At 46.2% G+C, this 143,280-nt stretch overlaps 5 protein-coding genes across 9 annotated transcripts in view; 2 read left to right on the top strand and 3 right to left on the bottom strand.

Moving 5' to 3' along the window:
• The first annotated feature begins 28,017 nt into the window (after positions 1-28,017).
• On the top strand, positions 28,018-97,392 carry glra1 (glycine receptor, alpha 1). 2 transcript variants are annotated; one of them, XM_046406837.1, is made up of 10 exons: positions 28,018-29,253; positions 43,748-43,872; positions 51,410-51,448; positions 65,483-65,550; positions 70,480-70,703; positions 73,006-73,088; positions 73,655-73,792; positions 78,326-78,540; positions 81,280-81,426; positions 93,827-97,392. In XM_046406837.1, exons 1-10 carry the CDS (start codon positions 29,183-29,185, stop codon positions 94,109-94,111), a joined length of 1,395 nt encoding a protein of 464 aa, XP_046262793.1. In that variant the 5' UTR covers positions 28,018-29,182; the 3' UTR covers positions 94,112-97,392. The 2 variants fall into 2 exon arrangements, with proteins under 2 accessions (XP_046262793.1, XP_046262794.1); XM_046406838.1 differs by lacking the exon at positions 51,410-51,448 and having other exon boundaries at positions 28,019-29,253.
• A 4,654-nt stretch (positions 97,393-102,046) lies between these two features.
• Positions 102,047-108,750, bottom strand: g3bp1 (GTPase activating protein (SH3 domain) binding protein 1). Its single transcript, XM_046406832.1, has 12 exons — positions 108,591-108,750; positions 105,785-105,902; positions 105,620-105,701; positions 105,357-105,530; positions 105,177-105,267; positions 104,785-104,878; positions 104,177-104,423; positions 103,904-104,008; positions 103,685-103,802; positions 103,450-103,575; positions 103,192-103,301; positions 102,047-103,096 (listed from the first exon to the last, which is right to left on the bottom strand). The coding sequence occupies exons 2-12, from the start codon at positions 105,877-105,879 to the stop codon at positions 102,851-102,853; spliced, it is 1,488 nt and encodes a 495-aa protein (XP_046262788.1). The 5' UTR covers positions 105,880-105,902; positions 108,591-108,750; the 3' UTR covers positions 102,047-102,850.
• A 2,247-nt stretch (positions 108,751-110,997) lies between these two features.
• sparc (secreted protein, acidic, cysteine-rich (osteonectin)) lies at positions 110,998-124,608 on the bottom strand. The gene is made up of 10 exons (XM_046406844.1): positions 124,492-124,608; positions 117,063-117,128; positions 116,714-116,767; positions 114,918-115,005; positions 113,586-113,707; positions 113,303-113,423; positions 112,065-112,198; positions 111,797-111,945; positions 111,523-111,671; positions 110,998-111,359 (listed from the first exon to the last, which is right to left on the bottom strand). Exons 2-10 carry the CDS (start codon positions 117,117-117,119, stop codon positions 111,331-111,333), a joined length of 903 nt encoding a protein of 300 aa, XP_046262800.1. The 5' UTR covers positions 117,120-117,128; positions 124,492-124,608; the 3' UTR covers positions 110,998-111,330.
• Positions 124,609-133,159: 8,551 nt separating this feature from the next.
• On the bottom strand, positions 133,160-135,565 carry atox1 (antioxidant 1 copper chaperone). Its single transcript, XM_046406847.1, has 4 exons — positions 135,429-135,565; positions 134,902-134,977; positions 133,829-133,977; positions 133,160-133,711 (listed from the first exon to the last, which is right to left on the bottom strand). The coding sequence occupies exons 1-3, from the start codon at positions 135,432-135,434 to the stop codon at positions 133,853-133,855; spliced, it is 207 nt and encodes a 68-aa protein (XP_046262803.1). The 5' UTR covers positions 135,435-135,565; the 3' UTR covers positions 133,160-133,711; positions 133,829-133,852.
• slc36a1 (solute carrier family 36 member 1) overlaps positions 135,459-143,280 on the top strand; it is a 27,795-nt gene continuing 19,973 nt past the window's right edge. Inside the window, exons 1-8 of one of the 4 annotated variants that reach the window (XM_046406836.1) lie at positions 135,459-135,587; positions 138,149-138,256; positions 138,937-139,051; positions 139,152-139,242; positions 140,232-140,320; positions 140,998-141,087; positions 141,548-141,632; positions 142,704-142,931. In XM_046406836.1, the coding sequence (XP_046262792.1) occupies positions 138,229-138,256; positions 138,937-139,051; positions 139,152-139,242; positions 140,232-140,320; positions 140,998-141,087; positions 141,548-141,632; positions 142,704-142,931 (726 nt within the window). In that variant the 5' untranslated portion in view covers positions 135,459-135,587; positions 138,149-138,228. Of the gene's footprint in view, positions 135,588-135,985; positions 136,214-138,148; positions 138,263-138,936; positions 139,052-139,151; positions 139,243-140,231; positions 140,321-140,997; positions 141,088-141,547; positions 141,633-142,703; positions 142,932-143,280 lie in introns of those variants that run through there. The other 3 variants (XM_046406834.1, XM_046406835.1, XM_046406833.1) reach the window with 3 other exon arrangements.

The raw sequence follows: 143,280 nt of genomic DNA, 5'->3' as shown, positions 1-143,280 counted from the left end.
GGAAAGGTGCAAAGCTGCTAAGCAACACTTCAGTCTGTCCAGCCTTTCCAGAGACACAACATTTTGTCCTCCATGGAGACACGCTTTTCCCATTATGTTGTTTTTCTCTGTTTTGTTCTTGTTTGTTTCAGCATGATAATATTGAGTAAAAAAAGAAGACATTACTGTGAACAGAAACAGGCCAGATGAGGCGACACAACCTCATAAATGAATGACACACGTGGAGGTTTTCAGAGCAAACACTGCGATTGGTAATGTTTTAACTTCCATCTGTCAGTAAACGTGACGTTTCGCACTGACCCCACATAACTAAAGGTACATAAAGCCCAAACTGTGATTCGTAACCCAGCGGTTTTGTAATGACTGAGACCATCTGGGTTTTAATTCCTCCGTTTGCCTGATTGGGTGAACACCGTCAACTTGGACTGAACTTAATTTCCCTTGAAGTTTCCCCTCATGTAGAAACTGTTTTTCTCGTCCTGTCGGGGCTGCAGGTTTTCCTGTGGTTTGATGTTTGAACTCAGTCATTCCTCTGCTCTGTGACAGCTTTACACCTGAAGTGCTGTTTGTTCTCACAGTGAAACTGCATTACCATTAAATGCCTTAACCTTTCAAATTTGTATGTACAAATATATTCAGCTGAGCTCAGTTAGCCGTGCAGCTAAGCTGGTGATCACGTTGGTTTTCATCAAACTGGCCTCAGTCAGACGTTGGTCTGATGATTGATGCTCTCATTGGTGCCTTTCAACATTTAATCTTCCATATTCACGCTAGTTGGACATCCACGACTTGAGGACGTAACACATATTTAGAGCCACACTGTTGACTCCTATAAAGGACAATCGGTCAAAGTCCGTCCCCAGTTGAACGTTTGCACTGGAAACACACAAATGAACATCAGTCCACCTTCCTTTTCATGTGGACTTTAACACGAGTGTCGTGACGTGTGACGATATAAGACTGCAGGTTGGACACACCTGTTAGTTCAGCATGGCCACATCAGCATTTACCCCAACAGATTCATATAGACTGAAAACTGAAAATTACTGAAATCACCGTCAGGCACTTCAAAAATAAATTTGGAATATGATGGAGTGTTTTTGTATATTTCTGATGGCAGATTACAAAAATCCCATCTGGCCAAATTATTTCACACCATAAACTCAAACTGTTATGTAGCACAAACGCTTGGCGTGCCGACATTTTCATCAGGCTTCACCAGTACAGTAACAAAGCATGCAGAGGAGGAGAATAAAAAGAGGGCAATAGAAGAGATGAAAATGAAAGAGGGGAGACTGGAGGATCCTTGAAGGTGTGTGATGAACGACCGCAGCAACACTTTCAGCTTCCCTGAAAACTCTTCACGGCTCATAAACTCCCAGGAAGAACAGAAAACGTCTCTCTGTTCTGCCCCTCCACCCCATCATCCTGCCTGAACGAGGGGTTTTTGTTATTCTTTGGACGAAGGAAGAAAGAGAGAGAGAGAGAGAGAGTGAAATGGCCTTCTGTTTCATTCTTTCATTTTATTACTTTCATTTTCTTGTTTTTATACGTTTTTGTTTTTTTCTCAGAGGAGGGCGATTCATCACTAGGGAGGAGAGCAACAACAAAAGCCAAAATCAGAATGTGGAGGATGATTTATCTCCTGCCTCTGCTCCACTTTCCCCCTCCTTCTGCAGAAAGAGAGAAGGACCGAGAGACGAAGTAAAGGAGGGAAGAGAAGGGGATGATGGGAAACAAACTGGGGCGGAGGACTGAGGTGATCTGGGCAGGCAGGCAATGCTCCAGTCTTTCTTTCTGATTCTCAACAATCCACAGTGTTAAAAGGCCAGCAGGAGCAGCCTGTACAGACAAGACACTCAAATATTTGACTGTACCAGTGGACAGTTTGACTGTCTCTGACATATTTCTGACATCAGAATGCGTCCCCACAGAGAGAAAGAAGGTAAATGAAGTGAGAGATAATGAAGAGAGGTGAGAAGCGACGGGAGGTGGAGAAAAGCAGGAAACAGCAGGATGTGGAGGAGAAACGCTGCTGAGCGAGGAGGTCAGGTGGAGGTTTGGAGACGCAGAGAAAGCTGCTCGTACCAAATGACATAACATCTGAGTCTCTCGTGGATGCTGTCATGAAGCTTTCAGGTGAGTCGCACGGATCCTGAGTGAAAAGGTGCTGCTGATGTGAGATGCAGATTTACTGGACCCCCACAGAAACCTAACACCTAACCTAAACCTAACCCATCACTAACACATGAACCGATCAGCCTCAGCATGAACTCCACCGACAGGTGAAGTGAAGAGCATTACTCATCTGTTTACAGCTCAGTGTTCTGCAGGGGAACCTTAGGGTTCTGGCTGTCATGTGGATTTGAAACACACCACCTAAACACTGGAGGCTAAAGGATCCAACATTGTGGCCACAAAATCCCCCCAAAGGTCTTGAGTCCCTTCCCCTGACAGGTCAGCACAAACACCTAAACGCCTGCAAAATATAAAGCAGGTGGTGTTCATCTTGTGGCTGATCGGCGTGTGCAGTGTAGTACGACAGCAAATATCTGGAAATATTGTCATGCACAATCCTGAGGTTAAGCGCGACAGGTAAGGAGGTCCAGCAGGATGCAACAGAAGACACCAGGCAGAAACTTGATGACTGAAGCTGAAGTCAGACCAAAATCCTCTGGGTGAAGTGTACTCAGCATTTAGATCAGTTCCCTATTAACCCCTCTTTCACCCTGCAGTTCTGTCTGCCTCTGGGTACGAACTCTCCAGGAAAATGAAGGCGGTCTGACTGACTGATGAATGGATAAGCTCATGCTTTTGTCTTGTGTTGATATTATTCATACCACCCTGCAAAAACACAGTGAACAGAAAGAATTGTTCTTCACTTTTAATTTCGCAGACATCTCATGAACTTTCAAGGCGACTGCTGCCTGGAGAAACTGTTCATTTCTGTCTCGGATCCGGTACATGCTTCTGTACAAAGCACAGTGTAAGATATCAGTGCCCATCTCAAGAGGGCCATTGTCCTTAATTAGAAGAGTGGTTATCTTCCTCGTTCTGCCCTTCATCATTACCAGATCCTCTGCTTCATGCAGGGGCTGCGGGTCACTTTCAGTTCACTGCATTCAGCCCAACATGCAGAAAAACTCTGCTGGCACACCTGCAGACTTGTTGGAGGCAGGACACCCCCAGGTAACTAATAGGATGTGTGAGCGAGCTGCTGCGTACCTGCAGTGATGTGCTGGCAAACAGCATACACACACTTATCTCTGACCAGCAGACTCACTTCTTGTTCATAGAAATATGTTGTGGAGCTCAGAAAACACAAGGACACTGAGGTTGAACACCCTCAACTTAAAGCCGAGAGTCAACACTTTAACCTCATCATCACTGTTTCATTTCAGTGCTGGAGTACAGAGCCAAAACTATTGAAGATCTGTCAGAGCCCAAATGCCCTGACAACACTGTGTTTGACTCTGAATAGCTGGACACGCCCACACAGGTGTTCTCACTTGACCTGGATAATTAAACCATCGCTCAGGTAGAAGCTGCTACACTGGGAAGTATGAGCTCACTGACGTCCACGTGGGCTTCTTTGTCTGAACTTTTCTCTTTGAAAAAACAGCAGAAGGACTGAAAAACCTTTCTTCAGCATTTAGAGGATTCAGGCAGCTCTCCTCACAGCTGACACTTAAGATACATGATGTGGACAAAAGTATTGGGGCACCTGACCATTACACACTACACTACAGGAACTTTTAATGACTGCACGTTCTAAATACACAGACATGAATATTTTTGTCTCTAAAGTGTCTGTAGTCCGTCAGCAGAGCCTCCGTCATCTCTCAGAGTGGCACCGTCCAAATTCAGGGGGTTAGCAGGCCACTCAATCAATCACTGGTCTGAGTTTAGCAGCATCTCTCATGCCTGGCTGAGACCAGATGGTCTGTCATTCACTGAGGAGGGGGGGTGTCAACTAGGGAGACAGAAAAGTAGCAGGGAGGAAATATGGTCAGAATATACAGAAAGTAGGAAGGAAATGGGGTCATCGTGGAGGAGGAATGAGAAAATGATATCTCATCTCGTGGTGAGCGAGGAAAAAAGAGTCAAGCAGAAATCAGTTAGTATACAAAACACAAAAACAGCTGAGAAAAAAGAGGAAAGAAAAGGGAAAAGGTGAGGATAAAGAGAGAAAAACAAGAAAGAGTGGATAGAAGCAAAGGGTAAGAGAGCAAGAAGGAGGACAGGAAAGAGGAAGAGTGTGACTTTAATTCAGGAGTCACCAGAGGAAGTCAACCAGATGATGATTGATTTCAACCATCTACATGATACACAAACAGCTAAGTGACTTAACATCACCGGCTGAGTTCAGTCACAGGTTGGTTAATTTATTTATCTTATTCAGTGGTGACAAAAAAAGTCTAAAATGTGACCCCACAAAAGCTTCAGATGGAGGAATAATTAATATAATAATAATCATAGCATGATAAATAAAACTGTGTGTCTGCCAGTCTGTCTGCCTGTCTGTGTCTGTAAACTCCTGAAGTCTCGCTTTGGTTTGCTGTTGTCGGAGCTCACACTGCTGTCCGTCTAACACACACGTACACACACACACACGAGCTGAGCTCCCCCCTCCTGATGACATCAGGCACGTCCTAAAAAGCTTGTCTGTGACTGCACACGGCTCAAATCTGACACGGCTGCCATCTTAGCAGACCAAAACCTCGCGCTGTTTAAAGTCGTTCTCAGTCATGCACAGCATAGTGCAGGGCGAACCGTGTTTTTGACACTGGAAGTGGAGCTGAGGTCGTGTGGACGGTGACATCTGGCAGGTCTGCAGGGATAGGTGGCGGTCGTACTGTCTCCACTTTGACCTCTCGCTAACTTCAGACGGCCCGTCTGTCGGCCTACACGGGCTGAAGGGGCTCATCTGCAGCCAACCTGAGGCCTCCTGCTCGAGCTTCACGACATGCATGTGTGTCAGCAACTTCTTTGCGCCCTTCAGGATGTGACACGGATACACAGTTAATCTGTCGAGGCCCATGAGGTTAAAGCATGCAAGAGGAGGAATAATGTTTGTGTTTGTAAGCAGAAACGGGGCTGTAATGTTCCAAGGCTGTTAGGGCAAACTGGGCTGCAATAATCAAGCGTACACAAGATTTAATGTTTGAGATGAAAAAGAACTGATCAAGGTTGGTCATATTGAGGTTGAGGTTAAAGTTGTAAATGGGATTGTAATATCCGAAGGTTTGAAGTTGTTCATCTGGAGAAGGAGAAGCTTAATGTTCACAGGATGGATGTTTGCAAGGTTGAAGAGTAAGAACTCTGATGTTATCAGAATTAGTACAGAAGCTGATCAAATGTTGCATGTTGTCTGATCAGCTTGGAAGGTGATCTTAAGTCAGCTTGATTCTGTTGCAGGTTTAATACTCGTCCTCATAAGTAATTATCCCCAGCAATCCACTGGACGGAAAACAACAACCCTCAGCAACAATGCAGTAAGGGTGACTGAAACCAACCACACGCGTACTCACAACCAACGAAGCCAACCAGCAAACAAGAATCTCAATGACCCACCACGACTCAACCAACTGCAAGAGTAGAACCAGCAAAGCCGAGTTTCACCTGCACACACACACACACACACACGTTTTTTAGAGCAGCGTTTGCCATTCAGAACATCTGCTGCAGCCACTGATTGTTTATCAAGCCTGGAATGATGACAGAATCCCTAATGGCCAGGACACATTTAAGGGACAAAGGGCCTCTGAGAGACGGGGGCTTGAATTTTTAGTTGTGAATCTGATTGAGACCAGCAGACTGCGACGCTGCTCGTCTCTGCGATTTTACCCCACAGCCCTCCGACCAACCCCCCCACCGCCCACCCCGAGGGGCAGCAGACACACCCAACATTTTTATGAGAGAGTTCACATTTGTACACAAAGCGAGTAGCATATTAGAATGGCGATACTGAATTATGGTCTCACACAAAGGTCTGGTGCAGTGTAGGAGTGGTGCAGTGTAATTGCTTTTTGACGACTGTTTGCGTTGGAATTTATGAGTGAATATCCCTGACTGAATGAATCCTTCATGCATGCATTTGCATATTTACATTCGATGCAGTCATGTGTGTTGTATGTGTGCAGGACTGCATGAATATGTGTGTGCTCCTGTGCAATTCAGCTGCTGTCCGTGAATAGAAAGGGAAAGTGAGAACTACAGTAACGGTATGCTAATGGTGGTCTGTTTGAGGAAAATCTGTATTCAGTGCTTGCAGGAAGGACTCTGTGCATCTATAAATTACTTTGGGGGCTCTGCTGCCTCTCTCAGGGATGCTGATGTATCACCGAGACAGCCACAGAAAGATAATCCCAGTGTTTGTGTTTGAGATAAAATAAAAAGAGAGAGAGAGACAAAAAGATAAACGAGGAAATGAGAAAACAGATGAAAAGATGGAACCGCTAATCTACTTTGACTGCTCATGCAACAGACGTGAAGAAGTTTGGACATTCAACAACTCAACAACGTTCAGATAACACGAGCCTCTTTTACCAAAGGTTCCAGTGAACAGAGAGCTTGAAACTGCACGCAGATAAGATGGCTGCCAGGCGGCTCCACAACAGAAGGACGAGTCTCACTGACGTGTCACATCGAGTGTTTTAAAGCCTACGTATACGTTTTATTAGCCAAATTATGATTTTATTTAGAAAGCACTGCCTTTGTCTTTTGTGTTTTCAGGGTGGGTTGTTGGTTTGACTGCCGTTGATTTAACTTCCAGGTTCCTTGATAGGCAAGCTTATTGGAAAGCTACTGACTGGTTAGTTTGGTTACAGGCTTGGTTGCTTGTTAGTGGGTTGGCTGGTGGTTTGGTGCCTGTTCTGCTGTCTGCTGGAGGGTCATTAGCTCTCTGACTGGTGGCAGGTTGCTTAGTTTCTTGGTTCCCATTTGTTGCGTTATTGGTCTCACTGACCGTAGAAGCTGCCATGCTACAAACATCTGAAGGGTGCAGCCAAGCTGTTGGTGATTTAAAGGATGTCCTTCACCTCAGGGGTGTCCAAGATGCCGCATCACCTCAGAGTCCTGAAAGCCACTGAAACACCTCGGTGCCGCTCTCCATGTTCCCACCTCCTCTTGCCCTTACTGTCTCCTGCTGTCTGTTGCGATCAGCTCTTCCTGTGTTCTGTTTATTCCACAAGAAGACAGACTAAAGAACAAGCGCTGCTGAAGGCTCCAGGCAGCAGATCTCAGTGAAAATGTTTCACTCCGGAGTGGACCAGTCACACCGAGGCGCAACACCAACCAATACAAGCAGTCTCCATCCAGGCCAAGAGGAGAAGTCGGTTTTGATTTGTCTGAATGTGGCCTTTGGCCTTGTTAGTCTGTATCAGGAACTCTGTGACAGGCTGCTGAAAGCAGGGGACACTTTATCATCCTGGAGCTGAGCACCAGGGACATATCGATAAAAGACAGCAGAAGTGATTTCTCCAGTCACACTGGGATTTTAGTGACTTCACTTAAATCCATTTAAAGTTATGTAACAGCTGTCATTTTTTTCACAAGGCACTGAGGTTAAAGGGCAGAGATGAATGTCGTCTCCACGTCAGAGGTGTTGCAACACCTCACTGAGACCAGTTTGGTTTCCAGCGTTACAAGTCGGAGCACAAAGACAGCAAAATCCAGGCAGTGCAGCCACTCCTGCTGCTGCCACAAACTGCATGACACACACACACATAAGGAAATAAAAAAGCATTTGATTGTTTTAAAACTGTCCTTTGGGCCTGCCAGCATCTATCAGCCATGAACATGACATATTTTTTCCTTTTTCTATTAACATGAACAAGTGTATGTTACACAGTGTCCTTGGTTTAAAGTCACTAAAACTAAATGCTGCCTAAAGTACCAGAGGAGGAAACAACATTTTCAAATGAAAAGCACAGTGTTCACCATCTATGGTTTGCTCTATGGTTTGAAATCGTGCAAACTGTGACTCTGTTGAGGTTTCACACAACCAGCTGCAAGGTCAGTAACACTGACTGTGTAAAATATGGAGGCTTTCTAATGTCCAGCAGGGGGCAACAGCACTGGTTTCAAACAGAAGTCTGACTGTATGTGAGCATATGAAAAAAGGAGTCGGCTTCTCAGTTGATTTATGACCTCCGTGAACAGTTTCCCGCTGAGTTTATGTTCTCACTCTCCAGTCTTCTTGTTATTCCCAGTCAGACCCAATCAGGATGTCCCACACAGCTCCGCCCTCCCGTCCAAATATGGTCACTTCTGGCTCATTAGAGGGTGATGTTATTTGGACATGACATTGGACATTTGAACATTCAATTAAATCTGCTACCTGACGTAAAGATCTAAAGAACTGAACTAAAACAAACTGTTTGTGTTTTGTAAAATGTTTTCTGACAAGACATACTGTATTTGACCTTTTCCTCTAACTGTTATCTGACTTGGTCAGAGAGCAGCTGTAACGCTGAATCGCCTGCCTTATATATCTGTTACAGTCATTTATTTCGCGTATGTTTCTTTCAGTTTGTCTTGGCATTTTCAAACCAGTTTGTGATAAAAGCTCACGTATCAGTCTGATGGCAGCATCGCAGGGTGGGGAGGTGCGTTAGTTTAATCATGTTAGTGCTGCATGTGAATAACAAAGACCTGAATTCAGGTCCACCTCCACAGGGTGAACGTTGCTCGTATTTTCGTGCCTTCCACCTGCTGGAGGTTTCACCCTGCTAACATGCAGCCGAGAAATTATATGTCAGCCACGGCGTCAGAATGATTAATTCGCCTCTGCATCATGGCGTAGTAATCCTCCTCGCGACGGCGCGATCAATCACACGTCGCTCGGCAGGTCGCCGCGGCGCACATCACACAGCCCGGCCGAGGTGAGATGGGTTCCTCCCATAATACAGTCACAAACAAACAGCTTGATAGAGTCTGGCTGCCTGGCAGGAACAGAGCGGAAACGAGAAGGGTAACACCATTTGTTTCTGTTCTGACATGCAGAAAAGTGACTTTCAAAGCTGAAAATATGTAATTGAGTTCAAGACTTTGGATTCTTGCTTCTCAACTTTGCTACGAGGGAAGTGGGCAGAATAACACAATGGATGCACATGGTTTGTCTGTGTACACAAAGAGGTTTAAAGGGATAAAAACAGATTTTCCATTAAAAAACAAAATGCTATCAATTTCGGAAAAAGGCAAAAAAAATGATTGTTGGTCCGGAGTGTCGACATCAACATGACAGCTTGAGCAAAATGCTAATAATGCTAAGCTGCTCACAAGGAGACCTTTGAATCCTTAGCATTTACTGTTGTACTGCTGTTACCATCCCACATGCTAACAACATGCTGGGTGGTCGTTAAATAGAGTAGGCAACAAATCAAAATTTTGACCTGCTGGTGGCGCTAGAAGAAGAGAAGTCAGGCAATTATTAAAAAGACCATTAAGACCATGATCTGTGTCAAAAACTGTACCAGTCCACGAGAATCCAAAATCATGTCCCAAAAGTAGCAGATTTCAGTCTGGACTGAATAATTCACTGATGAGGACAGCACGCACTTTGAACTTTGAACTTCACCTTTCAGCTGATGTTTTCTCCCAGGCATCTAAGGCTCCCAAGGGGCTACTTGAAAGTTGACAAAAAAAATCTCATTCTTCTGACTTGAATATTTTACAGAAATACTTGAATTGTGTGTGGCTGCAAATGCTCAGAGGAGCTAATCTACAACAAAGCCAACCAGGGCACAGTTCAGGTGGTCCGGGCTTCCTATAGGCTCACAGATGACCAGGATTACAGGGCATCACACATCACACACCAGGTCACAGTGTGTGTGTGTGTGTGTGTGGGTGGGTACGCTCTGCAGTGACATTCACAAACACACATAGCAACATGCACTAACCAGCCTGAGGCAATGCTCAGCTTTACTGCCGATAAATTACATATTGATTCCACAGTGTGGAGGGGGACTGGGCAGCAGGCTGAGCGAGCGAATCGACTATTGAGTTTTCTCCCTGAAGTGATGATCAAATTGCTGCTGCTCGTCTCCTGGCGTTTCTCCCGCAGTGGAGCATGTTGGACAATATATAACACCCACACTGTTTGTACACGATGAAGACAAAAGCGTTGAAACACGTGACCGTTACACCAAAGGGGATTTGGTGACATTGCATTCAAAGTGCAGGGACGTTGGTATGCAGTTGGTCGACCCTTTGCAGCTCTAACAGCTTCCACTCTTCTGTGAAGGCTTTCCACAACATGTTGGAGTGTTTCTGTGGGAATTTGTGCCCATTCATGCAGTAGAGCATTTGTGAGGTCACACACTGATGTTGGACCAAAAGGCCTGGCTCACAATCTCCGTTCCAGTTCATCCCAAAGGTGTTGGATGGGGTTGAGTTGTTTCACGATGTCCAAGACGCTTAAAAGATATACACCTTTTATGTTTCTTCTATAATGTGCGCTTATTTAGGAAAAGTCTCCAGAGAGGAGCAGCTCCTCTGGAGGGGTCCACCACATTTAGTCCAGAACAAACAAACTAAATACTGACTTTTCACATACACAGGCCAGAGGGGGTGTTCAGTTGGTTGCAATCTGCAGCCTCACCACTAGGAGTCAGTGAACCCTCCACACTGTAAGGTGAATGTAGGGCAAACAGGAAGTGCCTTCTGATACAGCTGTGAGTCACTCACACAGTGGATGATGTCAGACCTGAGAGAGAGAGAGAGAGAGTGTGTGTGTGTGTGTGTGTCTAATTACAGTGAGTGCTTTGTGGTGCAACTCAGAGTGATCGGTCCTCACTGAGTCTGACATTCACATCAATAGAAGCCTGACGATGATGGATTCCCCTTCGCTGCAATGCCAACACACACACACACACACACACACACACTCGCAGGCATCACCTTAATTATAATTCGGTGCTGGTGTTTCACAGAGGACGGCTGGTAACTGCTGAATGGGCGGCGACAGGAAAAACAGGGCAGACACACACACACACACACACACACACACACACACACACCATGTTTACAGTAGCAGTGAAACTGTACAGTAAGCCTCTCGGAGGCTAAAGATAGTTCTTGCTGAATTGCTTGTGTGTGCTGCTGGCAGAAACATTTTGAATTTTCCCTTCCAGCTGCTGCTTTTTGGGATCTTTTGTCTCCTTTTTCCCGAATGAGTTTAATTAATCACTCAAAGTTCATCATACAAACTTACCTCATTAGCACAAATGAAAGACGTGTGCTGTTTTTTTTTTACATCTCTTTAGCAATATTTACTATATGGACAAAAGTATCGGGACAACATCAGGGACTTTAATGGCATCACATTCTAAATACATCGGCAGCTTTTTAGACAGTGAATGCAGGCAGCTCTTGGTTTAATTTGTCCTCTTTCTCGAGCTAAGGAATAAGAGAAAGTCCTCAGTGAGTTAACACAGGCAGATCTGAAGGGTGTCCTCTGTTTTACTTCCTGTCCAACAGCTGTTATCTTGGAGTCAAAGCTGTTCAGAGGAGGACAGCCCAGCCGTTTGTTAGCACAGATTATTAAATCCACTCTGCTTGTTCAATCCGGCTGTCAGGGCCACATTACAGCGTCTTCCATCTCATTTTAAATATGAACAAGGTCCCTCGTGTGTGTGTGTGTGTGTGTGTGCAGCCTGTTGGATATGAAGTCAAATAGAAACGGAAACAGTGAGTAAAGCTCTTATGTAATTCTTGCTGTTTACTCAGCGTAAGCAGAGGGAGGTTTTGACTAACAGCCATATGTCGCTTACAGAGGGAGAAGACATGAAAACACTGAAAGCTCTCGGTCATCTGGAGCAGCTCTCTCATCTTAGTGGTGAAGAAAGACGTTCCCATGTGACGATACTCTTGACGGATGATGTGGACTCTGAGTAAACGTTGAGGTGCCCTGGAGCAACGTGTCCAGCCTGACGCTATGAAGCGTTTTACAACATTATAATCAGAGCTTACCTTGAAACACAACGAAGAGCCTCGTCTGTCAGGTCAGGTTCAGGGGAAACATCACATCACATCTGACTGTTCCATCTGACAGGACAAACAGCTGGAGAAATTCACCTGGGATGATTTTCCTCCTGTGTTCTCAGTGAAGGGCCTGCTGCTCAGAGAACCACCAGGCTGAAGCTTCACTGCTCAGTGGAACATGTGACTCGGCCCAGACGCCAAAATTAAAATTTGAACTTTGTGTTTCTGCAAACAGCGAACATATTTCGAATATCAACCCTTCTAGCAGGTCACATTATATGAGCTGACCTTCTCATCTGGAGGTGGAGGATCCCAGCCAGCCCTGAACCACAGTGATCAGAGTAAAAATCAAAACTGAAACTGAAACTCAGCATTATTAACATTTATTCTGGTGACTGAGCGGAACGACTAAAACGTTATGTGAAAGAGGCTGCTTGCATCATACATTCAACTCTTCGTAGCCTCTTGTAGTTCACCGTTTTGGTCTCACAGTTAAGCAGTTGGGTTCGTTTTTACACGAATTAAACGGGGACTGATCGCTTGTAATCACAACATGTTAGCACACTGCAGTCATTTAACACAAACGGATGTTTTGGATTTTCTTCACCCAAAGGGTCTGAAGATCAGTTAAAGCAGTTTTCAGGACACGAGGACCAGGCTGCAGGTTTATTTTGAACAGAAGAAGAGCAAACTGAGCTCAGTCAGAGGAACTGATTTAGTGGAGGGCAGGATGACTTCACAGCTCTGCCAAATGTGTAGCCTGTTAGCCTCCACGGTGGATGGGACTCATCTGCTGGAAAATGGTACAATGTACAAGCAGCTGGCTGCATCCACGTCCCGCATCACACAGTCAGCCTCCAAACCTCAGAGAGACACAGCAACACGAGGACGCTGGGCTGAGAAGCCCAGGAGGAAAGAATCAGAGTCAGAATGGGGGGCAGGAGTGAACCTGAATGATGCAAATATGCTGGAAGGCTAATTGAATTAAGCACGCTGAGCAGATCTGCTGAGGAAAAACGCTTTCAGAGCCTTGTTATGAAGGCTGAATGTGTAGCAAGTGTCCCTTTGAAACCTCAATGGCATATTCATAACATGTTGGTGTTGGAAGAAGTCAGGCATGGAGGGAGATTCCAGACCACCGTTTCCACCACCGCTACCTGCTAGCATGGCTAAGAATGAGATCTCACATGACAAATCAACAGCAGCTTGTCAATATCACACATCCAAAAGGAAGTTTAAGAGGATGACAGCTCCATGCTCACAGCACAGAGCGACTCAGCATGTCAGCAGGAGCTCTCTGAAATGTGCCCCCTCATTTGTTCTCTGCACAGCCATCGACGGTCAGAATGACGCCGCAGAGTCGCCGTGCTCGGAGCTTCCAAATGGGGACACGTCCCCGCATCTCGGCGACATCTGCCGCGCTGTAAAATGCTGTTACTGCTCTCTTTTATGGCACTGGCTTTGCTTTTTACAGGACACACAGCGAGGAGGAGCGGAAGGTTTGAGGATGAGGATGAGCGGGTGGGGCTGAGAGAAACAATAAGCTCACAACACCTCCAAGAGTTTCATTCGCTCTCCAGGCATCTCAGCCAGCAGAGGCCTCGCAGAGAGACTTTCATTTTTTCCAGTTCTCCTTCCATCCAGCAGCAGCACTGACATTAACACACTTCCAGTGTCCACTGCAGGCAGCTCTTATGATTATTCCAAAACATTAAATCTTGCTCATTTGGACAAACTGTTTCATGTTTTAACAGTCGTCACAGCTGAGCTCCTCCTTCCGTTCCTCTGTTGTGGTCGTCTGCTACGCAGGCCCAGTGTTTGACAATGTTCCCTTCACAGAAAGGGGACTCATTTGGTGCTCAAATCAAGCCTAGCAGCCTTCATTACCATGGCAACGGCATAATTTGGCTCCCGACTGTGGCATCAGTCGGGTGATTTAACTTCCAGCCGTGTTGTTGGTGTGCCTCTTCCTGTTTTACGTCCATCTGCTGTCACTGAAGAAGGACGTGAGGACGCACAGTTGTTTCGGTTTTCTAAACTATGTTGTGTGTCGCAGGACACAAAAAAGAAAACTTAATGCAGCAACAAAACAGAAGAGGAAACAGAAGACGAAGCAGATAATCAGTCAGCCCGAGGCTAAAACTGCACTCTTCCATTTCATACCAGAGATAAAATTGGATTCAGCAGGGACATATCATATTTTTTACTCCTCACATTCCTCTTACTTTTAAAAACCTGGTGCCTGCAATACCCACAATGCAATGCTGGTCATGCTGGTAGGAACTAACGTAGCATTGAGATGCTAACTTCAGGCCCTCAGCCTCTCGTTCAGACACAAAAGGTTAAAGATCAGCTTTCAGCTGCCTCCATCTTAAACCCATCCGTGATGAAATCAGACGCTCAGAGAAAGTCGGGTGATGAACAGCGGCGAAGGACGAGGAAGACTCAGTTTATGTGGCTGTAAAACATCTTCAGCGTCACAGTCTTCATATGAAGTCTTGTGTTCATATTTTATTCCTTTGCATGGAAATCAATAAAGTCATGAGGGCTTGTTATGTGGACTCACCTCATTAGTGTCAGAAAGCACTTCTCAGCTCTTCTATTTTGTGCTCATTATTACACACACACACACACACACACACACAGAAACATGTTGTAAACACAGAAAAACAGAGCAAAAAGCCACCTCAGCAGAGCGGATGATAAACCCCCCTCTGTTGTATGTGGGAGCTTAAATCTGGGCTCCTGCAGAGTGTGTGAAGTGTGAGGTGTGAGCAGAGGCCTCGGAGTGTTAATGTAACCTTGTACAGGGTGAGAGTTGGCTGATGATTTGGCTCAGGTTGAAGGCGAGGCTCCGCGTGGTGCAGGCGTCACGCCGCTTCAGCCCCGCGGTGGGAAGAGCACGAAGCGCGTATTAAGATGGAGCTTCTGGCTGCTGACCAGTTCCCCTCCAAACACACACACACACACACACACACACACACACACACACACACAGCACCATAGGTGGCTCTTAATCATATTATCCCTGCGAATGAGGGAACCACATGATGTCTTAAGTGCACTTCTGTGAGGTGTGTGTCACAATCGTACACACATCATGTTAGGCCTCACACACACACACACACACACACACACACACACACACACACACATCCAAGTTTAAACAGACACAAATAAAGTTCAGATGTTGAAGAACAAACACCCAGTGGAAGCAGAGAGAAGCAGTTTGTGTCGAGCTGTTTTTGAACATTTGTTATTATATAGGACACACCTCTTTGCTACAGGATCCAGGTGTGGTCTGCCAGGCCTTTTGGTCCAACATCAGTGTGTGACCTCACAAATGCTCTACTGCATGAATGGGCACAAATTCCCACAGAAACACTCCAACATGTTGTGGAAAGCCTTCACAGAAGAGTGGAAGCTGTTAGAGCTGCAAAGCTGTCTGTGTGTTTACAATGAGACGTCATTAAAGTCCCTGTTGGTGTGATGGGCAGGTGGCCCAACACTTTTGTCCATATGGTGTATGTGTGTAGTAGCTGACACATAAAGCTTGTGTGAATGTAAAGCACTACTGTAGTGTGTGTGTTTGTATATTATTTAAAAGCTTTTTCCGTACATTTCACAGGAAATATGTGCAGCTTGGCAGAAACACCTCCAGTCAGATTAATATTAACATCCCAACATTACAGATGAAAATATACTCTTCCTGTTGAATTAGTGTGAGAACAAGCCTCATCTCCCCAGAGGAAAACATCTTCTGTGTCGTGGTCAAATATTAACATATAAAATAAAATATTAAAACATACAGAACTATGAACCTATGAAGCATAAAGAAGAGGAGGAAGCCGAGGGGGAGGGAAGCATTACAGTCTCCATGACTCACACAGTGCAGATTTGTTTTGTATTTTCCCCTTTTTTTAAGTATTTGAGAGTCAAATTTGCAGAAGGCAGCCGAGCGCCGCTCTGCTCTTCCTCTGCTACATCTGCTCACTCTGCCCCACGGGAATCCAGCTGGGCTTCGGCCTCCGAAGGACAATACAGAGGAGACGAGAGAGAGAGGGAGAGAGAGACGAGGGGATGAAGAGCTGAGGAGGAGGAGGAGGAGGGAAAGGAATCATTTCTGCTTTCTTAAACCCCACATGTCTTGCACACACAATCCTAATGTTGTTGTTGTCATGTAGATGAAGAGACCACAGGGCAGGACGGAGCGGCTGTGCAGATGTTTGCTGAGATGAACCCACTTCAACTGCTGTTACTTTGACCGAGAGGGAGAAAAAAACAGGCTTGACCCAGAAAAGCAGAAGTAATTGGACAATTACAACGATGCAAAGCAAAATTACAAACGTCCAGTCACATCTGTGGTGCTGTGAAGCAGAGCGGGTAGAAGAAGAGTCCAAAATACCTAAAAACACTGAGGAACTTCTCCAAGGGGGGATGGATGGGCCCCTGACTTCCAGTGAAGGGAAATCTCCAAGACATTTTGGACAATGCTATGCTTCCAGCTTTGAGACTGTGAGCCAGGCCTTTTGGTTACTGCATGAATGGGCACAAATTCCCAACATGTTGTGGAAAGCCTTCACAGAAGAGCAACAAAAGGGGGACCAGCTCCACACCAGTGTCCATGCACTCAGGATGCAATGTCATTAAAGTCCCCATTGGTGTAGTGGACAGGGCGCCCAACATAAATCTGACCCTCCACCTGCTGTCACACGCTTTTCCCTCTTTTACAAAAGACTAGAAGTCAAAAATCTGAAGTTTTGAATCACCAATGCTTTACGTTCTGACTGTCACTCAGAACCTTTTTGTGAACGCGTCTTCGTGTTGATTGGCTGATGTGCTGCTGTAAAACACCATCGTCAACCTCACACATGACGAGACAACTGCAGCCAGCGAGGATCACTTTCTCCTCCCTCACTTTTTTGCTGTGGTGAAACAGGCAGAAGTTGGACAGGATTGTCTCCCAGGCAGACGTCAGTCAAACCAACAGCTGCACAAAGTTTCCCTGAAACTTTACTTTCCTCCACAGTCCTGCACCAAATATCATCGTCTGCTCTCGCTTTTCCAAACCAGTTGGGTGAAAAATCAGATCAACTCTATTTTAAAGAGTCTTTGATGGACTAAAAATCTTTCAAATGAGTCTCTCCTCATCATTGCTAACTTTTGCTGCCCTACATTTGGATGGAGGTTCCTCTTACTGCCTTGCTCTTCACAGGAAACTCGTCCTCGTCCTGTGAACATTTTAAAGTAACAATCATAAGACCCGGTGTTGAAGCTTCATCCACCACACGATCCACTGGGCCAGCTGTCAGCCGTGTTGCCGGGACACACAGAGCTGGACTGGACTGAGTCACCTGACCTTCCTGTTGACAAGGACGAGCGCCTGATTGGACGCTTGTTTCCCGATGCCGTGACCGTCATCTGAAGGCCCCGATGTGAGGAGATAACAAAGTGTGTTCCTTCTGCTCACATGTCAGGCTTCATCAGCGTCTCTGAGCAGATTATCTGCACAGCAACGTGATTTTCTTTGCATCGTGCGATTCACGTGTGCCGTTTGCTTTACATGTTCATCCTGTGAGGAAAACTGAGCCGTTTCGTGTTTGTGATCACTGGCAGGTTTGCATGGACCCTCAGGACTGAAGGTCCATGTGCTGCTCTGACTCTGACAAGGTCAAAGTTGGTTTCACATTGTTCACTCAGCTGTCACTGTTCCAGCTCAGCGCTGAGGACGACTCTCACATCCTCGCCTTCTTTTTGTCAAACGTTAATTTACTTCTTAGTGTTAGAGCTCCTGTCATTAGCATTAGAAGACAGATTAGTGTATTCGCTGTCTCATCCTGATGTCCTCTGACAACAACAGACAATTTAAAGAAGGTTTTTGTTGCTTTTAGACTCGAATTTTAGTTTATTTTCTTTCCACATTTGTTTTAATTACAGTTCTTAATTTATTGTTTCAATAAATCTTGTCTCAATAGTTTTAATTATTATTGTTTGACCCAACAACCTTGTGTCCACTCTTCAATGATTATATATTTACTGCATGTATGTTTCTCTCTCTCTCTCTCTCTCTCTCTCTCTCTCTCTCTCTCTCTCTCTCTCTCTCTCTCTCTCTTTCATCCTCTCTGTCCTGTCTACCTCTTCTTCTCCTCCTTCACCCAGCCGACTATCAGCAGGATGGTTCTCCCTTGTGAGTCGGGTCCTGCTCAGGGTTTCTTCCTGTTAAAAGGGAGTTTTTCCCTGCCACTGTCTGCTTGCTCGGGGGTTCAGGCTCTGGGTCTCTGTAAAGCATCTAGAGACAATTTTGATTGTATGAGGTGCTATATAAATAAATTGAATTAATCATGTTTGTCTTTTGACATGCTGAAATACAATAAAAATCAACTTGTTTGAAAAATGACAAGAAGTCAGGACATGACTGACTACTTTATAAGTGAGTGAAGAGGTTTCACTTACTAGGAATTTGTCTTGGTGATTGGTGCATACATAAAATATAAGGACGAGTAACATATAATAATAAAATAAAATAAGATAAAATAGAATAATGTAAAACAAAGAAAAATAAGATAAGTAAAATAAATATGGTTCTGGAGATGCAGTGCAAATGGCCAGCAGGTGGATCATGACATGAGCATAGAACAGTGACTGTACTGAAGTAGCTAAATTACAGAGCAGTGTGTCATTTGGTGTTCAGTTGATTTATTCTCCACTAACAAACAGTGTACTTTATTTTACTTATTTATTATTTTATGTTAAGAGTGAACCTTAACTTTGAGTGTGGTGGAGTGATAATGTCCCCACCCCCCATTAGCCGGCTGATGTGCCCTTTGAGCAAGGCACTTAACCCCCCAATATGCTCCCCGGGTGCTTGATGCTGCCCACTGCTCCTGTGTGTTTCACTGCATGTTGCATGTGTGTGTGTTTCAATCAGTGATGGATTAAATGCAGAGAAGTAATTTCCCAGCTTGGGATTAATAAAGTAACCTCAAAAAAAAATAAATAAAAAGGAAACTTTGTCTGCTCAGATTATGTTTCGCACTGGGGCAAAGCTAAAAGCCAAACACTCCATCTATCACTGTGCCCCAAACAAGCTCAGAGAACACTGAAGGCTGCAGAGGACACAGTTTAAAAAAGTCCCGTCTCTTTCAGTTTGCACCTTACTGAGCTGTGCGATGACTCCACCCTGCAGTCTCAGGGCAACAGCCACGCCATCGCACGCTGCCGTCCACGTCGGCTGCCCAGACGCATGCCAAACCTCTGCTACTGCTTGCCCACATCTTTTTTTTTGTCCAGTTCCTCCTCAACTCTACAACACTTGAGCAGCTGAGGGAAATCGAACTGCATCGTCCTCCTGGCGACAGCACAAGCGGACCTGCGTCATGCCTTATTCATGCTGTCTAACGTTTTAAATTAGAGGTCGTCTGTGTTCGGGCTCACGGCGCTGTGGGGATTACCTGCTGTGTGTGTGTGCATGTACAGTATCTGCATAAATCAGTGTATGCGTTTAAGGGAGTGTGTATTTGTGTGTGTACGTATGTGTGTTGATCTCCCTTGCAGGATTAAAGTGAATCTCTCTGTTTGCTGAATCAAACTTTGATGATATTTGGCTGACTGACTCGTGTTAGAGACCCGCCAGGTCGCTGCTCTGCTAATCTGTCCAGTGTGGCCACGCAGACTGAACCCACAGGACCACCGAAGATTTTATTTCTGTCCTTTTCAGGCCTTTTCCTGTCAGGTAATCATGGAGTTTAAAGAGCAAAAATATTCCCCTCACATCCACTGGATAAGACAACCTGGTCTTTGTGAAATCAGAGAAAATTAGACACAACACAGCTGTTCAATTCAGTTTATTTAGAAAAATTAACACTTGAACAAACATCAGTGTTTTAAGAACTACCCGAAATGACAGAAACCATCTTTGGGTAAAATTTATTTGACGGGGGAGGAGCTTACGCTGTACTGCAGCCAGCCACCAGGGGGCGATGACTTTTGGCTTCCATGTTGTCCACGTTTGTATACAGTCAGTGGTGTCTGAAAGCTTGGTGAAAGAAGAGAACTGAATGATTGGAGGTTTGAGCTGAGTGCTTTAGCCTTTTGGCTCACTGGACAACAGTGACACCTACTTTGGGTTAGCACGCTAGCATGCTAAACTAAGATGATAAACGTGCTAGACATACATTACATCTGATTAACATGAGTGTGTTTGTGTATGATTGTTCACACTGTCACAGATAAACATCAACACACACAGCCGTTTCTTCCTCTCCGTGTGAATTCACACACACACAGACGAATCCCACAGAGCTCTCAGCAGGATGTAGTGCAGCCATGCGTCTGTCGAGCAGCGCTGAAAAGTGAAACCACAACAGTGAACGTGTAGCACAGCAGGACGCCGAGATGAAACACCTGTTCACTCTGCTGCTGCAGCTCGCTTGGCAGGACAACATCCCAGTCTGATCCCTCAGTCAGTCATTCAGACAGTTTAAGATTAACTCCTGAACCCGGCAAGCACACACTGTACACACAGTACACACACTGTACACACACTGTACACACAGTACACACACTGTACACACTGTACACACACAGTACACACACTGTACACACTGTACACACACTGTACAAACAGTACACACAGTACACACACAGTACACACACTGTACACACAGTACACACACTGTACACACTGTACACACACTGTACACACACTGTACACACTGTACACACACTGTACACACAGTACACACACTGTACAAACAGTACACACAGTACACACACAGTACACACAGTGTATACACAGTACACACAGTACACACACTGTACAAATAGTACACACAGTGTACACACAGTACACACACTGTACACACAGTGTATACACAGTACACACAGTACACACACTGTACAAACAGTACACACAGTACACACAGTGTACACACAGTACACACACTGTACAAACAGTATACACAGTACACACACTGTACACACACTGTACACACACTGTATACACAGTGTATACACAGTACACAGAGTACACACACTGTACACACACTGTACACACAGTACACACACTGTACAAACAGTACACACAGTACACACACAGTACACACAGTGTATACACAGTACACACAGTACACACACTGTACAAACAGTACACACAGTACACACACAGTACACACAGTACACACACTGTACACACACTGTACAAACAGTACACACAGTACACACACAGTACACACACTGTACACACACTGTACAAACAGTACACACACTGTACAAACAGTACACACAGTGTATACACAGTACACACAGCACACACATAGTACACGCGCAGTACACACAGTCCACAGCAGGAGCCCGAAAACAATATTTGATACACGACTGTGGGATGTTAAACAACAAATCCGATTACATTAATGACCTGCCATCATTTGCATCCTGTCTCTCTCTCTCACACACACACACACACACACACACACACACACACACACACACACACACACACCTTCCATCCTGACGGAGCAGTCAGTGTGTGTGAAGCGCAGTGTCAGGCCCCCCTGCTGCTCGTCCATCATGATTTTCCTGGCGGAGCTCTCAGTAACTCAGCAGGCCCTCATGCGCCATGAGAGCACAATTAGGTCGACTGACAACTGCATTTTTCTCCTCAGCAATAAAGCAGCGCGACCCGTTCGTATTAATCTCAATGGAGGTTCTGACTGATGTAATGAACGGATGGTTTCCTGCTGGGCCCGGAGCTGCTGTGCACTGAGAGGATCTGAGAGAGGGTCAGTGCCGCTGAAAGGCTGGCACAGACCCAGTAAAGGTCACGTATTCCTTTTCCTCTAATGCAGTGCTTCTCAAATAGTGGGGCGCGCCCCCCTGGGGGGGCGTGGGTGCGATGCCAGGGGGGGGCGCGTGTGACCCTGGGGAACATGCTTTTTTTTGCCGTACTAGAATAAAGTGTAATTGCACATCCACTACAGTAGTTGGCAGTGGCGCTCTCATTGTCAGAGTGTGCGCAGGGAGTATTAGCTCTATGGTGTAGCGGCTTTTTTGCACCGAGCAGGCGATATGAAGTGCAGTAAGCGAACCCTTAAGAGACAACATGAAGAAATTTTTAACAGGGATGAGAAGAAAGGCGGAGAGAGACGAAGATAATGAGACAAAAGTAACTCACCCGAAAGCTAAGACGAGGAAATATGACGAAGCATATGTAGCGCTTGGCTTCACTGTGACTACAGTGGGAGACGACAGACCGGTGTGTTTACTGTCTAAACATGCTGGCAGCGGACAGCATGAAGCCAAATAAATGAAGGCCCCACTTGAAGACATTACATCCCAATCATGCTGATAAGCCGCTGGAGTTATTTCAGCGAAAACGTGCCGAATATTGCCAACAATCATCCCGCTTTGTGAATGCTACAGTAAACCAGCGAGAATTGTTAGCATCCTATTATTACATATTATTAAATATCATTACATATTATTACTACTATTATTTATAGTCGCGGCGGAGAGTGGGGGGGGGGGGGGCGCGAATTGTTTTCTACTTGCTGGGGGGGGGCGCAACAGAAAATAATTGAGAAGCACTGCCTTAACATAACAAGATTCAAGAATCTTTATTGTCATTATGCAAGCATAACAAAATTTTGTGCAGATTCTCGGCTTAAAAGCACACCTATAAATAGTCATCAGGAAATTAAAATTGCACACTTAAGAAAAAATATAAAAATACAAAATACAAAATGAGGTAGATGATGAGGTACAAGATGAGGTAGATAACGTTGCTAGTTGTAAATCTTTAACCGACCAATCAGCATACGTTAGCAGAATGCTAGCACTTTATGGGCAAAACCATCTGCCCTGTAAGAAAAACAAACAGGCTTTAGGATTGTTTTTTTCAATTCTGATATATAATCAATACTATATTTGCTAAAACTAAAATAAAATCTGCACTGTTTTGTGTCAAAGTAGGAAAAAGTAATTATTTTAGCCACTTAGCTCCATTCAGTCCCACTCTTTGAGGAAGACCTCACGAGCGCCCCTCAGGTGAACTGCAGCCAGTTTTGGTTTTGGAGTTTTAATAGGGAGTGGACAGGCTGTCCGTAGAAGGGCTGTGATTCTGTCTTCTCGGAGGCAGACATTGTTTTCTGTCCCATCCAGAGGACATTTTGTCGTTGACCAAACTTGTGCAGCTGCAGCTTCTGCACTTTAAGAGCAGCTTTATTTACGCGACACTTTTCAGACATGACAGGCTCAAAAATGCACTCAGAGTAAGACAACACAGAAGTTATAGAAACACCTCAGAGAACTCAGTGCACAGAGGAGACTCTGAGACAACAACAACATGTTGTTGTTGTTGTTGTAAATGTTCAGATTTCTTCACTTGTCAGAAGGAAACAGCCAAGACAAAGACAAAGAGACAAAGATAAGGACAAAGACAGGACCGAGAGGCAGCAGCTAACAGGTGAAGCTCGTCAGCACTCAGCAGCTGAAAGTCTAACGACCCTGCAGTCACTGCTGCTCGGGAGTGTGTGCTGTGGTGGGAAGGAAGGTAAAAGGCTGGCAGGGCTGCGCGTCCACGAGGACAGCAAGGAGCAGGACGAACTGCTCAAATAAAGAAGCTGTGGACGCTTCACGGTGACCAAGCAGAAGGTGTCAGGTTCAAAAAGTTAATGATTAAAAGTCAAACACCAAGTGATGAAGTGCAAACAAACTATTTTTATTCCCCATTTTCATTTTTGATATTTTTCATATTTTTTCATTGTCACTTTACATTTTCAATGGTTTTACATTTAAAATTTTGTTTTGTCAATTTCGGTTTTCTTTTCAAGTTTAATTATGATCTGATTTTTTTCCTGGTGGTGGAGTAAAATAATCGCCTATTTAATTTGATCTCTTTTCATCTGTCAGATCCTGAGAACTTCAGTTTTATCTGATGTAATCCTCATTTAATTGTAAAAATGATGAGGAGTTTTGTCTTGAGTCGGCCTCCTGTCTGATCCCGGTCTGCTTCCTGTGCTGCCAGCTCCTCTGGAGCCTCGGCGGCCGAACGCTCCATCAGCTCACGGCTCGGTGTCAGCGCACACCTGAGGAAAGCAGCAGGTAGCAGGAGGCAGCGAGCCGCAGCCCATTCTGTCCGTCTGACATTTCGGCTGACCGTGGAGAAGCAGCCGGCCGCCTCAAGGACAGCGTGGACAGGAAGACAAGCCGGGTGGACGAGGTGGAGAGGCAGATCAAGAGAATGGTGGGTGAGAGAGCTAGACTGAGACTAGACAGAGAGAGAGAGAGAGAGAGAGAGAGAGAGTACAGAAAAACAATTCATCAGTCAGCCTAAATTAAGCAGATTGCCCGACGTGGTCCCCCATGTGAATATGAAGAAATGTGCCTCTTAATGTGATTGCCAGAGGCGGCCATAACTCAAGGTTGAGGTAGGATGATGTGTGTGTGTGTGTGTGCGCGCGCGTGTGTGTGGAGGGGGGAATATACGAGGACATTTACAATGTGATGATGCCACTCAGCAGCTTCACCTTGTCGGACGCAGAGCAGGCCGGTGAGTCGACCAGCAGCAAACACACACTACATGGACAAAAGTACTGGGACAACTGACACTTTGGTGACACGGCACCCTAAGTGCATGGATGTTAGTGTGGAGTTTGTCCCCCCTCTGCAGCTCTAACAGCTTCCACTCTCCCGTGAAGGCTTTCCACAACATTCATGCAGTAGAGCATTTGTGAGGTCAGACGCCGACCACGAACAGAAGAAAAAGCAGCAGCCTTTCAGTCAGCAGCTCGTGTCTGACGCATCTCCTTTTGGTTTTTTATCAAACCTCAGGCCATTTAAGATCACTGTGTCATCCTCCAAAGGAGGGGACACACCAGCCTGGAACAGCATCCTTCATCCAGCCTGTCCTCGGCCTGCTCGCAGCCTCACTGTTTTTCCTTTTGTTCCATTTTTTGAATCACTTTTATTTATAAGAACAACAAGTCCTTGTACATAAATGACAAACTAGGAGCGAGAGCATCTCCACCAGTCAGACCAGCACCCAGCAGCCGTCACTTTCTTACACCTTAAAGAAATGCTGGATACGAGAGGCTGACGTTGGTACAAGACGACACATAAACTGGATGTTTTGTAAATTTGTGTGTTTTGTAATTCCTGTTTTTGGCCAGTCTGCTTCCTGCTTTGTCCCTGAACATCAACACGTCATGTGTGGGCGTTCAGGAGGCACAGTGGTGCAGTGGTTAGCACTGTCGCCTCATACCAAGAGGGTTCCAGGTTCGAGTCCCGGTCTGGGCCCTTCTATGTGGAGTTTGCATGTTCTCCCTGTGCCTGCGTGGGTTTTCTCCGGGTTCTCCGGCTTCCTCCCACAATACCAAAAACATGCACATTAGGTTAATTGGCTACTCTAAATTGCCTCCTAGGTGTGAGTGTGAGAGTGTGTGGTTGTTTGTCTTTGTGTGTTGGCCCTGCGATTGACTGGCGACCAGTCCAGGGTGAACCCCGCCTCTCGCCCGTAGTCAGCTGGGATAGGCTCCAGCTCCCCGAGACCCTGACGGATAAGCGGTATAGAAAATGGATGGATGGATGGAATTCCATCCATAAGTAACACAGTGACAGAAAGTGTGATTATTTGTTCTCTGAGGTCTAACCTGCGACGGTTAGTTAGAGAGTTAGAGAGCTGCTGGTTTAAGGTTTCAGCGAACTGAAACTGTTCCACACTGAAACATCCAGAGAGAAACCGGATGCTGGTTAACCTCATCAGCGCGAGCTCAGTCCACACAGTCTGATGCTGAAAAGGTTTTTAGGAGGAACAGCAGTGAGTGCACCAATATCTGAACCTGGATCTGCACTCAAAGTGGGCACGGCTTAAACTCGACTAACCAGAAGTTGTTTATTTCAGTCTGAAATTGATCAAATCAGATTGTTTATTATTCATTAGAAAATAGCTTACAGAACAGCCTCAGAACTGAGCTTCAGATCAAAGTTTTTGATCACAACAGTAAGAGAACTGTTCACACAAGACCTAATGAATGAGTGAGAACGATAAAGTCCGAGTGCTGCAGAGCAGACCGATGCCGTAGTTACATCTCCTCAACATGTGCGATCCATTTCAGATACGTTCCTGTTTCGGCACTTCCTCCTATAGCAGCCATCGATTATCTGCTCTGATATGAGAAATGCTCAAGTTCAGGCCTTTCCCCCAGTCCTCTCGCAAAGACTCTGAGAGTGGACATGATGACCTTTAGTAATAGATAAATGTTAGTGAGACGCTGCTTTCATTAGGAAGCGGGAGCTATTGATCCGCCTCGTGGGCCTGCTGCCGCTGAACACCGTCTTTACTCAGAACGTCTGCTCGCCTTCCAGCAGCAAACTGAGCAGTTAAGCTGATGAACGGCAGCCTTCCTCATGGTCCTCAGTCTGACATGTCAAGTGAACCTGGGCTCAGATCTAAGGCAAAACATGGACAAAAGTATTGGGACGGACCTCTTTATTATTGAATCCACGTGTGGTATGGGGCTGTGCCTCAGGGTTTGGGCTCGGCCCCTGACTTCCAGTGAAGGGAAATCTCCAAGACATTTTGGACAATGCTATGCTTCCAACTTTGAGACTGTGAGCCAGGCCTTTTGGTCCAACATCAGTGTGTGACCTCACAAATGCTCTACTGCATGAATGGGCACAAATTCCCACAGAAACACTCCAACATGTTGTGGAAAGCCTTCACAGAAGAGTGGAAGCTGTTAGAGCTGCAAAGCTGTCTGTGTGTTTACAATGAGACGTCATTAAAGTCCCTGTTGGTGTGAAGGTCAGCTGGCCCAATACTTCTGTCCATATAGTGTATCTAGAAAGTGTGTGGCAGCAGGAGGCACAACACGGGTGGATGGATGCTAAAAGTTGGTCAGCAGCCCATTTTCACACATTATGGCTTGTCTATAAATGAATTACATCCAGTGATGTACAGACATGTTGTAATAAACCGGACTCATCCTTCATCCGGTCAGAACTTGCTGCTCTAAAATGCTGTTGGTGACGAGCGGCACAAGAATATGTCTTCCACCTTCCAGTCACACCGCCCCCGTCCCTCCTCCACCTGCAGCACCATGTGCAGCGGTGGGTCAGCCGGGCGGGTCAAGCCGCTCCAAAACGAGAACCACCGCGGCCAATTATGTCCTGCTGCAACTATAAATAACCACAGCACTTTACTCTGCTGTGAAATGATTTAAATATTCATCACGCTTCCTTTGCATCCAAAAAGAATTTCAAAATAATAATAAGTTTTGGGCAACAAGGTGAAACCATGTTTTAAGCCTCATAGGAAACCAAACGTTTTGTTTTTCATTTCAGTTTTCTCTGAATCGTAAGCTTGGAAAACATGGCAGCAGTTACAGGATCCAAAATGATCCTGAACTGTCACCCTACAACGCGTCACGCTGTCCATTTGAAAATGAGCCAGCGGGAGGTGAGTGTTTGGAGTGCAGGGGACTCGTCAGGGGCAGGTAGACCACGGAGCGGTCTGCTGGGGCGGCAGCTCTCCTGCAGACAGGAAGATCATCAGGAAGGCCTCTCCACATTTTGTTACTCAGCTTATCTGCACCGTCATCTTTGCTATGCTTGTGCTGCCGTGACAGTAAGAACTTCCTCGTGAAGGCCGGTCTTATCTTATCTTATCTTATCTTATCCAGTAAAGCTTACGTTTCAGTTCATAAAACTACGAGGAGAGCCACATGAAACTCTGCAGGAAACTTCCCAAAACAAAACTCAGAAATGAAATCTATGAAATTTTGTTGAAGTTTCGCTCTCCTTTCTGCTTGAACCGATTTGTCTCCATCTCTCTCGTGTCTCACGTGTTCTGATGATGTGTTTGGGAATCTCTGCCTCGCGAACTAACTTCCCGTCACGCATGTCCCTCCGTGCGTGAGGAGGGCGGAGCTCACGTCCAGCTGTAATTGACACCCACGTTGGCCAATCAGGGACGGGCTTCCGGACCGGGCCGGCCAATGGCAGCACTCTGTGGGCGTGTCTGTCCGCCGCGAGGTGCGTTTTCGTGGAGTTTGCTAAATGACTGCAGCAACAGAATCCAGTGTGTGTGAGCACACCGAGGCTGGCAGTACTGTACCTTCCTGTGCGTGTGCGTGCGTGCGCGCGTGTCTCTCCTGCCATGGAAGACGTTCCACACGAGCCCGACACGCAGCTGTGGACGTCGCTCTGACGCTGTTGGTCCGTTTTGCTCTGTCCGGACGCGGAGCGGATGATGTGGAGCTCAGCGGCAGCAGCGGCCGCCGGTGCGTCTCCAACTTGACCACCACCAGACAATGGGAGTAGCTGAGCCGTGCTGCTTCAGCACCAACTACTACTACTACTACTACTACCACCACCACCACCTGCCCCTGGGAGACGAGAGGGAGCAGCAGCAGGACGAGCTGAAGAAGAGCAAGCGGAGGCAGACTTGTTCTCCCTCCTACCGTGTGCAGCGGACTGAGAACGGGACCTGAACGCGGATCCAGAGCGACGCTCCGTCTGCGCCTCTGAGACCAGCACTCCTCTGTGTGTGGAATTAGGGGATCTTATTCAGGCACCTGCACAGTTTGTCAGAGCTCCGGAGACAGCGAGGAGCAGCCGCAGCAGCCGAAACTCTGAGGGAATATGTTTGGTTTGCCCTGTGAGCGCCGTGGATGGCACACACTGGACTTAACAATAATTGGGTGGAATTGCGCGTCAATTAAGAGCAGCCTGTGAGCGACTGGAGATCCCCCCCATCCTCCCCCACCTCCCCCTCCTCCTCCCCCATCTGCCCCCCCACCCTCAGCCCCGCGAGCCATAAACCTGGACGCGCACCTTCCCCGCAGCCCCGCCGGTGTCTGCCTGCGTCCGTGCCGGTCCTGAATACAATTTTCTGGGTGGATTTTGTGGATCCCCCCCCCTCCCCTGCGGCTCTGGAGGCGTGAGAGCGGACACAAGTGTGAATCCACGGCCGCTGAGGTCATGAGCGTCCCACGGCTCCGCACCGGCGACTCGCACCCAAAAAAACTCCCATTTTTCAGCTCATATTGGAGGTCATAAACCACAACCACAACCCCCCTCCCCTCTCCTCCTCCTCCTCCTCCTCCTGCTCCTTATCCTCCTTTTCCACCACTAAAGATTTTTTTTCCTCAAGAGTGTGACCCCCCGCCCCTCACCCCCTCCCCCCCAACCTTCAAACAAAATGAGACTGGCAAAAATGTGCCGCGTAAACGCGCTGGGGATCTATTTGTGGGAAACAGTAGTGTTTATAAGGTAAGCAAGAGGCATGCTGCGTGTGTGTGTGTTTTTGCTTGTTTGTGTGTGTGTGTGTGTTGTTTCTAGGGGCTTTGAGAACACAGGAATTTGCATTTTTATTGCTTCGCTGCCGTTTGGGACGTGCATGAAAATCAGAGCTTCCCTCCAGGTGAAATGTTGTGAAAGTTGCTTTTGGGTTGTGTGTGTCATATTGCTCATGTGTGCGTCAGCCGTCACGCACCGATGAGTTGAATTAAGCCCCCCCTCACCGTCAGGACTGAGCGAACAGCGACCACTAGCGGGCGGTGTGCGCTCTGGAGGTGCTCCTGCAGGATGTCAGCAGGCTGCAGGTGCAGACGAAATAACGGACTCATGTTTTGGGCCTTTAGATGAAGCTTTAATTTATGACTACTGGAAACGCTAACACACACACACACACACACACACACACACTGATGTGTGCAGGCCGGGTCAGTCAGGGAGTAGACGGTGGATGAGGGTGGATGGTTTTCGTTGCACTTTTGGCCAAAATCAGTGAACATGTGCATGATTTCGGTTGGGTTTCCCTGATAAACCTCATCTCGTCAGTTGTTACGAGCAGTTGGTTGATTCAAGCTGTTTTCAGACTGTGGTTGCAGCCACATTTCTGCATATTTTCCTGCTTGTTCCCTCCCTGCTGTACCCGTGTTGATGTTGAGGTCATGTGTGGCCCCCTCCCTGCTGGAAGCAACATGCACTCGTTCCTGCTGCCTGTTCGCCAGGGCCCAGTTACCCTCCGAGAGGCGGGGCATGCGGTGATGCTGCTGTGTGATTGGACGCTCAAGGGGGAAGTTGCCCTGAAGTGTGAAGCTGCAGCCATTGATTTGTTGGTGACAAACAAAGGTGCAGTTTGAATTTGAAAAGAATGTTTTCGTTAAAATGAATAACCAGGATACCAGCAGCTGCATTTTCACTTCCCAACGAATATTTTAAGAATTGCCATGGAAACCAAAACAGCAACACCCAACAGTAAACCAGATAAGAGGCCCAAAGGCCAAAAACTTGGTCTGCTTTAAAGATACTGAATGACTGGACTGGTTCATAAATCAGTTCATCATAAAGCATCTTAATTACAGTTTAATTTGCAGAGAAAGACCTAAACAGTCCTGCCGCTTTGCAGCTTTGGCTACAGCCACTAGGGGGCTGTGGTGAGCCTCCAGAGCCATCTCGGACTGCGTCTGTGGTGACGAACGGGGAGAACGTGTGGTTTGGCGCTGGCAGTGAAATCCTCATGAATGATGGGTGTTGATTGCAGTGCTTGTTGACAAGGTGGCTGATGGGTAAATTCCGTAAGTCTAAGTTTTGAAGTCAGATGGACGGGATTCAAGATGTGTTCCTGTAACTATGGCATCCTCGACGAGGTGAACGGGTTTAAGAAAAAGTGTCAGATGTTTCTGGGATGATGGCGAAGTGCTGTAGCCGACGACGCCGTCAGGGCCTTTCCAGACGTTATCGTATGTTTTGTCAGTGTTTGAAACAGAACGGAGGCTCCAATGGAGGACAGAACTGTAGGAGTCTGGCTCATCCTTTTTCACCTGTAGGGCACTGATACCGTCAAGGTAGCAATAATAAATATGCAACATCCTGTTAGACTTTCAAAATAAATCTTGCTGACAAACATTTCGCATATTAAGACTTTTGGACTGTTAGTTGCAGTTTGGTTCAGTTTAGGCACAAAACACTTACATAAATAACGTGTGTAATGTGTAACGTACATAATGTAACATAAGTGCAAATGCAATGTAGCTAGCAGTTGGTTACACATGGCCCTTGGAGAGAGTAGTTTTTAGCTGTCTTTTGAAAAAAGTGTTGAGCCAGTCAGCTTCTGTGATCATCGTTAGGTATTGCGATCTGCTGGCTGTTTCTGCTAAACCTCTGGTGGCAGCAGCGGACGATCGCAGTGTTCTTGAGGGCTGAACGAGGGAGTTAGTCACTTAGTTTGGGCCTCTAAATCATCAAGGCCTTTGCACATTAAAATCAGTTCTAAATGCTACAGGAAGCTGAAACTGGCCTGTACTGCCACAAATCCTCCAGATATGTCCTGTTTCTCCCAGGTTACACTGAATGCAAATACCTGACAGTATAATATGCTAACGTGTTTGGGTCCAAACTGCACACTTCACTTTAATTGCACCACATGTGGATATTATTCCCCCTGCTGAGCCTCTGGGGAATTTCATTATGTGAGCTATCAGAGGCGTTCGTCTACCCGCTGCAGCGACTCCCTCATTTCCATCGGATTTGGCGGCCGCTTGCAGCTGGGTCGGCTGGTGTCGGAGGGGCGGCTGCAGGCGTGTTTGCATTCAGCACACACCGTTTAGTTAATGAACCAGAGTCGGGATATTGCCTTCTCAGCTCCTCCGGCATGGACTCTGCAGTTTCCCGCTAATTGATATCTCACTCTCCCTCCTCCGTCCCGACCCGGACCCGCCCCACACCTCATTCCACATTCAGCCTTATTACTAAACATTGATTAGCCTGTCAGTGTCCAGGGGGCAGAGCTGATGAATACACATTGGATGCCCCCCCATAACACGCACACATTCATCTGAACCAAACCTTTAATCTCATTTTCATGTTTAAACGACGAGTGAAAGAGTCTGGTCTCGACCTGCTCTATTTGGAAAGTCTCATGAGATAACTTTTGTTGTGATTTTGTACTGTATAGAGAATTTGAATGGAAAGACCAGGAAGGTGAGATCTAACTCATATTTACTGACCTTTTTAATCAAGCCCTGTAGTTTTCTGAACTCCAGTGGACCCTCTCGACTTTGGATGATCTCAGACACATTGGATGAGTCAGGGCAGAGAAGAAAAGCACCAGATATAAGATTACTGACAAGATCCTTTATTCACAAAGTGAATTCAGTACTTCACAGCTGGAGGTGAGAAAATTCTGTTCGCCTAAACTCCACAGAAGCTCCTCACTCCATGTTGTTATAGTGTCCTCCTCCTTAATGTTACTGCAGCTAAAAGATAATGTGGTGAGTGTCAGGACCGCATCTGCTGCGTTGCATTCATTCAAACAGCTTCCACTCTTCTGTGAAGGCTTTCCACAACATGTTGGAGTGTTTCTGTGGGAATTTGTGCCCATTCATGCAGTAGAGCATTTGTGAGGTCACACACTGATGTTGGACCAAAAGGCCTGGCTCACAGTCTCAAAGTTGGAAGCATAGCATTGTCCAAAATGTCTTGGTGTGCTGAAGCATTAAGATTTCCCTTCACTGGAAGTCAGGGGCCGAGTCCAAAGCCTGAAAAGCAGGTTCAGTAATAGAGTGGTCTGTCCCATTACTTTTGTCTATATAGTGTATCTTTCTGTAGCTGAGCAGTTATACTCATAATATTACTTGATGGTCCGTATCAGGAAGAAACTTGTAGTGGACAAGGTGTGTCGTGCTCTCCTACCTGCAGCACCTTGTCCGCTTTTACAGACTGCTGATTGATCCAGCAGTCAGATTTACGTTTAGAGAACAGCAGTGCAGAAATCATGACCATCAGGGAAAAGTCAATCAGTCATTCAGAGTGACTGACGGGCCTTTGAACAGACGCTGACACCCAACTTCTCTACCAGGAGGTGGTGGTGGTTGTTGTTGGAGCAGCACAATTTGTGATGGTGGTACAGGAAGGATCTCGATTTCTAGATGTTTGATCAGCAAACCTGAACAGTGTGCGTCTCTGCAGAAATGGTCAGGTGTTTTGCTCGTTTCTCACCCGCCTCCCTGTCATATGGCAGATTGATTGATAACCCGTCTCATTTCTGGGTGCTTGCACAGATTGTTCCTATGCACGCAGCCCCTCATCTTCACCCGAAAGAAATGTGCAGCGGTGACCTTTTCCTTCCGCGGATTCCGATATTCAATAAAACTCTTTATTCTCTCAAGCAGAAACACATAATCTAAACATTTGACCTCCGGGCTGAAATATTGGATGCAGCTTTCACAGATCTTCACCTGGAACACAATCGAGTGGCTGCCGAGTTGAGGATCGTGTAAATTTATATCAGCAGGGTGAATATTCAGTTGAGCAGTCAGTTGCCTGACTGCTGCTGGAAGGTGACCTTCAGCTGGCCTTGAAAACGTAGCTGCATGTGGGGAAACACACACCTTCATCACATGACAGGGTAAATTAAATCTGACTCTACCGGTTCATGAAATAAATTGATGTTGAAATTTTGAGATTTAGAGAAGGTCATTCGTTAGCTTTCATAAATTATTTGAAGTGAAGAAGCCCAGGATGTCAGTCTGATGTTGAGTCTTGATATTAAATAAAAGTGTTGGACTGAAACGGGAACAGAAATGACTTTTTACAGTGAACAAAGTGACTTAGAAAAGACTGGATGTCCTGGCAGCAAGTTCATTAAATAAAAGGTTAGCCGGCCTCCACACAGACAGAAACCAGAGCTGTGCCTTAATGAGACGTCATGTCACCTTGGTTGATATTTCACCGCGGTGCAACATTTCCAGTTGTGGCATTCGTTAGCTGTATGTGTCATCGGTGTTTACGGTCGCAGCGCAGGACCCCCCTCAGTTTTACTACAACCAGACTGATTCGGAACTCCGTTCTGCTTTTGTCAGGATTATGAGAAATATCAAAGCTCCAGAGTCAGACATGCCTGTGGGGATCTTCATACAATACAGACAAAAGTATCCAGACACCCCTTTCTATGGGTCTGTGTCTCAGGCTTTGGGCTCGTCCCTTGACTTCCAGTGAAGGGAAATCTCCAAGACATTTTGGACAATGCTATGCTTCCAACTTTGAGACTGTGAGCCAGGCCTTTTGGTCCAACATCAGTGTGTGACCTCACAAATGCTCTACTGCATGAATGGGCACAAATTCCCACAGAAACACTCCAACATGTTGTGGAAAGCCTTCACAGAAGAGTGGAAGCTGTTAGAGCTGCAAAGCTGTCTGTCCTGTGTGGGGACCGTGAACATCAGGGGTCAGAGGTCAGAACAGAACCGCTGGAGTTGCCTGGGATTTATTGTACTGCTCAAGGACGCTACAGGAAGATGGAGAGCTCACACACACTCAGAAATCACCCGGTGTGTCAGTAAGCACACACTCCTGCTTCAGCCGAATTAAAGCTGCTGTGTTATTTATGAACCTGCCCTGGAGCTCGTTTCATTTGTTCTGCAGGTACCGACCGACATTCATCACTCACACCTCCCATCAGAACAAATCATAACATATATATATTTTTCTTTTTCCTCTGGGATCAATTTCCCAAGTCAACTAATGAAAAACAATCGACTGCTCTGGTGGAGTTCGCTCCCGTCTCTGCAATAATTAACTTCTGGGCAGGTTCATTTCCAAAACTTGATCTATGATAATACATTATTGATTAGCAGACAGAGACAGATTCGCACCATAAATAACAGAGTATATTATCAATGTCTTCTCGGCGCAGCAGCTCGGGCGCAGCAGCTCGGGCGCAGCAGCTCGGTCGCAGCGGAGGCGAGTTGCTGGAAATGTTTGGAACTTGAAGGTTTTCATGATGAGTTTTAAGTGCATGAAATGTTTGCTGAGTGGTTAGCAGAAGTTAGACGTCCTGATTCAGCCTGCATGTCCTGCTTATTCGTGCCAGAAACGTCTGGACAGTGTGAAAGAGGTGACGACAGGTTCAGGCCCTGCTACGAGAACCAGTAAACAAGAGCTTTCAGGCAGCGGACTTTGGGGAGCCATTCAGTCGCTGTCTGAGGGTCAGATGTTGTGTTCATTGGGAAGCGTCACAGGTGTCGGCAGGTGGGTTTTTGAAATGCAGGACTGACCCAGACCACCTCTTTCCAATAGTCTGCGTGCTAAGCTAGGCTAATCAGGTGGTATTGATCAAGTGGTATCAATTTTCCTCTTTAAAAATGGTTTGTTGACATGTTGGTCATGTCTGATTTCCACTGGGCCCAGTCCTTTCTTTTTCAAATATCTTTCCATTTGGATGTACATGTGGACGTTTCCAGAACATTCTGGTGCATCCAGCAGCCGGTTTGCTGAAGTCTGACGGAGGTTTCTGAAGCAGCGGAGTGTGTGATGCAGCTCAGCCATCTCAGTATCAGGCCTTTATCACCGGCAGCCTCTCCGTTAGCTGGGGAGATGAGCAGTCCTCTGCTTTTCTGAGTGGTTCTGAATGCCAGGATGAGATCAATTAGAGGTTCAGGTCTTCAGAGGCTCTGGGAACATAATGAGGAACACTTAGGGCTAATGATTGGAGCCTTGCATTCGCCCACACCTCTGTCTGGGTTTGCTTTTCTCTTGTCCTCCTCCCGCCGTGTTCACATTAGACGTTGGCACAGGACGACTCAGCTATTTTCTTTTCTTCCCCTTTGCTGCCTCAGCACTGAGAACGGGCGTCTAAAGTGAACACGGCCAGCATTGATCTGAAATAATTAAAGCAAATCCAGACTTTGATTGTGGAAACGCGGAGGACGCTCAGGGGAAGATTATCAACAAAAGCAGATGGAAAAGACTTGGACGGCATGATGGTGGAATGTGAAACACCTCAGTCCACTGTGTGTGTGTGTGCGTGTGTGTGTGTGTGCGTGTGTGTGTGTGTGCGTGTGTGTGTGTGTGTGTGTGTGTGTGTACTGTTAGACTTTAACAGCACAGGCTGAAGAGGTTCAAGGGTCACCAGAAGCTCTGCAGCACAGTGCAGTTAAAGACGTTCATGTTCAATGTTGGTGTGTGTTTATGATTATCAGATCATCAGAGTGTTTTGTTTTATTGTCTGACTGCTGATGAAATAAATGATCTTTGTTAGAAATATAACTTAAGTCATTTCAACATGATCTCAAGCGAAGTACGACTGTTTCCCTCTCTGATTACGAAGTCCAGTTAAGGTCCAGTTTGCCTGAACTGTTCAGTCGTTCGGATACGAGAACTTCTAGAAGTCACCAACGTCCACCTCAAACACACTGTGGCATCGAAGCACACACACGCCCAGAAATAACACACATATCCGCGCGCTTTGCGTCCTCGGCAGACCAGTGTCGTGTGTGAAATGTCATCTGGCACACCTGTGGTTCTCCTGTGAGGGCGAGTCGAAGCGGCGACTGCTCCTCTGATGATGTTGATGGCGGCCGCGGGGCTGCTGAAGTCTTCGCGCGGCGCCTGGACCTCTGACTCAGCATGGCAAACATTTTATCTGAGAAGACATTTCCTGGAGAGGTCGTCTCCTTCGGAACATTTTCACTGTTCATGCTTCGTTAGGCTTCGTGCTGTCCTGTAGGGGTTTGTGGTTTTTAACAGATATCAGCACTTGGTGCAGGAGCTTCTGTTTCTTCGTGGCCTCTTGCCGGGGAAGACTTGACTCTGCTTGGTGATGCATTGTGAGAGAATCCACATAACAGCGAGATAATCTTAAATCTGAGCTCTCTTACAAGCTTGCAGGTTCTTTTTTTGGTTTGTTTTGTGCACCATGTGAGTGCAAGATAAACAGAGTTGTTCAAATCACCACAAACCAACTGACACAGATTAAGTTTGTGTTGTTCTACTTAGTTAATTAGTTGGAAACTTTATTGCTGCTGGAGCTTCCTGAGTCTCCATTGGGAGCGCTGAGGGGAAGCTCGGGGTCTCAGTGTCGTCACATGCTGCACGTTCAGGGGAAATCACTTTTGTGTGGAGGACACACTGGTGTAATCCCAGTGTGTGACTAATCCGAACGCACCGTCGTCAGCCCAGCAATGTGTTTGTTCAATGCTAATTTGAAAGCCAATTCGCACGGCTCTCATGCTTTATTGTATCGTGCTGGCGGCGAGCGCTGTGCCCAAACAACAGGAATTTGTTGATCCTATCACACTCCCACTTGTCGCCGTTGTAAAGAGGATTAAGCTCAGATTCGTCACGCCGCGGCGGGAATTATTGGCGCTGAGATAATCTCTGATCCGTCTAATTTGCTGTCAGTGAGAAAAGAATTGAATGAAGTGTGATGGGCCTCAAAAAAAAGCTGATGTCTTCTCATTGATCGGCGTAAACTCCGAGCGCTGCAGTCTTGGGAGACGCCATCAGAGGTCCATTATCTGATTATTGATGCTTTAGAGATGGTGTGCCTCTCCGGGTCGTCCACACGGACTCCAGTGGCACCTGAGGCTGTAACGCTCTGATAACGTATTGACAGCTGTCGTCTTCATCAGTCGACTTCACTCGCCATCAGTCAGCGCTGCGACCTCAAGAGCACATCAGCATGAGAGCAGCGAGTGTGAAGTGTTTCCACAGACAGTCATCGTAACAGAGTCATCACTCCTTCACCGTTACCACAATCCAGCCCTGCACGACTTCAGTAAAGCTAATTAAGTTAAGAGGGTGTTTCACATCTGCTTTGTGCTTCATACAAAAGGAAATGGGTTGAGAGCTTCGGCTGTGCTGGAAACTGTGCCATCTTATTTTTAACAAACTGAAAAAGTGTTTGACTGATCGACTAAATCAGCTCCGCCTCAGCAGGAGGAGCTGCACAAGCATTTTAATTCAGCCAGAAGAACCCACAGGAAGTAGAAGAATGAGAGCTGCAGGTCTGAATTCACAACTAAACACACCCTCGACCAACGGACAGCATTAGTTTTCCAGCACTGATGCTACATCTGGAACCAGCACATCACTGACATGTGACTGAGGAAACAGCTGGACTCAAGTCGTGCAGATCGCTTGACTTTTGAGTGTGGATGTCAGTCAGATTCATCAGAAACCAGCAGGTTTTCATGGGAAACATGCAGTATGTGGTGTGAACAAAGCATCTGGAACATACTGAGTAACACTGATGCTACTGATTTGTCTATCAGAAGGTGTCTGGATTTCAAACATGCAGATTGAAACATTTTTCAGACATTTGATCAGTGTTAGTTGTAGTAGTACAAACTGTGACTACACTACTATAACATAAGACACCTTTTTATTATTTTGGCACCACATTTCAGATCTGGAATGACTGAGATTTCTGGACACTGAGGACACACGTGAGATGAAGGCGGTGATGACGAGCAGACGCGCGGCCCGTGCTCATTTCCTGTTTACACCCCGTCTTCCTGTCGTTCATCAGTCTCACAGCGTCACTGATACGTGTGACCTGTAACATTTGTCCGTTGACCGGATTGGACAGTTTGATTTCTCCTCAGGAGAGACACACGATCAAACGTCTCAGACTCCTCTGACTTGGCTGTGATGAAGTTCTGTTCATCTGCATTTAAAATGAGAGATTTGGTCTGCCAGTAAAGGTCAAATATTCGTCTTGGACCTGACTGGCCCAAAGCGTAGCTCCGTCAGCGTGTTTATTTGTTCTACGTACGTCCCTTTTTCGGTGGACTCAGAGTGAGTTAGACGCCCTCGTGCACGACGAGACGATTTGTCATTTAGTCCCCCAAACTTTGTCTGCGCCCCCGTCTGTGGTGTTTGATTCACTGAAACTGATGTGAGCTGATCATCTTCCTAAACACGAGATCTCTGCATGGCGTTTCATGAGAGCTCGGAGACGAGTCAGCCGTTACAGCAACAGCCACCGTAAAACCGCGATGATCCGACTCCCGATGCTCATCTTTCAGTCCGTTCGTCAGCAGTCATCGTGATTAGAATGTAGTTAAGTGTGTTATGTGTTTGTGGTGGTTGTAACATCAGCGTCATCCTCACCCTGTCACAGACGGACAGACGGACGGACAGACAGACACATCGTTTAGTTACTGAAGACAAACTGATAATAACATCAGTTTGAACAGCATTTTGGTCTTTTTCTTTCACTACATTTTGTTTTCTCTGCTTGTTATCAGATTCTTTCATTGTCCTATTTTTTTCCCCATCCATCCATCCATCCATCCATGCATCCATCCATCCATCCATTTCCTTCCTCTTACGTGGTTGGGTCGCGGTGGCAGCAGGTTGAGCAGGGTGTTCAGCTGCTCCTGTGAGGGGGTCCCAGACCAGAGCGGACGTGTCTGCAGACTGAATGCTAACGTGTAAATGCTATGAAAGAGGCTTCACCTGGTTGTCTTTAACACTGAAACTGATGGGTAGGAACTGAGCGGAAGGCCCAGAAACACGTTGCTCTGCAGGATTTGGAGGATTCTGCCCACAGCGTAAATGTTTGGGAGTTAAAGCTGCAGTTAGTTGGCCACCGCTGGCTTCAGAGACGTGAAGATTTCGAAGTAGACTGTCCTAAATGTTCTCACTCCTGTTAGCTCTGATTTGGTCTCCACCAGCTCTTGAGCAGTAAACTATTTCATTCCAGCCCTGCAGGACGTTCACCACGTTGTGTCGGACTTGGGCTCAGGGCAGGACTCGGACGCAGAGACACGAGTGAAATTCAACAGACTTTAAAACCTGAAAATGAACACGGCTATGAAAAACCCCTGCTGGAGGATGCACGGCTATGAAACGTTAATCTGTTAGGAAAGAGTAAAACAAAAGGCTATAAAATTTATGAACAAAAATCTCTCCCGAGGGAGGAAATAAGCAACAATCTGATACTACAAGAGCATAAAACACTCCAACCGGAGGAAACAAAAAACTGACACAACTACATGACGAGAACAACAAAATCACTCTAAGCAGAGGAAGACTGAACACTAGGCAGACATTCTAAACTAAGGAAACTAAACTGAGCTATAAAATGTACAACAAAAAATCACTCTTAGAAGAGGCAAAGACAACGAGCTTTGGGTAATGAGAAAACAGGTGGACACAATCAGAGGAGAGTTACTCTTCAAAATAAAACAGGAAATGACAGGACATAAACCCAAAACAAGACTTCACCACAGTGACACTTTGAGGCTGCAGGAAGTGCACAGTTAGTTTGAGCTTTTGAACGCGGCTTAAAACCACATCTGACCGAGTCAGAGGGCCGCTGTTTTCAATCATCTCACAGCTTTTAGGTCTTCCTCCTCCTCCTCCTCCTCATCCATCAGACACAGAACCACCATGCTGGTGTTTATTTAATGGTAACTCGTTTGAAGTTCCGTCATCAATAACCTCATGACCATCAGCATTCATCAGCAAAGTCACCATTTAACACAGCAGACAGAGACTGTGTGTGTGTGTGTGGAGGTCATGTGACACTGCAGGCTGCTCGGCCAGTGACCTGACAGGCAGGGTGACCCAAGCGGCTGGTAGCAGCATGAACGGATACAGCAGCCAAACTACACACACACACACACACACACACACACACACACACACACACACACATCATCCTCTGTCTCCTCAGTGCCCTGCATGATTTGTTTTTGCATGTTTTTCACTGATGAGGGCGAGTTGTGAGGAAGGTCGGTGTGTGTGTGTGTGTGTGTGTGTGTGTGTGTGTGCGGTGTTCCAGCAGAAGCACGGCGGTGTGTATTATGTGTGTGTGTTTTGTGTACGTGTGAGACCTTTTGTCCCGTTTCATTTAGTTTTCCGATCACGGCTGCTCCATAATTCCAGCGTGATTCTGATCGGCGCTGTGCTGATAAAGTGACGCTGCTGACTGCGTTAACGTGTTTATGAATTGCTAATGGTGCTGTTTATCATGCCCCACGTCACGCTTAGCGCTTTTACATTTAGAAGGTGCGATCGACTGTATCATCTGTCAGTTTAATTTATGAGAGATTAATGCGGCGGCGCTCTCCTCCCCCTCACTCATCAGCAGCCACAGCTAATGACTGAATAACTGAATAATTATTCTCACTTTTCCCACCTTCAGACTCTGAGTTGCTCTTTCAGGCCTTTATGGAAAATGTTTTAGTCTTAACAGATCAGGAAAGGCCAGACGTTGGTGCTGGTCCCCACATGGACTTTCTGACTTTTGAAAATGTCCTTGCAAAGGAAAAAAGGAAAAGTCAGATTCAGTTCATGTTGTTCCGCTCTGATTCGTCTGTTTTCAATCATTGATACGCCGAGTCCCGATGGCTGAGACCGACTGCCGCTTTGCTGGACGTCTGAGTGGAAATGTTCCAGCACCGAAATGAATTATTCCTCAGAAACACATGCATAACTTCGTCAAAAGTTTGCCACGGTGAGAGCCAAAATAAAACATGCATGTCAGGAAAAGTTCCTGTTCGGGTCTCTATGCATTTGTCATTGTTATTTATACATTTGTATGAGTCGTGTTTAGCCTCGAATGTTCTACGTGAATGATGAGCACCTCCTCACCAGCTGTCTTCCTTCAGTAACGATCATTTTTACTGTCATATTAATGAAACATTTGACTTCTGTGTCTTTGTTTTCTTCTGCCGACTCAAACCTCATTCTTATCAAACTGTTTGCTAGTGTCAGAAGCTAAAATATTCATACTGATTTTTGGTATCTGGGTGTTCGCATAAAACTGCAGAAATGATGTGCAAGACATCTTCCAGGAAACTCATGTTTACATATTTGATGTACTTTGAAAATCACTCCAGCAGATTTTGAAGTGGAACAAAATGAAATTCTGCAGCATCTGATGTCAACAAGAAGTTAGCAATTAAAAAAGAAGAAACACCAAAATCTGCTTTTAACAGATAAAACAGATAAAACTCTCACAATGATCATAATTTTATTCAACCAGCACTTTCCAAGCTTAAGCACAAAGTGCTCTCCACGTGTAACAGAGACTGTGAGCCAGGCCTTTTGGTCCAACATCAGTGTGTGACCTCACAAATGCTCTACTGCATGAATGGGCACAAATTCCCACAGAAACACTCCAACATGTTGTGGAAAGCCTTCACAGAAGAGTGGAAGCTGTTAGAGCTGCAAAGCTGTCTGAGTGTTTACAATGAGACGTCATTAAAGTCCCTGTTGGTGTAAAGGTCAGCTGGCCCAATACTTTTGTCCATACAGTGTGTGTAATGACAAAGCTTAAAGTTAAAATAGAACATCATCATCAACATCATCAATACAATTGTATCATGAAAAGATTAGATGGATGGAAGTGTGTATGAAATTAAAACATTGTGAGCCAGTAGTGACACCATGTCAGGTTTTAAGAGGAAGCAGCTGAATTCAAAGCCCGTCGTGTTGCCGTGTGGACGATGTGGGTCAGCGCAGCAGCTTATTCACACTGCTGTCCGAGCTCTTTCTCCAGGCACAAACACAAACTGCACTATGTGCTGCTCCACCGCGAGGCCACGGGTCACTTCAGTCCTCGCTGTCAGTTCACGTCCCGTCGGACTCAAATCCAAAGGCTCTTTAAAAGGTCCACGCGGCCTGGAAGACAACGAGAAACAACAATAAAATGCAGTGAAAGAAATTCACCTGAATGAATCTGAGTTTTATGGTCACTCACAAAGACAAACATGAAGGATGAGCCTGACAGGAAGTCCGGCAGCGTGTGCTGGATGAGAACGTTTTTGGACATTTTGGAAGCAAGTCCAGACATTTTGGGTATTTTTTCTTCTGAAATTCAACATAAAAGTCAGAGGTCAGATGATTATAAAAAGTCGAGTCATTTCTAGAAGGTCAGGACAAAATTGGGAACGTTTTAGGGAAATCGGAGACTTTTCTTTCTGCTTTTCCCTTCTTCAAACGTCACTTTGAGGGGTATGACTTTGGGTTTAGTGATGGAGTTGTGCAGCTGTTGGTAAACCGATAGATGATCAGCTTAAGTTCTTTAAATCCCAGTTACTGAGCACAGAGCTGACGTACAGCCGTGGTAACCTGGGAGCCGCTTAGCGATCAGCCATCGTTCTTTTGTTCATTCTTGGGTACGTGATGTGTTCTCAGATCTCTCAGGTACACTGAGGCTTGAACCATCAGCTGCAGTGTGTGTGTGTGTGTGTGTGTGTGTTATTGACTTTTAGCACTGCAGGTTGGACTGGGGATTTGATATTATGCAGAGAGCATCTACTGAGCATGATGGGCTTAATAAGGTAAAGAAGTCAACTGTGCAAATACCACAGCCTTATTGAAACATCAATGCGGCACCCGGCAGGACTCGGAGATGGTTAAGTGAATTCGAGCATCAGTTTGAATAACTACTTTAAAGAAAGCATGTCTAATAACTGCTAATCCATTAAACTCCACTTTAATTATTCCCGTTTTAATTAAATTACTTCAAAGTCTCCAAATGACGTCACCAGCACTGGCATCAGGGGTATTTTGGCTTCACGTTTGTGCAGTGGGAGGAAGTGCAGACACGTCAGCCATCTTTACACGTGTCACTGCTTACACCGAGTGGAGCAGCTACATGTCACCAGGGGTATTTGACCGTTAAGTGCACATTTTCACTTTTTAATGTAAATTGAGGTTGTTTTGAGCCATTTCAACAGAAGATGAACTTGGAGTAGTTTTGTCCTGGGAGGATGAGTCTGTTGCCAGGTTCTCAGGCTGCTGTGACCTTTAACCTTTGGCCATTTCTTTCTCTTGGGTGCTTGTGACTCTGCCAAGCCGCTGTTGCAGAGGATAATTTACTGTGGATGTGATACTCAGCAGCAGTACGATTACAGTACAATCTCACATTTATCTTTCTGCTTGTCAAAAGTTGTCTTTCTCATAACGATCTCCCGCTTTCTTTGCGTCCTTCTCTAACCAGATTAAACTTTCTGTCTTCCAGCTTGGCAGCATCAAAAGAAGCTGCGGCGAGGAAAGCTGCCTCTCCAATGCCGCCGTCTGAATTCCTGGACAAACTCATGGGCAAAGTTTCGGGTTATGACGCCCGAATTCGACCAAATTTTAAAGGTAGGAGATGCCACCAAGACTCAGTCGGATAAGACAGGAATGTAGCCAAACAAAAGACTTGGTAATGTACTGTTTCTGCATTTCATTAAATGCCTTTTTCACTGTTTAGCCAAGGTTATCAAGAGAGGTTTGTGTATCCATTTGTTTTATTAAAAACAAGAAAGATGTTATTGAAATTCTGTTGTTCTCAATCTGTCGATATCTTTCATTTGCCCTTTGCAGTGTGGAACAAAGGTAATTCTGCCCATTGCTTAACACGCTAAAGACATAATGAAACTGTTTCAGGTGTTAGTCCAAACCCTGTCCCTGCATCTTTAGCCCCAATCAGGCTGTAAATAAGACCCCTGGTTATCATGGTGCTAGTTGGCTACATTCCTTGGTATCCACACAGTATCCTGAGTGCTTGTTTTGGTGGTCAAGGTAATGTGCCTTTCTCCCACACCTGTGTCCTGCTAAATCTGATTTCATGATGATGATGATGATGATGATGATACTTAGAAACCCGTCCCTGAATGGAAGTGCCCGTAAAGACACATGTCAGAGGTTTCTATATAAAACTTTTCACATTAGGAACACAGTGATAAGCCTGTATGACATTGGAGAAGTGGGGCAACCCTGCATATTCACTGAAGTGAATAATGAATAATGAATAATGCAACAAGTTTAATCGCACAGCATCATCCCAAAACTTATTCTTGAGTAACTGGAACAGATACTGTAATTGGCCTGAGTTTCACCTCGTGTTTTACAAAATGATCTGATTATTACTGATGAGTAGCATAACACATTACATTTGAGCCTTGTTGCATGTTAAAACTCTGACGTACCTTAGTCTCCCAAATGGATGTGAGTGATTTCTGTTGACATGTTTTTAAATCGTCAGGTCATTGGTGTGTTCTGAGTGTGCAAAATATTCGTACCCTGGTGATATTCCACATTACTCTAATTATCTATCTACTCTGATCCTGTTTTAATCATTTTAAGTTGGATTCTGTCAGTAGAGAGAGGCAGATGTATTTTCCCTCCACGTTTTTGTTAGCTAAACCAAACCACAGATGGGACTGGAGCCGTGGACTTTGTTCTTGGTGACTTCGCCGTGGTTTGTACATGTAGAGTTAAGTCACAGAAACGTGGCGCCACACTGAAGATTGTCATACTGAGAGTCTCGAGCAAAATGGAAAATTCCTACAGATTGTGATTTCACAAACTGCTGTGACACTCTGAAGCCAGTGGAGAGAGTTTAAAGCTCTGACGCTGTCCCTGTGGACCATTTGACCATTTGAACTAGTAAAACCTGGAGGGAGGATGTCCTGTATCTTGTCACTGATTGGCTAATATTTTGTACACCGAACACACAGGGAAACGGAATGTGTAGCAGAGAATAACAGCTTATGTTTATGAATGCTGCCATGGAGCTTTCTTTTTTTTTGCTGAGCCCATAATGGCATACCACATGATATGGTGATCTTTGTAAGAGGAATATCTCAGCTCATGCGAGACAGAACTAAAGGGTGGAGGGGTTTTTCAGTGACTAAGTGTGCATCATGAAACCTGCCGTGGCTGCAAAAAGGCTGAAACTGCTCGTCTGTCCTGACCTGCCAAGAATTTGTCGTTGTGTTTCGTGAAGCATCGTCGTGAGTCAGCTGTGGAGATCATTAGCGTTTTTTAATTTGATTTCTCCTCGGCTCAGGTTGGCCACAATCCAGTGTGATTTACAGCAACTATAGCTCTGCTCTGACCTTTACAAATCAGGATTAAAACCGGCTGATGTGACAGTTATTTGAATTAATGGCTTTCGTGGTTTCTTTTCTGCTCTTCTGATGTGACATAATCAAAAAGTTCAGTGCAGATGAAAGTACTCTTTGCCGGTGTGTTAGAAATGCAGATAATATTAACAGTCTTCTAGCTGACGTCAGTGAACTTCCAAAACTTCGCCACAAAAAATTACCTGAAAATAATTAATGCGCTCACACAGATTTGTTCTTTGGCTCAGTGTTTACCAAAGCAGTCTGTGATGAAGACGTACACTCAGGAGGATGAGCACATCTTTACGTAACCTCTTAAGCTAATCGCATCAGGGGCCATTGTTAGCGGACGAGACTCGATGTGTGTTTCCAGACTCGGTCATGGCTGTCGGGTGGACAGAGTGGCATAGCGTGAGCCCTGCATCTCGCTCATTCATGCAGGTTCTCTTTGTGTGTGTGTGTGTGTGTGTGTGTGTGTGTGTGTGTGTGTGTGTGTGTGTGTGTGTGTGTGTGTGTGCTTTCATTCATGAAAGAAACAGCTTGACAGATCTGCTCCTTCATAAACTCTGAGAGAAAAAAGGAAGAACTGCACTCGTGCAGTAGTTCTCAATTTTTTTTGTATTAATAGCCACTTTAATGATGATAATCACAATAATAAGAAATAAGAACAAATGAAAATAAAATATTGTGTGAGGACACTGAAATTTGTGACACAGCAGATTTCATTAGGCGTTAAAAGACAGTTTGATGCCACGTGGTTTGCTCAGTGATCGTTCAGTCTGGTTAATTCATGTTTCAGGCAGCTAAGCATACCAAAATGTGGCAGGAATGTATACTATCAACGCTCCTACAAGGTTACAAAGTTTGGTTTTGCTACATGCAAAATGATTGCTCTTCTTCTTTTGCCTGCACACTTTACAAACACACCTTATCAAATCAGCAGCCCTGCTAATTTTGCTGGGCAGCAAAGGGGTATGGAGGGCAGGCGGGAAACGGGAGGGAAGAGATGAGATTTGCTGCGAGCTACAAATGTGCCAGCATGAGAGGAAATTACACTGATCATGACCAGGGGTCCACTGTGTGGGCAAAAAGCTTCCAATTGATTTAGCAGGTTGATCCATTGGTGAGAGAGGAGGGCAAATACTCCTGACACATTCAGGACAAAGCCATTTATAATCCATGAGTTCATCTGTTCTTTCATTCTCTCTTCCTGCTTTCTCATTCTCTTATGGGCATTTTTATCCTCTTTTTCCCTTCCGTTTCCTTTCCTCTTCCCCTCTTTCACTGATGTTTTGATATCTTTCAGATTCCTTCTCTGCTCCCTTTTTTCCACTTGATTTAGCAAGTTGATCCTTATATTTTCTCTTTCCCATTTCCCTGTCCTCCTCCTTTTTTTTTTTTACCTTGCTTTGTAATCCTTTTAATTCTTTCTGTATTGTAATCAAGTCATTCCTATTTTGGGTGTCCGATGCAGACATTCATTAAAGTCATTATGTAGATGCCTTTCCTCTTTTAACCCAGCCATCCTTCCTACATCCCTTCCTAAGCATTTTTTGATCATCTATCCAGGCATCCTCTCCCCTTCCTCTCCTTTGACACCCCCTCCCTCAGTGCTCGGCTGTATTCGTGACCTCGAATTTACTGATCCCACTGATTCACAGAAGAAATAGGACTTTGGCTCAGCTGACCAGCCGATCAGGCGGCAGTGGAGCTCATAGAGCGAGACGGTGCGTTACAGCTCCTCGGGAGTGAAGGCAGGGACATGTAGTTGAACGGCAACACCAGGCCTTTCTGACCAGCTCACTTGTTTGCATGTATGGTGAGAGTGTTTGTGTGATTCCTCTGTCTGAGTGTGTGTGCACTTGATGAATGGCTGATTGCAGCTGCGTCGCCCCTCTCCCTCTCTGCCATAACCTTGTCCTTCCTCATCACTCAAGTGAATGGAAACAAGGATGACAACCGCAAGCGAGCTCCTGGTTTTAAGCTCAACCAGAATGGGCTGAGAGTGTGCTGGCTATTTATTGTCCACCCCTCTTTTTCCACGTACATCCTTCAAGACAGGACTCAGTGCCTGAAAAACCCTGAACGCATCACCAACCTTTGACTCAGTGTGCATCGCAGGGTTGTGAGGGTCTACTTCTGTTGAACGGCCTCTGTAGCTGCCTTAGCTCCGGTTTGCTTCTTTTACAATCCTCCAACAGTTGGTCTGGCAAAGCTACCTCCTTCTCTCTGCTCTTAAATCCTAGTGATGATCAGTGTAAATAAAACCCTCTGTTGAGAAATCACTTTGTCAGTTTGCTTCTGAGCTGAACGATGCCCTCTTTCTCGTCTGAACAAGCAGACATCAGTAAATATACAAACACGTGTTTGGCTTCTTCCTTTCTCCTCCTCTCTTTTCCCTTTCTCTTTCGCCACAGCTGGAGTACTTTTTACTAAATGATCCTACACTCTTCTGTACTCTCCTCATTTCCTGCTCCTCTCTGCATCTCCTTTTCTCCTTGCCAGGGTTGAACGTGCCGAGGTGGGACTGTAGTTATTAGCTGTCGGAGCTTGACGTTCATTTGGTGTTATCAGCACTTGTTTAATGGCTACTTAATGGGATTAATGGGCATAAGGTAATGAGCGTTGGATGTAGGAATGGCTGTGGGGAAAAAAATAGATGGGTTGGGGGGGTGAGGGAAGGAAGGGAAGGGAAGGTGGCATTGCAAATGTCTAACTAGGAGGGATTTGCTTACAGCAGGAGATTGTAAAGACCTGCAGATGGCAAAAGTGCGATCACGTTGCAAACACAGAATATGTTTCCGCGAGCTTAGCGCCAGAATACTGATGCTAACACAGTTCCCAGTGGGCTCAAGTATTTGCTCAGTTATGTATAACACTCACAACAGACACGAATAAGCAGCTCTGAGATACAGACTCCACTCTTTCCTTCTCTTATCCTTATTTTATCGAGAGCTACTTTTATACAAGGATGCAAACTGAGGAAGTGAGTAAAGGGACATCCTTGCCCGGAGGACGGTCTCCTGGCTCTTTGAGTATTCTAGGTAATGGCCCTATCCTTTCCGAGCCAGGAAATTTGGATGGGGACTATATTGCACAGAGTGAGGAATTTTAATGCCGTCGCAGAGGTGACTCTCTCCTGAGTTATGACAAAAATATTGATCACGATTTAACATCTAGGGGGAGGAGGCGGAGCGACAAGGGCAGCAAGGAGAGGAATATTGAATCGGGTAATGGGAAGAGGAACTCAAATGTACGAGGACACTCAAGTCGGACCAACGAAGAGACCGATAGGAGAGTGGGGAGAGGAGCAGGAAAATGAAACGAAGCAAAGATTGTTCAGCCAAAATTGAAATTTGTACATTCACAAAAGCTACAAGAACAGGCTGATAATTTGAGCATTGCCAAATGAGCCGTGCTGTCAACATGAATGAACTCTATGGCTCTTCAGTCACACAGTTTGCTATAAATACCTCACATCATTATTGTTCCTTGTTCATCTAAAGATAAGTGGAACCTCTTTAGCTCGAGGCAAAGCTAATCTGGGATGCGGAAGAACAGTAACATTACTCTGTCTTCCTTCCTCTGCAGTCCACTGGTCCATGGCTAATAAGTTTATAAGGAGGGCAATGCAGCTTTATAAACCTTCACGCAGTCTTCTTGTGGAATCCCATCACACCTCTAATTACCAGCATGAAGGGAAAAAAAGGTTTAAAATCTCTGTATCGGTCTAAAAGACCTGATGGTGAAGCTGCACATAATTGTTTACCGCTGTGACACGATCACGGAGGCGGTAAGCTGCTGTTTTCAGGCCAAACGGCAGACGTGTCTAATCGTGTCCACTGAGAAAAAAATATTTTTACAGAAAATCCCTGTGCTCCTTTAACAGAAGATTCCTTTTAACACAGAGGTGAGGCTTTTTTTGTTTTGTTTTGTTTTTACGCCACCCCTGCAAAGTCAGGAGAATCGATTCTGCACAGCACTAGTAATTAGCTCGCGTCATGAGATCCCCGCTGCCAGCAAAGCCCCAAAACCAAAGTTGCTGTGGTTTTAATGCCAGGATCAGGTGCTCAGATGTTTGACAGGCTGCCTGGCCTTCAGGGCTAAGCCCGGGCTTAGCCCTGACATGGAGAGATTGCCTTGCACAGAGGAAGGAGGAAAAATTGTCTTTCATGGATTCAGGCAGATTATAGAGTTTAAGTCACCTGTCTACAACAGTTCATGTTCGCGACGAATCCTTTCCATCTATCTTAGGAGTCATTTCCCTTTTTGAGGAGGGTGGGGAGATGTTTTCTGGAGGTGACAGTGACAGATTACAACATCGCTCCTGGACTTCTACTCAGCGTAGTCGCAATCCCTCACAATGGCAGTTGTCAAGTACAGCAGAGGAGGCCAGGCCCAGTTTACTCAGTTCAGTGCAGTTCGAAGGCAAAATAGGACATCAATCAACAAGACTGAGCTATGAAAAGAAAATCTCAAACTCTGCGGAGGGAGGACTTTTTCTGTAGAGTCACTGAAAGAGATTAAAACTGTTCTTCTTGCTGAAAATCACAGGCTACATGGTAACGTTTCTAATTTAGGCTACAGAAATATATTTGCTGTCAAACACACTGATGTGATCATCACTTGCTCAAAATCCAATAAATGTTTGAAGGTCAGAATCAGCTGCACACTGCTTGGCCTTTATATTTGGATTCTAGAGGGATTCTAAATACATTCAGAATGTATGGGAATGTTGTGTGATAGTCATGAGAGTGTATTTTACACAGTCAAAAGTGAAAGGCGTTGTGGGGTCGGCTGAATATCGGCTGATTCCAGGATAGTAAAACTTTGACTTGCTTGGACTTTTTGGACGGCAGGCTGAACACGGCGAAAGGCCCGTGGAACAGGGAATTGTTCGGCCTTGACTTCCACGTCCTTCACATTTTTTCATTGTAAATCAGCCTCGCTGGAGACTAAAAGCTCTCTTTTCTGTGCTATGACTGAAATAATGTGGCCCATTTTGAAGAGGTTAGAAGATTTACATTTTGGGGTGTGGAAGCAGAACCTTTTGTCATTCTGACGGGCTCCATTTCAGCCAAATGACTTTGAATTAATGGCGCCCATTTGAAGGAAGAAGTAGGTTTCATTTCAGCTTTGGAGATCATTTATTCATTCCTGTGTGGTTACAGCTCCATTTCTGCAGCAGGAGTTAAATTATTGTGAGGGACAAAGAATCCATTTTGAGAACTTATGCAACTCACTGCCAACCTGTTGCCTTTAAAGACAAGTCGAAGGCCAAATGAGGCAAAAATGTAAAGGAAGCCAGTTTGACATGTAGTCTTTGCATTCTCCCCTCTCTGCTCCTCCTCCTCCTCCTCTTCCTCCTCTCTCTTTCTGGCCTCTTGCATCTCCTGTAGTGCATTTTGCTAGTCTTACTTCAGCCCCTCTTGACAGAACTGCATTGCAACCCTCCTCCTCCTCTTCATCTCAGTGCATCGCCTCTCCTCTCCCGCCCGCCGCAGTATGGCAGTCGATTGTTCCTCCACAGACTTGTGCATCCCTCCCTCCTGCTATTGCCTTCACAGTTTGTTGCCCCCCCCACCCCAAGTCCCCCCCACTGCCACACACTCACCCCCGCCCCCCCCGCTGAGTGTTGGCAGCAGTGCGACACCTTAGACAATCAAGCCTTGCTGTCTTGTTGGTTCGTCGATAGACTAAGCGGTTGTTTTCCTTAACGAGGACAAACAACGTGTAGTTGGTAACGTGTTGTTAGAAAATGCTGTGTTTAATTCTGATCTTTTTTTTATTAGACCCCAAAGGCTCCAAAAATGAAGCTACTCACAAGAAAGGTACTTTCCTTTTCTTTTTTTCCCTTTTTTGGTTTTCTTTTTTCTTCCCTCATCATGGATGTGTGCTTGTCTCATGCAATGATGAGGCAATCTCCAAATGTTAAGAAAACTAAGAAGGGTTAAAACATGTAGAGTTTGCCATGTGTTGTTCTAAGCTTATGTCTAGAAATCAGCATAGAGCATCTGGTGACAGCAGCAGCATTTCGAGCTTTTCTACAGTTCATTACGGACACACACACACACACACACACACATTCTTCTGTCTTAATGTCACATGTGATTGTTTCATAGATGGAAAGAACTGCTCAGCGTGACAACAGCAGATATTAAGGTCCACATGCCAGGCTCAGGGTTTCCTCTGCAGGAAACCTTTTCTGAGAGCGTAGTGCTTTTTGTTTCCCTCAGGAAGACTGAGTTAGACGCTCAGCTCCGTCACTTGGCTCGCACGTAACCTCGCTGCACTTCCACATCATTCTGCTCATCGTTAGCTTTACATCTCTGGACTGAGTCTGCAGATAGAAGAGAAGAGAAGCTGAGAGAAGAAGTGGCAGAGCGAAGGACACAACTGAAGTATCGGCACAAGTTTGAATCCCCATCGTGTTCTCATGTCGTGTTAGCAGAGCGTTATAGTAGGTGTAGTCAGCTTTTACTACTGAAATGTACTGGACAGCTGGAATGTTGTAACCCTGTATGTCACCTATCAGCCACCATAGCTGACAGCTGGGAGCCAGCATGAGCCATGACTCAGCACTTCCTTTACAAGGTTCAGATTATGTTCGGGTCCTCGCAGAGAAGAAACGAGCTGAGACGCTTTTATACTCGGGAAGCAGTACAGGAGTGACGAAGGCCTCTTCACAAGCTGTGACACAGTGTACTGTAATACTGTTCAATGAGTTTGGTCTTATACGGTAAAGTAAAGCATATGTATGCATAGTATAGTGTGATGTAGTGTATTTATTCACCGCTGTAGTCTGTTGTGTAATATAGTTTAGTTTAGTATAGTACAGTACCATGTATTATTGTATCAAACAGAACAGTGTGGTAAATAAATAGTATTATTGAAGTATAGGATAGCATAGCCTAGAAATGCTGCGCAGTATGTTGTGCAGTTTCATAGCATATACCACACTGTTGTAGCATAGAGATGTAGATGTTACTGTAGTATGGAATATTTTGGTCTGGTGTAGCATATTATGACATGGTGTGATAGAATACAGTTGAGTGCAGTATACATGCAGTACCTCACAGTCCACATCAGCTGTGAAGTACTTCTCTCTATTTGTGCCGTGCTGATGAGTCTCATTTAGCACATTTGGTCTGTTAGCTGAACATGCTAACTCCTGTAGCTCAGCGGGCGCTGAACGCAGCGGCGGCTCCTGTCAGTCATAACTAACACGTATGTGGTCCTGATCTACATGCATTGAGAGGAAGCCCCCCCCTCCACACACACACACACACACACACACTCTGAGGTCCGTGGTGTTATTAGTGCTGCAGGACTTTCCAGACAATTACTGTTACTGATGGAGCAAACAGCAGTGCTGTCGGACACGGTCAGCTCACTGTAATGTTTCCTGCTAACAGAAAAACAACACTAAGGAAACAGTGCAGGTCCCGCTGCTCAAAAGGTTGACGTGGGCCACTCTGTCTTAACAAGATTAAATTCAATTTTACTTGAGTGGTGTCTTCATCCACAGTACTGCAGATCTGATCCTTTTGCGTCTGATTCCTCTAGTCGACGTTCGTTGGTTTGCAGACTAAAGACCCCCAATTATCTCCCGAGCTCATTCTGCTGGACAGCACCGTCAGCTTCCACGGGAGACGGCGTGTTGTGTTAGCAGACTGCCGCGCCGCACTGGCTCGGCGGAGGGAGGAAGAAACTGCAGAGCTAATAAGAAATCTTTTCTCATTTCAATGTTCAACTAACGGAGGGGAATTCAAGCTTCAGGAGAGACGTGTTCAAGGGAGGAGAAAGTCAGTCGTCACGTCATGATGTAATGATGTAATTTCCTGTGGTGACTTGATGCAGTCTTACTAACTTAAAGCTACACTTTGAAGTGATTTATTATCTCAGTTTCATCTCATAGAAAACTATTCAACATGCAACAGTACCACTGTCAAGGAATTTAGGATGAGCATGTAAACAAAAGGTTTTGACTATATATCCTAAAACAAATATATCTTTGGTCATTGTTTATGCCAAGATTAGCCAACAGCAGCAGCCTAATTGATGCTCCCTCTCTTATTTAAAACATTCACGGGCCAAAAAAAGCTGATCAGTTCTGTTTTAAATGAAACAACACCCAGATTTAATACCCACTACTTCTGCTAGCCTGAAGGAAACTGATGCTAATGTTAGCATGCTAGTGCTAGCTTACATGCTGACATATTTTGGTGGGCATGCAAATCATACAGAGCAGGATGGATATTGATAAGATAAGACCAAACACAGTCTGACCTGCTGAATCACGTGGAACAACTCGACTTGATTTGTTCCGATCGTGATTTCCACTTTCAACAGCAGTAAACAGTAAAAGTAAAAGCAGTAAAAGCATTATGTTGGCAATTTTAAGCACAAAGCAGTGCAGGCTCTCGTCTCTTTAATCCACAGAGCCGGTCGGCTTTAGTCAACATTGGTGGAAATGTCAGTTTTAGACGAGCGGAGGACGTGAAGGGGATAAAGATTAGGTTAATGTAGAAGGAGGAGAGTTAAGACTACGATGGCTAATGTGAGGACACCAAAGAAAAAGGTAATGACGAAAAATAAAAGAAATGAAAGAAAATGGAATTATGTAGGTCTTTTTAAAAGGATGGAGAGGACAAGAGGAGACGAGAATGTTAGGGACAGTAAGAAGGCGGGACACCAGATGAGTGACAAGACGAAGGATGGCAGGACAAAGAAAAGGATCAGGAAGGAAATGTAGTCGAAGAAGTGAAAGCAATGAAGAAAGAAAGAGAGAAAAACACAAAGACAGCAGCGGATAGAATAAGCCGAGAGCTGAAGCCGAAGGCCAACATGGAGGGAAGTTGAGACGAGAGGGGAGACAGGATAAGAGATGGGGGAGGGACAGGGAGGATGGGGGAGGTTTCTCTTCCAGCGTGTTCAGCAGAACCCAGTCAGCAGGTCAGGGCCTGGAGCTTCGCCGTCCGTCCTGATTAGAGGCTCTGCTCGACTCCTTCTGTTGTAGGATGTCCGGCACCTACTGCACACAACTCACCTCCTCACACCGGCGCTTTATGCAGATTAATGTTAGGCCGAGGGATATTTGTCTGCTAACAGATTCTGGGCCCCCCACCCACCCTGAGCGGCTCGAGGATTCAATCTGTCTCTGGAGATTTATGGTTATTCAAGTGCCCGGTTTCACGGAGGACGGCTTTGTAATGTGATTGCATAGTGCTTTAGAGAGGTGACACTTTTAATGTGACGGGCTGGAACATATTGTGGTTATTTCACTTTTTTATTGAGAGCAGAAAAAACTGCGGCTATGTAGATTTATGCTTATCCAAGTGGCCTGTCTCATGGAGAACACCTTTATAATGTGATTGCACAGTGCAGCAGAGAGCCAACGCTGCAGAATGATTACTGCAGGCCTCAGTGCACAGTGTGCTTTCAGAGCATGTGAAGCAGAATCTCCTCTACACAAGTGAACTACTTTGAAGACTATAGTACAGTCCCACAGAGAGGGGACATTTGATTGTAGGGGACGGAACTGAAGAAATTCCAAAACGAGACACGAATCAGTCTCCTCCTCTGCAGTCACAGGGTTTCCTGCTGTGATCGTTTAAGACAAGACATGATCTTTTCTCAGCCATAACCAAGTGATTTTAGTGGCTGAACCTAACCAGACCTGTTGACACCACATAAAATTGAAAATTAAAACATAAAGAAACCTCAGCACTGAAAGAATCAACCACATGATACATAAACACTAGAGTCAATGAAAAGTGCACAGAGCTGAAATGAAGCTTTTAATTAGCTAAGCTTATCCCATCAGGCAGGCGTCATATCACACACCACATCCACACAGCAATCATGAACAAAATAACTAAATGAAAGCAGCCTGACAGATGGGATGATGCTGCACACACTCCGATCAGCTGCTCTTATCCCGTGCAGGACGGACTCAGCACTCCGGGTCTACACGAAAATCGTGAGTTTTCTGAATGGGGTTCTGCTGCAGTTCAAATACGCACACTTTTATCTAAATATCTAAAACATGATAACACTGAACTGAGCTGCTTTATCAGTGTGACGGGTAGTGCATGTGGTGTTTGAGGGATAAAGTGAGTGTGTGGTTGTGTGTGTGTGTGTGTTTCTCTGCTAATCTCACATGTCTATCTACCTTCCTCTCCAGATGATTAAAAGCAGAGCAGCAGAAGCATCACGACACACTGCTAAATCACACACTGATTTATTGAGCAGATGATCACACACACACACACACGCACACACACAACAATACAAACAGTCCAGTTGCACAAACACACAGTCAGGTAAACAAACATGCAAACAGCAAACAGGGAGGATCAGGCAAACACATACGCTCATGTTCACACACACAGGGAAGCATGTGTGCACACACACACACACTCGGCAGTGTCACCACCTCGTAGTAATGCAGCGGAATAACGCTGCAGTCGCCGTGTCAGTGGCGTAGACGGGCTGTTGATTTCTGCTGTCATGTCCACCGTCGGTCACAGCCTGCAGGCTTACTTCACTGTCACGTGCAAAAATACGTTTTTTCAGGAGAAAAGTGACGTGGTGTGTTTTCTGACAGCAGGATGTATTTTGTTTTGAAATATGCAATGGCGTGATTGGCCAGGTGTGCACAGGTGTGTAGCCGTTCCCTCGGCTCCAGACTAAAATTTGGTTTTTGACGTGAACCTCCCAACCTTCTCTCGCCAAGGCGTTTCGGTTCTGTCAAACACGTGTGGCACCAGGTCCAAGCCAGCTTAATCAATACGTTACCAACGAAACCTTCAGAGCCAAATGAAGTTCAAAAATATCAACCTTCAGTTTTATTTGATAGACAGACAGACGGATGGATGGATGGATGGAGGAATGGATGTTTGTTTTTCTGGTTCATGAGTAATGCATAGATGTGACTGTGTGTGTGATAGAATAACGTGTATAAACAGAGAATGTGGGAGAGGAAATGCACACACACACACACACACACACACACATACATTCACACTGCAAATATTCAGGGCACACACACACACCGACACAGAAAGTGAAATGCTCGCAGGCATGAATGCCAATTTTGAGTAAATATGCATAAACACACACACACACACACACACACACACACAGCCTCAGGTGGTTTCTGACCAGGCTGCTATCCATCCATCTCTCCATCCTCTCTGCCTGCCTCCCACTTTGAATACATTTCATCTCATAATGAAACTTGAGCAGCCTGTAGCTGAAAGAGCGAATCCCAGTGAGACAGGAAGTGCAGCAATGAAGGGAAGAGTAAAGAACAAAAGATCGAAAGAGATTCATGGAGAGAGAGTTTTTCCCTGGAGTTTGTTGTTGGAAGGGCTGTTGATTAAAATGTGACAGGAAGTGTTTTTTTCTCCTCTCCACTGATCAACCACACTGTTTACTTCTGTCCTCAGAAGCGTTTAGTGTTCGTTTGGGGAAGTCAGGTATGTAATGAGAGCTGAGGATGAGGATGAGGATGAGGGTTGCAGCTTCTGCATGGGAACAAAAACTGCGATGCAGACACGTTTCTTTGTCACAATGCGGCCTTTGAGAAAGTAGACGTGCAGGATATGGACAAAAGTGTTGGGCCAGCTGCCCATCACACCAACAGGGACTTTAATGGCGTCTCATTGTAAACACACAGACAGCTCTGCAGCTCTAACAGCTTCCACTCTTCTGTGAAGGCTTTCCACAACATGTTGGAGTGTTTCTGTGGGAATTTGTGCCCATTCATGCAGTAGAGCATTTGTGAGGTCACACACTGATGTTGGACCAAAAGGCCTGGCTCACAGTCTCAAAGTTGGAAGCATAGCATTGTCCAAAACATCCCAATACTTTTGTCCATATAGTGTATATTTTTGGTGTGATTCTGTTTCCTCTTTGAAATGAGAAAAACTGCTTTGACTGACCAGACGGTTTCTTCATAGCACCTTTTAGTTTTTAGCGTCACATTTGCTGGTCTTCGTCTTCGTCCTCTCATTTGTACCTCAGAGCAGAAGCAGCAGAGAGAAAACAGCGACAGGTCTGAATAGAGAGAATTGCTTTTTTTACTGGTTAATATTTGTCTGGTTTTGTACTGCCTCCTTCCCTCAGCAGCTTTCAACGTCTCGTCCTCGTTGTGGAACTGAAACCAGCGCCGAGCTGCCGGCGTGACCCCGTGGGACAGTTTGTTTCTCTAGAAAAAGCTTTGAAAAACTTGTCCACTTGTGAAACTCCACCACCAACTGAGCGGCAGCATGTTGGCAGGAGGCCTGCAGGAGGCGTCGCTGTTACTGCTGCCACTGCAGGTGAACCTCACATCCAGTGATGCCCAACGGATGCTGAAAGCCACGCTGACTTTTGCGATTGTAGCCTCAAATTAAACTTAACAACCACAACAGCAGATTGAAGTGGAGGAGCCGCGGCACCACGCGCGTCCTGACAAGAAGGTTGGCTCACGAAGATGTAATGAGAACAGAGCGAATCCTGCGTGAGGCGGGGTTGTTGTCATAATCCTCACTTTGTAGTCCAGATTGGGGGTTGGCACAGACATGTGGTTGTCACTGATTGGTGGCAATGGGCTCAGGTGAGGCCCACCTGCACACACAGGATGCTTCACAGGAAGGAGGGAGTCTAGCAGGCACAGCAGGGTGCGCTCCTTTATGAGGGCTACCTGTGGTGACCGTCCCATCATTTATTTAACTTCCTCTAAGTGACACCTCAGCGCTGCGGCGGTGAGGCTGAATTTATTCACAGCAACAAACGGTGGAGAGGAAACAAAGCAAAGGGGAAAATCTCAGGCTGCAAATGATATGAAAAACACTCTGAATTAGCAGGGGCGCCTCTTCTGCAAGTGAGCCGCCATCAGCAAAAAATATACAATGGCTGTGAGACATTAAATATTTATCGGGCGTTGGTGTTGTGGCTCTGTGGTCCAGGGGAAGGCAGCTTCACTCTTATTGGACTAATATTTCCCACACATGGCCATGGAAGTCGAGAGAGAGAGAGAGAAGAAGAGGAAGTAGAAGCTCGCTTCCAGGCGTCTTCCCTGAGCACACATGATTATTAGACGACCCAGATAAGGTTTTTGGTTTCACAGGGTGTGGTTTGTGAATATAAAGCAAAGAAAAGGCCTGAGGTGAGGAGAATGGGTGTCATGTCAGCTAAGGTCCGAGCTGTCTGCATCATGGCGGAGGAAGTGGAAGAAGATGATGCACGAGAGGCAAAGTGTGTGTGTGCGACGCCAGTAACAAAATGTCAGGTCGCATAAGTAGCAGCTGAAGTCCCAAAACACAGCAGGTACATTCAGTTCAGTTTGTGGCTAACATTCATTTATTTAATACGATCTGCTGACTCATCTCCTGAACTGGCGATTTAACAAACCTGTCCTCTTATTCCTCTTTTGTATTTTTATTATTAACCTGCACTTTATAACTCATTTCTGAGTATCAATCCGTTCACATGTGTTCACACTGTTTCTCTTTAGTCTCAGAATCAGAATCAGAATCTGAATTCCTTTATTTATCCCCGAAGGGAAATTCTTTTGCGTACAGACTTTGCACTTGCAGTATTCCCGACCAAGAAAGAAAAGTGAAAGGTATAAAAATAGAATAAACAAAACAAGATAAGTATAAATCTAAAATCTAAAAGTACAGATATTTACATGTGTTGAAATTTTAAAAAATGTAAAAATACAGGTATGTTCATGTGTAACACAGGCTGCACACGTATCGACGCATGCGCACTGTGTCTCTGGTTTTATACACACAGTCAGTCTGGTCGACCTGCTTTCTCTGCACTCTGTTGTACTTTATGTAGCACATGTTAGTTTATTTAGTATGTTTAGTCTGTTCTTCCTTGTTTGGTTGCTTACTTTTGACTAACCTACACTGCTGTAACGGGCTACTGGATGCTCGAATTTCCCTTGGGATCAATAAAGTATCTATCTATCTATCTGTTGCCCTTAATGAAGCAACGGTATTACTTGACTACCCATCAAGCACTCGATCCTGAACGCCTTCGGCCTTTGCTGAGGCTCTGGTTGTTTTTCTCTCCCTCGTTGCTGTTTGTGCAGACTCGACAGCAGAGGAGGTGATCATTTTGTTCTTATCCTCAATGCATAAACATCAGAGCTGAAATGCCAGCGAGAGGGAAAAAAGCCTCCCTGAGAACTTTAAAGCATAATAAATCTCCTGACTGGATAGAGAAACAGTGAAATAATGAACGTTTTATCAAACGGTGAGAGAGAGTTCGATATTCCTGGGAGTCATGCAGCTTGACATCTTAAAAAGTTTGCTGAAAGTCATAAAAGTGATTCTGTACTCTGAAGACAGGAAGAAGTTCTTCAGCCACACAGAACTCAGGAAGCTGAAACGCTGATCAGGTCTGCATCGCGGCCGGTCGTCCGGTTCAGCCGGTCCGGTAGTTCATTGCCCGGGTGGGTGGAGTCTGTGGCAATGAATCTGGTCTTCTTCTGGACTCGGGCAGCGTAAACTGAGTCCAGATCTGGTAGAGTGCAGCCCACAATCCCCTGTGCTGTCCTCACCACCCGGGCTAAGTCCTTCCTGTCCTGTGCTGTGCAGCTGCCATAGCACACAGATCACACTGAGACACAGGATGCTTTCAGTTGTGGCCCTCTAAAAGTTCACAAGCAGAAGAAGGAGGCAAATTTTAAAGTGCTGTCTTCTCTGCCCACAGTGTACAGACAAAAGTATCCAGACACCCCTCTCTATGGGTCTGTGTCTCAGGCTTTGGGCTCGGCCCCTGACTTCCAGTGAAGGGAAATCTTAATGCTTCAGCATACCAAGACATTTTGGACAATGCTATGCTTCCAACTTTGTGGCAACAGTTTGTTGAAGGCCCTTTTCTATTCCAGCTTCTTGTGGAAAGCCTTCACGTTCAGATGTTTTCCAACACACTGATGAAGAACCTCAGCAGGACGCCTGCGGCCTGAGGCAAAGCGCAGCCGGCGAGGCGACATGTTTTAAAATGTTTGTAGAAGAAGTCCGTGAAGCTCTCGGCGCGTCTCCGGTGAGACCGAGCCGCTCGCTTTATTGCTGTTGTCACTCGTTTTTAATGAAAGTGGAGCTCAGCTGAAGATGTCGGGCATTTATTTGTACTAACACACCTCACGCAGAGTCTGGCCTCAACCGGTCCCCTGTGTGTGTGTGTCTGTGTCTGTGTGTGTATTCAGTGAAATTAACTTTTTATCTCACAAAACTGGAAGAAATTTAATGCTATAATGTAATTAAAATAACGCAATAAGAATTCTTTAACGTGCGTTTCACATGTTCTTATAATTGCTGCATTAAATTTCTTAAACATTTCTCTTCTGCCTCACTCAGCATTCCAGAATATTCAAACATGCACATTGTTTTCATGTCACAAGTTTAACTGCGACACACAAAACTAGATTTTCAAGCGTGATTAAAATTAAGTGTGGCAGTTGGTTACTGTGAAACAGCAGTCTGATCTCCATTGAAGAGTTAATCATCCATGCAGGTTTGCTTCATGTTGATTCGATGTACGGTGGCCAGTGGGGACAAACTTTGCGTGTAAATGTTATCTGCTGCAAAAGGTCAAAAGCCAGTGAGGCGTGTCGACAGCAAGTGTCTGTGCAAACTGCATGTTAATGAGTGTTAATGTTATACACGCGTATAACCCCGAGTGACGTCACCAGAACACGACGAAAACTCTCGTATCTGAGATTCACTGTGTGGACAAAAGTATTGGGCCACCTGCCCATCACTTTAATGACGTCTCATTGTAAACACTCAGACAGCTTTGCAGCTCTAACAGCTTCCACTCTTCTGTGAAGGCTTTCCACAACATGTTGGAGTGTTTCTGTGGGAATTTGTGCCCATTCATGCAGTAGAGCATTTGTGAGGTCACACACTGATGTTGGACCAAAAGGCCTGGCTCACAGTCTCAAAGTTGGAAGCATAGCATTGTCCAAAATGTCTTGGTGTGCTGAAGCATTAAGATTTCCCTTCACTGGAAGTCAGGGGCCGAGCCCAAAGCCTGAGAAACAGCCCTATAGAGAGGGGTGTCTGGATACTTTTGTCTGTATAGTGTATTTTTGGTTAACTTTTGTGCAGGAGGAGGAAGTCGGCCATCTTTATGTATGGCAGCACTGTGGGTGGTGCTGCTGCAGGTGACACTTAAAGTGTTAAAGATGAATGAATCAACCTGATGCTCCCTCATTGTGAAACAGTTGGGTTGAGAATCCTGCATTTCACGCAAAAAGAAATACAGTGTGTGTGTGTGAGTGTGTGTGTGTGTGTGTGTGTGTGTGTGTGTGAGTGAGTGTGTGTGTGTGTGTCCTGTGAGTCACACTGCAGCCTGTCCTCCATGACATTTAATGAGCTGTCGTTTCTTTTAGTCGTTTCCTGCCTGCACCCCCGTCTTCTGCCTTTTATTGGAAAGCTATAAAACACAGTAAGTCCCACCCCTCCTCCTCTCCTCTCCTCCTCACCTCCTCTCTTCCACCCCTCCTCTCCTGTCCTCCTCGCCGCCTCTCCTCTGCTCTCCTCCTCTCCTCTCCTCATCTCCTCCTCTCTCCTCCTCTCCTCCTCTCCTCCTCTCCTCTCCTCATCTCCTCCTCCTCTCTTCCTGTCGTCTTCTGGATGGTATTAAGAGAGGCAGAAAGACGAGGTATTAACTCCTCCTCGTCAGGGATGTCAAGACAAGACAAACGATGATGTCCCTCCGCTCGCCTCCCTCCCTCCTGCCATGGAGCGACAGGACTTTGAGGGAGGGGTTTTGAACAAATCCAGGATGTGGAGGACATGTGTCAGAGGACTGGAGTTGGGCCAGACTGGTTTAAGGAAAAGCCCTGTGAGCTCTGATACATCAGGCAGATGCAGTCAGGTTATTCACCAGCAAGCTTCTGAACTCCGTTTGTCTTCCAGTGTGTTCGCTCACTTTGTTCCTCCTCCTGTTCCTCAGGGTTTGTTCTCGGCCCCTGACTTCCAGTGAAGGGAAATCTTAATGCTTCAGCACAAGACATTTTGGACAATGCTATGCTTCCAACTTTGTTGGTGGAACAGACAGGTGGCCCAATACTTTTGTCCATACAGTGTATTTTTGATTACAGACTAGTGATTTGTTCTCCCTCCAGTCCGTTCTAGTGAATATCAGCTTGTCTTTTCCCCCAGTTTTCTCTTCAGTTTCTGTCATCAGATTTGAGGGCTTCCTGCAGTATTAAACAGGGAGTCTACCTGCAGGTTACACCCTGAAAAGAATCTGAGAGTTTTTTGCATGTTTTTAAAGTTTGAGAAATGCAGCCAGGCTTGTCAGTCCTGGTTCTTAATTCCAGCAGAACAAAAGCCTGAGCCTGAGCCATGTTTGTAGTTCCTGGCAGTGTCAGACTTCGCCTCTGAAACTCCTCTCCAGCGTCTTCTTCCTCCTCGTTCAGCGGAAGCAAACCTGGGTGATTAAATATCTGAAACTTTCTTCTCCTTCCATCTTAATTACTTCATCCTCCTTTCCTCACGCAGTCCTGTGAGTAATCTATTGTTTGTTCTAATTAGATGCTGTACATGTAAGTCACGTAGGGAACAATGGCCTCCAGCCAGCTTTAATGATTTTCCCCTCCTCACCGTGCATCCTCAGCCCTGTGATTCTGCTCTATGGTTAGCCACAGTTGCGTGCCTGTTATGTGTGTGTTGTGAGTTAGTGTGTGTGTGTGTGTGTGTGTGTGTGTGTGTGTGTGAATGACTCTCAGATGATATTCCTCCTCAGTGGCCTCCAGCAGTCCTCAGACTGTGACAGGGGGAGTAATTGGCCATCAAAATAATCCAGAACCCTTCCCTCATTCCCAGCTAGCCGCCGGCGAGTGGAATTAGCCACCGAGTTTAGCCAGGGACATTAAACACAAACTGTGTGTGTGTGTTTGTGTGTTTGACCTTAAGTTCATGTACGTGTATGGGAATGTGACTGTGATCTTGCCTCTCGGTTTGTTCACAAATACTTTCTGCAATTAAGCGCAGTTTTCTAAAGCATAAAACCTGATGAAGAAAGGATCTAATTCAGAGAATCAGATCAGAACAGTCACAGTCTCTTTTATGATGAGCTGACAGGAAGGGGACTGTGTAAAGAAACACTGCATGAACAGGATTTAATGTATTTTTGTCCACGTCAGATTCATGGGATTAGTTCACACACGTCATGCCAGCAACACGGTTCTTGGCTGAATGAAACTACGTGAATGTGACAGCACAGTCAGTCTTACCTTGTCAACGGTGGCTAAAATTCATTTGTCTGCACCTGATGAGGTGTGATTGTTGAGGTACTGGCATGTATTCAGTTTGTATTCAGTATCAGTTCCTGTTCAGACCACTAGGAGGCGCTCTGGGGCCCATTGGTCTGGGTGGGATGGGGCTGATCTATAGAATGTGTGTATGAATTTTCCTTTTGAAAGTGGGATTTGTGCTCACATACACAAATCCTGATTTGATGTTTTGCTTTGCTTTTCCTTTGCTTCCTTTGTGCTAAGCTAGGCTAATCCCCTCCGGATTCAGCTCCACAGCTGCTGACGCTCAGACGTGAGAGTCGCCCGTATCTTCTCAGTCTGTAACTGAGAGAGGAAGTCAAGTTGTTTGCTTCCTGCTCTGCCTCCATCAGTTTTGGTTGGTTGGAGTTATCCAGTGAAACCACCCGCTTCCATTGAGAAGAAGAGTTTAGAGGTTACTGCCTGTCGTTTAGCTCTTAAAGCCAATATCACATCCACTGGCTGAAGCTCCTGCTGGACCGTAATCACATTTGTGTTTGCACATCCTGGTGTTACAGCGAATCACTGGAACGGCCGCAAAGCGCTCGAATGCTGTTTACTTTCACTTTAAAAGCAATGTGAATGCAGCGTCTTAGCTGTCTGACTGAGGGGGGACTATTTTTTCGTCCTTATTAATTCCTTTGAAATGACACGCTCGCGTTTCTCCACATCGGCCGAGTTTGACCGGCAGGTTGTCGTAATGGGATGTTTACGCGTTTTCCTCCTCAGCCGTTAAGGTCCAGAGCAGCGATTCTCGTTTATTCAGCACAGTCTGCGTTCCAACCTCAACCAGACACTTTAACTGACTTCCTGCAATCATCAGCTCACTTTAGCTTCAGTCTGCTGTGCTGCTCTGAGGTCTGCTCACACACACACACACACTGAAACACTGCTGTTGGGTTTTCAGTCACAATTAAATGGGATGTTAAAGTCTTGTTTTGGAGCCAAGAGCCTGGGTGATATTGGCGTCTCTCTGCAGGTTCTTTCGTCAGTATTTGTCCTTGTGTGTGGTATTGAACCAACAGAGAAATATCTCAGATTCTGCACAGTATTTTATCTGGTTTCTGAGATGAAGCCACAGTGTCCTCCCTGTCCCGCACCAGACAGAATGCAGACGAGTTAGACGCCGGCTGAGGAAGCAATCCAGCGGCTAAATATTTTTTCCACAGAGTTGGTGGATATCAAAGTGGAGCTAAAGGACGAGATATTGGACAGTTTGGGTGGACACGCTGCAATGGGATGATGAGGTGTGTGTAACCTGACGTCCTATCAGGCGACTGTTTGCTCACAGCTTCAGTATAACAATTTCGTAAGGAAATCGCATGTCCATGTGCCCCAAGTGACAAAGAAAAACAGAAAGAGTATCGATAGTCAGTAAGAGGAGTGCAGACAACACAAAGACAACACCAGACCGAAGACACAGACCGATCCCAGAAATGTCCAGAAGTGCGACGCATCAGCCTCCTGTCGCTGTTAACAATGTTTGACCCAACATGTTAATGGAACGAATGTCTGGTCGTGCCAGCTGTGCTGACTTCCCTAACGTCTCCTTCTCGTGTTTGTTCTCTCTCTGCAGGTCCGCCTGTAAACGTGACCTGCAACATTTTTATCAACAGCTTCGGCTCCATCGCTGAAACAACGATGGTAAGCTCCATTGTTCACGTGAAGACTTTATTTGTCAGTTGTGTGTACCCTTTCGACTCGGGCAATCTTGCCCTGAAAAATGTGATTGATGGAGGCGATGGTGGCGTTTCATTTTTATTTCCTTTCAAAAATCCTCTGAGTGTTGAGTAATTTCTGTGCCTCACTGAACACTTCATTTGAAACAGCGCGTCTCTGCCGTCATCATTTGGCGGCTGCTGTAAATTTGACACAGAAAATTCGTTAGTGTTAATATGACCGAACCTTCACAGAGCAGCAAGGCAGACGGGCTGTGGGAACACCGAACTGCAGAGGTGATCACGGCCTCCACGAACCAGCGGATCCCCCCACACTGCGGAACCCTTCTGCAGAACAAGTCTGCTTTGAACCAACATCTGATTCTGCATTTGCACACACACACGCTGAACACACACGTCGCTGCGCCGAAACTGCTGGCCGCTGCAAATCGTCGTCACGCAGGAAGCTGAAGTGATCCTGGTGAAAACGGAGGAGGGAGGGAGGTGGAGGGAGGGAGGTGGACTGAGGAAAGAGCAAAGGAGGAAGAGGAGCAACTTTGCCAGTCTTGTTGCTCCAGCTGGTTTGAAACATGCTGCTGCCATCAGAGTGACAGTCAGCAGATATTTACAAAAGTCAATGAATCCGATGAATGTCTTTGTAGATGTCAAATGACAATAGTCAGTAGTCACATTCTGTTTCCTTCATGTGTTTCACAGATTTTCACAGTTGACTTGTGGGTTGTACTTTATCTGACAGGAAGTGGACTGTGTCAAAGCTTTTAGCCAGTTTTAGCCATGCTAAACCATGCTTCATCCTCAGCTCTACTGCGAGTTCACGGCTAATGTGCAAATCTTGGCTTTGTTAACAAGCTGAATTAGGACGTGGTAAACCTTATACCTGCCAGACTTTAGCATATCAGCTGTGACTCATTTTGAGCACTTTAGCGTGGCTGCACCCTCGGGTTTCACCCTGCTCACAATACCAAACTGAAGCTAAATAACAGGAGCGAGTAGCCACAGCTGTTACTCTCAGAGCGTTTGGTAGCGTTGCTGTGTCTCAGCTCTTAGGCACAGCATGGAAGGGCAGCACACCAGTGACGTGCTGAGGGTTGACTCCACCCACTGAGCGCCACCGTCAGTGGCGTCGTTCTGATTAGAAGGACAAACTGAGTGCTGAAATAAATGGATTCATCAGGTTGATTCAAACCAGAAAATCCATTGTAGGTTGGGCAACACAGAGGCAACACAGAGCGAGCAAGAGGAGGGTGAGTTCCTGAGTGCAGCGATGGTGTTAGTCTCCATTTAAATTTAGACTACACTATGCCTCCATCTTCAACACACACACACACACACACACACACTCACACACTCCGGCACACACACTCTGCTGCTGGGGCACAGTGATAGATGGAGTTGGTAGAATGGCGCAGTGCTTGTTGAAGTCCCGGTGGGTACACGACTTTATTCCTGTTTCAGCGATCTCCATCACTCTCTCTCTCTCTCTCTCTCTCTCTCTCTCTCTCCCCCCCCCCCCCCCCCCCCCCCCCCACACACACACACACACACACACACACATACGTACACACAGTCTCTGAGAAGTAAAGGCAGACGTAGTTGCTGTAGTTTAATGCGTGAGGACAGTTGGACAGTTGAAGCTGTCGTTCGTCTCCCCTGCTGATTTTTGCTCTTGACTTTCTGTAATTTCCCATCACTCTTCCTGAAGTAGCAGTATGTGTACAGCAGCAGTAATGGTCAGTAAAGGAAACCTGAAACCACAAAGCAAACTGTGTGTGTGTGTTCTCGGTCGTAAACTGGTCCGCTGCTGCTGCTCCTGTGGATTTTGAGGCCACAGAGTGAAACAGCATCTGCCATAAAGCGAGAGCCTCCGTACCCTCCCTCCTCCTCTTCCCACCTGAGCCGGCAGGATGTTTTGACAGGCGTGGAATTGGAATATGGCTGCTGCTGTTTCTGTAGATTCTGTGTTTGTCGTCTGAAGAGGAGGAGGAAGGAGAAGAGGAGGAGGAGGAATATTGCAGTCTCTCATGCGTGGTTTACTGCCTGAGTTTAATACACGCTGAAATGAGTTTGTTATTGTGTAAGTACAGCATTTCCTGTGCTAATGGTTTCATGGCAGCTCGGAGGTGGTGGAGGGTAATTTCAGGCTAACATTAAGCAGTCCAACGACCTTCTGTCAGGACATTAAACCATCAGACGTCGCAGGAGTCCCACACACGCCGACGTCCTCATCAGCCTCAGCCTGTTTTTTTTAATAAACCTCGAATTAGTCCTCCAGTCACTCCGATTCAAAATCATTTCCTGAAATCATTAACTTACGCCCTCAAATTACTTTCTCCTCATTTGAATGTCGGGATGCAGCACCATCCACCCCCCACCTCCATGTTTGTTTGATGCTGTGCATTCAGCTGCAAGAGCCTGTGACACATGATGTTTTATGGACCTGTTTTTAAAAATTAAAATGGTTTAAAGCCACAACCGTTGAAGTCAGGCGAATTAAAGGTGTGAACTATTTAATCTTTGGGAAACTTGAGGTTGTCAGTATTGGATGTTTTGTGCTGTGTGATAACGTTTTAAGGCGAGCTGGGACAGCTCATCGTCCAGGTTAATGAAAGGGCGAAACTCGAGGAGCAGGATCGTTCGATGTAGAGCAACGTTCGTAGGATACTGGGCTGTTTGGATGGACTTAACGGAAACAGTTTAGAGCATAAATTAGTAATATTAGGGAATGAATTATTTAGTATATAGACATGATGTATGACTGCAGGGGATTTAAAGTTGCAAAGAAAATATCAAGAAGTTTAAGGATTAAAATTCTACTTAGAAATCCTTCAGAGAAGGTAGAATTCACCAGGATGGAGGATTTTGTTCATAAAGAAACAAAGAAACCCGAGCTGTCGAGTTCAGCACCACCACAGCCGTTAGCTTCGGAAAAAGTCGAGCTGGTGTGAAGGCTTCCGGCAGGCGGAAGGTTTCCACTGGCTCCCCATGGACAGACACTCCTCTTCTCATTTCAGCTTGTTTATTATATTCCTGAGCAGAAGAAAAGGCGACTCATTTGTGAAAGGTCAAGCTCATTTGTTTCATGTGAGATGTTCTAATAAGCAGTGATGAAGGGTGGAGGGCTCTCGCTGAACCGTCGGACTGTTTTCTGTGCAGCTGATTGCTCCTTTAAATGCCACCCGCTGAGGCTGCTGGCGTGGCTGACCATCGTCCGTGCATTCCTGCTATGCTGCTCAGATTAATGATGGCCGCAGCCTGGTCGCAGCCGCCGAGCTCCACGTCCTGAGAATAATTGACAATTAGGGGGATGGAGGAACGAGCTAAATGCCACCCCATCCTGAATAAAAACACTCCATCTCTGATTGTGAACAGGGACTGGAGGTCACACAATAAAGCTCTGAGGGAGCAGCAGTTAATATCCTCTAACTGGATCGATTCTTAATTCCAACCCAACCTAAACCCAATTCTGGTTCTGTGGCTCAAAACAAGCCTTTGAAGAGGTGAGGGGGGACCAGGCAAAATGTCTCTACACACCAGGAAAATGACACCGTCAGGCTTTCATTTAACACTTGAACAAACAAACACAAGTGACCTCCTGCAGTTTCAAGAGTAATTAACCCCAAAGAAACTCCAAAGCAAACTTTAACATAAAACAACAACAATCTAGAAAGATGCACACGTGTGATGGACGGTTTCTGTCCTCTCCAAGTGGAGAAGGACGAAGACGAGCCTGGGTCCTCAGGCTCAAAGATGTCAACATTTCCCTTTACAGTCACACTGTGGCTCCCAGTCCAGGACCAACAGCTGAGAAAAATTATTAACAGAGTAATTTACCTTTTATTGTTCACCTAATAAGAAATAATGAACGTCATCTACGTATTGGTATTCTGCCTAAATGTATTTGCGCTCTACACTGCTTGTATAATTGTATGTGAATGTAAGAAACCAAGATTTTATTTTAACTTGCATGGATAAATAACTTTTGTTATTTACCAAATATGTGAATAAAATTTGGGAGCAGTTCAGCCGTTGGAATGAGATGATGGCACACAGTAACACTGCGTAAAGCACAGATGTTATTTTCATTTAGTTCTGCTGGATTTCAGCATCTCATCAACATCCTGCTCGCCTTACAGTCAACATTTTAAACTCTCGTTCATCCAGATATTTAGTGTCAGTGCCGCCGGGATACAGGATGATTTATGCTGAAAATGACCGACAACAAACCTCATGCTCTGTACTGCGGTAGACTCAACCTGACCCATCACCCCCCCATCTCCCTTTTGTTTATCTGAACCTCTTCATGTCCCTGTGTGAGACTAAAGAGGGAGAAACTGCTGCCTCCCAGCTGTCTGCCACCTCTCCATACATCCCTCCATCTCTACCAACTCCTTTAAAAAGAGCTGTACTGACCAACCAGCAGAGCACAAGCTGAAACCTGGGGAGCATGTGAAAAGGCTGCCTCTCGGATGTGAGTCGAGCCCACAACTCAAAGTGATCAGTAAAATCTCTAACATTCACATAAAGCAGAAAATAACATGCGAATGAAAAGCCATAACCATCTGCTCATCCGCCCGTAAAATCCCGTCCATCGCTCCATCTGCCAGCATCCGTCGATCCCGTTCCTCCGTGTGAAGTCAGCAGTGCGGTGATCCTCGCCGAGCCTTCTTTCCTCCCTTTCTCTCGTGCTTCTGTTTCATCTCCCGTGCTTCTGTTCCAGAGAAGAGGATAGCGTTGGGTCAGGTGGATAGATGAGTTTGTTTTCATGTATGTCTCTGCTGATGTTCATCATGACTGAACAGCAGCTGGAAGCTTATAGTTATACTCTTTGTATTGTTCATTAAATGTCCATCCATGCATGGCTGTCTAAATCAGTCCTTTTTGTGTCCCCTCTCAGGACTACAGAGTGAACATCTTCCTGAGACAGCAGTGGAACGACCCCCGGCTGGCCTACAGCGAGTACCCTGACGATTCGCTGGACCTCGACCCCTCCATGTTGGACTCCATCTGGAAACCTGACTTGTTCTTTGCCAACGAGAAAGGGGCCAACTTCCACGAGGTCACCACTGACAACAAGCTGCTCCGCATCTCGAAAAACGGCAACGTGCTCTACAGCATACGGTGAGTGCGGTAAACTGATCACTGCAGAAAGGCCCGTACTCTAAACTGGTCGCTACCAACATGAACCTCAACAGGCTAGCAGCACTTTGTCTTCATGTTAAAACAAGTTCTCCCCCCAACACGAAAATGTGTGTTTGTCCTTCCTACCACTAAGAGATGATTTCAAAGCATTCCGGTGTGGTTTGGAGCCAGGCCTTTTGGTCCAACATCAGTGTGTGACCTCACAAATGCTCTACTGCATGAATGGGCACAAATTCCCACAGAAACACTCCAACATGTTGTGGAAAGCCTTCACAGAAGAGTGGAAGCTGTTAGAGCTGCAAAGCTGTCTGAGTGTTTACAATGAGACGTCATTAAAGTCCCTGTTGGTGTGATGGGCAGCTGTCCCAATACTTTTGTCCATATCCTGCACGTCTACTTTCTCAAAGGCCGCATTGTGACAAAGAAACTTGTCTTTTACTTTTACTTCTACTTTACTTTTGTCTACATAGTGTTTGTGTGCTTGCAGTGATACTGCTGGAGTACACAACAGCAACAGAAAAAGTCGAAGAAGTTCGGAGACTCTGTTGAAACAATCAGTTATAAATCTATGAGAGAAGACAGGAAGTGACTTTCCTGCTCTGACTCTGAGGTTTATTTCATTCCAGAGTGTGTGCTCTTATTGTGTCCAAGGCTGTGTTTTTGTTTGTTTTGTATCTCCAAGAAATCCCATTGAAGGCTGTCAGAGTTATAACAACCTTCCACCGACGAGCCCCTCTGCCTGCCGGCGCCTCCTCCTCCTCCTCTTCCTCCTCCTCTTCCTCCTCCTCCTCCTCCTCCTCTTCTTGACTTTTATTGCGTCCGCTCAGGGGCGAATGAGAAAGCACCACAGCAGACACTGTAATCTACTCAGCCTGTTAGTATTCCAGCAGCGAGTCCGATCTGTTATCAACCTCAATGTTTTCACCTCCATGTCCAGCAGGAGGAGGAGGGAGCGTGGCCCTTTAGAAATATCGTCAGAAAAGGGATGAACGCCGCCTCCCCCACCCCTGTCACTTTCATTTTTTAACTTGACACATCAGAATGAGCCCTGCGCTGATCAGCTCGATCTGGAGGCATCGAGGCAGCTCGGGATATTAAAGTGTCCCGGGGGAAGGTGGAGAGCGTGGAGAAAGCCTTGTAAATATTGTTTACTCTGTTCTTTGATGTTTATCGCTCAGCAGCGGTACGAGGAGTCGTGACCGATGGCTGCGTCTCGTCCAAGATGAAAGTGAACTTTTTCAGACTGGACGATCAGTAAATACCAACGCAGGGTTCGCTCGGAACTGATATGTGGTCCCCTTTGAGCTTGTGGGCTGTAACATCAAAAGGAAGATCTGTGATACTTTAATTTTCATTTATTTTGAACGCAAAAGAAAGAGGAAGTACTACAAAAGGGCTGTTATCACCACAAACAGCAACAAGAGCGTGATTTTATTATTTAATTTTACTTTAGTTGAGAATTTCCCCAACAAAGGCCTGTGTAATCCCAGTGAGTCCTGGGGTCTGGTGGGTGAAGATGGAGCCGTAAATGAAGCATGAAGCAGGATTCATTCCCACGCTGCGGCGCGGCTGCTCGGCTGCAGGTTCTCATCCTGTTAGTCCTCCTGCGGAGACGCCGAGGTCTGCAGGGAAACCAGAACCACAGTGTGCTAAGCGGCGCTGGGGGAAGCTGAATCAGAAAAATCCGTCTTCATTTCAGGCTGCAGCTAATCTCCATCTTTGTTACGGTGACACGAAGAGCCTCCCACAACTTTACGGCTTCCCCTCACTGTTCCTCAAACAGGAGGAAACTAGTTTCAGTGGCGGACGGATTCGGGTTTGCTGTTCGAGTGCACGGCAGGGCGGTGAATATGAGGCGGGGAGAGGAGATTGTTCATACATTAAGGAGTCCACAACAGGAGGCCCCTCAGAGTCAGCGGTGGTCTTTACGTTTCTTCTATGGTCTCATCAACAGTTCATTTCAAATTCAATATGCAATTTCCACAGCTCATCAGCGACAAGCAACAAATGCTCAGCATTTATTCAGATCAATTAAATTCACCTTTTATCTGCCTGGCATCAATTATTTAATCAGTTTGACTTTTGAGCCAAAAGTCTTCGACTTGCAGTGACTTTTTGCTCCTGTTTTCTCAAGTTGTAGCCTGTAATCTGAGTGAATAAAATGAAAAACGTCAGTATAAACCAGTCCAGACAAACGCAATGTGTGTTACTGATTAAGTGTGTGTGTGTGTGTGTGTGTGCGTGTGTGCGTGTGTGTGTGTGTGTGTGTGTTGCTCTGCAGAATAACCCTGGTGTTGGCCTGTCCCATGGATCTGAAGAACTTCCCGATGGATGTCCAGACCTGCATCATGCAACTGGAGAGCTGTGAGTGATCACACACACACACACACACACACACACGCTGCTGTTTTCCTTCTTGTAAAATGTTCTTAAAGGAGCAGCTCAGTCTAACGTCACGTCATCAGACGCCGACCGTCCAATCAGTCAAAGATGAGCTTCTGACAAATGAGTATGTGCAGAGAGTACTTCAGTACAGATTGAGAGTAAAAGTACTTCATTACGTTGCAGTGCTGCCCCCAGCACCACATGCTGCTGATGGATGCAGAGCATCTGGAGGTGCTGGAGACGACCTGAGCTCCACCTCCGATCGGTCGCCCAGGCTGCAGTCAGCTGTTTCACTGTTGATTTGTTTTCGTCCGTTCTGATTCTGTCACTCTTTTCTTCGTTCCTTCTATCCTCACATTTTTAATCCTTCGGTTCTTCCTTTTTTCTCTGAATTCTATTCCTCTTTTTTCTCCTTTTCTTACCCCGTCGTTTCTTGCTTCCATCATATACCAGGTAGCAGGATTTTCAGTGTGTGTTGAACTGGCCCTCTGATTGGCTGAGCCAGAGACAGTAATAAGAGCCTAACATCCCGCTCTCTCCCGCAGTCGGCTACACTATGAACGACCTCATATTCGAGTGGGACGAGAAGGGAGCCGTGCAGGTGGCCGACGGCCTGACGTTACCTCAGTTCATCCTCAAAGAGGAGAAGGACCTGCGCTACTGCACCAAGCACTACAACACAGGTGACCGAGACAACACGTCTCCTCTGTCCGTCTGCTGTCCTCATCTTAGCACCTGCATGTCGTCAGAAAGTCTGCCTCAGCAGTGACCATGCAAGTCAACTTGTTTCACTTCTATCAGAAACAGGATCACACTTAATTTTCTCGGAGGTTAGATGGCGATCTGAGACAGTCATGTGGGTTTATCAGGAGCTGCTGACGTCTCAGTTTAAACCCCGCAGGACCCTGCAGGACCCCGCAGGACCCCGCAGTGCCTCACGTCCATAATGTACAAGAAAAATACAATGCGAATGTGAATAAAAGTCTTTCTAACATCTTACTTAGTCCAACATCTTGTACCTGTACCTTGTACCTTCTGACAGTAAAGATATTTAATAGTTGCTGTCATGTCCACCAGACTTGGTTAAAAACCAACATCTAAAAGCATTAAGATTTCCCTTTGCTGAAAACAGTCCAGTAGTACACCTGAATTCAGTAATAAAGAGGTCTGTCCCAACACTTTTGTCCATGTAGTGTACATTGGGATGTAATGGTTGGTGCCTGAAAGGACAAACTGGGGGAACTGGAACTGGTATGAAAGCGTCGTAACTGACCATGCAAGAATCTTCAGCGAAACGAAACCAATGCGACAACATTTGACTGATTATCTGAGCGTTCGGCGTCGCTATGGTTGCGAGCGTCCTCCGCAGGGAGACGAACGCGGGCTCGGAGCCCGCCGCCGGCTGCTGCTGTGATTTCCTCTCTGAACAGCAGCAGTTCACGGCGTGCTGCAGAGGGAGGACTTTCCTCTCTTCCTGTTTGTGAAAGGAAAAACGAGAGGACAGAGAATGAGAGAGGAGGAACGAAGGAACAGACATAAAGACAGGAAGCAGGACTCAAGGCCACGAGAAGAAAGAGGGATGTGTCGCTCTCCCCTAAGGGGACGATACGTCAGCATCTGACACCGCATTCTCAGACAGGAAGAGCCGTTAGAAATGTCTGCCTCCCAGTCGAGACAGAATTTCATCTTCCTGTGAATGTGTGAAATGTGGAAATGACAGAGGAATGCCGCACTGAAATGGAAATATATCCTCCCAAATGTTTCTTTTCTTCTTCTCAGTGTCATGAGAGTTTGAGAAAGTTTGAGGAAGTTTGAGGAAGTTTCTCACGTTTAAAGTTTCGGTATTTTTTCACATCATCGCAGCATGAGAAAGTCTCCCGTGTCCATTTAGGACAGGAACAGAAGACATAGCAGAGGATAGAAGAGAGCTGATGGAAAGGGGACGAGAGTGGAGGGAGGTGAAGTAAGGAGGACAGGAAATGGTAAAAAATAAAGAGGAACGAGAGTAGCGATCAGGACAAAAGGACAAGAGAAAAGACGAGAACAGTGACAAGGAAAGGTTGGAAACAGAAGGAGAAAAACAAGCAAGAGCAGAAATCAGACAAAGGAAGTAACGTGGGACAGGACTGGGGACGGTGAGGGAGGACGAGGGAGGACAAGGTGGGATGGGTGGATGGGGACGAGGGAGGACGGCTGCCACGCTGCGTTTCTCTGTCCTGGACCTTCAAGTGAAAACCACCTGTCCAGTCCAACTCGCTGCTTCAGAGAAAATACAAAATATTTAAATGTGCATGTGTGTCTGTCTGTGTGCACCCGTGTGTGCGTGTGTGTGTGTGTCTGTCTGTGTGCACCCGTGTGTGCGTGTGTGTGTGTGTCTGTCTGTGTGCACCCGTGTGTGCGTGTGTGTGTGTGTCTGTCTGTGTGCACCCGTGTGTGCGTGTGTGTGTGTGTCTGTCTGTGTGCACCCGTGTGTGCGTGTGTGTGTGCGTGTGTGTGCACCCGTGTGTGCGTGTGTGTGTGTGTCTGTCTGTGTGCACCCGTGTGTGCGTGTGTGTGTGTGTCTGTCTGTGTGCACCCGTGTGTGCGTGTGTGTGTGTGTCTGTCTGTGTGCACCCGTGTGTGCGTGTGTGTGTGCGTGTGTGGGTGCGTGTGTGTGCGTGCGGCGGGCTGATTGGTTCACACTCAGAGCCATCGCTCACACAGAGGCTGACATCTGCTGTCGCTGCTGAGGAGATGAATGATTCACCTCCAGACGAAAAGCCTTGACACGACTGCCACACACACACACACACACACACACACACACACACACGTGTCTGTACTTCCATGCTGCAGACACAGTGACGTGGTCCTCAACAGCTTCGCTCTGTTAGCAGGTCTGAACTCACAGGACTGGAAGCTTCTGAATCAAAGCTGACTACATGTGCTATAAAACCAAAAGCGTGAGCTGAAAGAGGCTAAGACGCTCTGCAGCGCCCCCTGTTGGATCTCAGGTTAAAGCTGTGCTCTCTTGTCTCATCTCCAGTCTGTTACTCTGCAGCCTTGCTGCTCTGCTGGGACTCTGTGTGTGTGTGTGTGTGTGTGTGTGTGTGTGTGGTTTCAGTGTGCACATGCCTCGCTGCTTCCCAATCAAGCATTAAGAGGGAATTAAGGTGTCGGTTTTCCTCAGATTTATTAGCTGCAGTCTATTGTGACTCAGAGCGAGAGAGCATTTCTCTGTATGTCTCTCTCTCTCTCTCTCTCTCTCTCTCTCTCTGACTGTCGTCTTTCTCTTTTCTTTCCATCTGTCCATCCGCCTAACACAAACGGAGAAAAAGCTCTGTCTGAAATACTGATGATTCTTTGTGCTGCATTGCGGGGTGCGTTTGTTCTCTCGGCTGGTCACATGTGTAACCCAAAGCCTGACTTCAGTGTTGTCATGATGCAATGTGATGTCATCTGACAGTGTGCTGAGTTAGCCAATCAGACTTTACAGTCTCACCAGCACCTGAAAGACTGAGTCAACCAGCACAAAGAGTCTGTTAGCCGAGCTCTGAGCTAAATGCTAACGTTAGCGGGCTCTGATGTCTGATGTCAGTCTCTGTGCTGCAACTCCACATGTCTTTACACAGCAAGTCGTTGTTTGTTTCTCTGTTATGGTGGCTAACATGTTAGCGTGTTGGCTAACGTTTGTTAGCTGCATTGGAGTCGTAATGGAAAACACACAGTATGAATGAAAGTACAGTCTGGATTTAAAGGACACTGCAGTGTTGAGTGCGCGCACACGCACACACACGCACACACACACACACACACACACAGCGACTTGGGGCTCGGCTGAATAATTTCAATCTTCTCATCAGATGGAAAATATGGACAGCACTTAAAAGCTCTGAAGTGTATCACAGCTATAAATCAAGTCCAACTTCATCGACTCTCCTCCTCCTCCCGCTGCTGCCATTTTATCCTCCCCTCTCTTATCTTCTCCATCCCATCCCCCTCTCCTCTCACCATCACATCCCCTCGTCCTCTCCTCCCCTCCTCTCTCATTTTAGGGTTAACTCTAATTGATGAGGCTGCCTTCCATCGATCCCGTTTGATTAAATGGATCGTCAGCCATCTTGCTCTCAGGCTGCTTTGTGGTTTGTTATGAAACCCAGCAGGCTCGTTACATTGCAGAAGAAGAAGCAGAACGAGGGACATTTGTGTCGCCGTTTAATCATTCTTCTCTTTGTGGGTGTGTTGCATGTATTTTCTCACAAATATTTACATTTTACCATTTATTCATTACCATTTTTAAATTTTTTTTTAAAATCTGCGATTCAAACCTGTTCGGTCCGACGTCAGATATTAACGTCAGAATTCGCAGCACGTGTTCCTTAGCGGTGACAGATTATTGATTAAAAGGAGTGAAGGTCGATCAGCCTCATTTGACTGGCAGGTGATTGCAGCAACTTTCAAAAAGTCAAAATAAATGAAGGTACAGAAACACACTGCAGGCTGTAGGAGCAACGCCTGTGCTACAAAGACGGTTCAGGCACATGCAGGATTTATTTTGAAGGTTCCTCCCTCAGGTGTCATGTCTTCTTCCTGTCTTGCTTATTCGCTGCCTTTGCCCTGATTCGTTTCAGCTTTCCTCCATAGTGTTTTGTGTTTTAATGTCACTCTTGGGTGTGTGAATGAGGTGTGAGAAAACACGATGAATGGATGATTTAATGAACAAAATACAAATGATGAACAGCTTACAAAAGCCTGCAGCAACAGGAGCCCAACTAAAGCAAACAAATCCGTCAAGGAATCAAGAAGGTCCAGAGAAACCAAACCAAGACCCCAAATCATGAGGCGAATGCTGGAACATTAGGCACGCTAAAGACCAAACGCACCTGGGAGGACAGGCAGGTCAATCAAGTCAGTCACAAGACAGGAAGGAAAGCAATGTGAAACCTACAAAATAAAACAGGAAATCACTAAACTGCAGCTTGTCTCAGGCGTCCACACTCAGGAAACTCATGAACTCCAGCTGTTTGTTTCTGAATGTTTAACACGTTTGGTTTGATCGTTTGTCTTTCTTATGAGTCGCACTTCAGCTGTCGGAAGACAACATTTTGTCTCAAAGCTGTCAACTTTGTCTTCAGTCCCTCTCTGGCTCTTTGCTTCTTCTTTCTTTTTCTTTGGAGCTTTTCTTTCCATCTTCCTCTCGTTTCCTTCAATCAAATCTCTTCTTCCTACTCCTTCAGGTAAATTCACCTGCATCGAGGCTCGTTTCCATCTGGAGCGTCAGATGGGCTACTACCTGATCCAGATGTACATCCCCTCCCTGCTCATCGTCATCCTGTCCTGGGTGTCCTTCTGGATCAACATGGATGCTGCGCCCGCCCGGGTGGGTCTGGGCATCACCACCGTGCTGACCATGACCACGCAGAGCTCCGGTTCCAGAGCCTCCCTGCCCAAGGTGAGGACGAATCAAGTGCATCCTCCGGTACTGAAAAATGCTAAAAAATGTAACAGAAAAATGGTATTGTATCACTGATCAGCGAATCAGGAAGACCGTTTGTACGATGCCTAAAAAAGTATTTACCCCCTTGGATGCTTTTATGGCTTTAACTCTTTAATGTCAAGATGAAAACAGATTTTTATCAATTAATGTCAATCAATTAAAAATATATTCAAGTTCAAATAAACTTTATTGTCATCCTCTGCAAACAAAGTATTACAGTAGAGCGAAATGTCATTCTGACCTAATTCAGCAGAAGTCCAGCTGGTGCTCGTAGCCTCACAGTTAGCTAAATGGAGATCACTTGAAATATTTTCAGTGGTGTAACTGTAAGCAGGAATGCTGATTAAGCAGTGACTGGACCTTCCAGACTGTGGCGTCTTTATAGTGCAGTCACTTCAGACACGTTCACTGCACTCAGGTGTTCTCCATTTCGCTAACTGTGAGACTACGCGCACCAGCTGGCTGGACCTCTCAATTATGTCAGTCACTTTGAACGGGTTGAATATTGATGCTGTCATTTAGTTTACATGATATATTTTTAATTAGTTGCTTTGAAGAAATCTGTTTTGACATTTAAGAGTTTTATAGTCATGATGATTCCGTTTATAAAAGCAATAAAAAAGGAAAACATCCAAGGGAGTGAAAACTTTTTATAGGTACCACAAGAGCCAGGCTAGCTGTTTAGCCCTGCTGCCAGTCTTTATGCTAAGCTAGGCTAAGCTGTTGCGGGGGAGTAGCAAATGTCCCTTTCACTGTTTTTCAGTGGAGAGGAAAGGAAAAGAGTCAGAGAGATGGAGGAATGAAAGAGAGAGAGAAAATGAGACAGAAAGAGGAATTTAACAGATGCAAGAAAAATAACTTCCAAAAAACCTTTTCTGGGATTTTCAGATTAAAGGGGAAAAAAACAGTCAGACTTGGTGTGAGCTATTCAGATTGTATAATTATGTCCAGGAGAGCTGCAATCCCCAACACACACACACACACACACACACAACCACACACCTGAGTGTGTGGTTGTGTGTGTGGTTGATAGCAGACACACACAGCTGAACATTCGGCTCTTCTCACATGCCACAGAGGGAGGCTGCACCAGACGGGAAGCGAGCTGAGGTAAGGAGGCAAGGACAGAGGAGAAGGCAGGAGGAAAGACCTCAACCAGGTCAACCAGGTCAGAGAAGAGAACCAGGTCTGTGGCGTCGTTCGCTCGTGAATCCCTCCTCCTGAAGCTGCCAATCGGGCGCTGTCACGTGAACGTAATTCAGTGTTATCTGTCAGCTGACCTGTTTTCTCACACAACATCAGCCGTCAGTTTCGGACAAAACCAGAACTGAGAAGATTCTGAAGGGTCATCACAGGGTCCAAACGTGTGGTTTCAGTTCCACGTTTGACTTATATTATTTTGTAAATATTAAATAAAAGAACAGTTTAGTGAGCTAACATGAGAATTGTCTTCCTCTCTTCCTCTGCCTGGATGACCGTCAAACCAAGTGAACCGGTTCGCCGTTCAGGCCTCAGTGGCTCTCAGCGGCTCTGAGGAGGGCGGGGGATCAGATCACTGCTCTGAAGTCGGAGTGTGATTGGGTTTTCACTCTGTGTGGCAGATCTGGGATCAGCCTCTCAGTAATTGCACGTGGAGGTGGAGGGTTGTAACTCGACGGGCTGATAGCAATCAGACAGCGATCCAAGCAGACCTCATTTAGCCCAGATTGTAAGAGCAGTCCTGTCCGTGTCCATCATCCATCACTCCATTTTGTCCATCCGGCTCTGTGTTTCATCTCTTCAGTCTACTAATGTGCACACAGCTTCACGAAATCACACAAGAACCCCCTTCCCAGCAAAGCTTTAACGTCCAACTGGTTGCAGTGGAGGCGAAGCGTGAGGGTTAGGAAGTCTGAAGTTTCTCTTCAGGCGAGTCTGCCTCGGCAGGCGGGCTGCTGGTTCGGAAGTAAAACCTGAAAACGGAACTGAATTCTGAAGCACAAATAGATTTTTGATGAATTGCGAATGAAATGGAAACACTGAACCATTCAGACATTATTGGAATCTTTTTCAAAATATGGAATATTGATTCAGGCTCACTCACTCATTCACTTTGCTCCTGCAGACGGTGAGTATAAATGATTGAGTAATCATGCTTGTATCAGGGTTTAGTCCGCCATGATAGTGTGGTCTGTGGGCGTCTTTTGCGATAGTTGAGGTTAAAAGAAGCCCACTTGTAGGTTATCAGTTTGAAAACCTGGTCAGATGGCGACCAGAGGATCGATCAGATGTGAACTCCTCCATCTTTTAAAGCTGAAGAAAACACTTTTCTTCACATGTCAAATCAGTTGCACTTTCTTGAATCACATATTTACTTTCTCCTGGAGGTGATGAGGAAGGGACAGGTGAGACGAATTAGCAATCCTGTCTGTGAAGACTCTCAGTTGTCCAGGTCCTAGAGCCGAGTAAAGGCAGCTGGACTCGGTCGTAGATGTTGAAGACATTTCGGCTTCTTCAGTTCTTCAGAAGTCAAGAATCTGTGACCAAGTCCAAGTGTCTTTATTCATTGACTGCTAAGTGGACGTTTAGCAGTCAAAAAGATGGGAAGGAGACAACGCAAAACATGACACATAAATGAGGTTGTCACTTGAGGAATGATCCGGCGGGTGATGAAAGTCAAACTCTGAACATCTTTCACACTTTGCCCCCCCTCAGGTGTCCTACGTCAAAGCCATCGATATCTGGATGGCCGTATGTCTGCTGTTCGTGTTCTCGGCCCTGCTCGAGTACGCCGCCGTCAACTTCATCGCCCGCCAGCACAAGGAGCTGCTGCGCTTCAGACGGAGGCGACGACACATGAAGGTGAACACGCTCGGTCACGTCTGTGCGGGAATCAAACATTTTTCATCCACATTTACATTCCACAGAGAGCTCAGTCGAAGGGTTTCTGATTCACGTGGCAAACCAGATTCTCAGTAACAAAATGAAATGTTTTTTAAAGAACACACGAACTCAGGAGGCTCATTTGTTCTCAATCCCAAAATGATTTGGGAATCAAACTTGACTGAGCCACAAACTTCCATTTCAGTCTCTTAAATCCTTCAAACAACAAGAACAAAAAGTAACCAGAAAAACCAACAGTCCAGTAGTTGTTGTCTCTGCTGTCCAAACAGAACAGAAAGAAAAAGTCTGAAAGTAGAACAAAATGTGTTTTTTAAGGGATGAGTAGCAGCAAACCCTCTGCTGCTGAGCACCTTGTGCTTTAAACAGAATAAAACACTTGAGCTTGTTGGGTTGTTGAGGTGACCGTAGAACCAGAATGCAGTCCTGCGTTCGTCCGTCCTCGAGCCCTGAGGAAAGTCCATGTGATAATGTGTGTGTGTGCTGCTCATCGCTGGCGGGGCGTCTGTGTTTCATGGGAGGAGCAAACAGAGGTTCAAGGAGGCTCGTGATGGACTCGCAGGCCAGAGGACGAGGGAAACGAGCAGCGTGGAGTCCTTGGTCCTTAGACCGCTCTGAAAAAATAACATCTGAATGAAGTTTGGGAAAGAAAGAGGAAGCTTGTGGTGATGTTTATCTGCTCAAAATGTGATAACCCTTTTTCTTAGCAAACAGCAGGAGGCGTTTTGTGTTTGTGAATGTTTGTGTCTTTGAACTGTGCTTTAAGCCGCTAACTTGGCCACAGCAGCGATTAGAAACCTCAACAATCGGTGCCACCTCCATCCACCTTTTTCTTTTTATTAACTGTCTGACTGCTTCTGATGAAATGAAGATGAAGAGCAGCCCTGGTCCGTTTGTTTTATTTCTCCAAACTTTGGATATGTTTAGTAAAAATGACAAAGTGCCGCGTCAGTTTTTCCCTGGAGGATTGTTGAGACATCAGAGTTCTTTCTTTCACTGGCTTTGTCTCCGAAGCATTTAATCCGGCAGTTCTGTCCGTCCAGTCGGATTCAGCGGCCTCAGGCTGCTGTATTGAGTGAGGAGTAAAAGCTGTCAGGCCCACAGGGAACACTGAAGTGCTGGTGGTTTGTGTGTTTGTGTGGGTGGAGGCCAACAAAGCACAAACGGCCACAGGAAACGCATCGACGAGCCTGCAGTAAACTGTGTGTCCTGGCTGTGTGTGTTCCTGTATTCGCAAGGACCTCGTGTCCTCACAAGCCGGGTGAGGTGACGTTGGCGCTGCAAAGTGAGGATGTCGTGGCAGGTCTGGATTCAGTTGTTTTATTTTGTGGGCGGAGTCCCGATCAGGCGGAGGTTGGAGGCGAATTCATGAAAATTTAATTCACAGACGAGACGCTGAAACGCGTGAGATGCTGAAACTAGCAAATGTTTCCCATTTTTCCAGCTTCACAGTGACTTGAATGGTGTGATGAGATTTTCTTGACTTTTGAGCCTCATCTGTTGGATAAAAACTTGGATTTTATCATTTTATCAAAAAAAATTCAACAATCAAAGATCAACACAGATTTGAAAAAAAGGAAAATCAATAATCATATAAAATCAAACGAATACATTTCTTCATAACTTTTGTCATCTTCTTGCAACCACCATTTTAAACAACTGAGCCGAGGCAGACTGCGTTTGAGTGAGTACTGGCATTTATTTTTGGAAACTTAGAACGTTTGCTTTGCAACGTGTTGTTTTAAATGTTTGTTTCCTTCCAAATCAACATTTTAATGAAGCTGCTGTTGCAGCTCAGAGTTCTTTTAGAAATACATCTTTTAATCCCATCAAATAAGTGCTGCAGCACACACTGGACGGAGCAGGCTTTACTTTACTTCCTTTATAATGCAGTGAATTCTGAGCAGCAGTAACGACACTTTGACTCCAGAAATGGACTGAATAGAATATTCTGTGGTAACATTAAATCTGAGATGGCACCGCTGCCACCAATCCAATGCAATGCAAACAGTTCAATTCAACCAAAGTTACCTCATGACACTTTTAGAGCAGGTCGGGACCAAAATCTTTAATTATTCTTTAATTATCCAAATTAAAGGATGAAAACGAATCACGATGTGTCCTATGTTTCCTGTAAAATAAAAGCAGCGATGGGAAAATAAATGAGGAAGTTTGAGGAGGACTGTAAAGCTGTTGTAGTAATCCCCTGAGTCGTGGTGGCAGGTGAAGGGGTAGATTAGCAGTCCAGCTGCCGCCACACTTTCAGGTGAATCACGCATTAAAGCCTGTCCCTCGCCCCGGCAGCAGGAGGAGAGAGCAGGACCACCGCTGGCTCAGGATTGACCCACATCTGGCACACCAAACACGGTTCATTTGTTTCTGCTCAGAGGACGAAAGCAGGAGGTGAATTTAGGCCATCGGCCGTTATGTAACTTGAGTTGTGTTGATGAAGGAGCTCGTCTGTTCGGCTAAAAAATCCACCCGGTGACAGAATTCCTGTTCCTGTTTAAAAACAGCGAAGGTTGGGTACATATCAGCATGTGCTGTTAATGTTCAGGACTAAAGCTGGGCTTTGGTTGGTGTTGCATTTGTGTATGTGAACACACACTCAGACAGTTACTTCTGCCTTTTCACACACGGAGAAGAAATAAAAATACTCACAGCACCGTCAGCCGAATGACAGACAGGTTACTGAAGGAGGAAACGTCCTCTAATGAAGCGTGAAAACACTTAAAGCTTCGCGTCAGGGGAACGAGACGAACGCAAACGGCGTATTTCGGGGATTAAGTACAGCACAAAAAAACACAAGTCGAGATATGCTCCTCCAGTGTTCCCAGAAAACTGCAGGGCCAACAAATCAACCGCCTTTCATCTCATTTTCATATTAGATTAAAACCAAACGGGAAGTAGTGCTTTGCGTCGTAGGCTACAGTCGGCACACAGCTAGCTTAGCATGAAAGTTACTCAGAAGACGTGTAGCATTTCATGATCTGATCACGTTTTGGAATCAAAACCAATCACAGTTTGAAATGTAACCGGTCACTACATCCATTCCAAGCAAGGCTGTAAGAAGGACAGGATGTCCCCCTGAAGAGTCGGGGTCCGAAGAGTAAAGAAGGATAAGAATGGAGGAACGCGTACTTTAACGTTCCACTGCTGGTGCTCAGACACGACTCGTTAAGGAGCTTTTCTTTTCCCAGCAGAAAATGTGAGGAGCAGTAAAAGGACTTCTGAGGACACTCAGAAAACACTCAGAGGAATGGGAGGTATTTGCATGTGAAGCAGGATTTTGCCGACAGGGTTGCATAATTTGTTTAAATGTAGGAATCATTCAGAAGGTGTAAAGCTGTTTTAAACTTGGCTCCCTGGGCCTTTTTTACTTTAATTCAAGTACAATAAAAATCTGAAGCTTAAGATTCATTATTAAAAGTGTGAGCACCCCCAATGAGATCATCGCCATTAATCCCAACCTCTCGGCTGTGGTGAAACCTCACCGACACTCGGTGAAAGAGAGAGGCAGTCACACATCGTTAATTAACCTCTCCGGCCAGTCCTGCTAATGTGAGCCTAATGTGATCCACAGCTCTCCATTACGACTCGGAGAGGCATATCAGTCAGGTTTCAGCTCGCCGCAGAGGAAACTGTCACCGCTAACGACCCCGCAGAGCGGCCGAGGTGCTGCTGTCGGCCGGGAACACGAGGAACTGCAACAGGGAAACAGTCTCTGTTACCGGCATCCAGCAGATCCAGTATCCAGAACCCAGTATCAGAGGAATTACTGTCAGCTGCAAATGTACAACCAGGGCCAACATCCAGTGTCTGTGCAAGAAGTAGAAAAATACAGATCTGTCAGCACCTGCAGCTGTAAACATAATCTTTGTGTTTTAGTTGCCTAAATCCAATCCAGCCTTTTACATTATATTCATTTAGCCGACGAGGCACCCTATACAGGCAAAAGTACTGGAATAGGCCTCTTTATTTATGAATCCAGGTGTGGTATGGACCTGTTTCTCAGGCTTTGGACTCGGCCCCTGACTTCCAGTGAAGGGAAATCTTAATGCTTCAGCACACCAAGACATTTTGGACAATGCTATGCTTCCTACTTTGAGACTGTGAGCCAGGCCTTTTGGTCCAACATCAGTGTGTGACCTCACAAATGCTCTACTGCATGAATGGGCACAAATTCCCACAGAAACACTCCAACATGTTGTGGAAAGCCTTCACAGAAGAGTGGAAGCTGTTAGAGCTGCAAAGCTGTCTGTGTGTTTACAATGAGACGTCATTAAAGTCCCTGTTGGTGTGATGGTCAGCTGGCCCAATACTTCTGTCCATATAGCATATAAAGTTCTTCAACATTCAGATCCGTGTTCCACCAGACCAAAGAGCCACAGGGCTGCAGGTACATCAGGTAACACATAGATGCACTGCGAACTGAGAGAGACGGCGAGCATTTAAGTGATTATTGATAAAAATCTTGTCCCCATAATCTTTTCTGGTGAAGTCACAGTCTCACTGTCAGCAAGACAAGCTTGATAGCTTGCTGTCATTGATGAGAACATGAGTCCCATACCGACACAAGGTCCAGGTTCACGTGCAGCTCGGCCCAGATCTTTGGTGCTCTGTTGAATTTATGTTTGTCAGGATTGTGTTTAAATACAACGAGCCATTACAACCACCAGCACCAGCGAGGACTTTGTTTGCACCAACGCGTCTTTAATTTTCGTACAGCACTTGTGTCAGCGTGGCAGGACGTCATGGATCAGAGCAGTGCGTCCCCGCAGGGATTTGTTGACTGTGACTACAGCTGTGATGCTCTAATGCCTGACTGAAGGGTTTTGTGGCTCACGGGTCGTTTTCTGCAAGTCCAAGTCAAGTCTCAAGTCTCTTACTGTTGTAATGAGTGTTCTGTAATCCGCTGCATGTCATCCGGTCAGGGCACTGCACCACACTGAGAGGGAAGTAGCAGGATGTCCAAGTGGATCCTGAGATTCCTGGAAGAAAAGTCAAGCTGTTCAGAGGATCATCTGTTTGATCTGAGTGCTGGCTGAACTTCAGAGCTCTGCGGTCCCACCGTCTCTGCTCTGAAATGAACACAGAGCTGCGCCTTCTCTCTCTGTCGTTGCAGTGCAGGTAGCTGCAGCAGCGTTTGTGTTAGTCCCAGTTGTGCTGATTTCTGTGGTTTCCACCCTGATGCATTTATTGATTCATTAGTGACACTGATAGTCCAGATCGGACTGAGGCTGCCTGCTTCAGAAGGCTGTCTAATTAGGACGACCGAGCGAGAGGGCATCAAATAGACAGGTACCGCAGCCCTGGGAGAGGAGGGGGGAAGGGGGGGGCTAAAGAGTGGAGCGACACCCCCCCCTGCTGGGGGAGAGAAACTACTGCAGAGGGATCAGATCAATAGCGCCACTCATCCTTGAAGGAGAGGCCGCCTGGCAGCAGCCGGCTTGTTTAACACAGACGAGCTCTCCAGACTGAAAAAGAGAGAGCGTCTTTAGGAATCAAAGGGAAGTGGAACATTACCGCCTCTCGCCTCCGTCTCAGTCAGGACTGTCTTCACTGTGTCCTCGCTGCTGCTGCTTCTGAAGGAGCAGAATGCAGATTTTTAGATCAAGACTTCATGAAATAAATCATTTGTGAGCATTTATCCCTTCTGGATAAAGTCATGTCGGATGCATCAGAAATAAGCGGCCTACATGAGAAAACCCTTCCAGTATCACAGAAGTACATGAAAGCGTGTTTCATTTGGCCTGAAGGAGGCGAGCGACCAAAGCCTGACGACTGTCCTCTGTCACTTCAGCAACACGAGGACAGAAACGAGAGAGGCCACGGAGCCTCCGGCTGCCCCCCCAGCAGCCCCCCCCCATGACTGCAGATGACATCCCGCTGTTTAACAATGACAGCTCCTTATCAGGGCAGCCGACTTCCTGATTGATCGGCTGTAATCAGCTCATTAGCTGTGATTAGGCATTCGGCGGGGGGAAGCTCCACATGCTGCTGGCTGGCTCAGAGAGTGTGGGGGATTAGGAGGCTGATCAGGGATCTCCGCAGGCTGAACTCGACCTTCAGACTGACTCTGACCAGGCTCTCCATGTTTTACGCCACTAAAGGGTTCACCTTTTGGACTCACTTCAAGTCTTTTCCACTGGGTTTTAGATTTCGTCATGAAGCACGCACTGAGAAAACACTATTCATCTGAAAATAGTCTCTAACAATATTTTCTCCAACTTGGAAAACTTAGATTGAGCAGCTGCTTTAGGAAAGGACTGAACTATTTTAGAAAATGGAGTTAAACATTTGCATTAGAGTGAGATTTAAATGATAGGATCTGTCAACAGAAACTGAATTACAAACTGCTCATTAAAGCTGTGGTTTTAGCTGATTCAGACTCAGCATGAAGGACGTTGTTTTCATTGGGCCCATCTGACACCAAAGGCTCAATTTAACCCCACATTAAGCCGTGAAGTCGACCCTAACTGACATTTAAACATCAGATTTAATGCATGAAGCCAAAGGTGGCTTTGCTCAAACGTCAGATCAAAAGCTGAAAGAGAAAGATGAGAAGGAGCAGCACATCATGTGGATGAAGATGATTCCAGGTCAGCGCGTTGATGAGCAGGAGACATTAACACAGCAGGATTTAAGGCAACCAGGGGAAACAAACAGAACAGCGAGGGAGAAAAGAGAGCAGGGATGGACGGGCGGCTCGTCGATTATTACTTCACCGAAAAATGGCTGCCACAACTCGTTTCTGTCCAACTGTATGCAGAATTTCTGATTAGTGAATGACAAAAGCTTCACAGGCCGACTGGCCCAGTCAAGCAAAACTCTTTTTTTAAAATATCTTTTTAGGTCGGGCACAGACCGAAGAGAAGATTTTTAAATTCACATCTATCAGAATCTGACTGTCGACATATCGATACTGAAACATCCTACAGAACGTCAAATGGCCTTGATGGAGGAGAGAGGCAGAGGGGAGAACGGGAAAAGAGCGGGGGGAGGTTTGAGATGAATCCACCGGAAAATGGATCAGCAAAGGCAAATTTCTAATATATTTCCTTCCCCCGCTGCTCGGCCAGAATTGCTTCAAGTGGGGGGGGGGGGTCATAAATCGAGGCGAGGAATTCCTCCTCTGGCCTCCTTCAGGGGAGACTGATGCCGGCGTTAGTTGAGGCCGACACCTCTCTGAATCGTGTTTCATGCAAATGTGGGTCTCTAAAACAGGTATCTCAGGGTAATATTTGCAGAGGAGATGGTGGAGGATAGCAGCCCGATGCAGTTTGCTTGTCTGCTTCCTGCTAATCTGCTCGATTAATCTCGTCGGCAGAGGCAGAGACATTAGCGCTTCAATCGAGACGGGAAAGCATGATGGATGAGTGGGCTGAGCGCACCTCCTGCTTTCTTCTTCTCCTCTTCTTCCCCCTTTCTTCCATATTTCTTTACTTTCACTTTTTAAATAATGTTTGCTCTCTGTCTCTTTTCCATCCTCTTCTGTTTTCCTTTTCTCTGCTTCATAATTTCTCCTTCTGTCAGGATTTCTTCTTTCTTTCTTCTGTCTTTTCCTTCTCTGTTTCACTTTCCTTTTATGTAAATCATCATGAATAAACAGCATAAAAATGCAAAATCAATGGTGCAGCTGTTCCTTCAAAAGCACCTTCAGTTGTCCCAGTTATGGATGATACACTATACAGACAGAAGTATCCAGACACCCCTCTTCATGGGGCCGTTGTTCAGGGTTTGAGCTGCAAAGCTGTCTGTGTGTTTAGAATGAGACGTCCCTGCTGGTGTATCAGTCAAGTGTCCCAATACTTTTGTCCATATACTGTCTCTCCAGTCCTCAATGTAATGAATCATCTGAGCCTTTCATTCGGTTTTCTGACATGCTTCTTTTCCCTGAACAGAGTCTGTCAGGCAGCATGGCTTCCTTGTTCCTCCTTGACTGTTCTCCTTCTCTTCCTCCTCTCTTTCCTTTCTTCAACGCACTTCCTCATCCTCCTCCCTGCATTGTACTCCTCATTGCGTCTCCTCCTCACGTCCCTTCACCCTCCACATTAATCACATGGCAGGGAGAATAAAGCAGTGCATCTGTAATAGTTTAGCAGCGTCAACGAAGGACAGCCAGAGGTCGGCTAGCATGGTGGCTAATGTGTGTGTGTGTGCGCGCGCACATGTATTAACAGTAATAGATAGGTTGGTGTGCATTCAAGGACAGAACGAGGACATGGGGTGCTAAAAATGGATCGCTACCTGGTGGTCAGACACACACACACACATGCATCTGTAGACACACGCACACGTACGAATGCCGGACATACCAGCACACACTCCACACGCACATGCATGCACATAAAAGTAAGAAATTTCCCTGTGGTCCATTTGATCTGATTTTTAGGAACATTTTTCAGTCATTTTAATGACTGATATTGATTGATTGGTTTGTTGATCATTTATTTTGCTTCTTTCCCCACTGTTGGAAACTCGACCAGCAGCAGAGAGCTGAGCTGAGATGATTTGTTGTTGCTGCAGAGGTTTTGCGTCAGTCGTTAAGGTCTCGCGCTGCCAACAGTTCCTCCTCCTCCTCCTGCTGCAGGCTGCGTTCCTGCTTGTTTTCTGGTCTCAAAATGCCCCCCCCCCCTTTTTTACCCACAATGCACCGAAAAGATTTCTCGCTGATAGGCTGCTGCCAGCTTCCCACAGCGGCCCAGAGGGAACATGAGCTGCATTCATGCGTGACATTTTTGACATCGTCTGTTTTTTATCAAAAATGTGAATCCAAACAAAGAGGAGTCCTAATCATCTTCTAGTCAGATAATTTTTAATTTCACGGATGTTGTTTTAACTTTGAAGGGCGCTCAGGAACACACACACACACACACACACACACACACACACAAATCCATTGTGGTGTTTGTGTTGGAGTCTCTAAACCAGATAAGGAAGTCATTGTGTCTCCCATAATGAAAAGGCAGGGTGACGGTTCAGATAGGACCTCCAATATCTCAGCAGGTCTCAGTGAAAACGTCACGCACACGCCATAACCTTGAGTGCGGCGCACGTCAGTCAATCCAATCCATTCGTGCTCCCCCAACTCACCCCCTCACTCACTTTGACGGGTGAGATAAACTTGCTCGCCGTTCAGCTTCAGCTTGTGTCGCTGACTTTTACAAAGGGGAGATACCAGCTGCAAGATAACAGCTCATTTATGAATCCACCGTGTTCTCCTCCTGTGTGACCCCACCTGTCCAGGTGCACACAGCCACCACGCCGAGCAGGTACAACAAATGGGTGGGTGGTGAAAGGACGACTAAAGACGGATCAGCTCGAAGCTCTTTGCAGTTTGTTTTTCTCTTCATACATTTAAAATTCTCTCCCATACAGTAGTTTGTGCTTGCGAGTCAACTGAGATGCCACGATCTTCTCAGCTCAAATAACTGCTTCAGTGCATGACATGAGAGCTCCCCCTGGTGGCTGGCTGCAGTACAGCTCATAAGCCCCTCCCCCTCCACGTTAGCAGATGGGACATGGGCTAAACTAAATTCTAAGTAGCACAAAGTACATGTGAAATAAATTTTTCCCAAAGATGGTTTCTGTCATTTTAGGTAGTTCTTATCACACTGATGTTTGTTCAAAAGTTCATTTCTCCGATTGGTTTGGTTTTAATTAGTTATTGATGCTATCAAAAAAAGGGGGGCCAACACCCATGTGACTCTATCAGGAGGGTGGAAACTCTATACCATGGCTCCACCTCCTGATTAGTACTGCACAGACTCTGGCTCCAAATGATGTCATCAGAATTAGATAGCAGCACTCAAATGGAATATGTGGCATCTCTGCTCTCTTTAAATGTTTCGGTGGTTGTTGCAGTAGCTTCTGATCTGTTGCGATTTATTTCTTTTGACTGACAACAGATGTAATGTGTTATTTACACTTGTGTCTTGCGTATCTAATAGCTGTTGAAACAGAAAATCGGAAGACATTTTGATTTAACGAGCTGTTAGCTTTAGCTGTTAGGTTTATTTCCTGTATTTCCTTTTTTGCTGGAGATTAGCTGTTTCTACCCAGTCTTTGTGCTAAGTTAGGCCAAATATGTCCTATACCAGTCCAACAGGCAGAACCGAAACTAATGTTTGGGTTAGAGTGTGTTGTTTTCTTCATCGAATTCCCAGAGAGACAGCAAAGAACAAAGTCAGGGTATTCCTGAAATATGCACATTTAGATCTAATTTACTCAGAACAAACTGAATCACTCATTGTAGAAGTAGAAGTAGAGTAAAAGCAGAAGTCTTTATTGTCACTATACAAGTACACTGACATGTTCGGAGCAGGCCACCGGATGAGTAAGAAGAAGAATCAGCTTTATTGACAGTATATATATTTTTACATACACACACTGAATTCTTCTGTATTTGACCCATCCTTAGTTGAACACACACATGCAACACCCGGCAAATTACATGCAGTGAAACACACACAGGAGCAGTGGGCAGCACCAAGCGCCCGGGGAGCATATTGGGGGGGGGGTTAAGTGCCTTGCTCAAGGGCACATCAGCCAGCTAATGGAGGGGGGGGGGGCATTCAGAGCATTTTTTTTCTGCATTAATCGCTCCACCACACCCAAATTTTTCCTGCCCGTCCGGTGGGGGAATCGAACCGGTGACCCTCCGATCACAAGCCGTTTCTCCAACCTCTAGGCCACGGCTGCCCCAGAAGCAGTAGATGAGAGCAGTTAAAGAGAATAAAGTTTCTAAAATGTACAACAATATATACAGCTAAAAAATATAAAACAGACAGCTGTAGCTAAGAAAAATGTGCAAAAAGTTGCACGAAATAAATAGATAAGGCAGTGGTATTGCACGACAGTAATATTATTGCGCAACAGTACAATACGACAGAGTATTGCACAGCAGAGTAGTGCTGGTATACAATGAGGTGAAATGTAGCAGTAGAGGTAGACCATTAACAGTGACCGTTGCACAAGACCCATGAGTGCTGGGGTTAAAGCGTTGAATGTGTGTGCCCAGGGTGGACATGGCGGGTGCAGCAGTTCCTGGGATAGTGAGGAGGGGAAAGGTGGGACAGAGAGCTCAAAAGTCTGATGGCGGCGGGGTAGAAACTGTTCTTAAGTCGCGTTGTCCGGGTGCGTGTAGTCCTATAGCGCTTCCCGGATGGCAGCAGAGTGAAGAGTCTGTGATCTGGGTGGGTGTGGTCCTTCAGTGTGTTTTCTGCTCTGCCTGCACACCGTGGGTGGTGTACCTCCTCTAGTGTCGGGTAGCTGGGTGCCACTGATCCACTGGGCAGTTTTGATGATGCGTGGAGGGCCTTCTTATTGTCCAAGGAGCAACTGGAGTACCGAGCTGTTATGCAGTACATGATGACGGATTCGATGGAGTACTTGCAGAAGTTGATCAGCAGTTATTGTGGTAGCTGAGCCTTCTTCAGGGTCCCCAGGAAGTGGAACCTCTCGGCACCCTTCTTGGCCACTGCAGATGTGTTGGTGGTCCATGACAGGTCTTGGCTAATGTGCACTCCCAGGAATCTGAAGCTCCGGACTACCTCCACTGTCTCCCCTGTGATGTTGATGGGTTGATGGTCGCCCTGGGGCCACCGTCTGTAATCCAAGATCACCTCCTTTGTCTTCATGGAGCTTGGGGCTAGGTTGTTGTCATGGCTCCAACATTCCAGGTGCCCCACCTCCTCCCTATAGGCTATCACAGTGGTGTCGTCTGCAAACTTCACAGTCTTGTTGGTATTTTGCATAGGAACGCAGTCATGTGTGAAAAGGGAGTAGAGGACGGGGCTCAGCATGCATCCCTGAGGTGCGCCCATGTTCAGGGTGATGGGTTTGGAGCAGTGTTTGCCCATGCACACAGACTGAGGTCTGGTGCTCAGGAAGTCCAGGATCCATCTGCAAAGATGAGAGCAGAGTCCAAGGTCATTTAGCTTTACGGCCAGCTTGACGGGGGTGGTGTTAAAGGCGGAGCTGTAGTCGATGAACAACATGCTCATGTAGTTGTTTGGTTCCTCCAGGTGTGAAAGGGCAGTGTGAAGGGGCAGTGAGATGGCGTCCTCTGTCTCGCTGCCTCGCACTTCATCATCATCATCAGCTCGTGCTGTTTGATTTATAGGAATCCAAACTAATCAGTGTTTGTGGAGCTGCAGGAAATAAAGTTTAAAGCTGAATCAGGAATGTGAACAAACAACTTTACTTCACACACCCTTCATTTTCACTTCATGTCATGTGCAGTATTTTGTTTCCATGTCTGAATCCTCACTAAGATACACACACACACACACACACACCTCCAACAGTAACGTCTTTCTCTGGTTCCTAACAGCCTGAGTCTTGGCCTGTGTTGCAGGAGGATGAGACAGGCGAGGGTCGCTTCAGCTTCCCTGGCTACGGCATGGGCCCCGCCTGCCTGCAGGCCAAAGACGGCATGGCCATCAAGGGCAACAACAACAATGCCCCGGCATCGGCCGCGCCTGAGAAGAGCATCGAGGAGATGAAGAAGCTGTTCATCAGCAGGGCCAAGCGCATCGACACGGTGTCCCGCGTGGCCTTCCCACTCGTCTTCCTCATTTTTAACATTTTCTACTGGATCATTTACAAGATCATCCGCAGCGAGGACATCCACAAGCAGTAGTTGTGAGGCGGAGGAGGAGGAGGAGTGCAAAGAGGAGAATGCAGAGAAGGAAATGGAAAAAGAAAAAGATGACTTAGATAGGTGATACCATCGCCAATTTTCTCACATGAACCACGCTGTCCTTCATCCTCTACCTTTTTGGTTGAGGGCAGTCATCCTCCCAGCCCTCCCTGACACCTATTAGACATTATTTGAGATATTTATTGCGTTCTTTTCCCTTTACTCTCCCCTCCTGCCCAAATCCCATCCCCATTCCGTCTCTTGACACCTCCTGAATACCCCGGACCAGTGCAATAGCAATGCAGTGAAATGCATGATATTTGAATGTGGCAATATATTAATGAAAAGATGAAAAAGTAAACCCAGACTCTGTCGGCACACCCTACAAACTGTGTGGGAGTGGACAGACCGGAAGGAAAGAAGACTATGTTGTGATTTTAGATATGTAGCTGTATATGAAGTGACGTCGGGTCGGGGTGGGGGGAGCATACCGCAGTGTAATATACTCATATATCTGTCATAAATGGGGGGGAAAAGAACTTCTGGAAATTAGGGATTTTTTTTTCACCCAAAAAAATGGGAAGGCAGGCGGATCGGTGCTTCCATTCAATAAGGCCATGCGAGGGTCACGCATTCTATTTATCCAGATTTTGCTTCAGTGTGTATCGCGAGCACTCCTCGGAGCTTTTTCCTCGCCGCCCTGCCGCCAACACCACGACACCTCGAACTGCAGCGACACTTTGCTGCTGCTGTCAGTCATTCTACAGGACAAAAGAAAAAAAAACAATCACCGCACGAGCAGTGCTGAAGAATCTGAGACAAAATATCTCACGTGTCTGTGATGTTCCCCCACTTGTCGCTCATTTAACTCAAATTGCATTGTTTTTGGTTTATTTACGTGTCGAGTAAAACACGTTGCTTGCGGTTTTCGTCAGGAGGTGGGAAATGGTTCGACGTTGGATGGACTGACGTCTTCTCACAGGCTTCTTCTTCTGGGTTTCTGAGTTTGATTTCAGCGACTTGATCCTGGACAGGAAAGTGCAGCATTTGTTTTCCTTGTTGTGTTCATTGGGACTGAACCACAGATATGTTTACATCTTATTAGTGCTTCCTTGCTTTGACCCCCGCCTTAATGTGACCCTGTCCACCCCTCCCAGCTGAGAGGACACCTGTAGTAAATGATAATAGCACCTATCTGTATTTCCATCTTGTTCATATGCACCAGCCGTTGCTGCAAACTCCATCATGTGTGAAAACAGGAATTTATTTTGTCATCGCCATGTTGGACAGGATTTGAACATTTAACAGTTCAGTTGGTTTGATTGATGATTTATCAGGTGACCCTTTTACATTGCGCCAGGCTTCTCTATGCAATGATCAGTATATGCAAATATGATTTGTCCTTCCTTTTCGCAGCTTTACCTCTTGTTTCACTGCTAACCACTGAACAAGTCTGTCAGGCTCACTGCTAACTGCTGGAGGGGATGGAGACGACAAAGTGATCAAACTGTTCCGGCGCATGCAGATTAACGCACAGAAAAATGTTTTGTATAGTCGAACTTATCAGCCAAACCTCGGAGCCAGTTAGAAACTGAAACACACACGCGTGTTTCTTATTTTTTCTTCACCGTTTTTCCTCTGTTGTTTACTAAAAACAAACTTCAAAGTGATAGGGACATAGCTCGACATTTTAAGTCGGTCAGTTCAGTGCAGAGCTGAAGCCAGGAGGTGATTAGCCTAGCTTAACTTTACTGCTGTTACATTGAATAATTGTAGTGTAGCTCATCATTGGGCCGCTGGTCGAGCTGTTGGGGAGGTGTAGTTGTGAAAGTTGGAGAGATCCAGGCCAGATGTTTCCAGCTTTTATGCTAAGCTAGGCTAACAGATCCCACTCCCACACACAGCGAGGAATCGATTCATTTCACAGTAAAAGTAGAGCGCAGTGTTTTAATTTGACTTGTCACTCCTGAGCATCACATACAAGGATGAAAATAATGTTTCAGTGAAAATCTCAGTCCAACTTGGTTTTGAAGCAAAACCAAAGATGTGGGGTTTTTTTTGTTTGTTTCTCATGTTTGGTGTTTTTGTCTTTGTGCTGCTGTTGTGGTTCAATCATTTTCTGTTTGTCTTTTTAAGATGGCTGCCAGATGCAGTATTGGGTTTGATAGATTAACTCCAGATACACCAAATAAAATTCTAATTACAACTAATATGAATTATAATATAGACCTGTTATGATGAATCATTACTGCATATTCCCTCTACATTCTTGTATTGCTTCATTTTGATGTTGTTACTCTTGTTTAAATGAGATTAGAGATCCTTCTTGCTGTTATTTCAAGATGTGTGGAAGACTGATCTGAAGGGCTACGCCACGCACATCCTTCTGTTCACGTTCCAACATGTTTGAACTTTAACGAGGAAGTGCCACAGAATTCGCTTCATCCGTAAAACTATGCATTTCACACAACTCCAGTTTTCCGAGGCCATAATCCCCGTGCATACTTAATTGTTTTTTTAATTACGTGGTACCAGCAGAAACACGTCTTTGCTAAGTTTATTGACATTTAAGATGCGAACCATCGGTTTTAGCAGAGCCTGGAGGGACATGAGATGTGCCTTTCAGTTTCACGGTGGACAGAAATCAACTTTTACAGGATCTGACCTCTTTTTCAACAAGCACACAGAGGAATCGATAACTTCTCCCGATGTGTTCGTTTGCTAATTATCCCTACAGATACTGTAGGTTAGCCACATAAAGCTAATTGCTTTATGGAGTCCAAACAAGAACCAGTAAATTTACTTACTAAGAATTTTTATGCAACATCCAGATGGTCAAATTACGCCCTTTCTTTGTTGTCTTTTCACAGGTAAAGTTCGGAGAAAAGACCCGTACTCTTTCCAAAACGTAGCACAGCTTTAGCTCGTTAGCATTCCTGTGTTGGTTGACTTTAGTCCCCTCAGGGCTACAATGACAACTGAAAACTGAAACTCAATGATTTGTTTTCCCTTCGGTGCCATAGACGCTGCATCTGGAACAAAGTCAGAAGCTTCTGTCCACCGTCGCCAACAGCAGTCGTCCATTTTCTGCAGCGTACACTCATATCTTCTCGTGCCATATGGGGGGTTGAATATGCAAGTGCAAGGACCTACGAGCATATCATGCATTTATTCAACCACCATTTTTCGTGATTGGTGCCCTTCGCTTGGGTGTCGTACGTGTTGTCGTCATTTTAGAGCCGTCTCACATCGTTGTACTGATCACTGATAAACTGTTTGGGGTGGGGGTGGGGTGCACTGGGGGGGTCAAAACATGAGACACTAGGTTTGTATTGCATTACGGTACGATTATACAGACTGAACAGTGAAGGACGTGTTTTTGGACGTTTCCTTAGGATCTGAACTGGATTTTGAAGTAGCATGGTTTGATTCTATTGGGCTTTTGTTTGATTCTCTTGTATTTTATTGTATGTATTATACAATCTGATGCTCCCAGAGGGGAAAAGGAACACTCTAGTGACTCCTGAACTGCTGTGAATTAAAGGGAATATCATTATTACTATGATTATTATTATTATATATTGTTATTATTATATTTATTGATTTATTTCCTTTGCACAAGTTGGAATGGCCTTACTTTTGCTTTTACTCGCTTCAATTGTGTATTGGCACAAAGTGCACCTGTTTTGATTTGCAGAAATGACAGCACTCATTACAACGCTTATAATCTCAGAGTGCACAATGAAGCAGGATGAAAAAAAAAGTTCAGCAAATCCTTTTTATTTTTCATTAATCTGAGAAACAATATTTTGCATGAATATAAATGCAATGGCAGATATTTTGGCTTGTACAAAAAAAATGTGAAGCAATTTGAAGAGAAAAAAAGAATGTACCATTTCTGCTATATCTGTATATATCGAAATATTTATTGAAATATGTCATACTACTAATTCTATTAATGATTAAAAGGTTTTCTGAACAAAAATCTCTTTACCTGTTTTTGAACATTGTCAAGGTTGTTGGAGTTGGATCTTCTGCTTTCTGTTACTTGACTCAAGGATCTGTGTAATCATTAAAGAAAAAGTATTAAAAATGGCAAATGAGCCCTCACTTCAGGGTGTGTTTTTATTGTCTGTGGCTGATGGACAGCTGAGGAAAATAGCTTAGATTTTCTCTGAGGGTTTATCCTGAGATACAGAACACATGGACTCAGCTCACAGATTCAGTGTGCTCAATCTGCAGGTGTGGATAATCACCTGACAGGAATCACCTGTTGTGTGCAAGCCTTTAAAGCCCAGAGGCTGATGGACTTCCTGCTTCCTGACGCTCCTTCCTGTTGCTTTGCCACATCAGTTGATGAGTTTGTTTGTGGTCAGATGCTGGACATCATTTACTTCACAGCAGCTTGACCCAACAGAGCCGACATGATGCTTCCTAACAATAAAAATGCCAAATTCAGGTGCAGAATTGCAAGCAACGTGACCTGATGAATACTGCTAAAAGAAAGTGTTGTTTTGGAACTGCACCACATGTGTTAGGGAGGTCAGTCTGAAGCAGGAAACCCCTGAAGAGGGAACATGTGTGCTCAGTCCTCTCTTCAGGTCAATGAAAACCCAACTCAGCTGACGGCGATGCAAACTTTTCTTATCACCAGAGCTGCAGGTCCAACAGCGTTTAGCAGCTGACGAGGGGTACAAACGTCTAAAACCTTCAGACAGATTCACTAAACAAAGCTTTAAGGTGCAACTCGAACATCTTTCAGGTTATTTTGATGTCAGTTTCTTATTTGTAAATAAAAACCTAAGAAAATGGAGATGAGTGCAGTCGAGGGTTTCAGGGCTGAGACTTGGCTGCTGAGAACATTGAATCTGCGACGCCTCGTCAGTAGAAATATAAATACACTATACAGACAGAAGTAAAAGTAGAAGAGGAAGAGTGGAAGCTGTTACAGCTGCAAACTGTCTATCTGCCTCGGGAGTTTACTCCGGTGTTTGTTACGGCCGTTTACATCGCGCCGGGTGCTAAAGCTAACGAAGCGCTACCGGAGCTTCACAACGTCAGCTCGCTCCAGAACCAGCACCCGGAGGCTTCAACCACGTAAAGCGGACAGACACTCTGCCAAGTTTTACCGGCATGTCACCATACCGACACGGGGAAATAACACGTTGGGCGTGTTAGTCCCCGAGCGAGACGCATACAGAGCTGTCCCCCACCCCCACCTCGGCTTCTCCGACCACATCTCCGCCATGCTGGTTCCCGCCTACCGTCCGCTGCTCAGACGCCACACGCCGACACAGAGGACCATCACCGTGTGGCCCAGCGATGCTGTCCCTGCACTGCAGGACTGTTTCCTGCACACAGACTGGCAGGTCTTCATGGAAGCGGCTGTCTGTGAGGGAGAGGTGGACCTGGAGGACTACACATCTGCGGTCCCACACCAGTACGCTTATAGGAAGAACCGATCCACAGAGGATGTCATATCTTCTGTGGTCCACACAGCGCTCACCCACCTAGAGAATAAGGACTCTTATGTCTGTCTGCTCTTTGTGGATTTTACATCTGCTTTCAATACAATCATTCCACAGACACTGACCCACAAGCTCAGTACTCTCGGTTTGAGCTCCACCCTCTGCAAATGGGTCCTGGACTTCCTGACGGACAGGCCGCAGACCGTAAAGATCCATGACATCTCCTCCTCCCCCACCACCCTCAGCACCGGCTCTCCCCAGGGCTGTGTGCTGAGCCCCCTCCTGTTCACCCTGCTAACACACGACTGCTCAGCGCAACATCTGAGCCGCCTCATCGTGAAGTTTGCGGATGATACAGCTGTGGTTGGATGCATCGCCAACAGCGACGAGGCCGACTACAGGCAGGAGGTGGAACGCCTGGAGGGTTGGTGCAGAGAGAACAACCTCTGCATCAATGTGAAAAAGACCAAGGAGATGATCGTGGACTTCAGAAGGGTCAGACATCTCCCCCTTCCTCCCCTGTACATCGGAGGGACAGCGGTGGAAGTGTTCTCCAGCTTCAGGTACCTGGGCGTCCACATAACGGACGACCTCACCTGGAGCAACAACACTTCCTCAGGAGGCTGAGGCGTGCCGGACTGGGGAGCTCAGTCCTGACATCCTTCTACAGATGTGTGGTGGAGAGCGTCCTGTGCTCCTGCATCACTGTGTGGCACAGCAGCTGCTCTGCAGCAGAGAAGAAGGCTCCGCAGAGGGTGGAGAAAGCTGCACAGAAGACTGTGGGACGCAGCCTATCCACCACCACAGACATTTACACCTCCAGGTGCAGGAAAAGGGCCTCCTGCATCATGAAGGACCCCACCCACCCCTCACACAAACTGTTTGCCCCTCTCCCCTCAGGCAGGAGGCTGCGGAGCATCAAGAGCAGGACCACCAGACTGAGGAACAGCTTCTTCCCAGAAGCTGTGAGACTGGGATTCAATAAAGCTCCTTGAATCCTTGAATCTTGAATCTTCAAGAAGCTCAAGCCAAATTAGGAGGTACACCAAGATTCAAATTTTGTTCCTTAAAATGTTCTTTTATTGCAAAGTAAAATACACGCACGTCATGAGGGTTTTTAACTGCTGCTCCAAGGCAGATTCCTCCTCAGGCGGACAAAGTGAACTTTATTAACCTCTGGAGGTTCTTTACAGCCACTGAGACGATGCGTCATTTACAGGAGGTCAAGTCACATGAGCTCATGACAGGAAGTGAAAGTCTTCTGTTCCTGAATCACAACTGATTCATTCAGGCTGTTTGTCCCTTCCCTCCTGCCGTATGCAGGGCCTGGCTAAATGCACAAAGGGCTCCACCTGCTGGTGGTCACTGGGAAAAAATAAAAATTGCACACAGAAGTCACTGGTGGGCAGCCCTCCTCATTTCCTGTCTGAAAATAAAAGAAATAACTAAGAAATGAAAGAAAGAGACAGACTGTCCAGCTGCTTTCTGTTCTGGGACTCTGGAGGAGTCAGACTGACATCCACAGGCAGAGATCAGCCGTGGAGAAAACAGAAGAGGAGGAAGCTCAGGCATGTTGTTGCATTTCCTCCAGACTGCCTCAGCTGAGAGGTCAAAGTTCAGAGGACAGTACCTCACCTGGAGGGAGGAGCATCCAGAGCGAGCAGGTGGATGTCAGAAGGTTTGGGATCAGCTCACTGAGAGAGTGAGGAGGAAACATAATCTATAACGTGAATCTGCTTCACGTGCAGAAGAGGATCTGAAATATCAGTAGAACACTGACTGGCAACTTCATACCTCAAATGAGTACTTTTACTTAAGCAAGGTGCTGGATACTCCCTGCAGCACTGCTCTAATACCAGTTACATCAGGCAGCTACTGAAAGGCCCCCCAATAATCAGTCATTCAAACGGTCCCGTTGGCAGGTGAGGCCTCGGCCTCTGGGAACTGATCTGCAGTCAGCAGCGCTTCACATCATTTACATTAAGTGTTAACAGGAGTCAGTAAAACAAGTATGAGCACATAAACATGTTTGGTGTCAGAATATTAGACATTTCTAAGCACTCATTTCCTCTCCCGGAGCGACTCGTCCCTCTGCAGGGATTCTTGCTGTCCTGTCGCATTGTGACACAGTGAAACAAAAAGGCTAAAAACAGCACATTCAGTCACAGTCCGAGTTGCTCCACACTAACGTGAGCAACGAGGACCGTCTTTAAAAATACCAGAATTAATCTTCAAGGTACGAGACCGCCAGTGAGTCTGGGACAGGATGAGAGCGTAGAAGACGTGACTTCAGTCAGCAGGACATGATGTGCGTGGATGTCGGCTGGGCTGGCACCTCTGAACTTCAACCGTCTTCAAACTAACTTCTGGCCAACATGACATCTGAGATTCCGAACCAAAATGGCACAAGATGATCCAACCATTCAGTTTAAAGAGTCAATACACAAGAGATCAAAGAGACACCAGGTTTAAAACAGTAAATCGCTTTTAATTTAGTTCTCTCATCGGCAGGCGAGTTCGTTTTCGACATGGTGACAAATGAAGTGCCTAACAGGATTTGATACATGCTCTGTTCAGACATATCACGATCCAACATTACTCAAATAAAACCACTAAGAGTTCAGCTCTTGACCTGATAGAATAAAAAGATAAGACAGATCCATCGCTAGATACAAACGGTGGCAGCAATACACAGGATTGCCCAAGCAGTAAAGTACACGTTCCTTTAAGAAACAGGGAGAGAGAACGCGAAAAAAAAAAAAACCTAACCTCTGGGTTTTATCCCCAATTCAAGTAGTATTTACCCTTTTTCATCTGTTTGTGTGGTTTGTTTCTTAATAAATTCAAGTTCAGCATGAAAAATGACACCAGAAGAGTCCAGATAATACATGTGGTGGTGTTGGAGCAGGAGACGAACAGGAAGGAAAAGAGGAGTGACATTCGGGATTCCTCAGAGGGAAACGAAGAGCAGCAGGTGAGAAAGAAGAATCGGGTGGAGGGAGGAAGAGGAGGCAGCCGGTCTTCGTGAGAGACAGACGTGAAAACCAAACCCGCATCGATTACTGACAGAAATCCTTTCAGAAAACTCGCAGGAGGAAGAAGAATGAGGAGGGATTGAATGAATTCGGACTTCATCATCGCTGCTCATTGTTGCTCCCGGCTGCAGCGTGAAGAAGGCTTTTTTTCAGCTACGTTTTGTCCAATTGGTTTCCTGCTGCAGTAAAATCACTGATCAAATCGTAATCTAACTCAGGTTTGGAGCTCAGGCGGCTCACTGGCGCTGGGCAGAGAAGCGGCCCTCGCTGGGCCCGGTGCCCCGCCCGGAGCCAAAGCTGGGTTTCTGTGCTATGCCTCCACGGGTGGGTGGGCCTCGGGGGCCGCCGCCTCCTATTCGCTCTCTGGGACCACCGGGACCCCCTGGACCACGGGGCCTCATGTCCCGCCTGTCGCCTTCCCTGGCCGACCGGGTCTTCTTCTCCTCCACGTTCAAACGGACGTCACCGCGGAACTTGATAGGCTGAGGACATGAAAGACAGCGACGTCTCATTACGACACCAGATTGCATCTGAGAGGTCAACACATCAAGAGCTCCATCAGAAACAAGAGAGTTACCCTGTTACTGAGGATCTTCTGAACAGGTTCTGAGTCGTCAAACACCACGAAGCCAAAGTTTGGTAGCTTTCCTCCACTGTTGATCCTCAGCTCCAGGACTGTACCATACTCTGTGGATGGGGGGGTGTCATACAGGTCATTAACTACAGAGTGTGCACTTCTGTTACAACACCTGAGATATTCAGAAAGTCTCACTTTAAGTCAACATTCTCCCTGTCTCATTGTCCTCACACTGCTGGACCATCAAGTCCGACTTACGTTCAAAGAACTCCTTGAGTTCAGTTTTGTCCACGTCGTGGGGGACGTTGCCCACAAAGAGCTGCTGGGCATCGGGGTACCGGACCACCCTGCGACCCTCAGACTCGCCCTGCTCACCCTCCCGAGCTGAAACGACAGGTCAGAGTGATGTCACAACACACACAGACACAAGCCACCAGTCAATCAGCGTTCTGTTCTCCGTTTCATTACCAGGTACGAGTCATGTTGTGTATACCTGGTCTGGGCCCTCTGTGCACCGGTGCAGGACCACCTGGCCTCTGCTCCCTCGGTCTCTGGTCTCTCTGTGGTCTCTGCGTGGCTGTTTGGGACTCGGGCTTCACCTCCGCTCTGACCTGATGAGTCAACAGCACACGGTTGCAAACATTCGTCACAAGACCGAAGACTGAATATTTTAGTGTTAACACTAAAATCAGGCTGTTGTCAGTGAACGCACCGGTGCTGTGGGCGTGACTTTGACGACGTGAGGGGGGATTCCTGAGACTGGGACGGCCCCGCTGGGAGGGAGGTTCTTACTGGTGACGGATGCCCAGGAGAACGGCTGTGAGATGGCATCACATGAGACATTGGATTAAAATGATTTTCATCCCATCAGCAGCAGAATTCACTCTGAGCCTCATGTGAGCCAAATGACACAGACTGAAACATCTGGAAACCTCAGAGGTCAACTCATTACTGCATGTTTACATGTCACGCCGGCCAGGCCTACCCTGTTTTCCTCTGGGGCAGCGGCGGCGACGGGTTCGGCGGGCACAGCAGCAGCCTCTGCAGTGGGCGGAGCAGCAGCGGGGCTTTTGTCTGTCTGGTCGTCTGCTGTGTGTGTGTCGGTTTGCGTCTCCACAATCGCCTCCGGCTTCAGCTCCACCACCGCAGCCTCAGGCTCCTTCTCCACCTCCGGCTCTGGCTCCGGACTCGCTGCCACTATCTCCTCATCACCGGGAACCGCCGGCTCTGAACTATAAAGGGGGAAGAGCGAGACAGTTAGACACAAATCTGTGCTGCCCAACCACACAGTCACAAAATGTACTGCTGTTTCAGCACAGGTACTTCATGGTGCATTCAAGTGCACCTCGTGAACTCTGATCCCACATTCAAATGACCACAAGAATTATTTTTCCTTTGTTGAAACCCATGGGTCATAACAGTTCTCATGCTCTAGTTTTGTCTCAGCAGACATCTGTTTATTCTGTCTAACGTGAACACAAGGAGAACCGAAAAGCCAAAATAATTTCCACGTGAATTTTTCCACAGTTGGAAGTTTGGACAGGACAAACATCAGCAGAAGCCCCAAAACGATAGTTAAAACTCCGGTCGTACCAGGCTACCGGGTCGTAGAAGGGAGCAGACTCCTCAGCAGCAGCATCAGGGGAGGGGACCCTCTCCTCCATCTCCTCCACCTCGTCCTCGGACTCTGAACACCACACAGACAGACATGTTCAGGACAGCACACACAAGAACATTTAACAATCTAACATCCCCAGACATCAAACATCCACAGGTTCTTCAACTGGGTCAACCATCACTAATAAAAACCTGACAGTTCAAAGACAGACAATCGAGAAGCTCAATTATGACACAAGCTGTACAACCCAAGCCAAACTGATTTCATTCATTTTACACCACATAATAAAGATAAGAGGGTATCCGTGGAGGACTTAACAAGACAAAGTGAAACCTGATGAATGAGCCGAACGTAAAGGTTCTCTCACCTTCCGGAGGCTCGGAGTCAGAGTCTCCAAACACCTCGTCCTGGTAACGAAACACGTCGTTGTGGACGTAGAATTTGTTGGCAACTGTCCCCTGAAAGGCAAAGACAAACATCAGCTCCTGCTGCGACAAAAGCTTTCACAGATGAAGTTCTGCAGGACTGACAGCAGTGAGCTCCAAACCTCAGGTGCCAGCACGAAGGTCTGCATGAACTTCCTCATGGGCTGCATGTTGTTGGACAGCTCGCCCATCACCTGCACGACCACGCCCTCGTTCAGGGTGGCGTGGGCGTCCACATGTCTGATCTTGGTGTGACAGTCACGGAAGCTGAGAGCCATCACCCTCTTATGGATCTCCTGTGGGAGAGGAGTCGACTTATTGATCCTCACAGGAAATCAAAACCAATTAGGAGCAAGTGATCCAGAAATGAATGTTATCTACTTACAGACTGGCCATACACGGCCTCCACTGGTTTGCCGTTACTGTCCAAGCCGCCGTGCACGTAGGACGAGTTCTTTCCATAAAACCTGAGCAGGAACACAAACTTGTTCACAAAGGGAAGTTTAAACTGAGCCTGCGCTCATGCATGCAGGCTAAAATCAAGTCGTACCTGTGCAGGTAGTCGGGGGCCTGGTTCAGGAGCGTGTAATACTGTCGGACAAACTCTCGCCCGACCAGCTGGGCACTTGGCTTCTCCATCACCATTTCTTTGGTCAACTGAAAATTCTCTGTGAGTAAGTGAGACAGATTCATGTCCATATTACACAGCAAAGCATCATGGGAGCAGCTGACACCAAACTGGGCTTGATGTGGTTTTATGTGCAGCTCAACGTCATCTGGTACTGATCTTCACTACAACTCTGGTCTGGATGCAAAGTGGCACCTGAATCCACTCGCTCCCGTCATGATTTAGGTACTGAACCGAGTCGTGTGCATCCTTAATTCTAACTGAACGTTCTACCACGAAAACGTGGAACCAAACATGCATTCAACACGATCAGCGACTTCAGACCTGTAACGTTTGAACTTCCATCACTGGGTGCCATGACAACTGAAGCGGTGACCAATCAGCTGCATTGCGGTCTGTACTTTGTAACATTGAACAATCAGCCATTTGCAATCCTCAGAAGCAGGAACACGCGTGAACATTCCCGTGACGATGAATCATCCAGCAGTTAGTCCGATCCCACCAGTAAACACGACCTCTGATCTCACATCAGCACACAGGATTCGCTCAGCCTGTCTGTGTGTGTGGTGAAAAACTGACAAGCTTTTACTGGCCCACATGGGTGACATGAAAACAGGCTTTCTGGGGTGCGAAGACCAACCCGAGCATCACGAGCCGTCTGTTTTCACACCGAGTGGACAAAAATCTGAATCACAGTCACTGCTCTCAGATCAGCAGCCCTGATTTCCCTCAAACACCTTCCTTCACAAATGAACCAAAACAAACACCCACACCATCATGTGTACTTCAGTGTTACCCACTGGGTTTCGGAAACCTCATACGCAGAACACGACTTTTTTTCCCCACTTAAACCATCAATCCACTCAGCTGAAAAGCCACAGAAACTGAAGGGATGTTGAAAACATGAAAAATTTGAAGTGTTTCTTAATGCTTCTCTCAGGGTGGATGCTGGTATCCATTTCAGTGTGGTGTGAACGATCGTCTGACTTTTTCTTCATGTTTCAGATTAGGAACTGAATGAAATGTAGGCTGACACGCACCCTAACAAAGCCACCTTCTTCTCCACTTCCTGTACACCCTGGCTGGCAACGGCCTCTCTGTGCTTAACAGTATAACAATATGAACATTTGCACAAGGAGCCTACATGTTCCACTAACCCATTCAAGGCAAGATTCAAGTCCTTTCCTGCCGAGTTTCACGCTGATGTGAACTGAAACTGATGTCTGTCTGAAAGGTAGGAACAGGAATTTGAGGACAACTCTGGTGATATTCTGTTTGATCCAGTCAACAGCCCAAAGAAAGACTCACTTTGTCTAAGCCTGCTGGGTCCTTCTGGGGAATCCCAACATCTCTGGTTTATTTAAGAGCTCTGCGTGAGAACTGTGGCTCTAGCTAACGGTTCTCAAACGGGATGAAGGGTGAACGTGATGGGGACCATTGGTAGCACCGCAGGCAGATGGCTGAAGACGCAGGACTGAAACCAAATCAACTGGAGCAGCCAACAACCAATAAGAAAAGCAGAATATCATCAGCCTTAGTGTGCAGACATTACAGCTCCAGAATGTGGTCTGTCGTGATAAGACAAGACAATCCTTTATTAGTCCTGCCATGTGGAAATTCTCAGCATAACAGGGAAAGCAAAAAACGGTACAAATGGTACAAATACTACAACGCTGCACAATTATTCACAGTATTAGCAGTAAAAAGTCCAGTACACGTGAGCAAAGATAAGGAGGCTAAACCCTGCAAACACGCAGGTACAGTCACCCAGCAACCAGGGGAACAAGTGGCGTCCTCAGTCGCCTGTCTGCCACACCTGTCCACACGTCCTGCAGCCATCTGGTGTCCACGAACCAGCACCCAGCGGCGGATCGAGCAGTACCAGCTCAGCTTTATCTGAAGAATCAGAACATATAAGGGCACGCAGCACTGCAGCAGCCCAATCAGAGAGCCGCAGGCACGGCATGCAGACGAAGGCCGCAGCCGCAGTGATCCACCGGCCTACACGCTCTCACCACCAGTCATGGCGGCTCCGCACGACGGGCGGACTGCAGTCAGACGGAGGTTTCCACATGTGACCAGGGCTTCAAATGGCATGGTGCCTGGACCACCGTAGAGCTTAACTCGCGGCAGCTGGACGGGCACGCGGCCCCTCCAAAACGGAGGCAGACACGGGCTACAGCCCGGTCCCAGAAACCACCCCAACACGTGTCCCGCCTGGTCCCCGGCTAGACTGCTTAGTCCCGTCGAGCTAAGTTAGCCGGCTAAGAAGATGAACCGAGGAGCACCTTATGAAGCAGACGTCGAAAACCGATGGGGGAAACTGGCCAGCAAAGTCGTTTAGGAAGGCAGGAAGGGAGGGGGTCTCGACTGAACGAGAGCTAAAAGTGGCTCCACACGGCAGCCGCGGAGCTCTCACGGAAATCCAGAACGAAAAAAACGAAGGGGGCTGTGGCTATAACCCGGCTCTTCAACCGCGTTACAGCTTCTCCACCACCCGCTGCTATTTTCAACCACGTCAACGCCACAGATGGTGTGTAACTTCAAACATTTAGGCGTTATCGCCATGCTAACACCACACGGTTGCTAACAGTCGCCGTCTCCTCACCAGGATGTAGACGAAGCCCCGAACAACGACCTAGTTATTCTACCGAAAACGACACGAGACACAGATCACGACTTTTCATCGAAAACGTATAAATCGTGTGCACGTGGGAGAGCAACTTACCAGCGGGTCAATTATCAAAAAGAAAATCGTGGATTTAGGGAAAAAAAGTGATTTCTCTGAATCACCGCGGCGAGAGCCAGAAACACTAACGGCTTCACAACGTGCTGGAGTGCTCGGTTACCGGTTTCAGCTCTGCAACCGAACTTGACATCCCGCCCCTTATGGATCGTGTAGCCAATCAAATTCAAACACTCCGAATCATTGACCAATTGTCTGATGGTGACGTAAGTGTGCCTAAACTACAGCCAATCACGATGGGAGGTGTCTCTGCGGTTCCTCAACAGGGCCAATCACGTTATAGAAGTGGGTGGAGGAGCGATTGTTTCACTGGCTGGCGTCCACCGTTTTCTGTTTTTTTGTTGTTCCCATGCTCTCCGCGGCCGGTGCACCGGGACGTCTTCCCCGCTTAGGGGCGACAAAGCCGCATTCGGTGTTTAAACTGATTTAATGAGAGCGAATGACTCATCAAATTACGCAGGTTCTCAATTCAGTTTACTGGTCGCAGTCAGAGTCTGAGCTGTCCGCGTCACTGAGTTTTGTTGTGGTTGTTCAGTCCACAAAGTGCAGTTTAACAGATTTTTCTTTTTTACCTTAATGTCCACTTTCAAGTTGTTCATCGTGTCTCGGGGGGGTTGCTCATGTTGATGAAATATTGAACTGAAATCTTTCCAAGAAGTTCATAAGTGAAAAACCAGATGGTCAAGATGGATTTCGTACACACATGAACAAACCTGAATAGGACTGAAGAACAAGAGCTCTGGGACCGATTACTTGTCACCTAATGTTGCATTGTCCCTAACAGATTCATTAAATTACCTGAAACCATCTGACCTGAGTGTAAGAGGCTGGAGCCCTGCGCCATCTGTCCACCTTTACAACAGAATGCAATAGAAGAAAAATACTGTAATGCTTTCAGCAACAATAAAGACATCAGAAGTCAGTGTGGACAGACTGACTTGAAAGATGAGCTCAACATGTCGCCCCCTGCAGGGGGAAACGGCTGCTGAGCCGGGCACAAACTCCCAGGGTTTCTGCTTAGCTGCGATGCCTGAAATCTGCAACGGTGGTGTGAAATGTGTCACTTTGTGTTCACTGCTAACCAGAGCAGGCGTAACGAACAGGATCAGCGTCTCCGAGTCACATCCTCCAGCAGAGAGGACACGAAAGCCCGGCCCAGTTTGACCGGAAGAAGGACTTTTACTGAAATAAACTGCAATGGTCCTCCCTGTCCTCCCAGCGTCAGTGTGAGGACAGAAAGAGAAGCAGGACACTGAGAGGAGGGACCAGGGGCTGCGTGGACCAGGCTCGTCTGTTCTCTCACATTCACGAGTCTGGATGAACGGGTGGGGATGGTAACAGGGTGCTCGGATCTCCGGTCTCCCGGGGGACCACGAGGAACTTAAAGCCACAGGCAGGAGGTGTTATTCTCAGTGTTTATGTCTGAACAGGATGTTCTCGTGGTTTGCTTTCTCACAAATCTCAAAGACAGCGCGTACATTTTGTTTAGGCTGCGGTTGGTCAGGAGGAAATATTGTAAAGCTTGAACCAACATTAAAGACAGACTGAACCTTTTTCATGGACACTTTATTCAGTGTTTGGCTGAAGACACAAAGTCAAATTTCCAGTGTTTCCAGCACGTTCAGAGCACGCTGAGCCACTATGCTAAACGCCCGTGTGCTTCGTTAGCAGGAAATGCATGAAGATGTTTGCAGCCTGACCAGCAGAGCTGCAGCTTACTTCAGCCCACAGCTTCATAACATCTTAACTTCGGCCAAATAAACAGATCCAGACCTCAGAGACTACAGACTGCTGGTTCGTGGTTGTTTTAGAAGCATGTAAAATGGCTCCTTATGGACACCAGCTGGACTCACAAGGAAACGTTTTAGCATTTCAGCCTTCAGGTTGAGACGAGAGGGAAGCTGTCTGGGACTGATAAAAATGCGACACTACGTTCTAAACAAACTGTCCTGCTGAAGGAGCCACGCTGATCCCCCGTCAGATCATCTGCACAGAAATTCCTCAGTAGAGGAGAAAGAAACTCAGATATGAATGCATGCAGAGATTTGCAGATCTTTTCATAGTTCTTTTATTCATGGAAAGAGTTTGATTGTGCTCTCAAGAGTCAGTAGAAACATGTCGATAATGAGAAAAACTCTCAGCCTGCGAGATGTTTTCCCCGTCATTTCATGTCTAAACAACATATCCTCTTTATTGTTTCAAATATCAGTACACGCGTGTCCTCGTCTGGGACACGCAATCTGCACGGAAAATAAAAAAACCAACCAACCAACAGCAGTCAGAAGATTAAAACACCAAATACACAGAATGACAATAAAGATGAGTCCACCACCACCAAAAGAGTGCAAAAACTAAAGGGTAGTTTTGTAGAAAGCAAGCAGAGGGAGCATTTATTTAGAAACTTTATTTTTGACTTTACAGTTTTGTCTCCTCAGTAAAACTGATGTCCAATTAAGGTCCTGAACTAACTGTGGCATATAAACATTTACATCAGAGGTTTTTAGTTTCCTTTACTGGGTATTTTCTTCAATACATGTGACGGTTAGTACAGACTGTGCACTTTCTCCTCTGTAATCTGTTTTAGTGGTATAAGGTAGGAAAGGTCGTTAATCAAACAAAATATAAAAAAAACCAAACATTTGCAATTAGCACCGTTACTGTGATAGTTTTCTGTTGTTAACTTAGGGATCAGCGCCTCGTCCCGTTAGCATCGAGCAGGAGCTCAGATGATGAGGTCTTTGTCCACGTCCTCTGCACAAACACAACACAAAGACACAAAACATCCGTCAGTGCAAACAAAGTCTGTGATATTATTATCAGAATTCTCACAAATATCACAACATCCGAAGAGGAAGAATTAGAAAGCCCATCGGCTTCAGTGCTGTCGAAGTGCTTCGTTTTCGTCGATACTCACGCTCCTTGATGCCGAAGCAGGCGGCCCACTCCTCCAGGGCGATGTATTTGTCGTCGTCGGCGTCGCACTGCTCGAAGAAGCGGGTGGTGCAGTGCTCCATGGGGATGAGGGGGGCGCGCAGGGGAGAGAGCTCCGTGTGGGTCAGATATCTGGTGGAAGCAGACACGAGAAGGAGCACATGACCACAGAAAAACTTTACCGGCTTGAAACTATGAGGCTGCGGGTCTGACTGCATGTGAAACCGGCCCCTTCGTAAACATCTCGTCCTTCGTACCCGTCGCCGGGGTGCTGGTCGAGCTGGCCGAACTGCCAGTGGACGGGGAAGATGTACATGTTGTAGTTCTTCTGGAAGTCGTGGGCCAGCAGGTCCAGAGAGTGAACGCCGGCCTGCAGCCTCTTCTCGTTCTCGTAGATCTTCTTCACCTGAAAGATCGGACGCACGCAAGTTTACATGACGTAAAAACACGAGGGCTTCCTCAGTTGGTGACCCTGAATCGGCTCAGTGGTTCAGGAATCAGACCGGAGACAAAGCGTCTACTCACCCTGAGCTTCTGCTTCTCGGTCAGCAGGTTGTTGTCTTCGTCGCGCTCGTACAGAGTCACCAGGACGTTCTTCAGCCAGTCCCTCATGCGCAGAGGGAACTCGTTCAGCTCGGTGTCCATGCAGGGCTCGATGACTGGCGAGAGAAAACGCCGTGAACATCCACCACCTCGACTTAGAGTCACGATTTAAGCTTCTTATGTGATATTTTCACAAGAGACACACAACAAATAAAGTTTTATCAAACTGAAGGATGTTGTTGATGGTTTTTAGAAACGAAGAAGATAAAACCGACACCTCGTCCATTTGGATGAAGTGCAACAGAACTGCTTCTCAGAACTCTCAGATGTTACTGTTTTGTTTGACTGGACCCTGAACACATCGTCACAACGTTGTTGTTACTGCTTCCTAAATGGCGTGACGCTTAAAGGACCATTACACCCAATGCACCTTCAACCTGCTGCAGTGCAACAGGAATCTGCATCTAAATCTTCCTGTCAGAAATCCCACAACAATCCCAACTTGTGTCCTGTTTCATTCTGGACCACCAAATGCCCCCTCAATCTCCATGTGAACCCTTCAGTCCTGACTCATCCTGACATGTGTGTTGTGTGTGTGAGCTGCAGCCAACCCTCTGAGCACTCAGCTCAGCTTCGGCTTTGCTTATCGTTCAGATGAGGAAGAACAAAATACTTGGGAAGTTCAGATGCATCCTGATCCCTCAGCAGTGAGCAAACAGAAACCACACGATGTCAAAACAACACGAAGGAGAACGACATAAGCAGCAACAAAACGCACCCACTGAGACCAAAGATAAATTCAGCCAAAGTGGTCGGATTATCTCGACAAGCGGTTCCACAAAACACCTCTTCTGTGACAGTTCCTTAAAATCTGTAGATCAGCAAACAGCTGAAGGCTGTAGACAAACAAAGAGAAGCGCTTGTTTTACTTTGGACTGTCGATTGTGCCCCGCAGGCTGTGCTCACTCTGGTTTACTTAACAAGAAGAGTCTGCAGGGCGTCAGTCCCCTTTAGTCTGTGAAAGAATCAGATTTAATCTCTGAGCTCACTCAGATCTCTACCCAATGGACTGAACTAGTTCAGGAGGTGTGACGGTGAGGAATCGGAGGCTGATGCAGCAGAAGGTGGGTGGAATCAGAGCAGGAGCAGCTCCGGCTGTGGGAATCCCTCTGTTTGCATAGCTGCTCATTTGTAGCAAAACTTTGAGTGCGAGCGCTCACATTTGCAGGATCCGACGTAGTCGAGGTGCAGCTTGTGGCCCTTCTTGGTTCCCTCCAGCGTGCACTTGGTGGCAAAGAAGTGGCAAGAGGAGTCGTAGGTCTTGTTATCGGTGCCACAAACCTGAGAGGAAACCGCAGACAGGCGAGCTGTTAGACGAGCCTCCTCCACCAAATATCGTCAGCGTGGGTTCTGACATTTCACAAGAGCTAAACGACGAATGGGACTGATCCTCGCTGCCGGGTTCGCGGTCAGGGGAAAACGTGTTGGGTTTTTGGAACTCACGTGCTCGAACTCTCCCTCTGCAGGGGGGCAGGTGGAGGGGTCCTGGCACACACACATGGGGATGTTGTCCTCGTCCACCTCACACACTTTGCCCTTCTTGCAGTGGTGGTTCAGGCAGGGATCTGAGAACAACAGATGGAGAAGCAGAGTTACAGCCTGTTTCTCAGTCAAACACTCATTCAGCACAATCACTCACGTTTATAACTTGGCAAGATGGCCGACGGTCCTGACGCTCCGCCTCATGAACACCAGCAGAAGTCGTGGAAAAGTGCTGATGTAAAACCACACGGTGGACATGTGGAGCGGCACAGCGTCTGCTACTTTAGTTTCAGGTTATGTTGTACTGAAATGATAGATTTGACCTATTAAATCACGTGTCGTTGGGGCCACCAGTCTGAAACCTGAACTTCTTCATTCCTTGTGTGAGTGTCCGAGAAGTGACTTTATGGCGTCCTGTATGCTCCGTACAGTCGGTTTGTTTTGGTGCTGCCGGCGTTGGCCGTGGCTCACTGACTGCTGCAGGGTGGAACATGTAATTACAGACGTCTCCTGACCGAATGAAGCAGTCTGTTATTATGGCTGTTTGATTTGCCAGTCTGAGGTTTCACTAAACCTACCACCGGATACCGAAGACTTAAATACTGTCAGAGGAGATCCATGAGACACTTTCATACCTGCACTCACTGAAACTTTTCCATCAAGAGGATTTATGATCATTTGAGTTCAGATTTTCCTTTGAGGTTGGCTAACTCTAAATTTACTGATTAGCCTTTTCCAGAGCTGCAGTATGGACACGCAGTTTTCAGGAACGCCTACTGAAGTTTTAATCTTTTACTTTACTGTAAATTAGAACTACTGCTAGTGCTTTGAATTCATTTCCACTCATACTCCATACTAGATGCTACCACTTGTAGTTGAACCTCTAAGTTTTAATGATACCTGCAGTAACTGATTTATTGGGGGGCAGCCGTGGCCTAGAGGTTGGAAAAGCGGCTTGTGATCGGAGGGTCACCGGTTCGATTCCCCCACTGGATGGGCAGGAAAAAATTGGGTGTGGTGGAGTGATTAATGCACGTAAAACGTAATCACTGCATGTAATTTGCCGGGTGTTGCATGTGTGTGTTCAACTAAGGATGGGTCAAATGCAGAAGATGAATTCAGTATGCGTATGTAAAAATAAATATACTGTCAATAAAGCTGATTCTGATTCTTCTTCTTCTTATTGGCCACTTGGGGGCAGCAGAAACAAGTTGTGATCACAACATGAATTTGCTATAAGCAAAGTTGTCTTCTGTGACAAAAACACGTTTGTGTGCGTGTGTGCAAACTTACTCTCAGCAACGGCATCTTCAACAATCTCAATGGCCTCGTCAAACTCTCCAACCTCAATCTGCACCGGGTTGGCCCCCACCTCGGGCTCCTGGGGGGACACAACAGGTCAGAGGTCAGACGGTAAGCAGCTAAAGCTTCATGAGGAATTGACTGTCATCTGGGCTCCAAAGTGAAGGAAAGAAACTGGTAACAGCCACCTTCTTTCTGAGCTAATAAAGTTTTTGGTCTCGCAGATAAATTCCCTGCATCAGGTCTATTTCTGCACAGCATCCAGTTAAACCAAACCACTTAAATATCCCTGGTTTTCCTAAAAGGAGTTGAAACGTCACCACCAAAAAATGGTTCCTCCCTGAAGGCCAAACAGAGTCTGGGAGCAGCGAGGCCACAATATCCAACAACAACAAGCAGCTGGGCCCACATGTGGTGAAGCCATGAAAACGTAATGAGCGGCTGGCAGGCTGATCGGCCAGCTAAAATTAACAGCTGTGGGATCTCTGGTCCCGCTGGACCTCAGGAGCAGGAAGTGATAAAACGTTCACATGAGGGCTCGCTCCAGTTGGTTTGCACGGGGATATTTTTCATTGTACCCTGCTAGAAAAATACTTGGCTGCAATAGAGGGATTTCTGTTGGGCAAAGTCGCGGAGGGATTTCATGGTTTCATTCCTGTCCGTTTGTTGGAAACACTTGTCAGAATCCTCAGATTTAACAAATGGATTTGAGTGGAATTTAGTGAACAGATTTTTGGAAGTATTCAGATGAAAGATTTCCGTCATTAATAGATTAAGTCCCAGGAAAAAAGAAATGGATTCATTTATGTCAAAATTATTGCTAATTTTTCCAGTCTTTTACTCTATTTTCTGCTTTTTTTATTGAATGAAACAATGTGAGAAGAAAACAGTCATTACTCAGCTGAGGAACTTGTATGTATGGTCAGAATTCAAAGGTAGATCAAAAGTAGAGGAAGCAGCAAATCTCCAGAGAAGCCGCTAGCTGCTGCTCACTGTGCTTTTTGCTGTACTGATCTCTGGCTGTAGCCATGGCTGCCATTAGCTCGCTTAGCTCAGTTAGCTCAGTTAGCCCGGGCAGCCTCCCGGTGAACCCGGCTGAGCCACGAACTCGTTTGTTGCATTTAGTTTTCAGTTATCCTGTGACGGATCAGTTCCTCCTCAGGCTTCAGCTTGGGGCTGAATTCATCACCACTGTGACGTGAACGAGGGATGAAAACCCCAAAGCTCCACCACAGATCAGATCATCTCTGTGAGCAGCTGCTTGGCTCAGGAAACACATCGCAGAAGCCAAACCGAACTCAGATGAGAGCAAAACAATTTGGGAAGAGTTTTCCAAAAACATCACACTAACACAACAAAACAGCAAAATGTAAAGGATAATCGTGGTTTAACTGTCATAACCTCATGCACACCAAAGTTTTGTGGTCAGATGGTCAGAAGCCCTCAGTGCACAGGAAAACTGTTTGTACACAACTCAAAGCGCTAAGGTACCACATTTATGGAACCAGAATAATAGAAAAGAAATAATAAAGAAATAATTTAAATTAGTTTCATTAATTTATTCATTATTAGACTAAATTAGACTCTGTGGAGGAGAACAAACAGAAGACAAGGGGTGACGTGAAAATACAAGAAACATCTGGTGAATCTAATTAGCTTTTAGCAAGTCTGATTAACAATTCTTTGATCGTTAATTGATCAAGATTATTGAACAATTAAGGCTTTTTAGTTTGAATTGTTTCTCCAGAATGTTGGGGAGCTTTCAAGAAAAGAACATCTGGACTTACCTCAACAACTGGCTCCTCAGTTACCAGCTCTTCCACGATGGCCTCCTCCTCAGCCTGACGAACACACACACACACACAGTCGTGTTTCCATCACTTCTGGGGACATTACATAGACTTCCATTCATTTCTCGGAGGTTTAACCACCTCCTGACCATAACAATAAACCTAATCCTAACCTCAGCCTAACCTTAAAGACACTCTTCACCCTAATATTTAATGATTTACATTGGGGGAACTTGCATTTTGTCCCCATAAGTAAGACAGGTCCTCACAATGTGATTGTGGAAACAGATTTTTGTCCCCACAACTAGAGGAATACACACACACACACTCACACGGTATAACTTACAGGAGCAGCCATGGCGTGGCCAGCCAGGCAGAGGACGAAGACAATCCACACCCTCATTTTCAAAGTCTGTGGAGACAAAGAACGACAGGTGAGCCTCACAGACAGACGGTAACGTAAACCCTGATGGAGCTGTGTGACTGCTTTGTTGCCATTATCATCACAATATTGTTGATGGAGGGCGATTGACAAGGACACACACTGACAGCAGGTTACCCACCAAAGTTAGCATCATTAGAACCACAGGGGTCCTCAGAGGGTTCCCTGAGGAACACCTAACAACGAATTTGGTCACTAACCACTGAATCATATGTTAAATTATTTAGATTTTTTCACTCTGAAAGATAGAAATGTGGATTTGCTGCATCACCAAGTTGGACCGTAAGCGATTATTTTTAAATGTACTAACGGTAACATTTTATTTTATCCAATTTACTTGATTTTTAAAGTTGTTTTATGCAGTGGCAGTAGTTGTAGTATTAATAGCAGTACTGCCGGGCATATAAGTGCAGAATTTCTGAAGCCTTCTGATGGCAAAGAATCAGCAAATGCCAAGACTTAAAGTCATGCAACTTGTTCAACTCTTTCTTTCACCTTTTCACCAACAAAGTTCTCTTAATACCCTCACTGATCCGAACCAGGATCAATAAGAAGAATCAGAACATGAATTGGTGTTGATGGTCTAAACTCTCACGAAGCCTTGCAGTCTTTCAGAGGACAACAGAAGCATCTGAACACAACATGTAACATGACCCTCGACAGACTGATGGAAGCTTTCCAGCTTCCCAAACAAACCCCTCAGTGTCTGCTTTGCTAACTGGGTTGAAAATATCTGTGGCTGTTTGTTGCAGCAGGCTGCAGGTCTGAAAACAGCTCCTGTCTTTTTACATGACTTGAAGTGGATTTAAGCCCCATGTTTCCACCAGGCTTCTGTTTGGAAAATATAATATCCATGCAGCTCGGTTAAACACATATTTGTATACGACGCACTGATGTGTGATGTGTAAAATTAGATTTTCCTGCGTGCAGCTCTGAGTCCACGACTGATTACAGTGACTCCACCGCAGATGTAAGACATAAATTGATGGGCCTGTTTCTCACAATATAAGCCATCAGAGGACTCAAAGCAGCACTGAGTTTACATTGTGTGTTATTGCTTGTTTCATATTTCCATCTGCAGTACACTGAAACAATACTAGCGACTTTCACATCGTGAGTTCTTGTCCTGTGTGAAACCAAATATCGCAAATCTTTTTTCTGACAAAACCATCGAGAGTTTGTGCATAAACTTAACCAAAGTCATGTTTCCCATGTTAGAGAGGCTTTGCGGCACAGACACTAAAGGGTACCTGAAATGCGAGGGTCACATGACGAATCTGGGATGAGAATGTGTTGTGTGTGTGTGTGATCGGCCATTACTTTGCTCTGGACTGAAAAACATCTCAACAACTACTGGATGAACTGGTGCAAACTTGATGCTCATAATATTCATGGTGCCCAGAGGATGAATGATGACCTCAGTGACCAGCATGCTAACAGAAACATGATGCCTTAGCATTTAGCTCATCACAGCATAGCCTGTATGGAGCTGCTGGCGAGGCTGTAGACTCTTAAACAAACCCGTCTTAAACCCAGGGAGGTGGCATTTTTGCTCTGTTGTTCTTCAGATCACACACATTATTTCCAGGTAAAGACAAGAATTTCCTCTGAGACGTGGTTTCCGTGAGAGTCCCAGCGAGTGGCCTATCTCTCGCCTATCTTTCCTCCTCTCTATCTGATTGTCTGAGCATCCATTGTGGAGGAGACTTTCAACAGTTTTCTCCAGCCCTGCTCCTCTTCCTTCATCATGTCTCGTCTGTGAAGGACAACATAAGGGCTTCTTTGTTCAGTAATACAGCGTGACGTTGCTTGGTCTTCCTCCCTCGGTCTCTATTAGTTATCTCCTTCTGCATCTCCATGAAGTGAGCTGAGAGACAAACTGTGTCCTCCTGACATCAAAGGACATACAGTATGTCTATAGGGGTAAATTTAAGAGTCTCAGGAGGCCGACTGTCAAGACCAAAATACTTAATGTTATTGTGGCTGTTTGCATTTGTTGGCTTGATATCAGTTTAACCCACGAACGTACCTGCTGAGTTTTAAGTTCCTCATTTGAGAATTTTCCCCACTGCAGGACTAATAAAGGCCAATCTTACGCAGGGCAACACCGATACTGACACAGTTACACAGCGAACGCCGCAGGGGATCAGGAGGGGATAATAAGATTTACAAAATAGGGTTGGGAATGGCTGGAATTCCTGCAACTCACATGAAACACACAGCAAGTTTAAACCAACACTAAATCAATAAAAAGTGAACAATCCAATCCTCTCCAGGAAGTTTGGAAATATTTCCAAATGTTTCTTTGAACATGTGCAGTGAGTATCCACTCAGGCACAGTGGAAAGAAAGGCGCTGAATGGCACGGCTCTGAAAAACATCGCCTGGAGGGAAAGTGATCGTGACATTTTGGGGGTGGAGGAACACTTTGCTTGGCTGTTTTCCGGGAGGCCTGAATAGGACAACATGTTTGGACAGATGCAGTGAAAAGGCTGAAGTCTGCATACAGTCGACCAGAGGCGGAGGGTGTTGATGTGCCGTTAGGTGAACCCTGAAGCGACACAAGAACGTTCTGTCATTCACACAACGGAGACGTGTCGACTGTTGGCCTGTGGCTGCATTTTTCTACGCTCTCAAAATAAGTGAAATGTTCAGAAATGACTGATGTGTTTTGAAATGTTTCATGCAAGTTTGTACAAGTTTTAATATCGGATGAAACCCTCACTGATGACCTCCTACAGTGATACTCTTTAAGCCTTTATTTTGAAGGGTTTGCTTTATGCTACTTTTAATCCAAAGGGACCTTTTTCTAAACAATGCACACGTGTGATGCTGTCCTCAGCAGGGTTGTTGTTGCATGGTTTTATTCCTCCCGTCAAATGAAAATCTTTCAGGGCTTGACGCAGAGGCGAGACTGGACTTTGACAATGGTGATCACTGTTCATGAAGGTCCACAGATGATGTGGAAAAATCCAGAAACTCCGGACACGGTGACGTCTCCAAAGAAGCTGCACACAAGGAAACTTCTTTGAGCTAAAAGAAAAAAAGGTGCTGACAGGACATTTCGTAAAAAGAATTTCTGACAAGTTAATGTGATCTCAAAAAGGGGGAAAATGAAAAGGAAAAGTGTGGGGTCAGTGTTTGATTTGGAGGGACTCTGCGTTCCCGTCTTATGTCCTGCTCGGTCGTTTCGTCTGCGCCCGGCAGGAAAGAGGAGGGCTGAGCTGACTGACGTAACAGCTAAACAAATTATTTTATTTGGAAAGCTGCTCTCATAATCAAACAGGGCCGAGGCTAAAAGGGAAACTTCAGGCTCATAAAGAGGCCCTTTTTCTCTTCAAGCGTATTTAATTTGGGAGGTTAGTTAGGTAAGCAAGTGTAAACTCGCCTTTGGAAGAAAACAACTTCTGCTCATGCAGGAACCTCCCTCACTTTCTCTCTAATATGCCTCTTTTTTCAGACTCTCACATGTACAGAACCTCTTCTGGGTGACAGAACAGGCGGGTTTGGAGGCCTGGAAAAACAACCTGCAGCAGCTTGTCAGCCAGCAAACAGTGCAGACAAACACGAGTGTCATGCCGACGGCTGTGGAGAGGACGAACACTGATTTCCTCTGTCTGCCTTCAGCCCTGATGATGGAGGAAGTGAACAAAATATCCTCAGGTTTATGAAACGTCCGATACTGCGTGTAAAATGGGACAACAGCCGTAAAAGTTCAGTTAAGTCGGCACTCAGGAAAGCTTTGAATGTGTCAAGAATTCAGTCGTGCGGCACAGGACGAGAAGCCATCGGACTTTGACTGCTGGGACCGTGAGTGCCATTTAAAGAGTCATGACAAAAGAACGAGCACTCGTATCCATAAAGTGACACTGAGCATAGCTTTAAAGCAGCCCTGGAGAGGGCCAAACAGGACCTTATCCGCTGGTCAGCGCTGTCTATATGGCTTGCTGGCAGGGTTAACTCTGTCAAGATGATAATTATGCCCAGGTTCTTATTCTTGTTTCATACAATACCTGTTTTTATCCCTCCCTTCTTTAGTATGTGCGCCATTGCCACTCAGTAAACGGCACCTCACAAATAATCATGTTGTGAGTGGCTCACGTTGAATATGGTCCCAACTCAGGACCCACTTCAAACATAGACCGGCTACGCCCTCTCTCCCAGTCTCGGCTAACGCACTCGTTCCACCCTCACTCATGGATACAGCATTTAAGTTATGGTTGGGGAATGGTCTGAAACGGGTGAAGGACCTTTTTAAGGATGGTGTGTTCGTGTCATTCGATCCGCTGGTCAAAGAGTGCAATATTCCCAGTTTACATTAATTTAGGTATCAGCAGGTGCGTGTCTTTGTTCGGAAACAATTTCCTTCCTTTCCGATACTCTCGCCAAATGACTGGGTAGATGAGTGGTTGGAGGGGGGGTCTAAATCAAAGAGAAGTGAGCAGATTATATGAGGATATCCAGATGATCACCTCACCGTCACTTAGTCATATTAGGGCAGGGTGGGAGGAGGAACTAGGATTTGAAGCGTCGGACGTCTCCTGGCAAAGCGCAATTAAGAGAATGCATTCAACCTCGATTTGTGTTAGACATGGTTTGCTTCAGTTTAAGGTGCTCCACGGGCTTCATTTATCTAGCAGTAGGCTTGCCAGGATATATCCAGATGTCGATCCAACTTGCACCCAATGCTGTCAGGCTCCTGCTACCCTCTATCATGTGTTCTGGGCTTGTCCGAAGCTCATACAGTTTTGGTCTTTAATTTTTGATACTTTTTCTTACATCTGTGACAAGGAGATAAGCCCTGCTCCTGAGATCGCAATATTTGGTTTGACCCCTGCTGGGATGGCTGGTGCACAATCACACGCCATTGTGTTTTTATCTCCATTGGCCAGATTTATTTTGTGTAATTGGAAGTCAGATAGGCCGCTCACACGGGCACTGGGTTGAGGATGTAATGGCACATTTGAAACTTGAAAGACATGATCAGGGGTTCAACCCAGAGATTTTATAAGGTCTGGTAGCCATTTCTGAATTATTTTAACTTGATTCACACGCTCTGTAATATGTCAGGTTTTTTTTGTTATTATTGTCACTTTACTATTCTATATGTTATATATGTATATATAAAGTGACACTGACGCCAACAGAGTACAGAAGTCCCGGTTGTGTAAAATGCCACCTGTTGATCTCGGCCACCTGCAGCCGCTGCAAACGCCGCCCCCCCCCCCCCCTTCGATCCAAGTTACCTCCTCAAGTGGCAATAAGACACGGGATAAACTTGGAGACAAAGACGGGTTTCAGAGAGGCCACCAACACAAACCAGAGAGGGAAGTCAGGATACATGTAATCTGAGTCACCTGACCTCTTCGACCCTCCCCCCTTTGCTTCATCGCCACAGATCCTGTGTTTCTGGCTTTACACAGAGCTTTAGGCTGTGAACGTAGAAATGTTGTCTCTGCAAAGTAAAAGGCCGAGTGCATCCTGTCCAGCAGCCACTTTGGAGTCTTTCAGTGCGAAGATGATCTTTCATTTGGCTTTTATCCCTGTCTTTCCTCTCTGGCTGTTGTCACAGTTCCATGGAGCTGCTTTCATCAGACCTCCTTTGAAGGGATAAAAGCTCACCAACCACAATCCTGGGTTTCAGATCTTATCAGTTAGATCTCTCATTCTGTCATCTGTCTCAGTCTTCCTGTTGTCCTTTCACTGTAGGAGGCCTGAAGACATCTGCCTGCGTGGTCAGTATGGCCGCCAGCCACCAAGTCAGTGTGTGAGTCACACTACTCTTCCTCCTACACCTCCAACTTTCTCAACATTCCTCCCCCTTTCTTTATCTCCTGCCCCGTTTTTGTCCTTTACTGTCTGTCTTCTCACCATCTCTTTGTCTCTTACTCCCTTCCTTCCTGTCTTCAGTGTCTTTGCTGACAGTAAGCCCCTGGTTTTTCTCCTCCACGTTGAGCCCAGACAGGAGCACAATCCTTCCTTCCTGTCTGGGGATTACAGTTTTTTCTGGAGACTGCCAATCTGTCCTGGTATTTCCCAGCATCCTCAGCTGCAATCACCACGACCCCTTCCCTCCCTCCTCCTTTTCCAGACCTGCCACCTCAACAATTAAGCAGCCAGAGACAGCGTGTCTCTGCACAGCCTCCTCCAGGCTTCTCAAAGACAGCTGAGAAAAATCCTCCATGGAAACCAGGAGGAATCTGCATCACCTCGGCCTGCAGCGAGACAACCCTGACAAACACCCGGAGCTCCTTCACACTGTGTCCAGTCGTCTCAGAGGTTTGTTGGAGGGCCAGAGCTCAGCACAGACTTTGTGGACAATAGAAGTTGTGTCATGTTGAAGCACAAACTGCTGCCTCGTATTCTGCAGCATTATAATTTCTCTCCACTGAGAGTCAACCAGTACACAAAGTATTGTGGGAGACGTCCCGTCACTTGGAGGAATCTGAACTAACAGAGCGCTTTAAACAGCTGGTAGCTGATTGCCATGGCGACCGGCATTCCTTCACATGGGAGTAATCAGGGAGGGGGAGGCAAGCAGGGAAGGAGTGTTATTTGTGGGAGAAATGCTCCGAATGGTGTATTCCATCTACCCCACCTTTCTCTCTTTCCTTCTGCTCGTATTTCCACAACTTTTTAAACCCTGCAGAATTCCATTTACAAAATGGTAAATTCTATGAAGACAAAGCAGCTAAACTGACAGTGAATGAATCATTTCACAAAAGGTGATAATAATACAATTAAACAACGTGTCAGCCCCAGTCTGCATCTCAGACTCCACCAAGCTCTGAACCACAGTCCCCCGCCTCCCCTCCTCCTCACCCCTCCTCCTCCTGTTGCCGATGTGGCACACAATGTCTCCACAGAGAATGACTCCTCATAATCACAGCTTGTTTACCTGCAGGGATTTTCCTTGCAGCTCCCATAGCTCTAATAACAAAGGAGATCGTTCACTGGGGTTTGAGGCCACATGTCAGTCATTTCAAAGTAAGTTGAAAAGTAGTGGAAAAGAGGGAGAACCTGTTGCAAGTTTTGAAATAACCGCAGGTAGGCTTTGATCAGGAAACATTCTGCTCCCTCGTTGACTGACAGAAACAGAAAGTGCACATTTAAATGGAAACAGACAAATATGTGAACTTCAGCTTCAGCAAACTTTTAACTCAACAGAAAAGTGTCATTTTAGAGCATGTTTCCACAAAACTAGCATGTCACTAAGTTTCTGACTGTTCATGAATGTCACAGACTACAAAGTGAGATCCTTGACAGAGCGGTGCCCCATTGTGTGCCCCAGTCACACGATAAACGACAAAGTCGTGCAGAGTGGGAGCTCTTACCTTTAGCTTTGCAGAGAGCAGCAGAACACCAGAGAAGAAGTCAGCAGTGTGCGGGGCCCGGGGACGATCTAACCTCCTCACCACTTCACACAAAAGACATTTCCAGTGGGACGTCCCAGTTAGGACACAGACCCCCCCCACCCAAACCTCCCATTACCACTACCCTGCCCCCCCGTCCTGGTGGGTGGAGCCTATCGTTAACTCTCTGCTCCCACTGGTCTGGACTGGAACCTGAAGTGTTTTCCAACAGATCCTTAGGTAGATGTTTGATGTGTGGAGCCAAAATCATTTTTCAGTTAGTACAGTAAAATCCAGGGTCTCTCTCAGAGGTAAGTCCTGCTCAGAAATCTGGTGAGAGGTGAGTTGTTGTGGTAATTAGTGGAAATATTCAACCATGACTTTGGAAATCAATTCCTGCAGCACTTCCTCTCAGGAACTCCAAGCTCCTCTATTCAGCGTTGAGTTGTGTGTCCCCCGTCGGCGTGACAACTCACCTCTCATGAGACTGCAGAGCAGGACGACTCCTGCCTGAGCGAAACCACTGTTTCTTACAGCCATGTCAGCCATGTGGCGGCTTCTGACTAACATGATCTTCGTATGAATCATACTTTTTGCTTTCAGTACATACTGCATCTGCTCTGTAAAGTATGTGCCGCTTGAACTTTGACCCTTCAGCTCGTACATTCATCGCAGTCCATATGAATTAATTCTACAAGCCAATCAGAAAATCGTGCCACACTTGCTCTTGAATATGAAAAACATGCTGGTTTTCATGCTGCAAACTAACGCTGGACATCCTGGTATTTTGTATACTGTACTATATGGCACCATACTGTATGCTTTGTGGTAGTACTGGAGTGCAGCTCTGCGTTTGTCCTCTTCCTCAGCGAGGTCCGAGGTCAAAAGTCAAGCTGAGATTCGGAAGCCGGTGAGGATCTGCAGTCTTAAGGTCTGCGGGTTCACCTGGAAGCCTCCTTGAGGAGGAGGAACTTCAGAAACATAAATACAAGCGTGCACTTTTTTCTCTGTGGTTTGAATTGCTCATGTGAACCATGAGGGAAACCACCAACTGGACCTTTCCAGGGACCCAGGGGCTGTGACTTGCTACCGAGTCAGCCTGTGGAACGTTTACCTCATCACAGCTTCATGACCGGAACACCTGCCTCCTCGGGCTGACAGGAGCAGTCAGGCTGCAGATCGTCCAGCCCTCACGCTCCTGTCTGTTCACACAGTGCAGGACGGAGCTGATGTGAAGAACAGCTGCAGTGCGACGTGGCGTTTTTCCTTTCTGCCTGGAAGCCGCAATCCAGCCGAGGATGGAGACAGCAGGAGGAGGTGGAGGAGGAGGAGGAGGGGTGTTGTTGTACCGTGAGACTCTCTCTCTCTCCTCCTCCCACATCACTTACCCCTTCTCTCACCCCTCCTCCCTTTTCACTCAGTTTGTCTACTTCTTCTTCTGTTTTCCCCCTCTTCTCCTCTCACACCTCTTTTTCTTCCTCACCCCTCTCCCCTCCTCTGCCCTCCTCTCCCTCTCTGCATACGTGGCAGTTGTCTCTGTATTTGACTCAACATGTCTCACAGAGATGAAGAAGCAAAGAGCTGCAGGATGATCCACAAGCAGCTCAGCAGGCTCAGACATGTTGACATCTCGGTAACATTAGCGAGCAGCCGCATTCGCTGGCGCTTCTCTGAGCCTCGCTCGACAGAAAACACAAAGGAAGAAGCGTTTGGCTTATGGCGCTCTCACTGTCCAGATCAGGACCTCTCAGCCTTGTCTGATCTGTGGCTGGTTTGCTACTGAAATGTTGTGTATTCATGAAGGCCTGAATGCACTCCAGGTTTTCTTCTAAATTTCTAAAGTTTTGTGCTCCCTTTGGGGATGAAAAAGTCGCAGGGTGCGAGCTACACCTGCGAATCCGCCATCCGACCTCCGAACTGTAGAACACACACTTACTGAATGCCAGAATACCAGAGTTGGTTGTAATCCACGACTGTGTGTCAGGGCTTGACAAGCCTGAAGCAGAAGCAGCTAAATGGGACTCAGCCATCGTCTGGCGTGCGCTATTTACTCCTGTGCGCCGAGATGTGTGATGATTTAGATGAAGCGTGCAGGAGAGCTTCCCGAAGGCCCTCATACGGTGCTGCTGGTTATCAGATCTCAAACATAAAGTAGTTGCCTGTTTGCTTAGTCTACAAGGCTAAAGTTAGACCAAATTTCACTAAAATATGTTCAGAGATGTTTAGATAAGCTGCTCAAAACAAATAACGTAGATTACGTCTGTGAAATATACGGAAATTTCATGAATTTATTTCAGTTTAGTTTGTGGCCCAAGTGCGTCCATCTGAACCTTTTGATTCTGACACGACACAATCAGGTACACAGATATGTGCTGACACAGCACGCAGACACACAGACGACAAGTTAAATGTGCTTCTTATCTCACCCCGGCCTCGCCAAGGTTTCCGTGAGCTTTTCACAGAGTGTAACTTCAGGAGGCTTGTCCAGATGGGAGGGAGCTGAAGGCAGGAGGAGGTGCATGAGTATTGAACAAAGCCCAGAGCTGCTTTTTTCCAAGCACTTTTTCCTCCATAAAGTCACACCAGCACTTAAAACGACTGCTGTGCGCTGAGGGACAGCAAGTCTTTTCACTTTGATAGACTGGGCCTCCTCCTCCTCCTCCTCCTCCTCCTCAACACATAACAGCAGAAACACTAACTATAAACACAAACACAGAGGAAATTATGGGCCTTTTTTGCTCTTATGAACATACTTTAAGGTGTAAATGACATGTTTGTTGTGCAGTGCCCCCCAAAGTGAAATTAGAAGCAGAAAAGAGCCCTGAGAATGAAAGACGTCATAAGATCCAGATAAAATCTATTGTGTGTCTGTCAGCTTCTTTGACGCAGAGCGGCGGCACATTTTCCTAAATGCCTGAGATGTTGGTCGTCTGAACTTTCTTGTGGCTGAGCGCCGTTAGGTCTCACTGTGTTCAGTTTTAACAGTGGCAGCCGCTCAATAGAGGGCGCCAGGGTGCTGTCCCCAACACTTCCAACATGAAGAAGAATCACATAAACCTCAACTGAATAAGATTTTTAAAAATACTTTTAGGCCTGTATGATTTCTTAAATCTATATTTATTCTATTTTTTCTATATTTCCTGTTTTATTTTGTAATGTTGTTTGACTTCCTGTCTTTTTTTTCCCTGAGTTTATTTCTTCTCCAGCGTCCGGGCAGCAGGTTGCAGCTCTCATCCAGTCAAACATGTCCAAAACCGCTCCAGAAAGATCCAGAACTTTTTAGATGTTAGATTCACTTTTCTTCAGTTTGGGAGGAAAAAGAAAAAAAGGTTTGCAATGTTGAAAAATGAGACGCAAAACAGTAGAATAAAGTCTCACTACAGTCAAACTCTTTGTCCTTCAGGCTGGACGAGCTGGACAGCCGAATGCCTAAAAAGTAACAGAGCGGACTGACGGTGCGTTCGAGGGAAGTCTGTGATTTAGCCACCACATCGAGACAAAACCCTGATGTGGACCAGCTCGCTGCTGCATGTGGTTTGACTGGGCTGACCACAGATCAGATGGACGATGGAGGGATGGTAGCCTGTAAGAAATGTCCAAAATGCCAAGAGGCTGGTGGGGACATCATTTATCTAAAAATGGCAGATAAATTTCAGATAAATTTAAGTTGTTCTCCCAAACTTTATCCCATTCAAACGATTCTTCTTCGACAACCAGAAGTCGAATCATTTCTAGTATCAAGCGGCGAGTAATCTGACGTTTTAAGCCACAAATACTGACAGTATGACACAAAGTAAACAGCATAATTTTCTTAAAACTCTTTTGGACCCATCGCCTTAAAGACATCAAGTTAATATCAGTCTCTTGAGATTAGCAAACACCAGCCGACACAAGCTTCTCTTTTCTAAGAGAAAATCAGATTTCTGCTTCTTTCATTTACACACTCGTCATTTAACTTTAGATTGGACTGCATCCAGTGCTCGCACACCTGGAATTAAATCAGTTAGTTAGTTGTCACATGTTAAATTTGTCCTTTCATGTGTGAATTGAATATTTTCACACTTGAAATAAAATTTTAACGTGAACATAAAACTAAATGTGAATTATGATGCCGTAAGGTTACGGTTTCAGACAAACTGGTGATGTGTAAACCAGAGCCGAACAGCAGCTCAGATACACACACACACACACACACACGCACACACACACACACACACAAACTTTTAAATGTAATACTTTTACATGCCCTCAAACGATTTAGACCACATTACGGGGAGTAACTTGAAGGATAAAACAGCGAGACCAAGCCCTTCACGCCACTCAGTCTGGGCTTTAATGGCTTAATTGTAGGTTGAGGTGAGCTAAATGCTATCTACTGCAAGGGGAACCTTTGAGATTGAGTTTACATGAAGCAACATGTTGGTTTCGATTGTCATGATGCAGTCCAAGTTCGTATGTTATAGTTCCCTGTGCAACATATACACATGTTGATGTCAGTCATCCGGGTCATGTTAGGGTAGCACCAAACTTCAACCACTGACAAACAGAACAGACAGAAAAAAGTTGTTGTTCCCTATGTGGCAGGTTGTCTGAGAAATTCAGAAGGATTTTCTCAAAGCACAACATTTCGACAAACGTCAAACCCAGCAACACCCTCAGACAAAGACTGGTCCATCCTAAAGACAAAACACCTACTGACAAACTAAACAACGTGCCGTAAAGTGCAGTGAGGAGCGCTCAGTCCTGCTCAGACCTGCTCAGACCTGTACACGGGGAAAACCACAACAACCACAGACGCATGGCACAGCACAGGAGAGTCAGCCCATCCGGATAAGACTCGGCTGCATAGCTGCATCTCAGGAATAAGGGACACACCTTTGAGGACTCTAATGCTGGACAAAGAAGACCGATGGTTTGAGAGGTGTGAAAGAGGCCATCTATGTCCCAATAGAACATCCATTTTTGAGCAGAGGTGATGGCTTACAACACCAACTTTCAGCCACCTGTAGTGCAGCTTTGAGTTCCCTCCCCAGACGGTTTAACCCCCATCATGTGGCCTGAACACCTCACGTGATGGCACGAAGTGTCAGCAACCCTCAAGACCACCTCCAAGGTGACAACCCTACTACAGGTTAAATACCTGAAACTCCCCTTCAGTCCCAGAACTGAAGAAGCCTTTCTTTTTATACCTTTCACTTTTCTTTCTTGGTCGGGAGTACTGCAAGTGCAACGTCTGTACCAAAAAGAATTTCCCTTCGGGGATAAATAAAGGAGTTCTGATTCCGATTCCGATTCTGAAACGTCTTCAACAACCTAAAGACATCCGGTTGCCTTCGCTTCTAACTCTTCAACAAAACAGCATATACAGATGTAAACTAGTGAACAAATGATCCTGTCACAGTGTGGAGGATGAGTTCAGTCAGAGGCTGCTCTGGTGGTGCGGCAGCAGAGTGTGTTTTCATTGTCGTGAACCACTCCTCTACACTTCCACGAGCTGGGCTGAAGTCAGCCTGTTAACGGCCACTCTGTGCTGTTTATACAGTGAATTTTAACATGCCCAAGTGCACCTAAAGGACGGGAGGTTCAGATCGCTACCGGTCAGAGGAAGTCATTCATTGTCATTCACTCATCCGGGGGCTGTTAATGTCACCGTCAGCTCAGGTGTGCTTTCACTGACAACTACAGTGGAAATCAGTTACACCTTCATCTTCAATACAATGAAGACGAAGGTGTCTCTGTGATCAGGCAGAGAAAAGGCTGTTACTATTAGCAGACTCTTTTCCTGTTTGAATAAAGATTTGAATGAACAAATGAGCTGGTCTGTTCAGTCTGTCATTCAGGCTGAAGTGTCGTGTCGTGAAAAGCCACTATTGGCCCAGTCTGATTCAGATGCAGCAAAGCAGTTTTTACGCCTTAAGATGCCCCATCTCTGTTACAGTTATGATGCAGTTTGCGCTTCGTTTGTTTGTCTGCAGCCTCTTCCGCTGTCCGGCTCTGTGGACAAACTGTCCTCCTGTAATATTCCACTAGTTTTAATGTAGTCTGTCTCACGATGTTTAAGTGAGCACCTTTGTTTCCAAACTGTCTGCGTGATCTAAAATCATGCAGGGAAATCATTGTCTTTCATACAAAATCTGCTGTCTTACAGCTTCTCTCTGCTTTATGGCTGATCTTTTAAAAAGCTGAGTTTAAACGCCCCGAAGCTCAGCAGAGGCCAAGGCTCTCGTGTCCTTTGCAGGTTCACACAAGCTTCTCTGTGCGTTCAGTACAAATGTTTTATCTGAGCTTTCAGCCGCCGTCAGGTGTGACGAGAACCTCCCATCAGCTTCAGCACTGCTGCTGAATGCCAACAGAAAGTTAAATGTTGCAGAGTTTGAGTCCAGCGAACACAGAACAGAATCACGTTTACGCCGTGTCAGGCCCGGACCGAACCCAGCGGTACTCATCAGCGTGGGTCATTCAGCCAACCCCTCAGATCAACCACTTCCAGTTCACGCACACGTGTTTGTGTTCACGTGTGTGGGCATCCACACGTTTCCTCTGCTTTCTCCTCTTACATCCATCCTTTCACAGGTGAAGAAAACAGATGTGACCATGTTGTTGTTAATCTTGATAATCCATATCACATTCCGGTCTGATCTGTTCTTGTACTCTTATCTGATCAGAGTCAGCTGCGCTTTCATTTTCTGGAATGCAAATCAAACCTGGAATCTTCGTCAACAACGAGGCGACAGTGAACGAGGCTTAGTGTGGCTGGCGGTTCTTGAACGCATCTCCGCGTCGCTGCAGGGTGTGAGTGTGACACACACAACCTCCTGACGTGGCCACAAAGTGAAATTGGGCATCTTGAAAAGCACTCAGAAATCATTTAAAAGTCAGTTAGACGATGCTCAGCTATGGATGTGAATTAAAGGCATTTAGCTCTGCGAACAGGACGATAAAGTTTCAGCAAATGGCTGTGCGGTTCCCGGGCGACTCAGCAGTGTTTGTTTTGGCACACCGGACAGGATCTGACAGACTCACACACACACAGTATATTGCCTGTTACCGGTCAGCTGAGGACGGAGTGTGTTAATAAGCCTAAATACAGCTGACGTTGACACTGTGGCTGCAGCCAATCATGAGCTACAGTATATGGCCAAAAGTATGCGGACATATGAACATTATGAAGAAAAGCTAACTTGGCAGTGATTCTTCTCAGGCTTTCTCTCAGCTGGGTCAGGCTACTCCACAGCAAACAGAGACCATTGGTTGATGATATGAACAAAAGTATTGGGACAGCTGACCATTACACCAACAGGGACTAATGTCAATGCATTCTTAATACAGGGCTCTGTGTGGGCCAGTTCTTCCACACCAAACTCATCCAACCATGTCTTTATGGAGCTTTGCTTTGTGCACTGGGGCACAGTCATGCTGGAATAGAAAAGGGCCTTCAACAAACTGTTGCCACAAAGTTGGAAGCATAGCATTGTCCAAAATGTCTTGGTGTGCTGAAGCATTAAGATTTCCCTTCACTGGAAGTCAGGGGCCGAGCCCAAACCCTGACAGACAGCCTCTGTCTCAATACTCTTGTCTATATAGTATATTTCAATCAATTCATGCATTTAAAGTGAAAACCCAACATTACGACAGCTGCTTCTTCTTCTTCTTCTTTCATGAATTAGCCAACATCACCAGATGTTTGTGTGTGTGGGAGGCTGACACGAGGAATCCAGTGATGGATGGTGCTGACAGCCTTGTTATCTGTGGCGTTTGTGCTGTACACAACAAGCCTCAGTGGCTGGTTCAGACCGAAGGGGGGCCAGAGAGGAGAGAGCATGTGCTGCGGCACCCTCGCACTACGCCTCACCGGTGACACCGGAGTCCTGACAGAACCCCCACCCGGCCGTAACACCGTGAGTCACAGCACAGACTGGATTTGTGTGGATCACAGAAAAACTACACCACTAAATAGCTCTTGGGCAGGCTGCACGTGGATCACGCAGCGCCCCCTGGTGGCCGAGGGCTGAGCACACTGTGACGCCTCGGTCAACACACTTTGGTGGTTGTGGTGATTTTGTTTTCATGACAGCTGACTCCTCGCTCCTCTCAACCGGCCAGTAGTGACAAGAGCCTGTTCGTTTCACTCGCATCACCAGGGAGGCCATGTTGTCCGTCTGTTTGTCAGCAGGATTACAAAAACTGCTCCTCTGATTTTCACGGGACCTGGTGCTGTTACATGAGCGCTGAAAGAACCCGTTCAGATCTGGAGGACCAGGTTGTGGATTGGGCCCTCCTGATAAACATCATTGCTGAAAATGTAACAAGTTCCTGTGACACTGTGACACGTGCACGCAGTGTAAAAGCTTGACGTTTGCCTTTTGTGTTCACAGACCGTGTGCAGCACGGAGGAGGAGCTCGTTCTTCAGTTACATGTGCATGTGATTTTTTTTCATTTTGTCTTGCAATGCTGCATATGTGACGTACGTCTCGACTGTCTGTCACATTTTTCAGTCCAGTTACACCGCAGGGACTCGTGCATACACAGAAACATGAACAAAGACGCTGTTCAACAAGAAGCTGCTTTTAGTAAAGGCTACAAAGAGGCTGTTTTATTATCAACTACCAACACAGAAAGCTGTAGCAAAAGCAATGAAGCAGTAAAGTGTGACCTTCTGAGGCAGCACTGATTTTATTTCTCCATGACAGACAGTTAGAAAAGCTGAGGTTGGTTATCTTTTCCCAAAGTAACAGACAGACGGAGGGAAGCAGCGAGAGCTCCATATGATGCGTTTATCTCAGGGAATTACTACATCAAAACTGTGATCAAGTCCAGCGGACAGATCTCACACACACACACACACACACACACACACACACACACTGAGGCAGCAGTCTGCAGTGTGTTCCATCCAGGGAATGTCTGTGTCTTTTACACATACAAACATAAAGATGTGAAAACGACAAATATGATTCACTTTCCTCCTCTTTACTCACAAGGATAAATACTCACATCAGCATGTTCGGGTTGGTTTGTAAATCACAACACTCAGATTGTGCGTGTGAGCAGTTCAGCATCTAAAAGTGTGTGCGCGTGTGTGTGTGTGTGTGTTTGTGTGTGGAGGGGGAGGGTCATTAGGATCCATCAGACTCCTCCTGACAGGTCAAGAGATTTGAATTCCAGGATGAATCTTCACTTTCCATCGGCAGAAATGATTTCCTAAAGAAAACACAAACACGCAGAGCTGAAGAGCTGAAGAGCTGAGTCTGAGCTGAACCTACAGATTTATGGAGCTCAGAAACACAAATCTGCTGAGCTTTGACCCCACGGTGTCACCTGTTCTACGTGAAGCAGATTCCTTCATTTAGTGCCGTTGTACTTGACCTCCTTTCCACATTTCTTCAGCGTCTCCATGAGAACCTCCACGTCTCTGTCAGACTCGATCCAGACCAGCTTCTTAGGAAGGTCGATCTCGAACTTCACATCTGAGGGTGACACGAGTGTTTAAAACATGCTGTAAAGTCGCTGCCCAGACTGTGAGGACACTTTAATGACTAAACCAAATAAAACTCTTTAATACAAGCATCGCTGGCTGCATCAGGTGACACGTCAGCTGACTTTACATTCAGAGCAAACGAGTCATGGGGTCTGCATGTGGTGCAAGACACTTTTAAAAGCTTTCAAAGTGTGCTTTAATTTTTGCTGTCAGACAGCTGGACTGCACACACATTCTTGTAAAGTTATTCTTCAACATGACTCATCAAACGGCATGGACTATTTGTCAAAGGCAACAGTGATCTTATTAAAAGAACTGTTTTAAACGGACAAAGAAGAGTTCAACAAGACAAAGGACGGGATTAAAGTTTAAATTAGAGTTAAACTACTTGTGATTTGGGTGTTTAAGGTCAACATGAATATTAATAGACCAAAGCATACTTATGCACTATATGGACAAAAGTACTGGGACACATGTTGGGTGGTATGGGACTGTTTAACACAAAGCACAAATACTGCACAAAGCAAAGCTCCATAAAGACATGGTTGGATGAGTTTGGTGTGGAAGAACTTGACTGGCCCACACAGAGCCCTGACCTCAACCCCATCCAACACCTTTGGGATGAACTGGAACGGAGATTGTGAGCCAGGCCTTTTGGTCCAACATCAGTGTGTGACCTCACAAATGCTCTACTGCATGAATGGGCACAAATTCCCACAGAAACACTCCAACATGTTGTGGAAAGCCTTCACAGAAGAGTGGAAGCTGTTAGAGCTGCTGTCTGTGTGTTTAGACTGAGACGTCATTAAAGTCCCTGTTGGTGTGATGGGCAGCTGTCCCAATACTTTTGTCTGTATAGCGTAGCTGAACGTGTATGGATCGGACAGGCAGAGGAACGTCTCGCCGGTCTCACCTCCCAGCTTGTTGAGGACTTTGGTTACAGCTCCGGAGCATCCCTCACAGGTCATCGCCACCTCAAACTCGTGCTTCTGTTACAGAGGCAGATTAAACAATGTGCGGTTATCTCACTGCGTCACCCGTCGATCAAATGAACCTTAACTAACCAGCTGTGACACATGGCCAAAGACTGAAGCCGACATTCTGTCAGATCACATGTGTTGCAGTGTGAATGTCAGTATTAGCACATTAATGTGAGAGCAGCGTTAGAAGTGACATAGCTAACACTTGCTCCACAGCTGGGCTCTCACTGAACGGACAGGATTAGCACCTGCTAACTTTGTGTGTTGCTCAGTTCACGCTATTGCTCAATCAAGTCAATCGACAGGATCGATTTTTTCCCGGGAAATATGGAAGTGACTGTTAACTATGTTATACTGGAACAACTTTCAACGCCAACTTAGCTTGCAGGCTACTTAGCAATGCGTAAACTAAGTGCTGTAATTGATGCCAAACTAAAGCTAAAATATCGTCGTGACTTACGGTCATGTTTAAAGTTTAGTTGCGCAGCCCGGCAGTCACAGGAGACGTGGACTTTTACCTCTGACGGACAGGTGTCGTGAAAAGGTCCAGAGATGTTCACTACCTGGTTAGCCGCTCGGTGTGAAGCTAGCTCTCATCCACGGAGAAACAGGATTTCCGGTATGGAAAACGTAGCACATATTATATCCAGAGCGGCATATTTTTTATGTTGACCCTGAGTGTATTTATATAAAGAAGAACTTGCTTTGTTTCATGAAATAGTCGAACGTAAACCCGTTTAACTCCGGCTTTTATTTTGGCTAATTTGACGCACTGCGAGTTGTCACCCGGTAGACTTGACCGGACGTTTCCCTTCTTATTGCACATTTACGCTTTGTGTGGTTTCTTTTCACTGTGATCTTATAAAACATTAAACCACAGATAGAAAGGATACATGGAAGAAAACTGTGCGGATAATCCTAATAAGGAAGCTTAAAGCTTAAGTATAACGATGTTGTAAACTGCTACAAGCTGTGCGAGTTTTAACGCCGTTCCGTTTCTATGGCAGCAGTTCCGAGTCACGTGCACAGACTGCCTGGACTAGTCACGTGACCGCATCGCTGGCTGCGTGACGTGCAGGGCAGCGCCGGAGCCGAGTGCTGTTTTGCATTCAATCGGTGCGTCGTAGCCGCGCTGTATTCAAGCAGACATGACAGCGATAGGAAAAAACAGCGGTTAGCCTCTTGTAAAGCCAGAGTCCGAGAGCAGGAGCGGAGAGACGGGGGGAAACACTCGGTTTCACAGAGGTAGGTTTCCGAGCCGTGTTGCTGGGTGTTTGTGGACTGGGCACAAAGATGGTATCGGGACATGACAGCTAACGTTGGCTCAGCCGGGGTTATGACTCATAACATGAGCTAAACTGCTCCGCACAGCGCGTGTTAAACTGACCACTGTGCAAGTAACGGGTTATTACTGGTGTGTAGCTACACTCTCGTTCCATCTAATCTCGAGTTATTCCCATTTTAGCTCCCGTCTTCCTTTCCTGCTATTTCCGTCCCCTCTCTGCCGTGTCTCTCTCGCAGACAAATAGCCACCAAACGCTTTGTGCGCAGCCCCATTTAAGCGCCCTCCGCGCAGAGTAAGGGGCAATCACGAGCTCGTTTGATGGTGTTTGTTGAGCAGATCCCATTTCTGATGTTTGTCCTGGTTGCCTCATCGCCCTGTTTCATTGAGGCGACTGATACTCACGCCTCCTGGCCAAAGATTAGTATAAAATGACGGGATTATCAGGCTCATCCGGTCGGGGTGTGCTCGTGTGTGAGTGCTGTTAGCCAGGATAGAGCCTGTAATTTTCAGACACGAAGGAATGGAGACAGAGAGTTAGTTTGGTCCGGACAGACACGGGGTGTGCTGCGTGTTGGCTTATCCTGTGTAAACACTGCGGGCTGCGTCCGCTATCGGTTTTATTAGTGGCTCTCGGACCTTTGAATGTAAAGGTCACTATTGGCACCTTATGCAGATTGCGTTGCCTTCATGACCAGTCGGCCATCACATTAGCTGCCTTTCTTTGCTTTACATTGAGTATTTGATATGCGAGCTCCGCATTATAATATTCATATTTAAGATTCCTGATGAACTTCAACTCTCAGAGTGCGTTACTGACCCTTGCTGGGGTTTATTTTTCTTCATGTTTGCTCTTGAACGAGCAGTGGAGTCCACATCAACATTTAAAACAGCCTGATTCTCAGTGTTGTTGATAAGGAATGAATGCTTGATTCAGGAAAGCCACGCCCTGCGTTTCTGTGGCACGAAAGTGTGCACACTTTCATTTCGTGCTGTCACGTCACTGTGAAAGTTGCTGAGTAGCTCATAATGAAGAAGCTGCGGCCTGCTTACGGTAACAGCAACGTTTTTATCGGAGTCTATTCTGCTGTCCTCTTCTCTTTTTGGATGCCTGAGAGACATTGTATTTCCTCTCAGAAACAAACCTGTGTGGTTGGACTGCATAACGCTAAGGAAACATTAGTTCACTGTGCACAGCTGCAGGATGGATACCTTAAGGGGAATGTGTACGACAGCTTTCAAAAGCTTTCATTTGTTCTCCTCTGTTTGTTCTCCTTTCGTATGAAGTCAGTGTTGAAAGTTTTCCCTGTGAACACAGACTGTAACGAAGTCTGCCCTCTGGACTTGAAGTTATCACTGCTGGGATTTCCTAAAAAAAAAGTTCAGCTGTTCTGTACACTATAAAGACGAAAGTATCGGGACAGAACTCTTTGTTATTGAATTCAGGTGTGTTATTCAATAAGAAACTGCACAGCAACGTCCCTGCGTTTAGAATACAAAGTCCCCTTTGGTGTAACATTCAGGTGTCCTGATACTTTTATCTTTGTAATGCAGCAGCGAATGGTGGACATTAAAGCCTCTGTACAAAGCACACAGCACCAACACTGATTCTGCTCTAAGGTCATGTCATGGCTCCGTGTGTCAGGGTTGTGAGTCGACTGACTGATTGACTGTCATTTTTTCAAGTAAAACATCTGCTGGTTTGAGCTTCTGAAATGTCAGGGTTTGCTGCTTTTCTTTGATATTCATGACAGCTAATGAAGAGGCTTTGGACATTTTCCCCCCACAGCTTATTGACATTTTACAGTTCTGAAGAGTTAATTGTGCGAACATTTGTCAGACTGATTCTGAGAGGTACAACGTGTTACTGAAAGACGATTCCACTCTTCTGCTTGCAGCTGTCGCTGCTGGTCTGCCCGACCTCCCAGCATTAGGAGCTGCGACGCTGGGAGAGGCGACGCCCACCTGACCCACCACGATGTCCTCCAGTGACGGAGACGTCCGAGGTGAAGGTACAAACCAGGTTGTTGTAGACGAAACTGAAAGTCAGAGGCTGTAGGCTGAGTCTGTGTACACACACCACATAGGCCCGTCAGGAGGATTACCTGTAATCTTAGCTGGCAGGTAGACGCCGAGTCATCAAAGCAGCTTTCGTTTGTTTTGGTGCGGCTGGTGTCTCGGGTCACAGCATCAAGTTAAATGTTCATAGCGTGTTGCATCAAGGCCAGAGTTTTATTTGCTCCACAAAGTGAAAAAGAACTGAGAAGACCTCATCCTTCTTGACAGACAACAGAATGTAAAATGACATTAATCTTTTCCTTCACCCTGTTGGTCCATTAAAAGACCGGCCTTCCCCCGACGGCCTCCTCTGTGAGGGTCAGAGGGATAAAGGCGAACACGAACGGGCTCGTCACACTCGGTTTTATCATGACGTTCAGCTGACTTACAGGACTGAGTTCTGCAGGAGTCCCTTCATGTGTTCACTGTGCCTTTAAGAGTCACGAGACTGTTTGTGCAGTTCACTTGGTACAGATGCCAAAGTGAAGAGTCGGTTAATAAGGCAAACTGACATTACTGGAAGGCATGAAGGGACTGTGAAAACTGTCTCTGAGCGAAGACAGCATTTTATCGCACACGTCGGGAAGGTGAGAACTTCTTTAACTCCTCTCTGTCTGTCTTGCCTCAGGTTCTTTGTTCTCTGACCAGAATCCTTCAGAAATGGATGCGCTCTGTCCTTCTCCTCCTGGACCTTCCAGACCCCAGCGTAACTACGAGAGGATTGGAGAGCCAACGGGAACCTCGTACGTATCACGAAGGTTACCTCAGACGCAGCACTCGGTCGGTCTAAATGGTTTGCTTCCAGTGTAGATGAGATGGTCGTGTTTTTTTCCCCTCCTCCAGTTTTTGTCAGACCCTTATCCACCTGCTGAAGGGGAACATCGGGACGGGGCTGCTGGGTTTGCCTCTGGCTGTTAAGAACGCAGGCCTGGTGGTAAGTACACGGCAGGTTTTATTATCTGACCAGCTCACGTGAAGTCCCATTCTGTTCTTGTCCCGGTCAGACAGTCGCAGCAAAGTCCAAATTGAATCTGATGAAGCATACGGGCAGCTGGCTTTGTGTCAGCTTTATGTTTTGAGGGATACAAAAGGGGGAAGTTAACTGGGATCCTCTTGATTAGATCAGCCATGGTTTTTTGGCTTTTTCATTTTATTGTTCTTTCCCAGGTCCCCGAGCTGTAACCCCCGTTCACCGAGTCATGCTGTGGTCGTGGTGTGTAAACATTCACGTTTTGCACCGCCGTGAAAGCTTGTAGTCAGAGTTAGTGAGACCAAAAGACAAGAAATATTCTCACAGCATTAGAAACTGAAATAAAAGCCGTCACGTTCTTTACAGTCCCAGTCCTGTCTGTTTTCATGGCGTTTGACTCATCATGTTGGTTCTCAGCCACACACAAAGTGGACTAACACGGCAGTCCAGATTCAGTTCCCTTAAAATGAGACCAGCAGTTACTTTGTCAGAGATTCATCTGCCAACTAAGTTCTCATCTCTTTACTGATTAATCGTCTGGTCTATGAAACATCAGAAATGTGATTTACTGGAATAAGAAAAAGAAATGCTGATACACTATATGGACAAAAGTACTGGGACAGCTGACCATCACACCTATAACAGCTTCCACTCTTCTGTGAAGGCTTTCCACAAGAAGCTGGAATAGAAAAGGACCTTCAACAAACTGTTACCACAAAGTTGGGAGCATAGAATTGTCCAAAATGTCTTGGTATGCTGAAGCATTAAGATTTCCCTTCACTGGAAGTCAGGGGCCGAGCCCAAACCCTGACAGACAGACCCGTACCACACCTGGATTCAGTAATAAAGAGTGGTGTCCCAATACGTTTGTCCATATAGTGTAACTCTCGCATGTCATACTTGTTGTTTAATGTGTAGTTTGACTAACCTGAATCATGTGACACTGTGTGCAGCTCGGACCCGTCAGCCTGCTGTGTATGGGCGTCATTGCAATCCACTGTATGAGGGTGCTGGTCAAATGTTCTCACCACCTCAGTGCAAAGTAAGTCCTAACATCTGCATTTCTGTGACGTTAACGTACTCCCAGCAGGCTAAAGAACGAGGCAGCGTTCAGCCGTGGTCGCCAGGCTGCGACCGGCTCCTCCTCACGAAGCAAACCGCAAACCCTGACCCTTTGACTGCTGTCTGCTTGCGGCCGCCTCGTTGTTTTCGGTTCCCGTGCTGGACTCTGTTGAAGGGCGTCTCTCCGCCCTTTCACTCTGTGGACTGAGCAGCATATGGACGCAATGCAGCTGACCTGTGATCAGCTCCACTTGCTCAGTTTTACTGTAACACTCCTGTAAACCTTATCCAAATTTAAACCCTCAGATTATGTAAGTGAATCAGGAACCTTTGCTTATCAGTTTTACAGCTGTTGCGTGTGATAACATGAGCTGATTAACACACCCACTTTAACTGGTGATCAGCTCTCCGTCGGCGTGTCAGGGACGCACATCAGCTTCACCCAAAAGAGGATGAAGTCAGCAGAACGAATGAAGGGCTGGCTTCTACAAAGCCGCACACGACTCTTCATTCAGGCTGACTCGTGCTTTAGCGAGGCTCCTTTCAGCGAGCGAGGGGACATTGGAAATGTAACGCAGGATGAGATGTGTGTGTCTCGGTTTCAGCATCTGTTCCTCAAAAGGAGGATTTTCATCCACGCCGTATCTTTGTTCACAGGATGAACAGGCCGTCTCTGACCTACGGCGAGGCTGTGCAGTACGGGATGGAAAACGTCTCATGGCTGAGGAGACACTCACACTGGGGGAAGTAAGACAGACGTTTTACTTGCTCAGTTTAAAGTTTTGAAAAGGATGTCAGCAGGCTAAAGTGAGCCTCAGCTTTTATTTGAATCATGCGGTTTCACCACAGAGTGCTGAATAATCACCACAGTCTGATATGAGACACACTGGTTTTGAACTGTGTGTCGTGTCTCATCTCGACTCCGCCTCACTCACTCAGCGCTGATGCAAATGCTCACGTTTGATTGGCTGAGTAGTCTCACCTGAGAGGCTTCATAACAAATGCTGCTGTTCTGTGAGCCGCCCAGACGGACAAACCAGAGCCGTAAAGGCTAGAATATCTGCACTGGTTAAAACAGAAATGCTCTGTTGAGATGTAATAATTCTCAGTGATCAGTTATTGATAATACTGATCAAAAAAGCAATACTGTTTGTGTTGAGATCCTCAGCTTGTGTCTGATGTCTGTCTCTCTCTGTGTCCTATTCAGACGAACGGTCAACTTGTTTCTCATCATCACCCAGCTGGGCTTCTGCTGCGTCTACTTTGTCTTTCTCAGTGACAATATTAAGCAGGTCATGTCTCTCTTTCTCTCTCTCTCTCTCTCTCTCACACACACACACACCCACACCCACACACAAATAAATGTGATTGCCACTCTTTCCACTGCACAGACAAAGTATGCAGACACCCCTCTTCATGGGACTGTTTGTCAGGCTTTGGGCTCGGCCCCTGACTTCCAGTGAAGGGAAATCTTAATGCTTCAGCATACCAAGACATTTTGGACAATGCTATGCTCCCAACTTTGTGGCAACAGTTTGTTGAAGGCCCTTTTCTATTCCAGCTTCTTGTGGAAAGCCTTCACAGAAGAGTGGAAGCTGTTATAGCTGCAAAGCTGTCTGTGTGTTTAAATGTCATCAAAGTCCCTGTTGGTGTGATGGTCAGCTGTTCCAATAGTTTTGTCCATATGGTGTATAATAGTCTCATTCTAAGGTAAAACACTGCAATGAGTGTTATGTCAGATTTCTGCTAACAGACCTACAACAGAAGATTCTGTGGTTTAACTGTTGTCTCATAGTTGCCATTGCTTGTCCAGCTGCAAACTAAACAGGATTATGTTTCTGATGACACCGTATATAGACAAAAGTATAGGGACACTTGACCTCACACCAACAGGGACTTTCATTCATGCAGTAGAGCATTTGTGAGGTCACACACTGATGTTGGACCAAAAGACCTGGCTCACAATCTCCGTTCCAGTTCATCCCAAAGGTGTTGGATGGGGTTGAGGTCAGGGCTCTGTGTGGGCCAATCAAGTCCTTCCTGCAAAACAGCCCCATATCCCATCTGAATTCAGTTTTAAAGAGGGGTGTCCCAATACATTTGTCTATATAGTGCAGTGCGATAGATCTGTGTAGTATTGTTTCTCACCACTAGATGTCACAGTCTGTCTGCTCTGGTGGTCTCCTCTCATCAGCTGCAACATGAACCTCCTCAGGAAGAATACTGAGCTCATTTCACTGAAACAACCAGACTTCAGTTTATCGTGTGGTTTATTTCTCCAGCCTGGAGAAACTCACCATGAAAATGTCACTTTCAGGCTCAAATGTGCATACAAACTGACTGATGTCTTTGGTTTTCTCCAGGTGGTCGAAGCAGCCAACGGCACCACCTTCAACTGCCACATAAACTACACCAACCAGACCCAGATTATGGTGCCCAGCTTCGACTCCCGTCTCTACATGCTCTTCTTCCTGCCCGCCTTCGTCCTGCTGGTTTTCACCCCCAACCTGAAGTACTTGGCTCCCCTGTCTCTGCTAGCAAATCTGGTCATGACCGCCAGCCTGGTCCTCATCTACTTCTACTCCCTGGTGGTAAACACCTCAGATCCCTCTCCTCTGGCTTGTGTGATTATAAAAGTATAGTGGACAGAGAAAACAGCGGGATCTGGAAGTGACATGTCTGCTTGCTGCTGCACAAACCAACATCACAGTTTCCATTCTTTTCAGTTTCACTCCCTGTAAATATTTCATTTTTTTGGTTTGCATACTTGAGCACACAGAGTCGTGATGTTTTCTGCTGCTACAGTGATGCTTCTCCTGATCTGTTTCAAATTTAAACACATACTATCGAAAACAAACTTACAAAGAATTTCAGCAGAAACTTCCATCCATCCATTTTCTACACCGCTTATCCGTCAGGGTCGCGGGGGAGCTGGAGCCT

This window comes from Scatophagus argus, chromosome 12, assembly GCF_020382885.2.
Source record: "Scatophagus argus isolate fScaArg1 chromosome 12, fScaArg1.pri, whole genome shotgun sequence".
Lineage (NCBI taxonomy): Eukaryota > Metazoa > Chordata > Actinopteri > Scatophagidae > Scatophagus > Scatophagus argus.
This window is presented reverse-complemented; position numbering and strand designations above follow the sequence as displayed.

Bases quoted from the DNA above. Each gene is read 5' to 3' on its own strand.
- atox1 (XM_046406847.1), bottom strand. The intron at 133,978-134,901 runs GTGAGACCGGCG...TGTCACCCTCAG, and splicing joins AGTCCTCAACAAGCTGGGAG to ATGTGAAGTTCGAGATCGAC.
- sparc (XM_046406844.1), bottom strand. From the start codon at position 117,119: ATGAGGGTGTGGATTGTCTTCGTCCTCTGCCTGGCTGGCCACGCCATG. The intron at 113,708-114,917 runs GTAAGTTTGCAC...TGTTGTTCTCAG, and splicing joins TGAAGATGCCGTTGCTGAGA to ATCCCTGCCTGAACCACCAC. The intron at 113,424-113,585 runs GTGAGTTCCAAA...GTTTCCTCTCAG, and splicing joins CAGAGGGAGAGTTCGAGCAC to GTTTGTGGCACCGATAACAA.
- glra1 (XM_046406837.1), top strand. From the start codon at position 29,183: ATGAGACTGGCAAAAATGTGCCGCGTAAACGCGCTGGGGATCTATTTG. The intron at 29,254-43,747 runs GTAAGCAAGAGG...TCTGTCTTCCAG, and splicing joins GAAACAGTAGTGTTTATAAG to CTTGGCAGCATCAAAAGAAG. The intron at 81,427-93,826 runs GTGAACACGCTC...CCTGTGTTGCAG, and splicing joins GGAGGCGACGACACATGAAG to GAGGATGAGACAGGCGAGGG.
- g3bp1 (XM_046406832.1), bottom strand. From the start codon at position 105,879: ATGGTGATGGAGAAGCCAAGTGCCCAGCTGGTCGGGCGAGAGTTTGTC. The intron at 104,879-105,176 runs GTGAGAGAACCT...TGTGGTGTTCAG, and splicing joins TGACTCCGAGCCTCCGGAAG to AGTCCGAGGACGAGGTGGAG. The intron at 104,009-104,176 runs GTAGGCCTGGCC...GCCATCTCACAG, and splicing joins CTGCCCCAGAGGAAAACAGG to CCGTTCTCCTGGGCATCCGT.